Consider the following 115,057-nt stretch of genomic DNA (forward strand, 5'->3'; position numbering starts at 1 on the left):
CATAATCTACTCATCACCAGTTGAGATCCTGCACCAAGAAGTCATCCACTGAGCCAAACCAACACAGCAACAACACCTCCTCCTTCCTGGGACCATTTATCTGAAGCTTTATGTGTTACACTCTGCAGGCAACAGCTCTGTGTTTATGCAAGGCAGTTGAGCCCTAAGAGAAAAAGAAACAAGTGCTTTTCCTCATAGACAAGCAGAATGTCCTTGTTCTTTCCCAAAACAGGGTGGAGACAGCTGGATTGGCCCCTCAGCTGATCTACAGTACCTCTGGTCTGTGCCTCAACCCCTGTCTGGGACCCAGGTATGCCCAGACTGCTCCAAACACAGAGCTGTGTGTCCCCAACCGTGCCACAGGCACTGAGTGCAGCTGCTGTCACTGTTGGGCAGACACATCCCCACAGCTCAGGAGCTGGAGCAGCATCTGTCCTGAGCCAGGGCTGGGACAGTCCTTCCTTCCACCCCATCCCCATCCCCTGAGCCCTACACCAACACCACTGCCACCCCCAGTGCTGCCTGTCCCTCTCTGCAGCAGGACAAGGACAATGCTCCAGGCACAAAAGGTCCTTGATCTGTTTCAGAGGTGCTGTGGGAAGAGCTGCACCCCAAAAGCTTCCATGTCTGAGTTGCACCCCACACTTGGTCCCATATCCCAGCTCCAGAGGAGCAGGTTCTAGAGCCTTGTGATTGCTTGTGCTGCATCTCCCTGTGCTGCAGCTCCTCCCTGGCCTGGGGAATATACTCCTCAATTCTGAGAAAAAAACGAATTAAAAAAAAAATAGAGCTGGTTGCAAAATATCTATGAAAATATTTGTATAAAAGGGATGTAGTGACATTATTATTTTTTTTATAAAGATTGTTTGGAGGAAGGGAAAAATTATTTTTGAAAAGAAAATGTTTCTTTTTGGAATTTCAAAGATGTTTTCCCAAGTGTATATTTTTAACCCTTCATTTTATTCTTTTACATGTCATGACATATGTGTCAGCTTGCATAACAAGACAAAAAGATAATGCTTTTAAATTAGTACTGAGTGGCAGCTCTAATAATCTTTAAATTATGTTAAAATAAATTATATCAATTGCTCTCTCTTACCATTGATGTGGCAGCCAATGCTAATAGAATGAGATAATGGGGAAAATTTTTAAACTCAAATTCCAAACTAAAAATGAAAGTAAAATTCTGAAGCTAAATTCAGACTTCTGAACTGCCTCCCCCTGCCCCATGTTTATCAGAAAGGATTGGAAATCCTTATGGATTGTGCAATCTGAAACCACAGGGGATGTAAGTCCTGTGCAAAGGCTGGACCCTTCCTGAGCACCCAGCTCTGCTCAGCACTGTGTGTGTGTCAGCTTCACCCCCAGAACCAGGTGAGTGCCTGAGCAGCTTCCCTTGCCTCCATGAGCCCAGCCCAGCCGAGCCTGGCCCGGCCCAGCCCAGCCCAGCTCAGCCCAGCCCAGCCCAGCCCAGCCCGGCTCAGCTCAGCCCAGCCCAGCTCAGCTCAGCCCAGCTCTGCAGGGCTGCTGCCCCTGCCCACCACAGGGTGCTGCCTCTGCCTCTGTCCCTTCTTTCCATGTGTCCCTCCAAACTCAATCTGCTGCCCCAGCAGCTCAAATGCCTCACACAGGACCTGCTTGCTTACCCTGGGAGGCATCTTGGCACCTACCTGCCTGTTCAGGTGTCCCAGGGATTCCCTCTCTGCACATTCCCAGCGCTGCTGCTGAGCAGCCTCCAGCTGGGCACCCTGGACCAGTCCCAGTGGGAGAGCCTGTGCTGGGCTTTGCTGTTCTGCCTCCAGAACCCCACCCTGGGGCGCTGCTGCCCTGGACTTGCAGCTTGTACAAACTGCTGGACAGCACACACGTCCTGAGGAAGACAAGGATCACTTTGGGCAGTGACTGAACAGCTTTTCTCCCAGTCCCAGCCCCATCCTGCTGCAGGACGTGGCTGCACATACACAGGATGTTCCTGCACCTCCACCAGCTTTCTCCTGCTCGCCTTGTTGGCATGGATGTGGCTTAGCATGGTGCTCCCAAAGAGCCTTCCAAGGCAAGTGGTTTCAGTCGTGGGGAGGAAATCTCTGCATCCCTGTGGGGTGAACACAGGCTCCCCTGTGCCTGCCCACAAACATTGGCTTACCCATCAGCTTTTCAACCCCACTGCTCACCCCAAGAACACAACCCTGTGTGTGAAGTGCAAGGGAAGAACCACCAGCAGCAATAGCTGTTGGGTTTTCTCCTCCTGCCAGCCAGGACCAGGCTTTGCCCCAGCAACAGGAGGGCTTTAGCTGCTGCTCAGCTGGCTTAGCCCCAGTTACTGCCCCAGCAACACAGCGCTGCTGGCACTTCTTCAGGTGCTTCTCACAGATGATGTCTCTCCTTTCTCCAGCTGCCTCAATTATTTGTTCAATATTTTACAGCAGATACCTTGAACTCCTGCTCTAGATCCAGTTTCACTGCTTGTAAATACTGGACACAGATGTCACTTGGTAACTGCACACTGGTTGTTTTTGCCACAGCTGAGATTCAATCTGAGAAAGGAAACCCTACCTAGTATGGAAAGGGGCCATGCCCTCTAGTCAATGAGTGCAATAGGAGCTGATTGTATTATTAATCTTATAGCAATGACTTCAGGAAACACAATGTGTTTACTCGAATTGCACACTTTTTTTGAACAGCTGTAAAATAGAGTATATGTGTAAATATTGGCCACCACTGAAGAAGTATTTGTAATTTTAGCATATAAATATAACAGGCTTTTCAGTAGGCTTGATGATGCACAAGGCCATGCATTGAGCCCTCGGGTAATTCCAAAGTTGTAAATGTATTTGCTGTACAGAGGAAGTGTGTCAGTGCTTGCTGCTCCCAAGGAACCTCAGCTGCTGGTCCCTTTTGGAGACCCAGTGCTTTCCCCAGAAGGGCTGACTCCAGTCTGAGGGTCCAGCAGCTCACTGCTGCATGGAATGGCTTCCTTCATGTCCAGAAACGCTCTGCAGCCCGCAGAGCTGCCTGTCCTGCTCCTCAGCCTGGCCATTGGTGCTGTGCAGTGCCAGCCCCACGGCCTCCATGGACAGGGCCCAGCAAGGGAAGGGCAGGAAGCACAGGGCAGGCTGATGTGCCTTGGTGCTTCAAGAGACACTTGACACAAGCAATTTCCCAGCTACAGATTGAAGCAATAGTCACATTGGTGTCATCTCTAATGTAGTAGAGCTCATCTCTGCCACCCTTGCACACCGTTGAAGCAATCAGGGCACTGCTCCAGGCCAGCCTCCCCAGGCTGTGCTGTGTGTGAACACAAAGCCATTGTCTGCAGATGCCTCTGCTGGGCAGAACCCAGAGCCCAAAGGATCCTCCTGGGCTGCCCCACGGGCAGTGCTGGCTCCTGCTTTGGGGAAGCAGCACTCCAGGCTGCATGGAATGTATTTTTAAGAGAATAAATCTATTTTTTTGTATTTGTGAACATAGATATGGGTGGGGCAGCTTAGTTAGAAGACAAATAATGCAAGAAATCTTTTCATAATCACAGGTTCCTCGAAGTTAAGCAGATTTTCCAGGGTTGCAGTATTGCCTTTTCCCCTAAAATAAACTTTGTGTCCAATAGAGCTATGAGCAGTGTTCCACCCTCTTAGAACTTGCCCTGTCTCAGCATGCTGAGCAGAGGAAAGCCAGTGCTTTCCTCCCCAGGCTGCCCATGCAGTGGATACAGATGGTGCTCACCTCCTTCAGTGACACAGTGCTCTTAGTCTGCATGCCAAATGTAAACACACACTTATCTGCATGTCTCTCCTGACTCAAACACTGTCAGTGCTACAGTATATAACCAATAAACACTCTTTTTACATGGGTGTGATGTGGTGTTTACAGCTGAGCCCTGTTTACAGCAGTGCCCATTGCTTGGAGGTGCTGCTGCCCCTGAGAGAGAGTGTGTGTGTGTTTGTGTGTGTATGTGTGTGTGTACAGAGGTGTGTGTGTCTGTGTATGTGTGCAGAGGTGTCTGTGTGTGGTTGTGTACAGAGGGGGTGTGTGTGTCTGTGTGTGTGCAGAGGTGTCTGTGTCTCAGTGTTTGTGTGCACAGAGGTGTGTGTGTGTCTGTCTGTGTGCAGAGCTGTGGGTGTGTGTGTCTCAGTGTTTGTGTGTCTGTGTGCACGGAGATGTGTGTGTGTGTTTGTGTGCAGAGGGGGTGTGTGTGTCTGTGTGTGTGCAGAAGTGTCTGTGTCTCAGTGTTTGTGTGCACAGAGGTGTGTGTGTGTCTGTCTGTGTGCAGAGCTGTGGGTGTGTGTGTGTGTCTCAGTGTTTGTGTGTCTGTGTGCACGGAGATGTGTGTGTGTGTTTGTGTGCAGAGGTGTCCGTCTCTGTTATGTGTGCACAGAGGGGTGTGTGTGTCTGTGTGTCTCTGTGTACAAAGCTCTGTGTGTGTGTGTGTGTCTGTCTCTGTGCACACACTGCAGGGTGGTTCAGTGTTGGAGCACCTTGTACTCAGTTTAGTGCTTGGTTGAGACAAATCTCACACACCCATTCCAGGCTGCAGTTCAGGCAGGGGTGGTGCATCCCTGTCCAGTTGTACACAGCCCCTCAACACTGAGGCTCCCTGAGCTGGAGCTGGCATTGCTGGGAATGGGGGGAGGAAGGGCACGACTGCAGAGTGCAGTGAGTCACCACTGGAGTTCTTTCACACTCTGCCAGTATTGATTGTAACAGAACCAGGATCCACTGGTCACCTCCTGGACAGTGGTGGCAGTACAAGTGACAGTCGCCATGGTTTCCAGCTGGGTACAGTGTGCAGGTAGATTGAGCACAGATACGAGTACAATGAGTAGCTGTCACACACAGGATGGGCCCATATGACTGTAACTTGAAATACATTGATTTGCAAGGGGTGCACTATACATTATAGAAAACAATTTTTGCCTTGTATGTGGTTTATTCTGATTGCAGAACCGGACATGTTTGCAGAAGCTTTATAAAATGGGTTGTTATTATTGTTATGGAGGGACAGTTAAGGAGTCATTCATAGGTGTCACTTCAGCTGCTGCTCCCTGGGTAGAGCCCATTAATGCAAAGTGAAGTCCTACAGAGATTGCATTTGTTAAATATTTGTGTAAGAAAACTCAATTTGTCTTGGCTGAGCCCTTTCTGTCCCAGTTCACATAGGCAGCTACTGAACATCATTAAAGAGGGGGTTGTTGACCTGTAGCTACAAAAGCACTGCTGTGTGTAGCCTAAGAGCAGCAGAGAGCTGTAGCTGTGCCAGTGGTGTTATTCTCCAAAGCTGCCATGTCTGCTCTCAGTCAGTTCCAGGCTTACAGCTCTAGCACATACCAGAGGGGTTCTCTGCCTTGTGGTTCAAGAGCAGGCTCACCACTGCTACATGGGGACAGTGCAGGATGTGTACTGGACCAGTGGCCACCCACCACGGCATTGTTGCTCAACAGCAAGAAAACTTGGACTTTTTCCAAAACCTTTATTTCACTCTGATTTTTTTGATCAGTCACATGTGCTTGCTTCAGTGGGTTTAGGTGCTCCTCCTGTTGCCTACAAACAGGTGTGCTCTGACTGCTCCAGCTGCAAACCTCTGCTTCAGCTGCACCTGTGAGAAGGTTGCTGCTGTAGATCATTATTGGTGAGATGCTGAGCCAGATCCTGTTGTGTTGCCCCATGCCCAGGTCGTCAATCCTACTTGTGCTGAAGTTTCCTGCCACCCCCTTTGCTGGTTTCTTGGAATGTGTTCCCACCACTTGTGGGACATGGACCCTTTCTCAAAGACAAACCATAGAGAGGGCAGAGACAAATTACAGGCTAATCCCAAAACAGGTGGATATAATCGAGAATACAGGTGTCTGTCTGGGCAGGCCTATGCTATGTGAGGGGTTCTGGGAGCAGTGGATGTTTGCCACAAGCCTGGTGTCACAGGTACCAGGTGGACAAAGAGTGTCACCTGTTCTGCTGCAGGTTAAGGCAGACAGGGTTACTGTACCAGGAGTCAGCCCTGCCAGAAAGACACAACCATAACCAAGCATTTGAGAGATTTCCCTACATGGGATGGCAGCTCCAAAGCAGGGATTTCCAGACTGGGCATGTCCTGTTGTTCCTCTCATCCCTGGTCTCCTGTTCTCTGGTAAGGTTTAAGGACAAGCACTGGCATTCCACTTAGATGCCCTGGGATGATTGTTTCTGTCTCCTCTGGGATGTTTAACACACCAGGAGCCATTCAGTGGTTCCATGCACTGCCATAGGTGGTGAGCAGTACAGCACCAGACACACAGTTCACCTCAGGCCATTGGAACACGGTTCAGTACCTTTTCTTTTGTTGGAAGTATTTAATAGAACAGTATGCTTAGCATACTCAGTGATTCCTGGTTACTCTACAGCAGGATGCAGATGGTGTAGCAGCCAATGGACCATTTTGGAGAGGTGTGATTTGCTGTTACTGGTAGGCAAACAGTTGGCCCAAATTCTTGAATGCCAGACAGGAATAGAATTGGTCAAAAATATTACTCTTCAAAACAAAGCCATAAAAAAACACAAAGAAATTTACATACATTCTACACTAAGCTAGTATTCATAGCAACCAGCTTCTAGAGGTCCTTGTGCAATTACCAAACTGTAAATACACACATAGGTAGAAAAAACCCCCCAAACACCCTAAAAAACCCTCCAGCTATTTTGACTTCCAAGAAGCATCTGCAGAGTCAAAGTCCCTGACCAGCTTTGCAGTAAAGGATTCTTTTTACCGACTCTTCCAAGCTCTAAGATTTTGTAAAAGGCTGCCAAGCCAAGGGTCTGGCAAGCTCCTGGAAGGCCATTTTCACACGAGGCTTGACAGTAACTCAGGGTCCTCTCAGCAGACACTGCTACAAACTACTCGAGTGTGTCCATGGCTGGTGTCCATCGCCGTGGGCGCGGCTCCTGTGTGTCACATGCTGGTGGCCTGCTGTGGGGGCACTCCCGGCGTGGGCTGGCGGGGCAGGGTGTACATGGCCCCCAGGAACTGGTCTGCGATGCGGCCGGCCTCCCGCAGCCCGCTCAGCAGCGCCCCGTGCACCGTGGCCGGGTAATTGCGGATCGTGTGCTCGCCCGCGAAGAACAACCGAGGGATGGGCTGCGGGAAAACGACAGCAGCGCCGTTAACTCGTGCCTTCTCGAATTCTGTAGCAAATGGTACTTTAAAAAAATGCCAGAAGGCCTCTAATCACAGCACAGTCTCTATTGTGGTGCGTGTAAGTCAGACAACATTGAACCTATTTCAAGCTGTGTACAAATTAACGAGAAAATGAAGCTCTATTCGATAAGAAATGTTTGTGAAGCAGGGTCACGTCCCAGCTGTAACTGAAACTCTACAGCCAAATTGTCAAACGTGTTTAGGAGGAATACTTTCCAATCCTGGAACATGAACTCTAGCACAGTAAACAAACAAAAACTTCAACAACTCACTTAAATCAGCAGTTTCTCTTTAAACTGAGACCTTAAATAACTACCCACAGAATCATAAAAAGTGGGAGAAAATGTTCATATATTACATTTTGCAGGGAATCATTTTATTCATAGCTGTGTGTATTAATGACTTGTATCATTAGAACAAGAACTCAAATAAAGCCAAAGCCACACAGCCTTTCCTGGCACTGCTTTCAAACTTAATTCCCTCAACATGTACTGGAGATGACTCCTGCCTTCATTGTGCTGGGCTCCCATTTGGAAGAGACCTTTTGATTCCTGTTCTTCTCACTCTGGCCTTCACCCTCTTTCAAATCACTGCAACTCACTTAAATATGCTCATGGATAACAAAAATATAGAGTACTAAACACAGATATAATATTAAATACTCTGTTCATAACCAAACTGGCTTTCTGAATAAAAATGCTTTCTTTAGCAAACAAGTATCACCAAACCTGTGATGACAGAATTAATGAGTGAAAAAACTAATTATTTCACAGGTTTTAATCATTCACAATAAGATACAAGTTATCTAAACTTGTATTTAGATAGCTATGTAAATTTCTCAGAAAAATCATTCTGTTTTGAGATTTTTCTAAAAAATAACTGTGACATTTCTCACCTGTGGAGCACCTGGAATGGCTGGTCCTGGAGTGATTGGCTGAGCCATCAGGTCATAGTCATTTCCAGAGGAGCCAGCAGCTACATAGGAGTAGGAGCCCCTGGCCCAGGGGTCAGCACGCCAGCGGGACACCACGGTCTCCTTAGGCTGAGACAAGACACGAGCTTCAGTTGTTGACAAAGTGCAAATTCTACAGTTTGTGACAAACACAAACAAAGCAAATTGCAGCAATGTAAGGGACAAAGTCCTTGGGCTGACCTTAGTGGTGGAACTCCACTTGGTAACACTTACTAAGGTAAATCTTTGATGGCAATTCCTTAAATCTTTCCAATACATTACCAGACCCTAGTGCATGCAGATATCCTCAGCTGGAACTCAGACCTTTACAGCTGCTGTGTGTGTTCTGTTTCCTCTGTTTCTCCTCCCACCATTAACAGAAGGACAATGCACTCTCCCCTCTCCCTCAGCCCGAGCTCTACTGACCTGGGGCACAGCACTGCTGCCAAAGATGCCTTTGAGAATGGCAAGGCACCGACCAACAATGACATCATCACTGATATTCTCCATGATCCCTGCTGCCTCTCCTGCTACCAAGGCCAACAAAATCGGTGCTGGGAGGGGGTGGGAGAGAAAAAAAAAAAAAACTGAATTATTGAAATTGAACATTTTGATAAGACAAGTTGGACTTGGACAGACATGGATCTGCAGTTAATCCACGAGGTTGGAGACTAAACAAATCCAACAAAAGTCGTCCTCAATTTTCCACCATCATGTCAATACAACAAAATGAATTTATATATGCCACGGTGCTACTTAGAATTATCAAGAGAACTGATGTATTAAAAAGTAAATAAATACATCAGGAATGATGTTTCAATGTTTCACAGTCTAACCACATTAACTACTAACCAACTATCCATGAGAAATGGTAATTGTGTTTCATTTCAGCCATCTGACTTGTGTTTCAACATGAGGTTTTACTGCCTTTCTGTTTCATTTCTACCTGCTCTGCCTATCTTCATGAGAAGGAAGACTTAGAATTTAGCATGTGAAGCTAATTTGTACATGACATTATTTTCCATCTAAACCAAACCATGACCCTACTTGTTAACTATGTAACAGAGCCACCATAAAGCCACACAAGCCACATGAACAGCCTTGCTATCCAAGGCTCATTACTTATATTCCTCCAGTAAAATCTTACCAAACATTTTAATAATTCAATAGCCTAGAAAGGCACTTCCCTTGCACAGCAATTTTTTCCAGTTAACAGAGAAACCTGGCCTGCTTATGACAGAATGGAAGAAAACCAACTGTAAAACAACTCACCCATTTAATAATGCTCCTTATACACCTTTGCCTTTAGTCTGGGCAATGGCAGGAACAAAACCAGTACATTTCCTGCACCAGCTGCAGATAAACCAAAACTACTGTCCTGATGTAGCAGTAATGCAATTGAACAGTCACAGCCTGGAACCCAGCATTAGTAAACTCCCACTTATCTGTGTGCTGCCCTAACCTACTACAGAACTGTCTGCAAGCAGTGCTGCTCTTTGCTTCCATTTGTCTTCCTAAAAATCCTGCCTTCTTACCATGCCCACATGTGAACACTAACAGCATTTTTAAAAGTGTTTTTTTCCTAGATCTGAAACTATACAAGACACTGGCAAAAGCAGACATGCACCACAGCTACCTTTGTACAGGTTCCAAAAGAGGAAAAGTTCTCCTCTGCTTGCAGTAGTGCTCCCAACATGGCCAAACAAATTGACACTTGGATCCCAGAAAACACGATCAAAACACAACACAACCTAGAGAGAAAGAGTATCAACAGTTAGGAAGAGCACAGGGGAAAAATAAAAATAAAGACAATTACACTCATTGATGTTTATCACTGGACCCATCATGAAAGGGAAATCTGGTGAATATACAGTGCATATAAATAATACACAGAGGCCTCCAACTGCCTTCCCACAGGTCACTGTGCTCTCAGAGCTCACCAGTTCTCTGGTTAACAAGTTCCACCAGATCTACTTCTGCAATTTAATTCTTTTAGGCCTGTGTGGGACATAGACAAGAGGCCCTTACAGTTCCTCAGACAATTTTCACCATCAAATCCTGGCAAAACAGCTGAGGAAAAGCTGTTTTTCTTCCTCACCCCCACTAGATCCCACCCACATGTCAGATTGTCTCTGTGACAGCCTCTGGCCTGCTGCAGTTCCCCCAGTGACAATGCACCTTGTTCAGGTTGCCAAATCCCATCCTCTGCACGGCAGAAGTTTTCCACTCAGGGAGAGGTGGCACGAACTGAACTGCTGGAGGCTGCTGTTTCAGCACTCCCAGGGGCAGAGTGCACAGCACAGCATCACATTTATAAATGAAGGTCTGGCTTGTAGATCGGGTATTCACAGCTATCACTTCACAGCCTGCAAAAGGGAGAGAAAATCAGTTTAATAGGCCAGGAGGTAAAAGCATTGGATTAAAAATTAAAGAAATTACCATAATCACATCAGAAATTATTTTGTTTATGGAGGCAGCTTTACACTAACTGTACTTAACTTGTAGGCACGTTGTTACTGGTCATTTAGCTCTATTCCAGGAAACACAATTAAGGGAGCATCTGAAAATGGCCTTACTGGGATAAGCCTAAAGGTTCATCCAGGTCAGCAAATATTATTTAAATATATCCATAAATAAACAACAAGTAGAGAGTGAGCCTCTCATTACATTGCTCTCCCAGCTGACAGTTTCCCAAGCCAATGTTTTGAAGAACAACAAAAAGATACATTCCCTTCCATTACATTCATTTATATTTCTAATACCAGGACCTGTGGCACCAAGCCTTAAAGCAGCCCCAGATCTCTTACTCCAAATGCTTCAATCAATGAAGTAAATAAATAATGTAAACAATCAGCAAATACATCTGAAAAAGACTGTGTCAAATGAGTCACAGAAATAATCAAAAAACCATTCAAGATTAAGAAATCTCTAGCAACTACTTATACAATCCTAATACGAAACATGGCTGTTTCTCTAACCCCAGACATGTATTGGGAGGGGTTGGACAATATCAGTCCTCACATATTTCCAGAAGCACTGAAATCTATTTTCTGTGTTCACAATCCCTCCGGGCAGTTCCCTGCAGGGCTCAGTACCTGATGCTGTGTAGCGAACCTGTCGAACTGCTGTGTTTAATTTAATATCCAAACCTTCTGCCAAGGCCACTGGCACACAGGAATATCCATTCCTCACAGTCAAGTGACTGCCTGTGAATTCAAAGTCATCATCCTAAAATGAAGAGGGACAAAAAGCATGCATTCATAATGGAATCCCGTAAATCAACAGAAAATAATCAACAACTCTACATGATGGCAAAAAATATTTCAAAAACTGATTTTAAAGAGTCAAATAAATGTGAAATTCTGATTATTTGTCAAGTAGTAAGTATGGAAACTTTCAGCAGACAGTGCTGTTAGAGATTGTTTTGGCACTAAGAAAAAGCTGTCTGGAATTTCATCATCAAATAATAATATGACATAAGAATTCAGTACCTGCACAAAAGCAGACACACCTAACAGAAACTCTTAAAATCTACTAACTTTCCTGAGAATGAAATAAACACAGTCCAAGTTTTAATGAATTGCTGAGTACTGACTACCTACCTGGTCCCAGTGCTTCAGTGAAAGTGTAGAAAGGGGTGTAGCATTAGCAAATTCTAGGTTTGCAAAATGCCAGTCAAGTATTTGCCTGTCTCTTGATGACAAATAAACATCACTAGAAAAAAAAAACAAATATAACACAAAGACATTTAGTTTGTTAGAACAGGATATTGTAAATACATTGCTTCTGAAAATTTCTTCACAAGCCATTTTTGAGTCTCTCCTTAGTCCAGAAATAAAAACATTAAAAAATAATACAGATTCTGTTTCAAACATCTGGACCTCTCTCATGAAAGCTGTGTATCAAAACCCAGCAAATTCAGGTTTTTAAAGCAGACTTCATGTAAAATACTCAAAGAGAAGCTAAAAACTTCAGAAATAAAAAAGGTTACATTAATAATGGCTTAAGTAGTATCCATAAGGACAATAACAAAAAACCTAGTAAAATTGCACAGAATAATAATATTCTACCAATATAAGTAGGATTGTTTGCCATCATTACTGACAGATATTTAAAACCTGAAATGCCTTTTGAGATCAGGCACTGATTACTGCCAGGATTTCTACAGAACCACCTTTGCTGTTTGAGTCATCTCTAAAAATGAGGAAGTTGAGTTCTAAAGCTGAACTCAAACTCTGTGTTTGTACCTTTGTAACCCCTTGAGTTCCCATAATAAAAGCAAACCATAGCATTTCTGAAACTCAGGGAAAAGATAGTGAAAGAATTGCTTTCCTAAGTATTTATCCTTTTAAGTTTGTATCTTTACCTTGGTGGGTTGGCTTCAAGTTCTTGTAATTTCTCTTCCAGTTTTCCTTGTGTTTCTGCCAATTCATCATATTCCTATTAAGATTAAAAGCTAATATTAAAACCAGTTTACATGTAAAAGGACTTGAAGACATCAGGTAGCATCAGACTGGACCTAATCTCAAGAGAAATCCCTAGAAAAATCACTTCATGGATTTACTGGAAGTTAGGTCAAGTTTGTTATTTTTTTCAACATTTAATCCAGCATATTTTACTCTTCTGCTTTTTGTGTATACAGAGCTCTGTGTCACACTGCAGAAAAGATTAAATTCCTGAAATACCACCAAACTAAACACTTGAATTGAAGAACATGAGGGTTCATTACACTCCTGATATTTTAAGGGTTCCTGTGGTTCTGAGAGCTTCATATTCCACAAACTATTCTTTCTATTCTTCTCTCTCTTAAAAGTTTATAGCTAATATTGAACATGGAGATTTCCAAAGCAGAATCAATCATATGTAAAAACCAGACATGATCTAATTCAAGCTTCCTCCTATTTTAAAAAAAAGTAAGTAAAACTAGGTATAAAGTCAACAGCCAATAATATGGAGTGTCCAATAAAAGCAACAGGAGCACAAAGCTGTTCACTGGTGACAAAATAGAAGAGCCACTACTTCTGTATATACACATACAAACACACCCAGAGCTTGCAAATAAGGGTATATATCCTTGGTTTAGCAAGTAGCTGAAAAATGATCCTTGGTTCTACCAGACCTGGGTTAGAATCCAGAATCACCATCACAGATAGAACATTGTTACAGTTTCCTTTTTAAGGCACATTTCTACATCAAGATATTCCCAGAGAGGGGAAGTAACTCTGCTTGTCAGGGCAGAGCTCTGTACATGATAATCTTTGGATAGAAATAAATCTTTTAGTTAAGAAATCACCTTTATTTATCTTAGAGAAAAGAGATCTCTCTTCAAAGGCAGATTTTATTTCCAGACTATTGTGAAATCCAGCTGTATTAAAGACCACAAATTCATCTTCAAAACATTACATGCTGTCTGACATGAGCCAGCACAGACTTATTTAAAACTGAGCTTTAGTATTCCCCAGCTAAAGGTACTCAGTGCAGACCTATCAGTGTTAGAACCCAGAGTTACTGTCAATCACATTGTCCTGAAAGCACTGGAGCACAGGGACAGATGTGGATTTTTGTAGTGGCTGATTGGATGTGGCTGCTCAAGTCCTGAGGAAACACTGGCACACCACATGTTTGACATCCTGTACCTTGCAAAGAGCAGTCAGATCTCTGTGCTTGCTTTTCACAAGGAACTCTGCTGTAATATCCCGGGGTGGCTTCACTTCTGATGCTTCCTTATACTGCTGATGAAGTTCTTTAATCTTTTCCTTTAAATTCACCATCTTTTAAGACAGAGCAGAAAAAAGGAAGAAAGAAAAAAAGAGGAAAAAATTACGAAAGGCAGATTTCAACAAGTTACTATGTAAACTGGATATTCACCTCAAACGATGCCATTATAGGAAAGATTTTCTGGTTTTGGCAGCTATCACTGATATATGCAAGAAGCCACAGTAAATACCACCAACCCTACACAACATGGCTGAAACTCAACAGCATTGATTTCTTACTATGTTGCAATTAATTTCAATTTGAGAAACTCCCATAGAAAAGTAAAGATGTCATTTACCATGAGCAAAAATAACCGAAGTAATCCTAAACCATTATTTCTGTACTATAGATCAGATGTGTAGTGAAGACAGCAAACATTTCTAAATAGCCCCCAAAAGCCTCAGCCAGTATCAGCATCTCTAAAGGAAGCTGTGAAACATCACAGTTTATCATGCCTGTCCCCTGCCTTCCTTTTCCTGTATTGTTTTATGGTTTTCTGCCTAATCAATTTTTCTCCTCCTCAAGCAGGAGACACCTTTGTCCTAACAGGGCTTCTAAGCAGGTCTTAAGCAAAGAGATATTTTTAAGAACAGCATTAATAGCAACTTTCTGATATTATTCTTTGGACATTTTTGTAGGTTTTTCCACTTTCTGAAGAAAACAATGCTTATGTTGTTCTAAATGTCTCATCTGACCTTGTTAAGAAGATCTTTCAGTTCCTCCTGCGTTTTCACAATTTTTTTCCAGTGCTCAATCTGCTCATCCTTCACATGCTTCTCCTGCAATCTGGAAAAGGTGAGAAGTGAGAGTCAGGTCAACATAAAATCCTTGTGTTAATGAGAAAACTTATTATCACAATCTAATTAGTGGGACACAATAAAACCGTATGTCATGGGATATTTTAGTAAATACTTGTATGACAATTGGAAAATTAATGCAAGTTTCTGTAAATAAGGGATCCATGACTAGCTAAAATGTGAGTGTGAAGTCACCTTCTGCTATTAAAGGGCCTTACAATTGCTTTCAAGCAGTGTTAGTGCATTGTTTGGACAGCAATCACACCGAGCTGCTGTAGCAATGATTTTCAGGAAACTTTCAAGAGAGGTTTGGTCCTTTAACCATCTGTGAGATCAAGCAGCTGTATTAAGAAGGTAATGCTTACATCTAGGAGCACCAGAATTATTTCAGGTATCTTTTGGAAATTCACCCACAAAATAGGAGAGCCTACCAAAAAGAGAGAAGTCACTTACTGTATGACAACCTCCAGAGCCTGACCTAGGGAGACAGGCTTATTATTGAGAACATTAAAATCCAGCTGATGACTGAGATAGGATGTGGCTTCCAGCAGACGATTAAATTCTTGCTCCACCATTTCATCTTTCTCTTTGGGAACCTAGGAGACAAAAGAACAAGCATTGTTCTTAACCCATTTATAAAAAATACAGTTGCTGAGAATAGCCCTTGAAAAAAAAAGTTCAATACCCTCAGCTCTCTCAAATGATCAGACATCAAGGTCTGTACAACACAATGTCACACTTTGCCAGGATGGGCACAAGAAGAGCTGTCAAACCACAATGACAACAGACTTCTCTTGCAAGAGAAACCAAACTGCCTTATGGGCTCATAAGATTTCCTTACTGGAAAGAAAGGTGTGTTCATCAAAGCTACAGAAGCTTGCCAAAAGACTCTGATGGCAGAATGGCTCTACACAATCACAAGGCTTCAGAGGGCTTGGCATAGCTCAGTGAAGGAGACACACAGGAATTTATCTTCTGGAATGGTCACTGTGAGTAAGAACTAGCAATCCAGCTTTTCTAGGATGATGGTGGAAACACTGCTGGACACATATGGAATGGTGGCATTTAACTGTACTGATGATACTCAGTTAAATAGTGAGTGCTGCCAGTGTGAAAATACCTGTTACATGATGAGAGCTCAAGTGCTGGAAAGAGCAAACCTCACATCTGTTAAACCGCGCACGGGTTAAACAAAGGACAGAGAACTTGGCTTCCACAAAACCTCTGAAATGCAAAGGTAAAAACTCATGTGGAAAGAGCAGGTTTTAGAAAAATATGTGCAGGTATGCTACAATATTACTAAATTGCCTAAAAAGGGACACACACTTTCCTTCCTCCCTCTCTCTGGAAGCCATCTCATGCTAGACCAATAGACTTGAGATATTACTTCTTTTTTTAAAAGGTTCATGGAAACAGTGTCAGACTTACAGCTTGTCCATTTGCTTCATAAAGTGGACATTTTTGTTTGATCTTTGCTAATTCCATATTTACTTGTTTGCTGACCACAGCCATGGGATTTCCTCCTGGAAAAGATTTTATATAGTTAACAGGGACTTCTGTAAAATTTGTCTGCAATTAAACAAAAACTCCATAGTTAAAGCAATTTCACAGACTAGAACACCAACTCCAGTGTATGCATTCCAGTGACCTCGTGTAACACTGCCAAAGGTCTGCACTTCACAGTGATTCCTGCAATGAGAACATGGAAAAAAACCAGCCCAGCAAATACCTACTTGTGGTATCTGAAGGGGTCCTACAGGGAAGCCAGAGAGGGACTCAGCATCAGAAACAATATTGATGTGACAAGGGGTAATGGGTACAAACAGAATGGGGGGAAGTTTAGGCTGGATTATTAAGAATAAGTACTTTCCTGTGAGGGTGGTGAGATACTGGAACAGGTTACTCAAGGAGGCTGTGGATGCCCCAAGCCTGGCAGTGTTCAAGGCCAAGGTTAAACAAGGCCCTGAGCAACCTGGTCTGGTGGGAGGTGTCCCTGTCCATGGCAAGGGCAACTGGCACTAGCTGATCTTTAATGTCCCTTCCAACCCTTAAGATTCCATGATTCTATGAATTAAACATAAAAATATTACAGTCTTTCAATAGGCAAACTGAGTTCTGTTTTTTCATGACTGTCCAAGTTCAGTTCTTTGTCTGGAACCAGTTTCTGTATGCAATTTAATGAGACTAATCACGAGACAGACACCAAATTTAGATCATCAGTAAAAACTGGAGTTTGTTATAGGTTTTACAGTATTTTATCATTTCAGTACTTTGCTGAAGGATATTCCACACTTGCCTGTCTTCTTAGCAGAGTAACCATGTCAATAATTGATGCCATCCCATAAGCCAGTAATTAACAGGAAGAAAATTGCTTTGTTTGCCATTATTTTTACAACTATTTTTGAAATCACGTGGAGAAAATACTTTTGGGGTTTAAACTCTGAAGATCTTTCTCTTTAGAATGCCTCTGCTCTTCCCCTCCTCCCATGTAAACTGAAAGAATACATTCTGTGTCTTTAGGGTCTCTCTGATCATATAGCTCTGCTATTTATGAAAACTACTAACAGCCAAAAAGGCTGAATGAGAACACACACTTTTAAAGAGTTACAAATACCCATGTATTTTGGCCATGAAAGAAAATAGCATGAAGGTTTCACATTGACAGCATCTTGCCCCCCAGTTCTCCTCCCTGAGGAAATCAAATCCCTTTTTGATTTTGATAAACTCACCAAGTCCTGTTACCACCATTGCTCCCAGATCAGCAACATAATTCCCTTTGCGAAATGTGGCAACTCTGCCTCCTACTCGGTCCTTTGAAAAGCACAAGATTTGAAACCTCCAGTTACATTCAGTAAGACACCTCACTGAAATATCATCACTGAAACATCTACAAAACATGGTGCAAGTATTCTCTCAACTGAAGGTTCAATAAACAGAATGTACCCTTTTCCAAAAACCTCTGCAAATGAGCTCAATCACAATTAATTTGTCTAAGTTAAGGAATAAAATGCTTAAGTAGCATTTAAAAAATGAGAAGAAAAGAAAAAAAAGAAAGAAATAGAAAAAAAAGTCGCCTAATCTGATTTGGGCAGATTTCACTATTTCTGCTGTAGGATCCACTGTGATTCCAAAGCCAACCCCTTCACTGTCCATGCACAAATTTAGTTATGTACTAGATTTCCCCCTCTCCCTGATGCCTAAAGATTTTTAGCTTTTTATATATTTTTCATATATTTATAACTTTGTAGACTGTCAATACAGTTATAACTTCTAGTACTTTTCCTGCCCTAGTTTAACAATCTATTAATAATACACTCTTGAAATTCTCCTGAAAGAACAAGCAGCCAGTTCACATACCACAAAATGTAGCACTGATTTTAAAGTCTCATTTAAGCACACAGTAATAAAGAATTAATCTAGGTTTAAAATCCCACCTAATGCTGTATGGCAGCTCCAAGCTAAGATTATCTTTAACAAGCAAGTTCTCAAAATATGGACATGAATTCTGCTTTCTGATGAAAAATCAATTTCTAATCGTGAAAGAAGGTTGTTCTGAGCTGTTCCTGGTGTAAGCACTCGACACCAGCACCTGATTATCCAGCCCAGCTCTGAGAAAGCATCAGCCAGCCCCAAGCAGGAAGAGATGCACTCAGCTCCTTGTGAGACAGGTTCAGGATTCACCCTGACTGCCTGGAACACCACACACACACTGAGCCACCCTGAGCATCTGCTGGGCCACAGCCCTGCCCTGAACTGGACACGGTTACTGGGGAAGTTGCCATATAGAAGTAAAATAGCACAGAAATTCATACTCTGGCTTCCAGAACTGTGACATCCATTCCAAAACTCTGCAACTGGCGAGCTGCTGCCAACCCAGAGACTCCAGAACCAATAATGATCACCTTTCCTGTCTTCTTGGCTAAAGAAAGAGAAAAATCAGTTTCAGTCATTTTATATGTGCAGTACTAAAATGCAAACAGTCGTGTTAAAGTTGCAATTAAGAGATACCAAGAACAAAAAGTTTTCTTCTCATGAGTAGTTCTGACAGAACAAAATCTTTAACAAAAAGAAAACTGAAGTAATTCTGAACGTATACTGAGACAGGTACAAGGAAAATACACCAGCAGTACATCTGGAACAAGGAAGCAAACAGGAGAAAAAATGCTTCCAGATGACTGTGTGAAGAAAGCAATTCATATTCATTATTGGGGACAAAGTATCATAGTTTGATTTCCTTCTGCTCCAGAAGAATAAAACTTAATAAGGGCAGAGAAGTTCACTTGCAAAATTCAAGAATCACATAAGCATGTAACAGATCTAAGTACAATATTGTGCTTCTGACTTTATTTATTCAAATGAGGAACCAAGATAACTCATTAAAAAGCAACAGTCACTGAATTATCTACAGAAGATTTGCCAACTTTTTTCCCTCTCAAAGTGATTTATGTAAATACATGGTTTCTCTATGCCAAAATAAAACACATTAACATCAATACTCAGATGGCTTTCCAGCCTTTTTTTATTTTCTTAGCACTGCAATTCTATAAAGAGCACTCAAAAAACAGCCCTAAGAAATCATGGAACAATAAAACAAAACTTCAATTAGAAACAACGTTCAAGATTCTTACTTGGAAGGGGCTTCACTCTTTTGTAGATCCCAAAGTTAATCAGCCCATGACGTTCCAGGTAGCTGTGAACCCTGTGAACGAGCACTGTGTCACCTAAAACAATGTGAAAAGTTTCAAAATGATTCTGTGTGTTCAGCAGCACACATGCACTGTACATTCACAGCAGCAATCTGGCCAAGTCCCACCAAACACATCCTGCCCCACAGCTCTGCTGCTCACTGATGCACTCATCTTTTCTGAAAAGCTGGATTGCAGTTTTGAATCCTGCCTGAAAAGCTGTACAGGACACAAGGTGCTTCTTTTCATCTTTTCTGCAACTGACTGCAAAATCCCAAGATCATGACACAGAAGTTTGATGTGATTTGCTGGTATTGTGCCAATACTTACTGCAGCACTGAATTCTCATTTTTATTTTTAAAAACAACATAATTCACTATTTTACAATCCTTAACAGTTATATTTGCATCCATTTCAGCACTATTTTCTTCTTCAATTTATTTTATGGCTACCCTCCACCTTTTTCCAGTTTGTTGGGATCTTGTGTGAGAAGTGTGCAATGGTCTCCATTTGCAAGCAGTAACTCCTCACTCCTTTACTGCCTTTTTGCATCACATCCAGTCTGCTTAAGTCTTAAAAAACCCTCCCAAACCCATATGATTAATAATGTTTTACAGCTGAAAACCACCAAGAAGCTGTAGCAAACTTTAAAAGCTGCACATGAATTAACCCTACTGTAACAATCCATCTTTTTAGCAGCTTTTATGAACCCTGCTAGTGCTGTATTTTTTACCAAACAATGAACTCGACCAAATCTGAACCATGAGTATAATGCATTCTCCCAGTCTGTGCACAAACACTCATGGAGCTCCACTAACAAAGGACTGCAGCATCTGAAGCAGCTTCTCCTCAAACCAAAGTGAAAGCAAACAGCAATGATACACACAGCACGATTCTGGCAATGAAAAATTTGACTTACTGTTATAAGGTGCTTCCAACTGTTGGATTGTTGCTTCAAATGTCAGCTGAATCTTTGGGTTGTCCAACCAGAGCTGCAGCTGTATTTAAACAAACAATGCAACATGTCACACTGAGCAATAACATCGAGGTGTTTTCCAGGCACGTGTCTGATACCAAATATTGTCAAGAGATGAAACCCCAGAATGAATTAAACTTTGGCAGGACTACCCAAGCCACACTGACCTTCACTGTTCCTTAAGGTGCAAAACAGTCTGTTTGAAATTCTCACACCATTTCAAATAAGAAACACACCAAGGTAGCAGCAAGATGTGTGTGGCTGGCAATGTCAGCCAGCATTGTCTTTTAGGCATCAGATTTCATGTTTTTATAAATCTTCAGCTGCACTTCTCACGTTATAAGGTTTATTTATCTCTGACATTTAATGATCCAATCCATCTTCACCAATATAACACATGACCATGGACTACACTGGCTACATGTACACAAAAAAGCATATTTACAGGACATTTACAGTTCAAAAAATCGAGCAGGAAGAATTTTCTGTGATATGTTAGTAGGTCAATTCATACTAGAAAATAACTGCTTTCCCAACAAAATTCCTACTTTGTACCAGAGAGGCAGGAGTTAATAAATAATTTTACTGTTCCATACTAAGATCTAGGTCATACATAGCATCTCCACTCCATTCTGCATTCCACAATTAGTCATTTATTTGGGTATTTCTTTAGAGTTGCATTATACTCAGCTTCACAATCCCTCACAGATACCACATTAAAGTGGAAATCCTACAACTACAATGAATAGGAATGATTAAGAAATAATTTCCTTAGAATTTGGGAGGCTATTTGATGCAAATGGCTCCTGAAGAGGCTGCACACTGTGTGATGGGTTCACATCAGCTGTTCCTGTCTCTGCTGCTCTCACTGGACTCTTCTGGCTTCCCCTCACAAACCTTTCTCAAACAGGATTCCTGCTCAGGAATTTCTTCAAGTTCCTCTGAGGCTCTCAGACCAGCAGTGCTGCTTTTCCCTGCAAGTATCTCTCTCCAGTAATTTCTTAATTTCAGTGGAAGGCTTTTCTGCTTCCAACACATTTCTGAAAGGATTACTCACTATTCATTTTGTGCAAACTGTTTTCCAAATTTTTTGGCATGGTCTGGCCTATTTTTACACCTCTCATGACTTCCCAGAAGCTACAATTTGAATTAGAAGAAAATTTTACAGGAATAGCAGAAGTCATGCTCTTAGCATGAAGATCTCCACCACACATCAATTTTAAATAACTTCTCTAAGTTATTAAGCACTGGGTGTTATCATAGTCAATAACCCATGATGTTTCTTTATCATCTTTAGTCTGTGAAAAACTGAGTTGTGCATAAGGTGTTTTGTCTCTTAATTATGCTAACACAGAAATTTTCAACACATTTCTTGCTTTCCTACTGTAATTTTTCAAACATGACTTCAGTTTTCCAAAATACAGGAGAAAGCCTTGATCCCTGTTTTGGATGTTGTAAATACACCACAAATTCTTTATGCTGCTCACAGCACTGCTTTGATCAAGAACTGGACAGCACATTTCTTAACAATTTAAGAGCATGACAGAAATGAAACCCCACTATCCCAAAACCAAAAATTCCATCAACTGCTAGACATGATAACTGCAAGGTACACCAACTCCCTACCCTTTTTTCAACAATACTTTTACAACAAACTTACAGTGCGGTTCCTGATGTACAGAAACACCTTCTGAGTCTGCTGTGGCCCACTGATGATATCAGGGAAGCAGGCAGCTTCTTGGGATGTCATTCGGTCATGTGGAAGTCTGCTCTGGAAAGCTGCACCCTCCACACCTACAATAAAAACACAAGTAGTCTACAGGCACTGCAAAGGAACACCAGCCTTCCCAGCCAGTGCTTTCAGCCAAGAGATGATACAGTGGTCAATTTAATTTTTATTTGCTTCTGTAAGACACACACTGGCTTCCAAGTCAACAGTTGTTTGAATTACAGGTATCCAGAGATAATGAAAAAACAAAAATGAAAGCAAACAAAACGCCCCAAAAAACAAAGCCAGGAAAATATCACATATCAATACATTACATTTAACACACACACACACGTATGTATATGTATTAACAATAAAACATAACTATTTTAGATGCTGTCCTTAATTTGTGTGCTTTCCATTTTTTAACAGAATCAGAAAACCTTTTTAGAACCTGTTCAAAGCCAAAATATCTGTAGCATACAAGCACAGCATCTACCATCCCCTCTCACCTGCTTCTCAAAGTTTAATTTGCACTGACTTTCACCAGCTAGAGGAACTCACCTTAAACTCTGATTTTGCATATCTGATGTATTTACAGCACACAGTGCAATGAAATACAATCACACTTATGCATTTCCTGTGCTCTCTCCCCAAAGTGCTGCCTACAACAACAGATTTCCTTCTTTTCTTTTTCAATGTAAAAGATTGATGCTGAACCCATACAGGAGAGGTTTTCTCTAAGCGAAGCCTTCATTCATACAGGAACCTGCATTCCACCAATTCACACTGGCAGTGATGTAACTACATTCCTGTACCCTGCCCTCCTCAGTCTGTTCTGCTGCACTATAGAAAAAGTGACAAACTAAGACACAGCTGCATCCAGTGCTACAGCACAAGTGCAGAAAGCAAATCCTTCAGGCACAGAGAGAAAAACAAAGTACTGAGATGTGAAATACAGCAAGAAAAATATAAATCTCCCATGTCCTAGAAGTGACTTCGATCAGGACAGAGGACAAGGTGTTCAGTCTAGAAAGACAGAAGCCAATACATCCCAGGGGCAAAAAACCCCACAAGTATGATTAAGATCACTTGCTGAAACTGGAATTGCTCAAAAGACTACAATAAATAGCAAAGTAAATATAAGTTTGCAGGGTGTTACACTCATCAAGACAACTGTTGAAGAGTTTGAAGTTCATGTATAGCAATACATGTCACTGTACCAGGGAGAGGAGTTCCCTGCTTTTCATTCTAGTGCCATCACACACCCCTTTAACTTTCAAGCATTTTTACTTCCCAAAGGTGCTGAAAAAAAATCAAGGAAGGAAATGGGGTTGTGAAACTAATAAAAAAACCCCAACCAAAACAAAAACAAAAACCCCAAAACAAACGAACCAAAAATAACCACACAAAAAACCCTACCAACCAAACAAAAAAAAAAACCCACAAGAAGAAAAAAAACCCCCAAACCCCAAACTAAACAACAACAAAAAAATGAAACAAAAATCAATCATCCAAAAAAAACCCTCCCACAACCAAAAATTCATTTACAAGTAAAGATCAAAAGATCTGTGTGATGACTCAAGGTAAAGAGAACTGTCTGTAATCAATTACACAAATTTTACAAAGAAGAAATTAGTAACAGAAGCTAGAGAGCACTGCAAGGAAAATAAAATTAACCAAAGGAGAAGTTGACACTCAATGTTTCCTGCACTAATATTCAGCTATGGAATAGAAACTCACAGCTCTATTAGGACTTATTAGTCCTAATTAGTTTATTAGGACTTCAATTTCTCCAGCTACCACCATCCCCCAGCCCTTCTGCTGCCCTTCCATCTAACACTGCCTCAATGTGCCAACATCTGTGTAGGAATGCACGTGCTCAGCTATGAATTCTGTAAAACTGGGCATGGAAATCAAACCAGTTACCAATTCTCTGATACTTTATTAATGCTAATAATCTCAATTAAGGTTCTAGATCCTCAAGTGCTAGCAAAAAATCTCAGCAGCACGATTTTCAGAGAATGGTCAGGTAAAGACCTGAAATGCTGGGGCTGACTCCCCCTTACAGGTTTGTGCTAAAAGAAGAGTTTCTCCAGGTACCTGCTAAAAAGCCATGTAGTCATCAAACACCAGCAAAACCTCAGATGTGTGGATTTAAGGCAACTCTGCAGTTTCTTTAAAAGATTTGGGATTTACTTCTTCAAAGTGAGGAGCCACAGAACATGGTGCTGCTAACAGTTTTGAGAAGAACTCCCAAGGTGGGTTGACCTGGGGGGCCTTTAAGGCCACGTACCTTCCATGGAAATACCCAAACTTTAAAACTACAATAACAGAGTAGCCCAAGATGAGCAAAGGTATTCAGTTAAAAAAACCAAACAAACAAAAAAATCAACCAAAACAACTAATAAAACAACCCACAAGAGCATTCCAGACAAGAATTTAGAAAAGCATAGCTATTAATAGCAAAGATAGCATTTTTATTTGGCCAACCACTGGAAGATGTTAGAAGAACTAAATGTCCTTGAATTTACTTCTGGAAGTACACAGCTCAGATCTAAATGGATCTGGATTTCAGGCTGACTAAATCTCATTTGACACCCTTACTGCTTGTATTTCATGAAAGCCACAGATGACAGGGATTACCAGTTCAGAACTACGTGTTTCTCCTTGGGAAGGTTCTGCCTAGACTGGATTATCAGCTCCTCTTCACACACATTTCTGCACACACTTGCCCATTTCCTGACATTCAGCACTAGCAACTAATTGGCTGAAGTTTTGTGTATTGAGTTTCTTTCCCACAGAAGAAATCCTGAGGGATGCTGCTTATTTAAAGAAAACATCTGCAGATGAACACACTGAATTAAAGGATTTTGAATGTTGAATTGGACAGTTGTTAGAGCATACTCTCAGCATATAACACAAAATGCAAAATATGCAGAATTTCCAACCTAAAAATGAAATAGGCAATGCATCCTTAAGCCCATGAGCCATAATAGCCAGCAGTTCCATGCAAATGGTAACATCCATAACAGTATTTGGCTCCCTTACTTACAACAGCAAAGGATGCACTCTGAGATGAGTATCTTGAAGTTCTATTTGCTTCAAAAAGAGCAACTTGGAGGTACAGAATAGGTTCTGGAGCCTTTGACTCTTGTTTAAAACCCTAATCCTGAGGTGAGAGCAAAAGCAGCAGAGTTGGAGGAAGATTTTAAGTAGCACTCCAAGTACTTAAGAGTAAAGACACCAATGAATGAAGCAGTGAGTGAGTACTGCCAGCAGCAGGACCAAGGCCAAATGGCGAATGCAATTCACAATCCAGTCCAGTGAGCAGCAGACAATCTCCTGGGCTAAGTGCTGGCACACAGGTCAAACACAAACCCTTTCAAAAGACAAAAAGAAAGGAGCAAAAAGATACTCCATGCTATGTTTCTTCAGCAGATTAGAAAAAAAGGGTGGACTGTTCTAAAGCTGTCTGTGTCAATCTGGGTGGTACAAACTGGCTAGGAAAGAAACAGCTTTCTGTATGTTTAGACTCCTCTGACCATGGAGAGGAGTGGAGGGATGAGAGATCGGCCTGAGGCATTTCAACACAGGTTAGCTAGTGCCCTTTTCCACAGTTATAGACCTCAACTGCAATCTGAATAGCCCACACTTTCTAAACAGGAGGGTACACAACTCCTGCATCTCTTGCTAAATTGGGGACAACCACACCCATGCGCACTTGCAAGCATCAATCCCTAACTTGGCGGCTCTTGCTACTCAGTGGCAAGCATCAAACGCCACCCTCACCTGATGCTTGGCCGTCTCCATACCCTCCAGAACTGTCGTCTTGAAGTCCTCCTGCTTGCCCTGTGGAAGGAAAGAGGAGAACTCAGGGACCTTACTCCATAAGTTAAACCATACTGGACATAAAGGCCCGGCAGTTGGCGTTTTAGGTATTAAATTTCACCAACTAACTAAACCCATTTTCTGAGAATCCCATCCTCTGGAACCTAGGTTCAGGGCACCAAAAAAATTATGTTCTAAAGTGTGATCCAGGTTACTGGAACGCTTTACGTCAGATTTTATGGGAAATAAAGAAGTACACCATATGTAGCATTCCTGGTGGCTAAATACTTATGATCTGGCAGATGGATACCATCAGATTCTATGGATCTCAAACCCTAAGAATTTGATAATCTTGCCTTTGGTGCTCCCAAGTCTCCCCATACCCCAAGGAGATAGTTTAAAGCATTTTGGAAAGCCTCTTATATTCAGGAGACCCTATTATTTTCCCCATAAACCCCTGCTTTAAGCTTGATGCTAAAACAGTTCTTGAAAGGCTCAGACCACTTATTTTGGCTTCAGTACCCTTGATACACCATCAGTGTTCTAGCACACTAAGACTGTCTTTGAAGCCAAACACACGTCATCCCATTGATCAGTGATGTGATCAACACCCAGCACTGAAAGACATCAGTCTTTCACCATTCCCAGCAGTGGAAACATGAGGAAAGGCTAAGCACTCATCTGAAAGATCTGAAGAAGTCTCAGAATTACCTTAGCCCGCATCTCAGTCCTAAACAGGACTGCAACACAAACAGAAACAGAGCACGTTGAGAAGAGAGATGAGCACAGCTGCAGTGTCTGCAGGAACAAAGCCATTACACACCTCACACACTGCTCACTTCACAGGAGACACCAGCTCTGAGCTGAGCTCATGAGCAAAATTCTTCCACCATCAGATGTCTGCCTGAAGTGCCATGAGCTGCAGAGCTCAGGAAGCCATGGCACACTGCAGAGGTGGCCCAGTGCTGCCCACCTGGCTCCTGCTGCACAAAGGCTCCTTCCAACCACACTCTCCAACAACCAGCAAGCCCAAATCAACGTGCACTGGGACACGCTGCAATGGTCCCTGGAATGGAACAGCTGCTTCCTAGAGCACAACTGTTCAGGTGCAATCTCCAAACAGGTAAGAGCAAGGTCTAACCTGAGGCTAAACACACAATTGTTAATACCCTTTAGAGTCTGGGTGGACAATTTTGCTAGAATGTAATGTAAGGCTCTTAAGGAACACACTAACTGAGAAGAATTTCATCTGAGCTACAGATTTAACCCCTAAAGCAAGACATAGAAAGTTAAACAATGTTTCCATACTGTGCTAAACTGGATTAATCTAGAATGCCACAACATTAAACATCTACAGATAAAACAAAATAGGAACTGAAACAAGACAGACATTTTCCCTCAGTACAGCACAGAAGCCATAGTTAGTACTTGTATAAAATTAGTCTGTCAGCAGGGAAATAAAAAAAACCTCATGGTAAGACTATGACAAATAATTGTATTTTGACAGGCCTCACAAGACCCAAGTTATGATTCTGTGAATAAACATATCTGCAACAGCAAGATAGAATTCCTTACTTGATCTACATTGCAAGTACTTTATTTTGCAGGGAACATTTCAAGATTTGCTTCCATTCTGGGAGAGACTAACACAATTGAAACATGAATTTTTAGAGTCAAGCATAGGCCATTAATTTGCAATAAGAGTTTAATCTGTGCCTTCCATAAGTTAAGAAATTAAATAGATTCTGACTTCAGTCTATTCATAATCCCTGAATTAAAACTGACAGTGAGCAGAGGGGAAAAAAATTGCTCTCAGCTTACAGAAAGAAATCAGAATCTTCCTCTTGTCATCACTATTACTGATTGCTTGGACACAATTGTAAATGCTACTCAGTCTGAGCAGGGAAATGTGGAAACAAGGCCTGCTAGGGAAGGTTGCCTCTCCTTCCCTGGAAGAAAGGTTCTAGCTGTAAAGGAGCTAGCAGCAAGCAAACTGCTGATCCCTGTTAACATCAAACTACTGCAGCCCAACAGAACGTGTGAGAGCAGAATCTGCTCAAAGGCAACAGAATAACAGACCATGAGCTGAAGAGCAATGAGGAAGAAGGTCCACAACACAAAGGAATCTACTTCATGTCTCAAAATTAAGAATAGCTGCACACAGGTATCACAGAATACTGAATTTATTTAGGAAAACAGACAAGTCAGATAAAATAAAGAGACAAAGCATCACTAAGTTTGATAATTCCCTTGATCTTAATATTGATAATACTCAGTTCCTTGGCAAATAGTACCTAAAAATATAGGATTACCACAAAGTAAGAATACTGACAACACTAAAAGGCCAGGAGATAGTAAAGAAAATCTTCTGTAGTCCTAAAAATGAAAATCCAATTTGGTGAGGAAAAACAAAACAAAGATTCTTAGAGGGGGAAGAAAAAAAAAAAAGAAAACAAAGAAGCAATCTCCTTGATTCCAAAAGGGATACTAGCAATCAAGAACACAAATGTCATCAGTCAGCACTGAAAGGGAGTTTGGAAACTTTTTGCTATTAGACAAATATTCCTCAAGCAAAAAGAGAAGAGGTACTTTAAGAAAATTACCTTAACCATGAAATACTGTCCCACCTTTTAAAACTGCTCTGCAATAGCATGCAGCATACCTTACAAATCCAGACTGTAACAGCCAAAACACCTGGAATTCCCCAAGCTGAACACATGAATGGAACCTACTGAGGGAAGAGCAGCACTGTGCTGTCACCTGTCTGTGACACTCAGTAATCCCCTTCACTGCCAGCTGTCTGTAGGCACAGGCTGAGGAAACACCACACACTGGCACCAGCACATTTTGGAGCTGCACCATCAGGTTTTTCAGCTCAAAAGCTGTCATGTGACAACTTTATGCTTCTACTGCATTACCTGCATTTTTACAGGCTTTAAACACAGAAATTATTTTTTTAAGGTCTGCAATGAGAATAAATTAACAGTAATACTCAGGCTAACTAAAATTTTCCTAGATTTTCAGTATGCAATCCTACTCTAGTATTACTGTCCAATTTAATATTTCTTATTGAACACTTCAATTTTTCCTTCAAAGTGACAGAGAGAGGGAAAACCTCAATTATAAACACTGCTTTTATACACAGCACTCCATGCTGCCTCCTCCTTCTAAAGGGTGGCTGAATTAGAAGTTTCAATGCACTTTTAACAGCCAGCATAAGATGACCTGATGTTCTCCCCACCTATATTAATAAAGACAAAAACAGAGAGATCCACAAACATATGTAGTCTCAAAAACCTTTAAAATTACAGCAAGACTAGCTACAGAATGACAGCTTGAAATGTCTTCTTTCTACTTTATTGCTTCATGCATATTCACAGAATTTATAGGAATAGAGAAATTATATGATGACCTGAAATCTACTCATTTTTAGGCAGCTAGATACAGCCTGCTTGAAAATTAGTTTTATTTAAATGGCTGAACACAGTCCTTGCAAAATAACTGTCTAACAGGCTGCTGTGTGTATAGAACAGCATGACTCAAAAGTGCTCATCTTCCAAGTTTCTTCCTTCATGGGACAAAACCTGTTCCACTGTACTTCACTGATTATGTCTCAAACTGGTTTCAATACTCAGAGGCACAAAATGAAATCTGAGAAAAATAAAAAAGTGTCTTAATACTAGGACTCAAGGGTTAAACACAATGTCTAAGCTAAATTAAGTAGTAAGCTTAAAAACCTTGCTTAATTACACGTATTAAAATTTCATTTTTGCTACACCAGCTACAACTGGGGTGGCAGGATTTTTATCACTGCAAGTATTTCAGTCAGTATGAGCTATAGTATTCCTGTATCAAGGCAGGAGCCAAGAGCTGCAACAAGGAGAGGTTACAATGGCAAATCATAAGAGATAAAACACACCCACAGCTTTTAGTATTTTTTCTGCAACTGAAGGTAGGTATCCCCAAGCTAACATCAGTCCTATGCTCTCAAACCTGCCAGCCAAAAAGAAAACTAAGATAACTGAAGACTAACAGTGACTCACATCAGTGATGAACCTGCAAAGATTGAGCTGCTAGATTTCAGCTCTTGTTCAACACCAGCTACTACACACATTACCACACGAAATTCTTCACTCTGAACTTTGCAAAAGCATGACCTGGCCAGCTGAGTGACACCCCACCAACACACCTCACTAACGGTGGCAGCTGTAAACACAGTGGAGGTAAAGAACAGGGTACTGCTGCAAATTTCAAAAGCTGCCCCCTGAACAAGACTGACCAAAAAACTTCTCAATGTAAAGTGAAGCTCTGTCTAAGCTAAGAAGATAAACACTGAAATTTAAGCAAACAGTATCCAACCAGAACTTAATATTAGTCTTAAAGCCACAGGAATCACAGTAGTTTAAATCTGCTCTTCTTAATAACAAATCCCCCATAAACCCAACCTCTTTTCTCTCTGAGGAGTAAGTGAATGCTCACACACGAGCAGGTGTGGCAGCACAGAGCCAGGGAGGCTATTCTGCTCAATAAGCTTCCAAAGACAAATCAATAAGGATTGTGAGAATCTAGCACAAGAGGTTTGGCTTCATTTGGAATTACATTAATGCATATTCCTATCTTTACCAGGCTGTTTGCATTTCTCCCCTCCTTGCACATATGAGGCCAGCAAACAAAACACTGTAGAACAATTATTCAAAACCAGATTGAAACCAGACATGGGATTCATGATGCCACACCCAGCCCAACCTAACTTCTGTTAACAAATCAGGTAAACAGTTTCAGAGGTCTCTCTACTCACCAGATGGCTCCTCTGGCTCACTTTCATTCTCTTCTTCTGCAGGAGCTGGTGGAGGTGGTGGGGGTAGTTTCTTCTCTTTCTCAGCTTTAGCATTTCTCTCTTCTTCAGAGTAATACTCATCTTCTGATAGGTTTGCAAGACTCTCATCCATCTCTCTATACTCGACCTGTGAAAAGCACAACAGAACATAAACACACTGAAGATGCCTGTAAGTCAAGCTACTAACACTAATGTTGCAAGTAACAAAATTGCTTACAGTTTAAAGAAAAGGCTTGAGTTACCTTATGCAGACTCTTATTGCAGATACTATGTTATAAAATGCAACAAAGCTTAAGAAGTTCCAAATGTTTTTGCCTCCACCTAAAAAAAATCTTCAGCACCCTATAGTAGGAGCTTTCTACTCACACCAAGCCCAGTTTATGTGTTAGATTATCATTTAACCTTTCTGGTTTTCTTCCTTTCCTTCACATCCCTGCCAAGGGATAAAAGGCACTCTCTGTGTCCACTCTACGTGCTCAAACTTGAACTTCATCTGCTAAGCACAGACGACCAGAAGCTACACCAGATTTCCTGCAGAAATCCTACCTGTGCCCTGTCTGGTCTCCTGCTTACAAGGAATCTTGTCCTGGTACAGAGGCTCACAGCTATTTCCTCTCCAGAATGGTCACACTAGTGGCTCAACACAAAAAACATCCCTTCCCCTCATCACCTCCATCTTTATTGCCACATATGTCTTGTTCTGTTACTGTTCTCCAGTAAAAATAAACAAAATCACCAGCCAAAAAGACTCACTCCAACTTGAAGGAACATGGAAACCCCAAGAACTAGCCTGGGAAGGCTGCATCTCACATTGCTTAGTCAACCAAGCTTTAATCCAAAGTAAGAAAGTTCTGGATACCACTACTGAATTTCCATACTGACTGGAAAGGAAAAGAGCACTTCTCAAAATGCAGCCATGGGAAAAATAAACAGAAAGTAGCTAGTGATCCTCCAACATCCAAAAGGTCAGCTTCCACCAGGACACACCAAAAACAATTCTGGATTTCTCACCAAAAGAAAAAATTCTTTCATAGTCCAAGCTCAGCCACTAAAAAAGAGCAATAATGGACACAATTCCAAGTAGCTTTGGGAAGCCCGTGTACAGGAAACCCTGGATTCTTTAAGACACTAACATACTCCATGACCTGCTATCTTTTAAATATTTACATTCCACAATGTCCAGCATATTCAGTTTTTCACCCTGTTGCATGTCCAGGACCTCCTGTGAACTCTCACTCTGAAGCAGGTGATCACTCAGCACACATCCACACATGACCAGGGATATTTGAAGCCACACACAATTACTGTCCAAAGGCCCTTTGAAGTCTCCCATTTCCTTAAATCTTCCACAACTTTTGAAAAATAATCAAGTTCAATAAAAAACCCCAAGCTTTTCTCTAGATTAATTTTAACCTAGATACCCTGCCAAACTAAGTTCACACCACAGACACTCATGGGAAGGTGACCTCATGGTGGCCTGAGTGTTCAAGGTGACAGATGTGACAGATGGTGCCACAGGAGACAAACACCCTTTACAGATGGGTACTGTCAGTGCAAAGAAACAACACCAACACACAGCCCTCACAGAGCACTCACTCCTACTGGTTAACAGACCACTATAAAGAAGGAATGCTGCCTCTGAAGATCACTGAATGGTTTGGACTGGAAGGGACATTCAAATCCATCTCATTCCCACCTTGCCATGGGCAGGGACATCTTTCACAAGACCAGGGTGCTCCAAGCCCTGTCCAAAGTGTCCATGAACACTTCAGGGATGAGGCAGCCACAGCTTCTCTGAGCACCATGTGCCAGGGCCTCAACACCCTCATTGTAAAAAATGCCTTCCTCACGTCCAGTCTATGCCTACCTTATTGTGATTTAAAAGATGCACCGGACTGACCTGCCCGACAGCTCCTATGAGTGAAGGACCAGTCCAGATCATATCACATAACGGCTCTGAAGAGCCACACTCAATGCCACAGGACAAAACAGTTCCAAAAATGTAATTTCAGCTTCCATGTCAAACACCCCAATCCCAGGAACAGTCAAGATCTTTAATATCTTCAGAAAGAAGGTTTCCAATAAAAGGTGTCACGTGTCACAAAAAAAAGGCAATGTTCTCATATATTCTGATGAGAATTACGTACTACAGATCCAAACTATTGGAGAGCTTTTACAGCTGTGAGATTTCATTGCTACATCTCACCCTTACACAGCCTTGACTCGGCTCTTCAATATGAATGGAGGGAAGGTGAAGAACAGTGGACTGAGCACGGCCATCACCTTTACAAGCCTGCAAAACCAGCATTATCCCATACACATGAGCCTCGAGAGGCTGCATCCATATACCACGGTAACAAAAGAATTTGCTGATAAAATGTAAGCTCACGAGCGCTCCAATGCACTGCCATGGATCTGGGGTGTTTTTACTGCTCAGTATCCTGTCAGGAACCGCAAAAAGTTCCTAAACAGCAGCAGAAAGCTCTCCTTTATGACAGGGCACGAGACCTCCCCAGAGCCCACGAAGGTGGGCTAAGGACAACAGGGGATCGCGATCATAATCTGAAGTCAATGCGGCTTCCTGCGCGCCCGCGTGTTTGTCCTTGGCACTCTCGACACCGGAGCCCTCGGTCCCTTGTGCAGGGCCCGGTCCGTGCTGAGCCCAGCGGCAGGGCCGGGGCCCGGCCGCCGTGAGGAAGGGCTGGCCCAGCAGGGCCGGGGCCTGCCGGCCGGGGCGCGCCGCGCACCAGGCGCCAGAGGGCCCCGCACCCGGACCGCCCCACACCTACTTTGGCTCGCTTGCGGCGGCTGGTCCTGCGGCCCTCGGGGGTCTCGGCGATGCCGGTGGTTTCGGCGCCGGGCGCAGGGGTGGCCCCGACGGCCGACGGCTCGGACACACCGCCCGGAGGCGAGGCCCGCGGCGGCTCCTTCTTGCGGGGCGTGCGCTCCGAAGCCCCGCCGCTATCCGAAGAGGAGCCCAGGGCCCCGGCGGCGGCGGGCGGGGGCACCGGCGCCTCTGGCCCGGCCTCGCCGCCCGCCGCCACCTCCGCGCCCTTCTTGCCGCCCGCCAACATCGCCCCCGCCGCACAAAGGAGCCGCCCGGGGGCTGCGGCCCCAGCCCTACGTCACATCCGGGCCGCCGCGCGCGCGCACCGGGGCGGCCCCGCCGCCAGCGGGGGGCGCTGCAGCCCCGCGGGAGGACCCTGCGCCACAGCGCCCCCTGCAGCTCGCGGGTCGTCCTCGCAGCCGCCACCGGGCCGCGGAGCCGCCACCGGGCACGGGCCCCGCTCATCGCTCCGGGCCCCGAACGGGGACAGGCCCCGCGCATCGCTCCGGGCCCCGAGCGGGGACGGGCCCCGCTCATCGCTCCGGGCTCCGAACGGGCACAGGCTCCGCTCATCGCTCCGGGCTCCGAACGGGCACAGGCTCCGCTCATCGCTCCGGGCTCCGAACGGGCACAGGCTCCGCTCATCGCTCCGGGCTCCGAACGGGCACAGGCTCCGCTCATCGCTCCGGGCTCCGAACGGGCACAGGCTCCGCTCATCGCTCCGGGCTCTGAACGGGCACAGGCCCCGCTCATCGCTCCGGGCCCCGAACGGGCACAGGCCCCGCGCATCGCTCCGGGCCCCGAGCGGGGACAGGCCCCGCTCATCGCTCCGGGCCCCGAGCGGGGACAGGCCCCGCTCATCGCTCCGGGCCCCGAGCGGGGACAGGCCCCGCTCATCGCTGAATGGACATGGGCCCCGCACACGGCGTTCCCCAGCCTGCACACCTGGCCCACAGCAGCAGCACCTGCTGGCGACCCAGGGCAGTAATGAGCACTGTGGCCATAACAGCCGTGCGTAAACAGATGGCAGAATGGTTTGGATTGGAAGGAACCTTAAAGCTCATTTGTCCAACCTGGACATTTTCAGGGATGAGCAGCCACAGCTTCTCTGGGCAACCTGTGCCAGTTGTCCCTCAGTAAAGAAACAATATTTGATCTAAATCTACCTTCCTTCAGTTTGAAGCTATCCCTCCCTGTCCTGTCATTCTAGGGTCTTGTCCAAAGTCCCTCTCAGCTCTCCTGGAGCCCCTTTAGGTCCTGGAAGGGACTCTTAAGGTCTCCCTGGTGCCTTCTCTCCAGGTGAACAACCCCAGCTCTCCCAGCCTGTCTCCAGAGCAGAGGGGATCCACCACAGGGAACATCTCTGTGGCCTCCTCTGGACTCACTGGGGCTGCCAGAGCTGGAGGCAGCTCTGCAGGTGGGGCAGAATCCCCTCCCTTGTCCTGCCCATTCCTGCTGGGGATCAGCCCAGGGCACTTGGGGCTCCGGGCTGCCAGCACACATTACCAAGACACATCAAGCTTCACGTTCACAAAGGATTCCATTTTAGTCCTGTCACCTTTCAAGGCACTTTTCATCAGCATGTCTTCTCTCAGGTTTTTACTTAGACCAGCAGAAAAAGCTGGTAAGGCAGGAAATGTAAGTTGAAGCTCCAGGTTTTGGACAGGACTCTGCTGATGAATGCCCAGCAGTCCCATAGATGCTAGAGATGTTCTGCTCTGTGTTCCCTTGGGTATCTGAAGAGTAATTGCTAAAGGTAGCAGAAAACTAAATGCACACTTGCTCATTTTCTTGCTTTTTTCCTTAAAACTGGTCATTCCCTGGAAGGGAGGGTGGCTGGTCTAAGCAGACTTATTACTTTACCCTGAAGCTGGTGCTGGCTTATCACATAGCTCTACAGACACTGGGAGCATTTAGGTGCCTGGGAAGGCAGAAGTTACACAGGAAGATTTAGATGTAATTTTGACCATTCTCAGGGAGACAGGAAGCAATCTGAGGCTGTAGAAGGTCTGCAAGGTGCAGCTGATGCACTGCAGATGCCCAGCAGAAATGCACAGCAGGTAGAAGCTCAGCAGCACACACTGACAACTGCAGTGCTGAGAAGCAACTGGAGCAGAATGGAACCAACTCTGATCTCTTGTTCAGTAGTTACATATGAAATCCAGCTGGAAGAGCTGCAGAGATAACTAAACACTGATAGGGGAGAAAAGGAAGTAACAGGCAAATGAACACTATCTAATTCTATAAGAACACTATCTTCACCTGTGAAATAGGTATTTTAAGTATTGCATGTTTCCATAGGAACTGGCATTTCCTTCCTCTTTGCACTTTAATCTCCTTCTGTTTGCATTTACTCAAATTTCTGAAATAGCCAGAAAATTCATTTTTGCATTAGGTTTTATCTAATGGATGAGACAAATTATTTTCTCAAAGAACACTTAACATGTCTTCCATAGCTTTACACCAGCCAACATCTCATTCAAAACTTGACACAGTTATTTATTCTTCTGAATTGACAGATTCAAGTTGATGCTTTTATTTTTGAGGGCCTTTTATTAAATACAGTTAACATGACAAATGTAGGCTCTCCAGATTTGAAAAACTGCCTCCTAAATCCATATCTATAGTTTAGCTTCGTATTTGCTGGGGTATAAACACAATTAGAATAAGGCATACAAAGGGCTTTCAGCAACATCTTGTTTCACCCAAGACATCATTGTGCCCATCATCTTATAAGGCATTTTTCCCTATGATCAGAAAGACAAATGTAATTTAACAATAAAATATATGAGAATATTCTCACATGTGAAACAATGACAATTTGCTTCAATGACTTCTCTTTGTACAGAGCTGAGCAGAACTTTTAAATTTACTGCAGATAGAAAATCTGATTTTTATATGGAGTATGTATATTCAGGCTGGTTAAAACATTTATATGCACATGCAAACTTTTATTTTATTTTTACTTCAACAAAAGTAAATATAATCCTATTTTTTCATCAGAAAAGTCTGAGATAATCAATGCCAAAGCCATTTCCACATTTACCCACTTTGTTCTTCAGTAACTCACATGGGCAAGCTGTGTCCTGGGCTTTTATAGGTAAGAATTTTTATATATAAGAACAATGGTGAAGAATAAGTATGTCAACACTGCTATTTCAGCTGGATTCTTATTAATGAAAAACCCTCAATGGAATGGAGGATAAACCTCCTCAGAATGAAAGTGTGGCTCTGATACACTGGCTGAGCAACTGGACACTTCCATATACACAAAAAATCTAGGCAAAGTACAACAAAAATGGAGGAGCTGAAGGAAAAAGGGAGAACAAGAGAGAATTAGTAACTTTCTCAAACGTGTGGGTCCTGTTCTAATTCTCTATAACATCCTTCCATACCCCCAGCAGCACTGTGGGCAATAGGAACAGCTGATCCCACTATAAAGCTATGAAATACCACCTAGGGCTCATTTTCAAGGAAGACATGGTACATTTCCTCAGCTATAATTCATCCTTCTTCCCACACTTCAGAGAAGGAAGGTTTTATTAAGTAGCATTTTTCATTATGACAGACATGAATGCAGCTGCATTCAGCTTTTTAAAACACACTGGCAAACACAAGTATCATTATACAGGAAATCAAGTCACCCAAAGCCTCTTCACTGTGAAGAGGGTGAGACTGGGAAGGTTCACAGAATGCTGAGAACAGAAAAAGGATCAAAAACAATGTTCAAGGCATACACAAACTGAAGAAAAAGGTGCTTTGAAGTCTACACTTGTTTCCCTTCCTTTAAAAGTCTATACTATGATATGGAAATAAAAGTCAGTGTGGTGGGTGGGGGGGAAGGTCTTCACCCAACACTTTTTCTAAATGAAGTTCCACGGTTTTGTTTTTGTTAAAAATAAGTCATTTATAATTTAATACCTGTTTCAGGATACTCAGATCTGTGGTGCTGTTAACAGCGCACTTAATTTGCATTATCCATTAAAAAAAACAACTTAAAAAGCAGCTCTGAACTTTGCTTCTGAGATGGAAGCACTGTCTCTGAACCAGCAATCATTGCTGTCACTCTTGCTTTGCATCTTTCAAGGCCTGAAGTCTTTCTAAAAGGGGTGGGTGGGAGTAATGCCACATTGAAAAGATCCAGTCAGAAACAGGGAATCCTAAATTATCTTTGTTTAGCTTGATCAAAGCAGAATAGAGATCTTTAGCCTTCCCAAGTTCCTTGGCAAATGCATCTGCTTGAAACTCAAATCGTCGGCTTAATACAGTCAGACAAAATGAGAGAACCTGCAGAGAGAAATGCATTAAAAATGATTTTACAATTCAGCTATCTGCAAATTCCTTCAGTGCCACTAAATACTAGCACATCTAGCTTCCCACATCCCACACACTGCTGTGGCTGCAGACTGATCTCACTAAGCTTTATCCAAGCCACACAAATGAAACTGGGAGTGCTACCCAACATACAGCCCTAAGCCTGATTATCAAAATGAGACACCCAATATAGCCCCTAGAAATTTCAAACTTCCCCTGACAAAAAAAAAATCATTATTTAAATAGGTGACACCTCAGTGTCTATGTCTTGAAAACAATTTACCTCATTGTAAGGTGAAAAAATGAACTGGAAAATAATCATCAAGCCTATCAGGGTAGGCTGGGTGTCATAGAAACCAAATGCAGCAAAGAGTTCTTTCTGACCAATTAGCACAGCAAACAAGAAGAAGCAAAGGAAGGAATTCATCTGGAGAAAAGAAAAAACATTCTTGATTAAGATAAGTCATTACATAACATCACATTATAGATTTGCACATGGATGCCACTGCAAAAAACCAAGTAGATTATTTTTGAATACCCGAATATACAGAGAGGAACAAACAGTTGGTCTTTACCTGCTTCCTGAAAATGCAACCGTAGAAGAACCACTATTTTCTGTCAGTGAGCAAAACACAAGCAATAAAGGGAAATGAAAAAGCAAGAAGAGAAGTGAGGAGGGTGTACAGGATAGAACCCATCTCCTTGAAATTAAGCCCAGGTTCTGAAAAGTTTAAAGCCAAACAAAACGTGTCTGTGCTGGTTTGTACTTCTGCTCCTGGAAACAATCTGTGCTTCCACCTAAGCTCTGCAGTGTCGTGTACAAGCACTGTGCTTGCCTGGCTTTTCAGAGCCAAGAGGCAGCATCATGCCTTACCAAGTTTTCTACAGGGGGTGATTAGTTATCCATGTGGTTGTTTGGTCTTTCTAGAGTAAAATGGAAGGTGCCAGAATATTGTTTGTTATTGAAACACATGGAACAGAAAAGAAGGATGGCTGTGATCCAGACCAACTTTCTGTCACACAGTGTATCAGGTGAATGTACACTAACAAATCTGGAAGAGGGCATTTGGAAAGAGCTATAATTAGAGATGCTCCAGGAAAAACAAACAAACAAACCAGTTTAAAATACCTTACCTGGCTGATAATTATATTTTTGACAGTATGACCTAGTTTCCAATGACCCAATTCATGACCGAGTACAGCCAGAACTTCTTCATTTTTACATCCTTGTTTCTTATTCTGAGGGAATAACAAAGCACAAGTATATCAGGTATGTCTGAACACAACCAATTAAATTTCTTACTCATTTGTTTTTTCCTCGATCACTTAAGTGTCCCTAGATCTGGCCATTCCCTTCTAATACCAGAAACACACAACTAATTTCTTGCTGAGCCTTTTTCATGAAGATACTTACAGAAATGTAACTTTTTAAGGTTAAGAAGATTTCTACTATGAGGTGGTGTTCTCTTATTTCTAAGTATGCAGACATGCTGATGCAAGCCTGAAAGAACACTGGAAGATTTACCTTCCAAACACTCTCCTATCCCTTCTCATCCTGTTTCTTTACTCAAGCAAAGCATTACACTGGAAACACATATTCAGAGCTGCAGACATTGAGAGGAGAATTGAGAGCAAAGCCCTGTTCTTACTTTCCTTCAACACTCAACATGCAGCCTTCCACCCAAGGCAGTCCTGTTCCTCTTTAAAGGAACTGTCCTCTTTAAAAAGCCCTATGATGTGCCTTAAAGCTGTAATTATGAATTATCTGCACCTTCAAAGATCCATTAGCAAGTCAGAAGCAAACACAAAGGCTGAAGAACCTGTTGAAATGGAACACAGACTCTCAGTATGACTAGATCAGGTGGGCTCCACATCCCCTCCTCTAGCACCCACTCCTGCAGTGTTTGCCAAACAAAACCCTGGGCACAATTAACATGGTGTCAAGGAACAGAAGCTGGACTGAACAACAGTCTGGACATTGGCTGCACAAGGCCATTTGTTTTTCTCAGAGTAACTTCTCCAGGTTATTTAGGAAGTATTCTATTAGCTTTAGTCATTTCCATACTCCTCTGAGGCCACAACAGCTGTTCCAGCAGACTCATGATGTGCAGCTGCATATGAAAGGAGAGGCCAGTGCCAGGCCACCATCCTGCTCCTGACAGGGCATGGGAGGATGCACATGTGCAATGGGTCTGTGCCTCCTGCACCAAAAAACTCTGCATGCAGTAAAAGGCACACAAATGGCACAATGTGAATTAAAAGTACTTCCTTCAAAGGGAAGCTTTGGTATGGCAGTCCCAAGAGAAGAAGATGAGCTAAAACCCTGAACAGGTCCCTTATTCAAAGAATTATAGGGAAGATCTAGTTTGTACATGCAGGGAACTAATGTTTTGCTAAAGCCCCTGTGGATTTTTACAGTCTCTGGTGCTATCTGCATAAATCACACAGCCCCAGAGATTCCAATCAGCAAACCAGGCATACTTTGGTGTTGAAATCATTGGGCTTGGGTTTTATCAACTTACTCAGGACTTTTAAAATACATTAGAAAAAACAAGGGAATATCTCACTAAGAAGTTAATATAAACAACACAATGGAAGATAAACTCACTTTGGTTTTAGACTTTGTTTCTTCATTCTCACCATCTTCTCCTTCTGCTGGTTCTTTGTTCAAAGCAGAATATTCTTCCAGGAGTGTGTCAAAGAGCACTATCCGTTTATTCTTGAAGAATCCATAGAAATAAGCATTGCTGTGGGAAGAACGCTTAGAACCTGATGGGGAAAATTTAAAGAGCATGATCTGAATAATCCCATGCACTGAAGCCTGTACAGTATGACACAGACCAGATTCTTCCAGAGGAATTCTCAAAGTCCTCAAATGAACAGTAGACAAACTCAAGCAGATCTGTTTGGCAGCTGAAGCATATTCTAAAATCTAAGTAATGACTCCAATAGAGAAATGGAGCATGTAATCACTAAAAGCACTTAAACCATAAGAGCAGTCGTGGACATCTAATGTCCAAGAAGAAAAGCAAATTCTATTGCAATTTCAGATTTAGAGTGAAAAGAGCACTCTGCATTGACACTGCTCCAGGCAAAGAACCTGTGCCAAATTATGTAGAATTATTTCAAATGTGCCAGCAAAGATGAAGGGAAGCAGATAAATATGAAGACTTTAGAAACAGATAAGGAGAAGAGATGAACTACAGATAACACAGTTCCTCAATACTATTTTTGTTTGCAATAGGCAGCTACCTTTATCTAGATCAGGTCAGTCATGGACTGTTTCTGCTGTCAATAAACCCAGGGCCAAGGAACTCATCTTTTTCCATGGAATGTGGAGAGTTTCAGTTGATTAAAAAGCTTATTTTTGGTTATGGACAGAAGCTGTTGCAATATCAATACCAAAAGATGTTTCTATGAGAGCAGAAGAGGATTCCCCGGGGTTTTTTTCAGAAAAGGATAAGTTGGAAGGCACTTGCCTTAAAAGACTGAGTATAAATGTATAAAGTGCATAAAGCCCTCAGAGCACAAATATCCATTGTTCCATTGGAAGCCAACCTGTAGATGGTCTTTGTGACCTTCAGCACCAAACCACAACAGAATAACAGAGGAAGAGACTGGTCAGAGTATGATGCCTCAGCATCTGCTCCCTTCCCAGTGAAGGAATCTGGATAGCCACAGGATAGCAAGGTTTCCTTTCATCTGTATGTAATAAAAATCTTTATCCTTCACTAAATATTGGTAGAGAAGGAACCTTTGTAATTTGCCTCTTGCAGAATGAACCCTGAAAGTAAAGGACTTGGTTGTACATTTTACCAAGAAGTCAGTTCTGGAGGTGGAAGAGCCAAGACAGTGCAGAAAAACACCAGTAAAAAGATGTTCCCACATTCAGTCCCCATCTCAAAAGGGAACTGGCTCAACACTCTTAAGAATGTTACAAAAAAAAAAAAAAAAAAAAGGTTGGAGGGACAGTGAGGAGGGGCAATATTTGGAGGTCTGGCAGCCTCCACTGCAGCTCCCTGCCACTTAAGCAGGCATGCTGCAGAAAAAAGTGCAGGGCACTGCACAGGGGCTGCAGTACCAACAACTGCTTCATGGCACTTTTAGCATTGTTAAAAGCTGGGATACAGCCAGCAATGCACCTGGGGAAACCACAGCTGTTTGGCAAACCTCTGCACTGACTCTCAAGCCTGAAAAGAGAAGTTTCACGTGTCCCAAGTGTATCAATGGTTCTGAGCAGCACTGAGGCAGAACACTGGCAGCACTTGGCCAGTCCAAAGTTTTGAGTCACTGCTTTTAGATAAAGCCTTTACCACATTCTCCAACAGCAAACGTTACCATTTTAGGTCTTTATGCCATCTCATACTGCTTTCACAAAGTCAATAAAAAAACACCTCAGAGCCTCACAGAATATGACATGAAGCCAAAACAAAATTTAGGAAAGTCCCTGAAATCAAGTTCAGACAGAAGCAAAATATGTAATAGTGGAAATGTCAAACAGTAAAGTACTCCATGAACATGGAACTGAAGTGACATGGCAGCTCCATGTTATATTCCCTGACCAGAGAAAAAAAGATGAGAAATTCAGTATTAGAAAATGAAAAAAATTAGTCTCAAATAGAACGTGTGAGACCATCCAGCATAAGAAATCGTCCCCATGAACATTTCAAGAAATAAGCATTTTTAATTTTCAATACTTTTTCAATTGTTTTACCAAGGACTTTGAGGCAATTAAGGCTAAAGTGAGACTAGAAAAATTATAAAGCTATTCCCTTTGTTTCACAGTTCTAAAATTATAATCTTGACTACTTTTGTGCTTCCACTGCTGACTGAGCTGTGTATTTCCATTCCACTGACCCAGGAAAATGCTTCCAACCAGAGGATGAGTTCAGGCTGTGCACTGAGCTTCAGGGAAAAAGAGCAGGAAAATGCTACAGACATTTGCAAGTACTGCAGTACCTGAGCAATGCAAGCAACTGCCCTATTACAGCATCCACAATCAATGCTAAAACCCCACAAATTTAAAATAACAAAGCCTTTTTATTTAAAAAAATAACAAAAGCTCACCTTCAACAACATACACCTTAGTCAATGGGAAGTCAATGCTCTTTGCCATTGTTTCAATTTGCTGCTTGAGCTCTCCCTCGGGAAGTGGAATGAATTTATCAAACAAAGGTGCAATATAGTCTGCATAGATTGTAACAAGCACCTGCAAACACATGGGGATATTAAGAACAGGGCAGGAAAACATGTTTAGTACTAAAAGTGGAGCAAAAAGTTCAAAAACAGAGCACAACTACAGAAAAAAACACTTGACAAAGCAGAGTCCTGTATGAAGTGGGATCTATAGCCAGGCTCTCTAGGGGCTGCCTTGTCTGGTGACCAGTACAGAGTTCAGCAAGCTGAGCACAAAGCACCTGCACACTCGAGCAGAACTGGTGTGAGCAGTGCAGGAGACAAGGACAGTCACAGGCTGTCACTTCCACGCCCTTCACCAGTCCTGGAGAGCTCTGAAGTGTTTCACACTCAGCTGCAGACATGAAGGAACCAGGGGACAGAAGAAGTGGGATAATTCCTGCAAACCTCCAAAACGACTGTCTAAAAAGAGGCAAGAAGTTCCATGTCCCCTGTTTTCTTTGTGTCTCCCAGCTGTCTGCAGGACTAAGGCAGTTTTCTGCCTGATGCCTCTGGCTCCACAATGACTAACAGCCCTGACCTAAAAACATCAATACAGTGCACCTGCAGCTCTTCAAACTGGCATCAGCTGCAGCCCAGTTGAGAAAGCCAGAATAACTAGAATAATGTGATGGAAAGGAAAGCTCAACTCCCTTTCCTCACACTCTGGATCACCACAACATTATTTTTATTTATTGATTTTAAAAGTTTAAATTCTGGTTAGCAAAAAAAGGAACAGGACATGAGAGGCAAATGGACATCAACATAAACTTCAAAATTATCTTGATATGTTTTATTTCACTGAAAACAAGTACCTGGACTTTTGACAGTGTGTATGTGCACTGTTGAAAAAGTCCAATGAAATCAAAAATCAGAAAAACTTTTGCAAAGTCACAGCAAGTAAGGGCATCAATATAAAATATCACTAAAAATAAGTTATTTTTGTTATGGTAATTTTTAAAGGCTTAAAACTCTACAGATATTTTACAGAAAGTGTAAGAGGATATTTCATAGAGCAGGAATCAGCTTTTCAGTCCAGACTAGTGTTTCAGACCATACAGCATGTGGGGACTAATTTTAAGGTTTTAGCTCAGATCTTTGTGTAATGCCTTGATATTAGCAGGCATAACAGACTAGTAGGAAGATGCAACTCTAACTCTGATTACAGAGTTATGGACCAGGAATTTTTCCCTAAACCAGACTCTAAAGGGTAAATCTAATACCTCTTAGGATGACTTTGCATGTCAAAGGCTGTTCAAACATATTAAGGCCTGAAATCCTATAAAGCTGCAGTGAGGTGGCAACACACCAATTGTCTAAGCATGCACTTAACCCTCAGAGGTGGAGGGGACCCAGAGGAGAAGAGTGAGCCAGGAATGCTAAGTGTTCTTTCAATACAGAAGTTTGCAGCTCTGCCAAGATGTTTTATTTTCTAGCTTTTGTTGTCTATAAAAGATAGACCAACCCCTATTATATCAGGTTCTAAAGTATTTGTAGCATTTCAGGACAAAATCTCCATGGACAGCTCAATGGGAAAGTGCAGGCAGAGCAAAAATAAAACACTAGTTTGTGATAGGAAAGTGAGAAAGAGGAACATGGATCAGCTGCATATGTTCTGGTTCTCACCTCTGTACTAAAGAGAAAGGAAAGCCAATCACCACATCATGCTGTAATTCCAGTTCCTATTCTAAAGCTTTATCAGTGCTTATCTTTCAGCTGATGAAGACACTCCAGTACTAAATTAGATACATCTTACATTAATGTGGACAACTAATAGGAGCTATTATTCCTGATCAGGTACATTGAGAGTAAGACACTCTGTTAAAGTTTGTAGACAATAAGATTCACAGGAGATTGATTTTTCATTTCCTTTTAGCTGTGTTCAGCATGCTGAGCCATGCCCAGTAAGCTGGAGTCTGGAAGAAACCCAAACCTCTTCTCATACTCACCAAGGAAACAACTAATGTGAAGAGCCAGGCATAGATAAAAAAGTAGTCTCCCCCTATTTTAATAATGTAAAGCAGAAGGGATGTCACTGGCAACAGAATACATTGAGTCACAACAAACTTCTTGATAGCATCCTTAAAAAAAAATCCCAGCGTCTGCAAAGAAAAAATAAATTATATCAGTGATATAATGTCAATATTAATATGCCATTCTGGTTAGTGAACTGATCCCTTCAGTTTAGACAAATGGCCAGACAGCAATGCCAGTGTTGTAAGAAAATCACAGTCAGTCAAAAAGGAGCTCTCCTTGTAGCTCCTTACAACCACATGGACTCAAGCCCATGCAGATGCACTCTCCCTTAGTAAAGCCTGACCCAAACCATTATTTTGTGTTGCACATTCATTAAAGGATCAGTCTAATCTGAACCAATGTGGTCAGTACCAGTGCTCTCTGCAGTACCTGTTGATTGAAGCCATGTTTCTCTTCTATGACAAATGTATTATACAAACTCCATGGGAGACCAGTCATGGCACTGAAGAGTGTTGCAAGCAGCAGGAATACCAAGGACTGAACAATCTAAAAAACAAAACAAAACCACCTGATATTTACTGATGCATACTAACAAATATTCTGGGTGCTAAAAATGGCTTTTAGGTCAGTGGTTTAACTGAAACTGGTTAGAAGATGATGCTAGATAAAATCACAGAATTAACTTGTTCATGATGACTAATTCTTGCTCACTATAATAGCTTACTAAGGATTTGGAACACAAATTTGGATACCTGCCTCATCCACAGCATAAAGGTAACATAAGCAGTAGACTCAAATTTCTTACCATTTTAGCATGCAGGTAGATCAATTCTAGGATTAGTTCTAGGATTGAAAAAGAAAACACCCAAATAAAGAGCTCCCAAAAACCCAGCCCACCACCTCGTTTGACTCAAGCTGATACCAGACTTTGTTTTTAACATATAAGGCTGTTTTAATTAGTAAGCTAATTCAAAAGCAAGCTAATTTACTGTTACCAGTTCTCAGAATCACACACTGATTGCAGTCATTATGTGCACCAGAAAATATCTGTTATTTTTACTGTATTACAGGTTAGCTAAATCTCGCTTTTAACTAAATACCAATTTAAAAATAAAAATTATTGTTACAGTAGGGACCAAATACTTTCACAGAAATTTAAAGCCTACTTACCTCATATTCTGGTCCAAATCCAGCATGACCAGAGATCTGACCAGACAGTTTCCATAGAAAAGGAATTCCTCCACAGAGGAGAATCATCTTAAAAACAAAACCACATACCACAGAAGCAGTATGAAACACAATGTCATCTTAATCTACTAAAATGTCAGCATTATAAGACCCTTTTAAGGGTGAATAAGACAAGTTTTATAATGAACTTTTTGCCACCCCTCTGATCTTAACAGTGATAAAACAAGCCTGGAATATCTGGCAATAATTAATTTTTACTTTATGAAAGTAGAGAGCACGTAATTATTTTTTTCCTGTGAAATACTAGCATCTTTCCAAGCCTATTTTCTGTAGACTTTGCCACTGTATTGGCACAGAAATAAAGAATATCTTAAAGCTGGTGTGTGGCTGTATAAGCACACAGACATATCCACATTGCAGCCTCTCCTAGGGCACAGGTTCACCTGTGCTCCCTGCCCACAGAAAAGCCCCAATTTCACTTTCAGCACTGGAGTTGCTACAATCATTTTGAGGAAAGCTTCATGGTCCCCTCCTTGTGTCTGCTCCCAACATCTCCTGACAGACTGGCTGTAAGGACCAGGGGGTGAACATTCAGGGTACACCACCATCAAAGAAATGCCCCAGAAGTGCTCACTGCAGCTCCTGGCCAAGCCTGGCAGCATTTCTCACACACCTTAACCTGTAAATATTTCATGTTTGCTTTCTTAGCAAGTGATGCATCATTATATATATATATATATAAAAAATCAGTTTTCAAGCAAGCAGCCTTCCCATATTGATAATACCAGAGGTTTATTTATTTATTTTGAAAAGGCTTACTCTTACAACCTAACTCTTAGGGTGCATTTTCAGTGTCAGGAGGAGATGGAAAGGACCAAAGCCAGCGTGGTGGTTTTAAAAGCTCAGCAGAGAAATTAAAGCCACTTTAATTATGACCCTTGAGAGCCATCACTGCTTTCCACTTCAAAATGGAGCCATTTCCTTTATCTCTTTGTATGCAGCTCTCCAGCCAGTTCTTTATTCATCTAACAGTCCAAACTCATGTCTCTCTTATTTCGTAGCTACAATGTTTTGGGCCCAGATAAACACAGACTGACTCAAGTCTTTGAACAGCAGGGCACTGAATTCAGTGGCAAAAGATGCTCATTTCGATTATGCATATTTTCTTTAACCAAAGCAGGTTCCTTTGTTGTTTCTAAAGTTTTTGAAATCAAGCAAAAGCTTCAGAACCTTTTAACTCATTGCACTTGCTAGGTGGTTCTACCTCACCTTACCCACCAACCCACTGCCAGAGAACAGCTTTGATTTCCAAATGAAATAATGCCTCTAAAATCAGACAGAAACACAAAAACTTTTCAAACTCATATAAAAATTGTTTCGAGTTCTACTGAGCATACTGAAAATCCCGACAAGAGGAATATAACAGATGGCACTGAGAAAACATCCTTCTTACAAGTTCATACAAAAGGAACTGAAGTACAGGTGAAGAAGCACAAAGGAGATCAGGAAATGTGGAATTTAAGAGGTATCATAAATCTGAGTACTGGGTTTGCATCATTGTTCTATAGCTACATGACTGACTCTATTTTACAATCCCATTTTCATTATCTTTCATAACTGACATTTATGCTCCCTTAGGCTCACCATGAAGTAGGATCATATTTCAATTTTACTTTGCAATGCCAGGCACTTCAGGATTCCTTTTTGTGCTACTGATGAGCAATGCATTTCAGGAGTGAGTTAGAAGAGGTTTCTCTTCTCCTAAGACTTTAAATCACACACATAAATATTTTGTTCTAACTTAATGGTTCTGTTTTTTCATATATATGAATGTTACTTGCCCAATGTAATTTTTCTTACACTTCAAAAGTATCCATTGGTACACTCCCTGGTTTTTTTCACCTTCTACTTAAATTGTATCTAAAAAAGAAATTAAATTAAATTCCTCCAAACACAGGGAAAGGTCTGTATTTTAACAATTTAAAATAACTTTCACGCTGCTTAATTATTTTGCAATGGAAACTATCACAGAATATAATTAAAATGAAAGTAAACAATGTAGTTGTGCAGTGTGACTCAGCACTACAGAAAGAAATTACAAGCTTTCTGAATAATTACTTCTTTTTGTGCAGCAAAACCAGCCACAAACAAAACCAGAATATAAATGTCAGTGTTTGCCACGCAACACCAGAATGCCAATGGTGCAGCTAATGGGATCACTAAGAACCAAAGTGCTTCACAGTTTGAGTACATGAAAAATACCATATGAAAGGTACTTACAGTGCCCTCAACCTCTGAATAGAGGCCTGACCAAAAGCTGAAAGTACTTTTGTCCAGCTGATAGAGACGAGATTTTTCAAAAGTTTCTGAGTCCATGATCTGTCCCAGTTCCTGTGGTACATGTGTAGTTGTTCTGTACACCCGCCTCTGAAAAATTGAGGACAAAACTTGAAGTCTACACCTAATATTTTAAAGGAGATAAATAAAACTTAAAAGTAACACATAAAATGATCACATGGGCCACCTCAGAAAGTTTAAAGAAACAAAAAGATAACACATAAAGGAATAAATATTCCTAAATTCTGGCTTTCTATCAAGTTCTAAATATAAAACTGAAGCATAATTATTATGTTGTAACCAGGAACTGAATTGTCGGCTTAACAACTTATTTAGCATAGTTCAAATACAGATCACACAAACTGATTTTTCCACAGGATGTTACTTACTGCACCAGTTAACGACTAAGCTGATTTTGAAACCAAACACCAGATCCTCCCGTGCAAACCATGTGACTTCACCAGAATACAGACCTGCGGAGTGGCTGCACGAACTATTGAGGTGCTACTTCATTTTCAGTAAAGAACTTACCACATGAACATTTTTTAAGACTAAAAGTCTTTTCTCTCAGCTGTCTTGTTGCAGTATACTTACCCATTCTCTAAGGAAAAACTGTCACTTTGTCACTTCAAAACACATTCTCCCCTGTCCGGGGCATCAGGCTGCACTGTCCCCGATGCCAGGGCTCAAGCACCCCGGAGTGTGACCGCTGCTAAACCTGCCAGGTGGGCAGGCTGGGGACGGAGATACGGCTGGCAGGCGACAGCCGGGACCTGACCGAAAGGACACTCCGTCCTCTGTGTTGTATTCTGCAATTCCTCGGCGTTGTACTCGGCAATTCCTCGCTGTTGTACTCGGCAATAGGGATTTAGGGCTGGGATTGCAGTGCCTTCCAGGGTGGCTCTCGCTCGGAGGCTGTTCAGGCATCGCCTGCTCGGGGAGGTGCAGAACGACGGCCTGTGCGGCGCTTCCTTCCTCCTTCCTTCACCGGCTACACCGTCGTCATTTCAATCACGCGTGTCCTCGTTTTTGCTCATACCGCTCTCTCTGAGCTGTCCCGGGGAGGGGACCGAGCTGAGGGTGCTGAGCCGCCGCTGACCCCACGGCACTCACCCAACTCGCCGCGGTGAGCGTTCCCACATCCGCTACAGCGGGACAGGGCCGAGCCCTCCACAGGGAGGTGACATCGCTCGGCCCCGGCCCCGGCCCCGGCCCCGGCCCCGGCCCCGGCCCCGGCCCCGGCCCCGGCTCCGGCTCCGGCTCCGGCCACCCTCCACGTGAGGCCGGGCCGGGCCCGGCACAGCCCCGGCCCGCCAGCGACCGTTCCCGCCAGCGACCGTCCCCGCCACAGCCCCACTGACCTGCCGGTGCGCCAGAAAAGCCTCCCAGAGGTAGACGGCCCACGAGAACAGCAGGACGGAGCAGAAGATGCGGCGCTCAGCCGGCAGCTCTGCCCACAGGTCGCCGGACAGCGCCATGGCGCCTCCACCCGCCGCACGCTGCGGCGCCGCCTGGCGGCCGGAGGAACCGGGGGCGGGGCGGGGCGGCCGTGAGGGGCGGGCTCCGTGAGGGAAGAGCTCCGTGAGGGGAGAGCTCCGTGAGGAGAGAGCTCCGTGAGAGGAGAGCTCCGTGAGGGGCGGGCTCCGTGAGGGGAGAGCTCCGTGAGGGGTGGGCTCCGTGAGGGGAGAGCTCCGTGAGGAGAGAGCTCCGTGAGGGAAGAGCTCCGTGAGAGGAGAGCTCCGTGAGGGGCGGGCTCCATGAGAGGAGAGCTCCGTGAGGGGCGGGCTCGGGCTCAGGCTCAGCTCTGCCCGGCACGGCTCCGCCCGGCACGGCTCCAGTCAAGTCTTCAGCCCCGTGTGGAGGGCAGCATAGCGAGGATCTGGGCAAATATTTAAATTATTTTTCTTCAGTATAAGTTACTCAGACTGCGGACAACAATGCATAAAAAGCCTTAGTACTTGTCGAAAACCTTTTACAGGAACAGTAAGAGAAGCACAAAAATTAACACTGATAATACTGCACTACTTGCTGACATATTTAAAGCCGAAATGCGCACTTCATTTTTGTCTCTGTAACGCTCGGTGAAGACAGCGCGGTGCTGCTGAAAGCCAGAGCTCGCCGGCAGCACCGGGGACAAGCAAGCCAGGCAGAGCACAGGGACTGTGTGATCTGACACAGATGCAGTAAGAGGGGTTTTACGTTCAGCCACTTCTAGATACACATTTTAGTATCATCATTTGTCTAATTTCTACCCGTCTAAAGTATACCAGAACATGTCTGTGGATTTTTAGTCATTAACTTTTAATAAAATCATGGCAGCTTAGTGTTCTCATCTATCAGTTACCTTTTTTTAACTGTGTAGAAGAATGACCTGTCAAACATATTGAAACCCAGCGTTTTCTGTAACCGAATATATCCCTGCAGAAGAACAGGGTAGATGAGGAAGTGCTGTTGGCTCTGCTGAGAGCTCTGCTAGAAAGAGAGAAGGAAGTCTGGAAGGTCTCTCATTGACTTGAAACTCAAGTCCCCAAATCTCAAGGGATTTACTATTCATGCTGAGCACGGAGGGACAGGCTCCTCTGTGAGAAACTCAAACCCTGAGAGGGTAACGGGGTCTCTCTGGCCCAATACCTGAAGCAATCATCACACGTCTATTAAGTTTGCTGTCAAACTCCTGTTTTGAGATCTTGAAAATTCAAGTATGTTAAAACATGACTCAAACTTGACATTAAAAGGTACTTTGTTATTTTAGGGAGAGAAATTACTTTGGAACACATTGAAGGCTGTCTGATGCTGTTGCAGTATTTAACCTTTTGAGAGAATTTACTTCCATTTTCAGAACTTTGTGAGAAGATTGATGCACCATATTTCTTTCATTAAAAGACACTTATAGAGAGGAAATGACATGAAACACTAGGCAGTAAGCTACAGTTCTCTTGCCTGGTGTACGGTTTTTAACCTAACTTTTAAGGATGCCCAAATAACTTTCTTTTCCTAAATGTAGTACAAAGATGCCATTTCTAGTAATTTTGGTCATAACACAGTTCACTAGACAGTTTCATAGCTGCCATCATTCCTGCAACCAGCCAATACCCATGCTCTGTTTTAAACATTTCCCAATTTTTTTTCCATTTCCTTTCCACTGCTGCTTTTCAGATCACAGTATAAAAACCCCAGAAGCCCAACACCACCCAAGCCCCGGGTCAGTAAGAAGCTGTGACTGCTGCTTGCTCATTAGGGATGGGGAAATGCCCCCTATGGGGGACAGCGATTCTGGGCCTCAGGATGTAGCCATGCGTGGCAAGAAATGTGAGACAGAACAAGAAACAGAGCTTAAAATATTAGCTGGCTCTTCTGGTGAATCATCCAGGTTTCGTTCATTGTCAGAAAAGCTAACTGGGGAACTCTAAATGTATACTGGTACTTTCATGTGACACAACCTGTTTGGAAGTCTGGCAACACCCATCACACACTCAGGTGGTGCCAGACAGTCTCAGACAGCAGCCTCTGCCTTTAAAGGAACAAGGACTTCCTCATGCGTAAGTATAATTAGTAAGTCTGTACTAATTATAGTTCTTTCAAGTCTGAAAAAAGCACAGAGAATGTTGTAAAATAAAATGTAATACTTTACTTTTCTGTATCTATTTTATCAGTCTGATAAATTATCTACAAATGCATAAAACTTAAGCAACACTGTCCAATGCACTCAGAATGGTCCCAAACTCAATTACAAGTAAAGCACATTAAAGATTTACTGTACAGTAAACAAATGGGTGAAAAACTGTAATTTATTGAAACTCATAACTCAAAAAATATAAGATGCTGTAGTGTACAATATGTTACACAAAGCACCCTGGGGTGCACATTCAAGTCAAGTAATAACTCCATCGCCCCCCAAACCCTGGTACCCCAGTACTTGTTCCATATACAATCATGCACATTTACTCTTCAAGAGGAAGCCCCCAGTATTCTGATGTGTTAAATAGCACCAAAATCAGCACTGTTCATTGAAAAAAATGGGGAGCTAAATTAACTTGGCCATTACTTTTGACAGATATTATACATTCATGGAATTAAACAGTCAAAACTAACCTAAAAAGTGTGTACTGCAACAATTACTGTTCTAATTTGAAGTTCTCCCCGTACAGCAGTAGTGGAGGCTATCTGCTCTAAGCAAAGCTACTTATGTACTTCCTACACACAGCTCATCTGCCTTTTTTGTTGGAAATAAATCTATGAGAGGTGTGGAAAACTTGGATCTTTCAAGAACAACTACTGGTCGTAAGTAATGCAGCTGTTTTAAGGCAAGGTCTCCACAGTCCGTTAGGGCCTTGTCCAAGATTGCCCTCAGGTTTTCTAAAGAAGGGGCAGATGAGGACTCTGACAGCAAGGGCTGGATCTCTGTTAGCTGCCCAGGATTATTTGGGGTTATGATTACATTTTCATCACTCACAAAGTTGTTTACTGGTGTATCCCCTTGGCTGTCTCCCTCATTTTGCAATGGTTCATCTACTGGCAACTGCTCAGGAGACTCCCATTCTACCACCTCATCACAATCATCATCATCGTCATCATCATCTTTTCCCTCACTTTCCTGAATAAATTTTAAAAATGAAGACTCAAATCCCATTGGTTTATACGTCTTTAAATCAAATGGTTTGGACACAGGAGGCTTTTGAAATTTGTCTTTTGTAGCACAAAGTACATTTCTTTTTGCATTCTGATTAACCACACTATGTTGACATCCCTCTGGGTCTTTCTCTCTTGGCAAATCTAATTGTAAACTGGAGACAGAAGAGCTATTCTCTCTTTCACTGCTTTCAGAAAGATCTTCAGTTTTACACACAGTTGTCTCCCTGGTGTTAGGCTCTTCAAAACAGGTGTCCTTTGAATTGTGGTTATATTTTAAAGTGCCTGAATACACAAAGGCACTGGCATCACAATTCACACTACTCGGTGGGCATTGTTTTAGGTCTTCATTACTCACATCTGGAGGATCACAGGCAGGGTTTGGAACGAGGGGTTTGTCACTTTCCTGCACAGGCTCAGAATTAGCTGATCTATCCTCGTTAACTTCTACAGCTTTTTTATCCAAGTCTGAAGCTGTGTCAGAGCAAGACTGCTTTTCAATCATGATGCCACATTTAACACACAGAACGAGTTTCTGAAGGCGCTGCTCAATGTACATGTTGGTCATCTGGTGTGTGCGCTTGTAGTGCCTCACGATGCTGCTTTCCAGTTTGACAACAGACAGGCAGCCCTGCACCATGCAGGGGTACTGGGTCTGGTTCGACTTCTCTTTGCACATTTGTAGGGCTTCCTCTTTTGTTTTGAAATTCAGCAAATGCTTTTCTCTGCTTTTGTTGATTCTTTTAGCTTTTTCTTTTAATTGCTTCCCATTCTGCTTGCTTGTGTCAAAGCCGTCTTTCAAATAATTTTGCTCATTTTTATCTTTATCTTCATTGTCTTCCTCCTCTCTCTGATTTCCAAAGAGACTATCATAATATTCACTGTGTCTGAAATACACGTGTTGAGAATAGTGACTGTAATTTGTGAAAATTCGATTGCAGCCATTAAGGTCACAATGGATTTCAAAATCTTTGTTTAATTTTTCTTCATTGGCATGTTCTTCTATTAGGTGCTGTTTAAGCTTATTAAATGTATAAAATACAGCATGGCAGTGAGCTTGGTTACAAGCAAATCTGGCAGACTCAGCTTCAGAAAGCAGTTTTTGATCCTCTAAGATTTCATTGTGGAAGTCACTACAATGTTTAGAAAGAGCTTTAGAACACAGAAAACGCTTACCACACTCTTTGTGTTTGCATGCAAATATTTTTTTACATTTGACAAGTTCCCTTTTTGTTCTTGCCTTGTCTTTTTCTAAGCAGAGCTGTTCCTTATTATACTGGTGAACAGTTCTGTAATGGCGAATCAAACCTTTCTGGTTTGTGAATGCTGAGTTGCAGCTTTTATGTATACAATGAAATGGTTTGTGGTACTTATGCAATATGTAACATAAGTTTCCTTTAGCAACTGTTCTTTTGCTTCCTCTTCCCTGTCTTGCTTCCAGTTCTTCCCTATGACTGTCCAGAGAAGTTATGTTAGATGTTTTCCTCGTTACATCATTGTCTGTCTCTTCATTGGACTCCAAATCAGTCTCAGAACTGCAGTCCTCCTTTTTTGTGTGACACAGCTGCTCAGAGTCCGAATGTCCAGGGAACCCAACACTGTTTGCACAGGCAGGCACTGGAGCAGTGCCATTCTTATGCATGTCTTCTGTACATAAACCTACATGATCAAACTTTTCACTAGGACACACCTTGTGAGCCACCCTCTCACAGCCAATCTGATGTTTGTTTCTATAGTGAATTCGAAGATGTGTTTTTCTTGTAAATGATCTTTGGCAAATATGACACTTAAAGGGTGAATACCGATGCTGGAACATATTTAATTGAAGAACCATTTCCTTTGAATAGTTATGCTTTTTAACATAATGCATTAAGAGAGCTTCTCTGGTCACAAACTCACATGTACATCCGTGACATTCACAGAAAAATGGTTTAGCTGCCAGTTGAGTAAGGTACTGGCTGGGTAAATTATCTTCTTGCTCTTGAAGGTGAAATTTTGAGGTAGTTTCATCAGCTGACCCAGAGCACTTGGCATTCCTAGATGAATAGCCCAGAAAAGATTTCTGTCTTGAAGAATTCTGGATGCTAGCATTTTTTAAGCTCAGATGTTTCAAGCCTAACATTAGTTCCAACATGTTATCTTCAATATCTGCTTCTTTAGAACTGTCATAAAAAGATGTTTCTGGGGAAGAAGGACAAGTTTCTTCCTTCAGGCCACTGCCTCCTTTAGCATCTACAGCACAACACAGGCTTTCTGGAGAGTCAGCATTTGTATCAGAATTATGACCTAACTCTGGACTCATATCTGTAGGGGATTTACTGTCCTGAGCATCATTTAACAGATCGAGAAAGTATTTAGTTTTCAGTTCCATATTTCTTTTACGTTTAAAGTTGTATGGATGGGCCCTTCGAAGGTGTTTTTGCATACTTCTGGAATTTTTGTGGGTGGAACAGCAGCCTTCAAAACCACAGGAAAGGTTTTTTTCATCAAAGCAAACTGCCACATTGGAGCACTGTTGTTTCATATCTGCTGGATGGAAGACTCCTTCCTGGGACACGACATAACCTGGAACTGACTGGTTGTGAGCTCCAAGCAGCCGTGGGGATGTCTGACCTTGGCTTACTGCAGCCCTGTGCTCCCCACAATGCAGGCTGCAATTACTCTCACTGATTAGATCTTCACTGTCAGAGAGAGATTCTTCCTTCACCTGTGGAATTTCCTGAGAGCCTGAGGGATCCAGGTTATCATTCAGATTGGAACTTTCAGATTGTTCAAGCAGCTGAGACTCTGTAAGGTAACTGGACTTTTCTTCTGAAACCAACCCTTCAAGGTTCAGCCTTTGCTTCCCTTCCCCATTTGACACTTGGATATCGTGTGCTGCAAGGTGATTCTGAAATTCAGTTTTTGAATAATAAAACTTCTTGCAACCAAAGTAGTTACAGGTATAGGACGCATCTCTGAAATGCTGCGCCTCGTGATGGTACAGCTGCCCTAAGTCACTGAACACAATATTACACCCATTCAGCTCACATTTATAGCGAAGATCATCGTGTGTCTGCTTGTGGTTGAGCAGCTCGTTGACTGAGCCAAACCTGGCGTAGCAGTCCATGGACACACACATGTAGGGCTGGGGCCCGCAGTGCACGCGCTCGTGCTCCCGCAGGTGGAAGGATGTCATGAAGTGCCGGCGGCAGAACGCGCACTTCTCCCTCCTGTTCTTCATGTCCAAGTAGTGTTTTGCATTCTCATCGTTGTTCTGATGCTCAGCTTTCAGGTGTACACTTAAGTACTTAAACTGCTTAAATACTCTAGAACAATCTGTCCCAGGACAGGGGTAGATGTCTCTGTCTTGCAGCTGGCAGTTTTCCAGTTGGCTGAATGTGACGTATTCCTGTGTGTCATCGTCAAAGCTTTCAGGGAGCTGTGCCTGATGTGACCTTTCTGGAAATGCTGGGGGAGGGCTGCTGGAAGCTGTTGCTTTTGGTGGTGATCTCTCTTTTTTCAGAATTATTTTCTTTTTAGGTCTGTGTGTTCTACTAGGTGGCATCTTAACATGTTCCATTACATGTGGTACAAAAAATTCCTTTCTCTTGAACTTTTTTGTGCAAACAGGACATGTATAAATACCATCTTCCATGTGCATCTTAGAATGATGCAGTATTCTTGCCTCTATACACTCCCTTTTGCAGAGCACACAAAAAAACTTGTATTGGAGCCATCTCTGGTATCTTTCTGAAGAACCAATTGGTTTTTTCACTCTTGCTTTTTCCTTAGGGTGGTTCATTGTGTCTTTCCCATCATAATATCTGTGCTCTTTTGTCTCATCATAGTCACTGAAGGAAGTTTCGAACATGTCGGTTTCGTGGAGTGACAGATGACAACCTGCATCATCCTCAGAATCAGAAGCTGCCTTCCCTAATAATTTAAGACAGTGCCGCTTCAGAGTCTTCCAGTCCCAAAATTCAGGGTCAAAAGGCCAATATGCCTTCAAAGCTAACAGCAGTTCACAGCGGAGTGAATTTGGAACCAGTGCATTTTCTTCATCAAATTTTTGGTCTGGCTGCATATAGAGCTCCTCCAACGCATTAAATCCACTCAGAGTTGGCTCAAGTAAGAATTCTGTGAGCTGACAGGCTCTTCTAACTTCAAGGTCTTCTGGTAAAAGGCATGCAATTGTTTTACACACTGATGTCTTCATCTCATCGCTTCCATTGGACCTGATCTGAAGGGCTCTCACACATAACAACACAGACACAGCAAGTCCTGCTTCCTCTGCCTGTTTAAAGAAAACAGAAGATTTTTATTAGTATGTTATTAGGCACTTAATCAGAAATATGAAAAATGAAATAAGCTGTATTTTTTTCCAGTTCAACAGAATTATTAAGAAAATAATACATTCACGTAAACAGCTCTAGCTGTGCCCAAAGATCCAGGATTGCATGTTACTTACTTCAGATTGTATGACTCTTATCAAGAAAAACAGGTGCTGTAGTGTCTTGGCAATGATGCCAAACTGACGACATCTCTCCAAAAAGGAGTCTAAAGAAGGATCTATTCTTCTCTGCAGTTTGCTCCAGAAAAGTGTCAGCTCCCTGTGAAGAGTTGAAAGCAGAGTGTAAGAACATTGCAGATACAATTTGTGCAGTCACAGTGTGTCAGTTCAGAACTAATGCCAAGAAAAATTTGAGTGTTATTCAAGGACAGCACACACTTCAATTTGGTCCTGATCTCCAAGTGACATTGAAGAGAACTGTTCCTGTACCCCACTCCAGCATCCCATCAAATCCCAGTGCATCTCCTGATACTTACTGGGGAAAGACACTGGCACTGGGATTCATCTGCCTTAATGCACACATCTGTAGCTGCACAGACTTTCTTTCTAGACTAAAAAACCCAATCCCACACTTCCAGTCTTGACCTCTCACACAGAAATTTAAAATGGGTAAGATGAATCATAATAGAAAGTTGTCACTTCTCTTCCAACAAGCAAGCAGCTCAGCTGCTGACACCTGCAGCCAGGTGATGTGGCTGCCACTAAAAGGGAACAAACCATCCTTTGTAAAGCACTGTGTAAGGGATCTGTGAGGTGAAGGCTGTCTGCTGTCTCTGTGCTTTTCCACTTGCACCATGAGAGCACAAAGCCACTCTATTAAGCAATTTATTATACCCAAGGAGGCACAGCCACTTAAAGATACAAGCTGTCACTTACTGTTGTTCTGCCAGCACGTGGACTGCCCAAAAGTAGCAGAGCCATAGGTTTTACTCTACCATTCCTTTGGCAAATTTGACTTTTGCTAACATATCCACTGTGTATATCAACTACACACAGAGGGTTCTGACTGCAAGGTCAGCCACAGCCTTGAGAACCATCAGGGAGATGGTGGAGCACCGAGGACAGGAGCCAAGGGAGGTAGATTTTCCCTTCCTAGATTAACAGTGACATTACAGCTGAAAAGGTTTAACATTTTCCAGACACCCTAGAGTTGCACTTTCCCTGGAACTTGTCTGACCACTGGGTAATCAGCACTAATCTCAGAAAGCTATCTAGTTCTGTCTGGGTAAGGTAATGTGCTTACTACAGGTTAGAAGGCTCAGTCAGGACAGCAAACAAAGCAGCACAACAGGGCAAGAATGGACCTTCAGTTCTCCAGCAGCAGCAAACTGTCAGGATGGGCTTAAGTATGAGTATGGTACCAAAGCCCTAGCTTTATCACTATGCAATCCACAGAGAGTGCCAAACACATTTTCCTTTTCATCTGCAATTCACAGCTGTCCAACAGGTCTTTTCCTTTGTTTAAACCAGAATATTTTCTATTTGCATAACTCATACTGGTTCTCTGACACTGCATAAAGCAAGATATGGAGCAGAGCAAAGGGACTGGGAGGACTGGCTGGCAGCCAGCAGGACTGCCCAGGCCAGCAGCATCTGTGACAGGCCAGGCAGGAACTAGCAGAGAATCTTTCATCAACATACTGCTACTCTGAAAATCAAGAGGGACATGACTGCAGGAAAACAGTAATTTAAGGATCCTCCAGTTGAACAGAGAATTTCCCAGTACACAGAATTTGTAGGGCTTGCCTGTTGATCCTAATCCATAACAGTACAAGGGCAGCTGATCTGCAGTGACTCCTGGCTTTTCTTACTCTCTGCTCTCCTCTGAAAGATGGTAAATGTTTTAGTCACCACTCAGTTCTGGTCTACCAAATTACATAATACACCAGCAGTACACTATGAAAGGTGATGAAAGCTTAAATAATTTATTGACTTGAACACCATTATGCAGGCTTATGATACAAAAAAGTTACATTTTCTTACAACAATCAAAACCCAAAAGGTGCTAATGACATTGCTAGAAAAATTTTAAGTAGAATCCAAATCAGCATATCAAGCAGAGTAAAATAACTGTTCAACTACAATACTTTTTGAACCAGACAGGACCTTCTTTGAAGCTGTCCTGGGAAACCCTCAAAAAAGGTGTATTTAATTCCATATCTGTGCCACACCAATCTGCCCCAAATTGTTACTCTAAGACCTGGCATCTGGAGATGGAACTGCAGAGGTCAGGAGTGCCAGGTCCTTTTAAAGCTGGGGTCACTCACACAGGAGCTCTCTTTGCTTTTGGCTCTTTTGGGGAAGCTGGGACAGCACAAAGCAGAAATTTTTTGTTTCTCTCTGGGCTTTGGAGGGAGTTGCTTCAGGTAGGTCTCTGAGTGGCAACAGTAGCAACCCCAGAAGTTGCATTGTAAAACCCAAAATTGTTTCAGAGTGAAGTCTGAGATTCAGCAACTCTGTATCTAGTGATTATTGTTACTTTGTTATTTACTGCCATTTGGTGTGTAGTGTTATTTTGTATTTGTTGATGTTTCCTTTTTTAGTAAACTCTTTTATCTTCTTGCATTCATCTTAGCTTATCGGTGAAAAACAAAGTGGTTAAAACAAAAAGAGCAGGTAATTGATTTTGGAGCATCCACCCCTTAAATTGTCTTAAACCAAGACAAAAGTGAATTAAGCAATTTCTGCCCCTTTAAAACCAGCAGCTGGTCACAGAAAGAAGAATGTCTCCCTTTATGTTTTCAATTTAACTTATTAAATGCATATTTATGTTGTATTTAAGCCTATATAATGGCTCACAAGGACCTGCTAGCATGTCATTCCTCTACATTAGCTTTAGCTGCAGGATTACAGTAAATGTCCATATTGCAGTGGGTCCTTCACATTTCCTGTCTTTCTAGCCAGCTCCAACATTTGTCATGCTATCAGTGGAGTTTAGTTCACCAATGCAGAGAATATTACCTAATCTCCTTTCTAGATTACTGCTCAAAATCAGCCCTACAATGATTTCAGTGTGCCACAGTTTGTATGGAGCAGAGCTCCTCATTTTCATTAGCCATCATGCATGCCCTCTACATCTGTAACGTGAGGTACCATGGAATATCAAGTCAAGCTGGCTGATCTGACAAAAGCAATCATCCACATTAGAAGTTTTATGTCATGTCAGCCACCTGAATTAATCTACTTTGTGGCTAAATAATTGTTCAGTCCACATCTGTCCCCAGGAACAGAGGTGGAGGTCAGTGGAAAGGCCACTCCATTGAACAACACTGCACCAACAGCCAGGCATCCTGACCTTCAAGCAACTTTTTAAATAGACTTATACAGTCTCAAAAGTGAGAAAGCAGTCTGATGGTCAAGAAGTATTACACCAGCTTCACCATACAGGAGTCCATCAGAAAGTGAACTTCCATCTGTGCTCCAGCATCCCAGAAGCTTTGCTCTTCAGTGGGTCCAGTGGTATTGGCTGTGTCCAGTGCTGGTGTACAAGAACTGCTAGGTACAGTGCTAGAACTTCAATGTATACATCTCTGCAATGGCAGCATTACCATCAGACAGCAGACTTCATTCTCCCATCTTGTCCCCAGGGAAGGCAGAACTTGGTGGAACTTGAGAAGTGTGTCAGGACAGCAGCAGAGGGGGAACTGTGCTATGCATTGACAGGGCAGCACAGCTGGACCCAGCACCTTTCCTCACAATGGCTAAAACCAGTGTAGACATCATGATGTGACACAAACCTGCTAACCTTCTGCAAGCAGGGACATATTTCTGTTGCTGGACTGTGCTACCACTTGGATCTTCAAGCCATCACTGCCTGGCACCTAGGGCAGTCAAGTTTAAAGCTGATGTGCAAGGTGCAGGTTACAGCTGCACCATGTTTTGTGTAGCATTAGCCTCAGGACTCAGACTGACACAGAGATGAGAAATCTACAGGCCTCAGTTAGAGCTACAAGACCTGAAAATTACATTCCAGCGCTAGAGAGTTTCAGTCCAGACTTCATCAGACTGCAAGTAAAAAAAAATCTACCCTCATTTGTTGCCACAAAAGAAATGTTATTCTGTAACAATAAATGTAACATCTTCAAGCCTGTTCTCCAGTCCCAAAAGTCTGACAACAAAAAGTGAAATCCTCTTCCCCTGCACCCAAGGGATACAGCTCTAAAAAATATCATGTCTTCTTGGACAACAGCAAGCAATCTAACTTAGCCTAGAAGAATGTTTGTTGTGTGTTTCTCTCTTTGAACATAATTCTACTCCAATCTCTAATGCCAAAGTTCTATAGTGAAAAACATCCTCTAGAATTTTAAGTGTGGTGAACTCTCCCCTCCTGAATCTTCCAAAAGGTTCATTTCCTTCTATAAGGTATTCTTTGCTCAAAAAGACATTTCTGGCCCATCTGTACACATGACTGGACTAGGCTGAACTGTCAATCATCCTGCAGACACTGAAGTGCTGTAAAAACTTATTTAAAAATGGCTTTAAAGCATGGACTAAATGAACAACACCACAGCTAACAGAATCCAAATTCTCAACCTATTCTGGCCATGTAAAGCTTTGTCCAGGTGGGGATTTAAATGGGAGAAAATGACATATTTAGCCACGCCTTGAAAGCCAAAACTACAAGCCCATTTTGTGAAGGGCAGAAACCAGCTCCTCTGCTTTGGCTCTACAAGTTTACCACTGCTGAAACACAGGTGCAGAAGGTTCTGCATCTCCAGACAGTAAAGAAGGCAGAGTTTTACAGTCACTATCATTTATCAATCTAATACTACAATTCTTGGAGTTATAGAAATCATAAAAATATAAGAAGGCTCTCGGGGAGAAGTGGAGAGAAGTTACAAGATGTTGCTTCCATTCATTCCCAGCACTGATATCTTTGTGGAACTGGTGAAAAAAATGCACCAGACTTTCATGGGGCCAAGTATTCCCAAGGGAAGAATGGGCTGACAACATATTTGTGGTACCACAAAGTTAAGGGTTTAATTCCAACCCATCACCACTGACAGATCTACTTACCCCACAGAAGTATTAGTGTCCATTCCAACAGTGTGAGTGCTGTTTTAGTTTTAAATTGTTTAAACATTGCTTTGGTCTAACTGCTCTGTTAGCTAAGCAACTTGTGACAAAATAAGTAATTATCTAGGAAGTGCTTCAGTCTGATGCACTTCTCAAATAAAGGATAAATCCACCTTCTCTACATATTTTTGTATTCTATTTACTCAATTCCAGCCAGTGAGGAACAGTTAGCAGAAGCAGCTGATACTTACCAAGAGCAATACACATTTGCTGTTTGAAGCTGATGGGTAAGATATGTTGTACAAAGAATAAATGCAGTATTTTCTTGCCCCTCAGATTCCAGGTTACATATGATGTCTAGTACCTCTTTGCAATCCACCTTTGCAATCTTAAGGAGAAACAAAATTAAAAAGAAAAGGCACTTTATTCTCAGTATGTTTACAAAAGAAATGCACATTTACTGTATCAACGTCTCACAAACTAAACACTCTGTCTCCTGTACCCAGATCAGGCCACTCCTTTCAGCTACAAAATGATATGAGAAGTTCACCTGTTAGTTCTGATCCCTTCTAAATATCAGTTTTCTTTGGGACAGTCTTCCACTTTGGGCAGCTTAACTAAATACTTGCATCCACCTAAAACTTCCCATTATGTCTCTCTGCACTTACAGGGATTCTTGTGTTACTTTTGAAAATTAGAACCCAGGTCCAAAAAGATCAAGAGTTGTGAAAAAGCTGGTCTGTTGTTCTCTTCACCCTTAGGTGCTGATACTGAACAACCACATTTCAAAGCATTATGATAGAAATAAAAGTGTTTAGAGTAGTGTGCTGATTTTGGCTGGGGTAGAGTTAATTTTCTTCCTCGTGGCCGGTCTGGGGCTGTGTTTGGGATTTCTGCTGGACACAGGGTTGATAATATAAAGATGTTTTTTGTTATTGCTGTAGTGCTTACACAAAACAAAGGAAGCTGGGAGTGCACAGGAGGTTGGAAGGAGACACAGCTGGGACAGGTGACCCCAGCTGACCAAAGGGACATTCCAGACCATGGTATCATGTTCACTGTATACAGTGAGGGGAAGGAGGAGGAAGGGGATGGTGTTGGGAGAGATGACATTTGTCTTCTCAAGTCTCTGTTATGTATGACTGTGCCTTGCTCTCCTGCCTGTGGGTAGCAGTGAATTAATTCCTGGTTTTGCTTTGCTTGTGTGCATGGCTTTTGCTTCACCTCTTATTTTGTCTTTACCTCTACCTACAAGTTTTCTCACTTTTACCCTTCCACTTATGTCCCTGGTACCACTGGTAGGGGACTTGAGCAAGCAGCCACAAGGGGCCTGGGTCTAGCCAGGGTAAAACCACAACAAGGAGACAAATCCCAAGGATATTCTGGGATGTCTATTAAGGTAGTACATAGCTGTGCATCAAACCAGGGTATCAGCCTGGATATAAGCCCCAAACAGTAATTCTGAAGAGTGTTTACCATTAAGACAACACTAGGTTTAAATACATTTTTCCACTGGATCTATTCCACTTCACAGAACAGACTGTGTTCCAGCAATATGTGCTTTCAACACCTGTTGATATTTTAAACATTTAAACTTCTCGTTCATGACAAATAACAATGACAGAGAACAAACAACAGGAAATTTAACTAATTTTTGCATCCATCTCATTCAGCAAGAAGAGCAGAAGCAGGGGTATCAACCCAGTTTCCTGTTCAGGCTTGACTCTGGAGTTCATTGAGCAATGCCAACATTTTCCAGGGTCCAGTGACTCTTGGTGTTCAACTTGAGACCCAGAACTGACCTCTTGCAGCAGACATTTCATAATTCATAACCCACAAGGCCTTGCAGATGTGTCAGTTTTGCATTTAGTAAAGTAAAACCAGCAGATTTTGGGGGGGTGGGGAAGGGGAGGGAGGGAGTGGACACTGACTCACCCCTGACAAGACAGAAACCTCAGAAAATGATTCAGATGCCAGTGCTTTGCTGTCTAAGGGAACAGACACCACTGCTCCTTGCATGTCAATGATAATCAGCCCATACAGCATCTGGAAATCAAGTGCCACCTCCAGCAGGCTGGGGAGGGTGGACAGTGAGCCCACACCAATGGCCACAGGACAGGATTGGGAGGATGTTGATCACTGCCCAGGAGAGAAGGGGGCTCCTGTGTGTAACAGGACACTGCTGCATGCCACCTTCCCCCAACACTCCTTGCCAGCAGCACCTTTGGCACCTACAGCTCCACAGCCTTGCAGCTTGGGTGGCAACTGAGCAACTGCAGCCTTGGCACAGTATTCTACCACCTCTCTCCACTCAACTGCTCCTATTCCTTACAGGTAATCATTTCAATCAGTATATTTTATAAAGCAAAGCTTCAAAGCTAAATTTCAATTTAAAGCTAAGTGATACAAACTTTTATCTTTGATGATTTCTACAATTATAGACTACCATCTCCCTAATACTGCAGCAAATATTCTTAAATAATGCAGAAGTTGCCTGCAGCAGTTTGATATAAGTCTGATCTTCCAAGTCTTGGGTTTTAGAAACACAAATATTGTCAGTGCATGTAAGCATGGGCCATGTTTCCCTCACAGATCTGAAGGGAATGTGGCCAGACAGCACCTGCCAGAACATGCCCACCACCAGTTCCATCAGAACACTGAACACCACCACTACTGCTTTAAAAACGACAACATTAAAACCTACTTACTAGGGTTCCTGAGGCCACAGAATTATAAATCCACATTTTTAATAGCCATCAGTTATTCCTCAATCAGACCTGTGCTGTAACAAGACCCAGAACTTCTGCTGTGTGCTGGAACAGCAGGAGCAACACCAGCACAAACAGGGCCTGGCAGCCAGAGTGACCTCCAGCTGCACAGCACACCAGAGCCCCTCTCCTCCCACAGGAATCTGAGACTTTTTTTGGACAAACTCATTCACATTCAGGACATTAACTACTGAGTTAGCAACAACAAAATTGGTTTCAAGTTCCATTTATCTCAAACTTGGTCAATGATAATTCATCTCATTTCAGATCTTAGGGTTTTTGCTTTTTCTTTGTGAGATTTTTGTGCTGTGAAATTGTGAGTTTGGGTTTTTTTAATACTTAAGACAAAGTCGAAATGCACATCTTGAAATCATCCAACAATATCCAGCCAGTCACTTAAGTGACAAACCAGACACTTACTGAAGTGTCTTTACTAAACCTGAAACGCTGACAACCATTGCACTGTTATAAACCCCAGCAGAATAAACACTCACTGCAAGTTAGGAGACTACAGAATGAACACTGCTAAGGTATTTTAAATTAGAATTATTAAAAAATGATGCCATCCTCCCACATTCTATTAACAAGTATGCCAGTTTACACCTCGAAGTTATTCCAAAGAACATACAACCATGTAAGATTTAACTTGTCTTTGTTTTCCATGTTACTTTATTTTGAAGAAGTTGTAACATTACAGTGACACTTTATTTTTTAATGTCATCATAAAAATTTCCTACCACTAACCTAGCTTCTACCATTCTTTAGTAGGACACCATGCTGACACTCTTTATTTGGAGAGGGCCTCCAAAAGATGACTGCTTGTTTCACAACTGATTTTTGTATGAATTGGATAAGGAGCATTTGCTTAAATTGACTCCCTGAAGAGCTTTACATGCTGACTTTGGATCAGTCTTTCCCAAAGGAATTCCAAATTAAACAAAACCTACTTGGACAATATGAGATGGCAATGTGAAGCTCCTCTGTGTCCCAGCAAACATTCACACTGACATTTGGCAGAGATGACCAGTTATTATTAAAACATTCAATATAGCTTTAATTTTAACTGGTTGTTGCATTTCAAAATCCTTTTTAATTGTTAAAAGTGGCTGGCACTAGTGTCTCACAGAGAAAATTGTCTTAAATCAGAGAACATTTGGGGCTTCGTGCTTTTGCAGTAGTTAATTACCGTGTAGGAGAACTGTTTTAATTAGCACTTTAATCAGCTCAATAAATTGGCAAATTCAAGGCAAACATTGGAAGCCTGACAGTGACCCTTAATTCTCCTTTCCACATCACACAGAGCAGCAGTGAACAAACAACTCTAGAATCATATTTCATTACATGTGTGCCTCAGAATGAATTCAAGGTCCCAGGAGTAAGAGAAATGCAAGGGACAGCTTTACACACAGAGTGTATGACACACACAGAGTTACACAGAGACATAACAGACATGTGTTTACACACCCCAGGGAAGTATGCACATGCAGACACATATATACACTTGTGTGTGTATAAATATATATATATATATATGCTAGTGCTTATAAATGTACATAAAAGTAGTTTAATTTGTAGAAGCTCAGCAATTTAACTTCCACACCTGACTTAGCCAGCCCAATCACATCCAATTCCTGGAAAGGGATGATCACACATTGTCTGATCTTCCAAAATAAATTCTTTTTATTCAATCCTCCCCAGGATATCTTCATTCCTATTCAAGCTTTCTGTAATATTTACTTTCTTAGCCAAGCCCTCCTCTACCTACCCCATCCTACTCTAAACTTCAAATTTCACTTAACTCTTATTCCTTTTATTAGTTTATTCCCTCTTCTCCCTGGTGGGGTTTCAGTTATTGCCACCTATCATTCCCCAACAGCTGCCATTCTTTGAACTCTTAGTTTTTCACCTTTCTCCATCCATTTTTCCCACTTCTCATCAGACTGGACAACTTTCTTAAAACAAAGGTGTAAATGAAAGTGTTTTAGAAGTCTCAGACTTCAGCAATTCTGTAACAGTGCCAATGATGCCACACCTGTGACAAAGCATGCAAAGAAACATGCCATGCAAATCTTCATACTGCCAGTTATTAAAGTTACCTTTCTGGCACTGGAACACCACTGACTTTATACCTTCACAGTTTTGGCCACAGGTCCAGTTAAGTCAATAAACTGTACTGCTTTAAGACACTGCTTTGATGCTTTGTGGCTTTGTTTCACCATCTTTGTTTTACCATAAAAAGTTTAATTAACCAATTAACTCGATTCAATTCATCAATCTGTGTTCCAACTCTTATACTTGACTGGCAAGAGAAAACTGTTCTGTGTATCAAGGTAAAACAGCTACAGCTACACTTCACAACCCTCAGATTAAACTGAAAAGGGAACAGAATTTAATGTGATTTCTCCACCATTCCTCAGCAGCAGCCATCCAGTCAGAGAACTGTAACCCACCCATCAGCTCCAAAGCTTCCAATGCACAGATCATGTCTGCAGTGAGCTGTTAAACACATTCTCTGCCCCTACAGCACACTAAGGGGAGTCTGGCTCAAAGTGCAGACTGAAGAGACACCTATACAAATATTTATTTTTCACAGTATTTTTAAAGAAAAAGTTTTAAAAATAGTTTATATGTACATGATCACTCTGCCACTCATGCAGGAAATGCAGACATGAGAGTTATTTTTTTTAGGATCTCAAGCTTCCCCCAGTTTCACTGAGGCTTACTCACAATGTCCAAGTGTCACATTTAAAACTATACCAGATGCATACAAGTGACACTGATCCCATAACAGGTATGTGACTTCAAGAGGCAGAGGCAAGGGTCAGTTGTGTTCCAGCAGTTATGTGTGAACACAAATCATTGCTATGATTGTTACTGGAACAGGAACACTGCTAAAAACCAGTTTAGAGTTCAGGAAGAACAACTCCAAAGTGTGTTTTGTTTGTTCAGCGATTTTTTTTTTCTTAAAACTTTTCTTAGGTCAGAATGACTATATGAAAAGTAACTCCTCTGGTACCAGTGTCTGAGTCAGAAAAGACAGCTTTCTGATTATATCTTGCTTATTATTGGAACTGAAGTTATAATTCTTAAGCTTTCAAATACATCTAATAAAGCATACATGCAGGCATACTTATCCACAGAAGCAGTTCATACAAATCCATTGCAGTCTGCAATAGATTATTCCTCTTTTGGAACTCTGCTGCAACAGTTTCACTCTTCAACTTCAGTTCATAGTATTACAGAAATAAATTCTAAAATGCTTCACAAATATTTATTTAAAAGGGACTATAGGTTACTAACCTCCTTAATGGAGTCTTCATTAGGCAGCATTGAACATACACATGTGATGTAGGCTTGGCGAAAAGATGAAACATTTGCAATTTCTGGAGAATCTGCACACAATTTTGACAAGGAAGTGGCTTGGGGGATGCAGTTTGACTTCATCAAATGTTTTATTCGCATCTGCAGAAAGGAAGGCCCTTCTCGTGTAATCAATTTATTAGCTAGGAAAAGAAAAAATCCTTTGAGAATAGACCAATTTACAGATGACACTTCAATGAAATTGTCTCACTGCATTCACACCTCTTAACAAATCTGTGGATGGACAGCGTTCTTAGGAAATTCTAGGCATAATTACAAGTGACAGCAATGGACTTCTCCCAATCTCTGCAGGAAGAGAATGCTGGGCTACAGAAAACAGATCCCCACACACACGCCACCCCCAGCCATGTCCCCCAAAGCCAGCACCATTAAGCTGTATGCCACAGCAAAGGACACTGATCACACCAGGCAGATACCAGCAGTTTCACTGAAATCACCTTACAACTGTAGCTTTGTATTCCAAAAATCAAAAGATATTTCAATCCATTCATTACATGCTTTTCAACTGGAAAGATTTTCACTTAAGCTGCTAAAAACCCCATGTAATGCCAAAATATGCAAAATGAAATGGAGGGTGAAAAGATTATCTTTGTGGGACTTCTGAAGAATTGTGAGACACGTTAGGATTATGCTCTTAAACAAATAGATACTACTAATCATTATGAGACTTGATGAATTAATTCAGTGGTAAAAATGCCACTTCAGATTGTTTTTGCAAATAGCAAGTAAAATTTATTTATTTGGATTAAATACCTCACAGATTTAGTTTCATTCTCTTCCCAGGTGTTTATCACAGAAACAGAATTCAGTTGGAAGGGATCTGCAAGTCCTGCTCCTCAAAGGACTACCTCAAATTAAACTGCATGACTAAGAGCATTGGCCAAATGCTCCCTGAACTCTGGTGGCTTTGGTGTTGTGATCACTTTTCTGGGGAGCTTGTTCTAAATTCCAGCCACTCTTGGGGTGAAGAATATTTTCCTAATGTGTGACCCTGACACAGCCTCATCCCCTGTGCTCCTGTCCTGCTGCTGGTCACCAGAGACAGGGGATCAGCACCACCTGCTCAGGGCCTTCCTGAGGAGGTGCAGACTGTGATGGGCTCACCCTGCAGCATTCCCTTCTCCAGGCTCAACACCAGCCAAGCGACCTCAGCTGCTCCTCACAAGGAGGAGCCTCGAGGCTCCACCTTGGTCACAATCCAATAGTCTGATGTCCTTTGTGCATTGAAGCACCCAAAACTGCTCAACCCAAAACAGGACTCAAGGTGAAGCCACTTCAGCACAGACAAGATCTGGACAGTCACCTCCCCCTTGACTGCCTGGGGATGTTGTGCCTGATGCACCCCAGGACACAGCTGGCCCCTCTGGCTGCCAGGACACACTGCTTACTCATATTCAAGTTGCCATCGACCCAAATCCTCCAGATCTCTTTCCACAGGGCTCTTCTCCATCTCCTGATTTGTCCATGTAACCAGGATTACTGTGTCCCAGGTGGAGAATTCATGACTGACTCTTGTTAAAGTTCATATGGTCAGTGACTGCCCAGCTCTCTGGTCTATCTGAATCTCTCTATAAGGCCTCTGCTCTCTGATCACAGATCCTAACACAGCATCATCAGCAAATTCACTTCATGTACATTCAACTTCTGCACCAACATAATTTATGAAGACATTAAAGAAACCCCACCACTGACTGCTCACCAGCCTGGCATAATCTCATTTACTGTAGCTCTTTGCACCTATCAGCTCACTTCTCACCCAACCTACCATGGACTTATCAAGCTGTGTTCTGGACATTTAATCCAGAGATGCTGTGACAGACAGCATCAAAAGCTTTGATAAAGTACATGTACTTTGCCTTGGCTGATTGTGGTGGTTTGACCCTGGCCAAACACCAGGCATTCACAAAAGTTGCTCACTCTCACTCCCCTGCTACACCTGGGCAGAGGAGAGAAAAATTTAATGAAAGCTTCATGAGTTAAGGACTGTGAGAAAACACTCCAAGGGTAAAACGAGCTTAACTTAGAGGTACAAAATGAGTTTATTACTAATAAAATCAGAGGAGGATAATAAGAAGTAAAATAAGCCCTTAAAAATACCTTCTCTTCCCCCAACCCCTCCCTTCTTCCCACTGACAGCACTTTTGGTCAGTTCATCACCCAAGGTTCTTTTTATGCTGCTCAGGGAGAGGAATCCTTCCCTTGTGAGGCTGTGGGGTCCCTCCCACAGGAGACAGCTCTCCATTAACCTCTCCAGCGTGGGTCCAATCTCAAGACCAGCAGTCCTGCCAAAACGGCTGCAATGTGAGTCCCTCCCATGAGCAAACAGTGCTCCCAAAACTGCTGCACCATGGCTCACTGCTCCACAGGGTGCACTCCTCCAAGGACAGGCTGCTCCAACCTGGAAACAGAAACCCACTGGATCACAGCCTCCACCAGGCATCCACCTGCTCTGGCATGGGCACCTCCCCATGGATCTCTGCATCCCCCACGGATCCCCACGGGATGTGGGTGGATCTCTGCATCCTCCATGGATCCCATGGACTGTGGGTGGATCCCTGCATCCCCCACGGATCCCCCTGGCTGCAGGGGCACAGCTGCTTCCCCACAGCCTGCAGAGGAATCTCAGCTCTTGCACCTGGAGCACCTCCTCCTCCTCCTTCTCCACTTGGTGTTTCCATGCTGTTTCCCTCACATGTTCTCACCTCCTCCTCTTCTCTAGCAGGAATTCAAACTGCCCCCACTTAACATCTTAAATATGTTTTCACAGGGGTGTTACCATCATCTTTAGCTGGCCCAGCCTTGGCCAGCAGCCTGTCCATCTTCAGAGCCATCAGGGACTGGCTCTGCTGGACACGTTAGAAGCTTCCTGCAGCTTCTCATAGAAGTCACCTCCACGGCCCCCCCAGTACCAAAAACCAGGCTGAGCAAAACCAACAGGATGAAATCATATGCTTCAAAATAGCTGTGATGCTATTTCCAGCTTAACATAAACGTCTACACAAAGCCTTGAGACGAGTCTCTGATGATCTGTACATCATTCAAAAGACTCTTGTGGATTAAGAGAGATGGTTCAATACATTGTTATACTACATGTAGCAATGCATATGAACCAAGGAACAAACTGGCTGATGAACTGTAGAAGAAATCATGGAAATGCATGAGACATTCTGATAAAACACATACTAGAATGGTGTTCTGCAGTAACTGTAGTCAATCAGCTACCTCTGGTGCCTGCAAGACACTCTGGATAAATCAAAAAAGAATGCTTGTATCAGACTAACAGCTTAAGAAAATATTTCTATTCAATGGCTCTTCCACTATATTAGCATTTTATTATTACTATACAAGATGGGTTGTTAAGAAATCAATGGTATATACATTTCTAACAGAGAGTATTGCACATAAAAAGGAAGTTTTCATGCTTTCTGCACTTAACATATTGCCCAAACAACAGTGTGTTCTAGCAGACATTACACTAGCTGGCAGAAAACTCACAATGTGCACCTGAACAGAAAACTCATTTCAGGTGCCAGGTACATACCACGTGCCTGTAGTGAAACTTCCTTGTATTCTGCAGGAGTCAGCTTAGTGGTCCTTTAGAGAATCATTTTAAGATGGAAGTCTATGGCAATGATTTCTGTTTCTCATAGAAAAAAAAACTCTGAGCATGAAACTCTTGACCCAGCTGACACTTCACATTAAAGGAACTTCAATGGATAAAGTAAAAAGAACTGCCTGACCAAGAGGCAGCCTGCAGTAAGATCTGCAGTTGCTAGGAAACAAGCCTCTTCTGTTCCTTAAAAATTGCATCTGTATGACACTGTGCTTGAATACTTATCGAGGAAAGCTAACAGTGCTTCAAGATGGATATTTGATGTAAGAGACTGCTACCACAACATGAAGGCCAGCAGATCACTGTTGAGGGAAAATGCCCAGAAAGCTGACTTATCCCAGCAGCTGGAACTGCTATTCCTGGGCCTAGCAGGAATGGGGTTTAGTGCCCACAAGCAATTCAAAGCAATTCTCTAAGTCCCTATTTCTGCACCTCTTGGCTCAGCGAACACTTTTTTCAGGTCCATAAGAGGAATAAAAGGCATACTAGGAAAAAAATACTCTTTTTACCTCCTCTAAGAACCATTTAGATTCCTCTTGTTTACACAGCTAGACATGCACTTGGGACAACTGCTTAAATTAAGTTTTACTAATGTGTCAGAGCCAGCTAGTCAAGACAAGGCAAGTATTTTAAGACTACCTGCAGCCAGCCAAATTAAACACTTTCAGTTTAACAGTTACATTTTTATCTTGCAGCACAAATGAGAGAAACTCTGACGGAGGTGGATGCTCTGCCAGTATGCACAAGAGGGTCTCAACCTGCTGCAGTCTTTGGGAGCAGCCAGCAAGCACAGGCTCCCCAAGGGGGGCAGGTCTGGGCCCTCGGGCCAATTCTTTCACACCTAAGGGAGTGCTTAGTGAGCTTTGCAAAGGAGGTAAACGACAAACTGAGCTCCTCTGTCATGCAGATTTAAGTGATGATGGTAGGAGCAAAATTCAGAAATGAGTCACTAGTCAGACATCTAGCTTAGCTCTTAGCTTTACTTATCAGTGGAAAGTTTCCTCTTTTCCTGAAAAAGGAACAAAACATGAGGAATAGACAGAAAAACGAGAAGAGTTGTTTTCCCTCAGAGAACCTAATTTTGTACATTTCCATACATGTCCATGAACAGACTTTGCTCCTTCTCTTTCTAGATCTCCTGCTGTTATGTGTTCTGTCACAGTGTTCTATCAAACATCTCAAGACTAAAACAGCTTGCTATAAAAATCAGCGCATACACCCTGCAATCCTTCCCTCTTCCAAATCCTTTAGCCAAAAGCTGGTGCAGTTTCAAACTCTACACATATCTTAAGAGCTCTCTTGAGCCAGCACCAAAAGGTAAGGATAAGAGATTCCTCTCTCACCCAAAACACTTGCAGTGAAAGACAATTTAAGTTACACCACAATATTGTGAATACAGCCTTTCTAAATCATTGTGATAAACATTTCAGAGAAACATTTTGGTGAGCATGCCTGCTGAAAGTCCCTGGGGAACAGGACAACAGGACAAGGTGCTGAAGTGCAGTAAAATATGTTAAATACACACAATGGCACTGAGCTCTGTACATCACACAGTAGCAGTGTGTTGGATTCCTATCCCAGCTGTCCTATAAACCAGCTCTCATCAAGACACACATACCAAATTGTTGGCATTCATCTGCTGCACTCAGCAACAAGCTCACCCCAACCTCCTTGGATCGGGAATGTTTGTTAAGACAAAAGTGGAGGGGGAGGTCTTGGAGTCAGTAATAAAGCTGTGCCTGAGGCACAGAACATGGGATGTCACAACTGTTGAACAGCATCAATTACGGTCCCATCAGAATGCTGGTACTGTTCAGTCACCTAAAAGGTCTAAGCCGAAATGATTTTTCTTGTTTAAGAGCCCTTTCCTCAAGCAAATATTAATGCCCAAACAACCATCCTCACCAGCTGACAGTAAAAATTAGGAATTACCAACCTAGCACACAGCAGTGCAATTTATTAACAGCCATAGGAAGCAGCAGATAGAACCCAAGCTGCTAAGAAAATTCTGCTGGAACAACTTTGGCAAACCATATTTATATTTTATATCAGTTCCTTTTCCAGGACAGTGCATTAAAAAACAAAATAAAATTAAAAACTCTAAACAAGAAAGGCAAGAACCTGACACACCATCAGGATTGTTCACTCAAGTAGGCATCTGATGATCATTATCATGAACTACCAGTTCATAAAACACAATGTCAGCTAGGCACACTGAGCTGCTCTCACATCTGGCTTACAGTGGCTCACAGCAGTAAAAACTAAGAATGCTTTTCAGGTACTCATCACAAAAACCCAAAAAGCATGAAACACAAACTGTTCAAAGAAACTAAGCTTTACATGACTAAAAGAGACACTTTGTGAAGCTGCTGTTGTACTGAGGGATAAAATGGCAGTCTGACTAAGGCAACTGAAAATCCATTGCACTGAAACTCCTTGTGCAGCCTCTACTCCCAAGCCTAAAGCAGAACTGCCATCCCCTCTGGGACCTGCAGCAAACACATTTTGATTCCTCCTGTTTCTATCAACTGGAGCACAGAACATCATACAGATCAAAGGAGTGACACAAGTGAAAGAAGGAAAACAAACCTCAACTCATCAGTGACTTATGATCTATTATAGAAATTAGTATTTACTTGATCTGACTCTGAAGGTAACAAATGATTAAGTCTGAAGGTAACAAATGATTAAGTTAATTTAGTAGACATCTAGAGATGGTTGCTTAATACCAACTCCAACCATGTCCTACACAAGGCCCAGACACTAATTCCAGCTGCTCATTTTCTGCAAACAAAATAAAATGATAGCAGCATTTGACTCTCTAGCACAGAGAGAAGATAGGACTGAACAAAGAAAAGGAAGTACAACAAAACCAAGATTTTATTAATCATAACATATAATATCATACAGCTTCATGGATCAGTTTGTATGTCAGCAGTAACTTCACATTTGCCTGATGATATCAGGAAGATAAACCAGTTACATTAGCAGCACAATCTAGGAGTCAAATTATTTCCTATGCCATAATGGCAAAGAGAGAAGGATTTCTTTAAGCTTTTATTTTGCCTTGTACCAGAGCATAAGGTAACAAGTCTGGCACATAAATCTTGCCTTCTGAGGAAAAAAGCAAACTTTACATATGGCCTCAATATACTTTGAATCATACAATACTTTGAGGCAGAAGGGACCCATAAGAATTATCAGTCCAGCTTCCTGCTCTTCACAAGACTCATTCTCTTCTCTTGCATCACTTGAGAGTTCTATGACTCACAATATGCATTATTTTGACTTTTTTGAGATGTTATTGGATAGCTAGCAGCAGCTACGAAGACTGAATTTTATGCCCTTTCTTGTCTTTCAAAGCCTTATGTTTTCTCCTGTAACTCCCTGCAAATCTTCAATACTTCTTTACTATACTCTTTAGTCTTCCAAAATGCTAACAAAACCAAAAAACACCAAATAAAACCCCTTCCATCCCGTTATGTAATGGCACTGAATTATTTAACTACTGAATAATTACTTTACAGTATTTATAGCTGTCTTTCTACTGTCTGTTACCACACTGAGCTCTGCTACTGTTGACTGTTCTGTGCACTGTTAGCTAAAAACACTCATCCAATAATCTAAACTATCCTGCTTTTGGTGCTAAGAGGACACTTTCAGACAGCTCAGAAAGATCATCTAGCTATGTCTAAGCAGCTATGCTGCATGCCCACAGGCCACAAGGGTGACACTTTTCTCAGTTTATCTGCTCTTTGATACCCTGAAAGCAAGCAAAAAACAAATCAAGGTTTCAAACAAGACACGTGGTAGAAGCAGCATTTTAGACAGATATTCAATTTCTCAGAAGTACCCTTTACTTAAAATGTCTAACACTTTACTTGAGAAATGTGCTTTTGCCAGATTTGTTCAATACAGGATTCCTGAGCCACACTCAGACTGCTTAGGTGTGCCTGTGGACTATTCCAGACTACCTAAAAATGCACCTGTGCAGCAGAGCTCCAATGAATGTCACAGAATCTCAGAATTAACTACATTGGAAAAGACCTTTGAAATCATAAGTCCAACCTATGACCTAACACCTCCTCATCAATGCAAGCAAGGCACTGAGTGTCACATGCAGTCTGTTTGTACACACCTGCAGGGACAGTGACTCCACCACCTCCCTGGGCAGCCCATCCCAGTGTCCAATACTCTTGGAGTGAAGAATTTTTTCCCAATGTCCAGCCTACACTTCCCCTGACACAGCTCAGGACTGTGGCCTCTTGGCCTGTCACTGCTGCCCGGGAGAAGAGACCAATGCCCACCTGACTGCAGCTCCTTTCAGGCAGCTGGAGAGTGACAAGGCCCCTCCCTCCACAGCCTCCTTTTCTGCAGGTGACACAGCCCCAGCTCCCTCAGCCACTCCTCCTTCACCAGCCTCGCTGCCCTTCTCTGGACATGCCCGAACATCACAAGGTCCCTCCTGAACTGAGGGGACACAACCGGACACAGCACTCGAGGTGCAGCCCAGCCACTGCTGAGCACAGAGACAGAGTCACTGCCCTGCTCGTGCCATCGGAGCCATCGGGAGCCATTGGCCATCGTGGCCACCAGGGCACAGTGCTGCCTCATGCCCAGCCTGCTGTCACTCGGCCCCCCCAGGCCCCTTCCTGCCTGGCCACTGTCCCCAGCCTGTAACACTGCAGGGGATTGTTGTGGCCAAAGTGTCCGAGTTTGTCAGAGAGTGTTTTTGAATATAATCACTTTCTTTTATAAACTTTTGGTATTGGTATTGTTGCTGTCACTTATCTCATTGCTCTTATTTCAACTCAGCCTTTGTCTCCTCTCACAGAGGGGGTGGGGGCACAATGTTTCCAGCTGAGTTTAACCACAACAGTTCAAATGTTTCTGCCATGCTATTAATACCTGACATGAAGGCTAGTGAAGACTGCAGTCCAACTTGGCTGCTCTTTTTTTAGCACAAAGAACAACATATTGTCTCAATAACCAAAACATGTTTCTATTTAATTATTAAAAATACTGACATAGTGCAACTCAAAGAGAGGCTACCCAAAGCCAGAAGAAAGGATTCTGCTATGGAAGAAAACATAAAATACATTTTTGTTCTCCTTTAACTTTTAAGACTTTGTTTTAAGCTCTTCTTCTCTTCTGTATTATTTTTTACTTTAGACTACCAGAGGTAAACTGCAGTCTAGTGCACTGTTAATTAAACAGATAAAATATGTACAAGTACTTAATGGTACCACTAACGGGAAAAAAATTCAGGTAAAGGAAGAATTTAATAGAAGACACTAGAAACACTATATTACATAAAAGTGACACCTTTTTTTTTTAAGTGACTCCTTTTCCTCACCTCTCAGCAGCTTCTGATTCAAGATCTTATTTCCACAGTCTAAATACAAAGGGCCTCCCTTTGTGCTAATAACACTCCACACTTCCTTTCCACATGAATCTTTTATGCCTCTGAAAAGTACAGAACACTCAACTCCTCCCTGTGAGGAGTTCAGGAAAACATTTAAAAGCACAGAGTTATGAGAAAAAAAAACACCTCGGGAAGAAAAATTTCTGTACTTTTATGATGGAAAAAGAAATAATTATTTTTAAAATTGGAGTTTCAAAATATTCAAACTGATGGATAGTCCAGTCCAAGCAGAGATGCACTGGTTGTACAATTGGACACATTATTCAAAATGCCAGTGAGACAGTTTCATAATAAATATTATTTAGCAACATATGAATACTACTGCACAATACAATTTAAAATTCTGTCTTCAAATCACTGCTTACCCACCAAAACTGCCCCAAGTAATTTCTGAACAACCACACATCATCTCTAAAAACACACTCTTACCTTCCTCAGTTTCTACAGGTTGCTGGGATAGAATTTTAAGAAGAACTGGATTTTTCCATACCCCTTCCCTTGTGATATCCACCAATATTTGGAGGTTGTTATTCCCAAATTCCAGTAAAGCATCATGTGAATCCTATAAAATGTAAAAAAAAGTCATTAAAAGTCTTAGCTAAAAATTAAGCCAATGTAATTCTACATTATCTATCCTAATATTTCACTATATTCTAATACTTTCACACTATTCCTCTCAGTCATTACTGCTTTGACAAGTTTGCATTGGGATTTTAACAGTCCAATGTCCTTTCAGTTCTCTAATCCTATCACAAAACTTTCCAATTTCAGACTACTGAGTTGACCAAAATGGCTTAAATCAAAAATTGTAACTCTTCTGCAATTTTTATGGTTCTCCATATACATATGTATATATATAAAAAAATATAACAGGAACTGTATAAAAGACAAAGGATGATTTTGTATCAAAGTACATAATGCTATTGAAATACTCAGAAGAAAGACTAAATAGTATTTTGTTAATCATTTTGAAAACTAAGTGTTAACACTAACGATGAGCCAGTCAATTCACTTTGAGAATCATGAAAGCCATCAGTCACTAGTTGAAGAATACATGGGAGATTCCATGATTAAGATGAAAACATCCTTCTACTGGAAATGAAAATGCAATTTTCTTAGAAACTAATCTATGGCCAGTGCATTTACTCTAAGATCCAGAGATTTCTGATCCTGTGAAGCCTCACCCAGAGACTCTCCACAATCAGGCCTCCAGCTGAAGCTCACCCACAAAACCTCTACACATAACACATTGCTCAGGGTGATCAGGGCCCTACTGCTTTGAATTCTGGAAATCTGAGGAGTCAAGGAGGAATTAAAAAAAGACATTACACATAGGAAGAATCTAGAGTCTAACACAGAAAAGAAAGCAACTTGAAAGAAATTCCAGGCATTTCATGACCCTAGTACAAAAACAAATGTAGGGTGACTTGAACTGAAAGAATTAAAATATCACATTTCAGAATTTCCTAATGCTGACAAATAAAGCCAACTAACTGTAAGCAATTTGTGGCTACACCTTCAGTAAAAATGCTTCTCACAGCAGATCTTAAGATCAATACATGGCAATGCCCCCTAGTTCTGGTGAGCTGAGTTTCAAGCTGTTTGTATTTTTAACACAACCTTTAATCTCCTTTTATCTCAACCTTTAGATATACTGGAATCAATTCTATGTTCTGAATTATCAGAATTAAGTGGAGCTAGTGCTATGACCACTAAAATATGAGAGAAACCAAAGAATTTTGTATCATGGGCTATCAAAAGGCACCAATGAACTGCTTTCCACAGTGCATCACACAGGACGTGCTTAAGTCTATGAGCTACCTTCCAAAACCAAGGCAATCTGCTATGAAAATGACCATGATTTTCCCACTAACCATTCACAGTAAAGGGCATCTTTGCATTTAATGATTAGATGTATTTTATGACTTGAAGATACACCAAGAGTAAGAAACCCTGGGGAACTACAGGCCAGTCAACACAGCCTGACCCCAGAAAGAACATGGGACAAATTCTCCTGGAAGCTACATCCAGTAATCTGACTACCTTCTGTGGTAACAAGCTGCAGATGACATGAGTCATACTTGGCAAGGCTTCTGACAATCTCCCATAGTATCTCGAAAACCAAATGGTTAAAATAAGGAAAGTGGACAGAATACAGGTAAAAAAAACCAGCTCAATAGCCAGACTTAAAAGGCTTGTGACAAACTGTACAGAACCCAGCTGGCAGCTGTGTCCCAGTAGCACTTCTCAGGGCCAACAGTGAGCTGGTATTTTTAACACGTTTATTTTCTGAATAATGGGACAAAGCACATTCATTATCTGCCATCCCACAGCTCACAGAGAACCAGGAGAGCAGCTGACACTGCTGGGCAGGCAGCCATTAGGACATTCAACAGGCTGCAGAACATCACTGACAGGGACTCAGTGAAGCACAGCACAGGCAGATGAAAGTGCTGCACAACCCCAAGCATCAGAGCAGGCTGGTGACAGCTGGCTAAGTTCCAGTTTGGCACCACAGGCCTCTAGGCTCTGTAATTTAAGAGCAGTGAGCTCTTACTGCACACAAGGCTAGCTATGCTGAACAGTCTCAAACAGAGCATAACCAAGAGATTCCTGAAGTGTTTATTCCCGTTTGGAACTTCTGGAATTCCACTGCAGTACAACACCTAGTCTGCAACCACCCTGCACAATTCATTTGCCATAGTGATGCACATCCAGCAAAGACCACCACCTGCAGAAGAGAAGGTGAAAAGGAAAATCTCAGAGCTGTCTTTATCTTCACTATATTACCAGAAGGTAGAGCTGTCTGGTGAGGGAGTCATGTGAAAGGAAATTCTCTAAGTGTGTGTGCCAGAAGTGTTTTTATATATAAAACATTCTCATTTTCAAAGGACTAATGAAAGTTTGTGCATTTTCCATTTCTTAAAGATAACATTTGGTGGGGCAGGACCCTAAGGAACCTGATTTAAGAAAGCCCTCTTACTCTGAGTGAAGAGCTGGAACTGAGCTTTCTTCCAGCAAACTCATGACTCTGCCACAACAGAAACCTTCAGAGAGCTGCAGATTCAACACATTGAAATTTCAAACTATGTCAGAAAGCACACTGAAACTGTGTCTGACAGCACACTTTGTAGAAGTCAGTGCTTCTGTGCTACATGAGAATTTTTCTGACTGCAAGAACAAAACCAAACCAACATCAGAGGAGAGCAAAAAAGCACACATTAGGAGTTCTCTCCAAATGCAGAACTATAGTGCAGACTCCCACCTTCTAAGGACTGTAAAATTAAAAGTCTTATAGCTGAATGCAACAACCAAGCACTTTTGATAACTTTAACAATCTCATCTTCCTTAGCAGTACCAAAGATTTTTTGTAGATATTGCCCCAAAGTTAATTTTATTTTTAGATAACTGTTGTAATCATGCTCCAACTGTTAGCTCATAGCAACCTGCTAACCAAAATCATTTAAGACCACTCTACTTCTAAAAATGATTATAAAGGAAGTAAAACTAGTGAGTGAGTTATTGGTAAGACCACCTGAAAATCAGGTGTTGGGATTGGTAGAGGAGTTGGTGCTAATTGGCAGATGCAGAGATAGCCAAGGAGGATGCTTGCAATGACTGATTTCTGGTCTTGAGCCTGAAAAACCACTCACAAGGTTAAAAGTAATTTTGGAGTGTCACAGCTCCAGATGCAAGGGACTTTACATGCTCTTGACCAGAGCTCAAACTGCTCTTGGCTAACAGCACTGGGAGATTGACACACAAAGGTTTCAAGCTGTGTTCAAGCATTTCAGAACATCACTTAAGCAATCCTTAGGCTCACATAGCTGCTCCTCCTCTCAAGTCTTCACAAAACTCACCAGAAAGACCCTCAGGGACAAAGTGGGCTTTTTTTGTTTTGTTTTGTAAAATTAAAGCATGATCAATTCCCCATTTCACACTGAGCTAAATGACATAGAACCAGCCAGGTGAATGACACACAATGCTTAACACAATGCTACTGCCAAAAGATGCTCAAATTGTAGCCTCAGAATAATATACATGGAATTCCCATAGAAAGTAACTGCCAGCTACAGAAACTGGGCTGTGGTTAGGTATTTCATGGATGCAAATTTAGATCAGTTTGTTGTTTTCTAGTGATGTTCTTAAAGCTGTTCTATCTTCAATCATCAATTATCCTCAATCAGCTTGAGGATGGTTAAGAAAGCAGCTACAGATGTGCAGGTAGAAGAGATACTGGATCTTACCTAAAAATCAACAGAAGCCCATTTTAACAATCACTGCTTAAGGCCTTTCCCAGCTCTACATGTCACACAGCATTGAGCCTTTTCAAACCAACAGAGCCCCCACAAGGCATTCTCTTCCCTCACACTCACGTTAGAGCATTAACCCCTCTCAGTCCCAAGTGTAGATCAGGTCAAAGACTAACTCCAAAACACCATCAGCATTTAAGAGCCCATGCATTCAAACTTCACCTGGAAGACTGAACTGGATGAGCTTCACTGAGCTCTCTGAAGGCATTCAGCACAGATGTTGTGACCTAGAAAGGGGTGAAACTACCAATCAAAGCACTGAGGAGCTACAAACAGCCTCAGAAACAGCCAGAGCAGCCACTTATCTGCCAGCACTACTGGAATGACATGGCTGACAAAAAAAAGATTTAAAAAATCATACAACCTGAACACAGGTGACATACTGAGGTACCACTGTCCCTCAGATTATGACATTCAATGATCCAGACATCCAATGTAAACAATGCTTTCCCAATAGCAACTGTTCCCTAATCTGAGGGCTTCAGGATGCAGTACAGAGCCAGCAGAGCCCAGTCCACTTTTGGGGGTCAATCACATTTCAGCACCTCTGTATTAAAGGCTGAAAGGACCCAAGAAGGTGACAAAGAAAGGGCTTTTGATACAAGCAAACTGATTTGCTGAGTCAGTACAGTGTTTCAGATTCAGGGTATTAATACCAAAATATCAAATATAAAATTCACCAGCATATGCAGCATAAGTAATTAACTACTGTAAGTACACTCCCCTTCCACTACAGTGCTTAGCTGAACCATAATGGACCTGTTGAAAAATATAAAGCTAATATTAGTGGGAATATATGCAAAAATCTACTATGAATACATCAAAAGTCTTTGAAGAAACTAAATGCAGCATTTATGTACAGAGATGTCATTAATTAGGAGAACACCATAAACAGGTTCTAAAGAGCAGGACATAAAACATTTCATTATAGATGAAGTCAGGAAAGAACAACACAGTAAGAACTATGGACAAAGTTCAAAAGAAAAGACAAGCCTTGAAAGAGTTTACTGAAGATGTCAGGATTTTTCAGTCCTGGCAGTTTAGAGTGACACAGCTCCACAAAAGCTTTTGTCTTAGGCTCACCCTCAACTCACAGGTTTTCTAAATAAAGCATTGATGCTCTTGGAGCCCTGTTCCACAGCCCATATTCAATACCCAGACCCAGAACAACACATCTCTACTCCCACTAAAGATGTCTTTGAATAATAAATGGTTTTACCTCCTTCACCTGACTAGATTCTATTGATCCACACAGTACCTCTCCATTGAGCTCCTCCCCCAGATTAACAGAGTTTGTATCAAAAGCCCTGTTATAACTCTGCCCCAATCCTTTCACTCATATTTTACAGCATTTCCCCACTTGTGTCTGCATCTTTTTGTTTGCTGCCACTGAATAAATTCATGCTGAGACTCCTGCCATACAATCTCACATCTTGTTTGCATTTTGCCCAAGCTGCCTCTGGTCTGTCTTAGGGATGAGGAAAACTGGACTCATAGGTGACTGCAGGACATAACTGCTGTTATTTAGGATACCAGAACAAAAAGGTTCAGATACCAAATAAAGATTTTGACAGCATTTTGTATATAAGCTGGACATCAGTGACACTCCACCTTCAGGTCTAGGACAGTCCCTCACCTTGATGCTTTGAAATGCAAGCCTTGAATAACCTTTGACATTCCTGGGATGAAAATTTATTTGAAGTTTCACTGACTCCCATTACCCACGTAGATTATTACAGAGCAACAATTACTGCAGGCAGGTTGGAAAAATACCTCCCAAATTAGGAGTTATAGTCTTCTGAAGTCACACTTGTCCATGTTGTTAGGAAAGCAATATGCACATTTACATCAATCACTCTTGGGCATGTGCTAACATAATATTCTGTGGTGCTTTCCTACTGGATTTGCCTGGAGATCTGCACATCAACACAGTCACACAGGGGCTTTAAACCCACAAGACAGACTACAAGTGATTCCTGTCTGAAAGTGTCTACTGCTCTTCATATGACTTACATACTCCTCCTGTGGTGACAAGTGGCTTCCTACTCTACTCCAAGGCAGGGTACAAGCATTCTCATACTTCTGCCAGAGAGCTACTTCAAAATCTTCTTTAAAACATCTGTTTGTAGAAGTCCACAAACCTCTTCAGCAAGCTTTCAGAATATCACCATATTTAATCAGTTCACTATCTGAACTATGGGGAGCATTAGGTGAGTGTTGAACTTGGAAGCTGTAGCTTCAAAAAGTCACTACAAAAGTCAAGTATATATCACTACTCCTGGCAGCAGCACATCTTGAATTTTCCCTTAGTTCTAAAAATTGACATGAGAGATCTGAGCTTGGTGCCACCCTTTGTAGAACCCCAGAAGATAAGTGCTCACAGGTATGTCTCAAACACCAATGGTGAGATGCTGAGGACCCAAGCAAGGATTGTTGCTAATAACCAAGGACTGTTGGTAATAACACACTGAAAAAGAACAAAATGTGGCTGGAGAATGGGCCATGTGGACCTAGGACAGCACTTTTTTGTGAAAAACATCCTTGTTCCTGGAGATAATCACAACACAATCCAGCACAGGTTCAGGAATGAGATTCTGAAGTGGGGATGGATGGTAGCAGGGAGATCAAGATCACTCAAGACCTCCAAAGCTCTCTGGCCCATTTCCAGAGGGGTCTGAAAAACTTGACTGCACATAACTGCAGAGCTAATTTGCATAAAAAGTGAGAAAGCTGCCTTCAGGGCAGGAAAACCTATCCATAATACAATACCCCCACTAAGCCTAGGTGGTAGCTCCAGGATCCCAGACATCCCCTCAGCTGGACCAACCCTGCAACCAGGACTGGTGATCTCTTTTTCTCTTGTTCTCTCTCTTCATTCTTACCTTACCTCTTTATCCAATCCCCCTGCTGTGTGCCTGCACAGCAGGTCAAACACTAACATACCAATTTCCATGCCAAGCATGTAATTTACTAATAAAATTCTGTGAGTTTTTGCATATCCTCTGACTTCAGTAGATTCTTAAGGCCACAAGCATTTACAAATCTTGGATGCTCTATCCCTCTTAAGAGTGGGACATCACACCCTTCAACCACTGGAATTTAACAGCTCCCTTCCAACATATTCAGCAAAACCAGAGCCTTCTAATCGACCTAGACCTGTTCTCTATTGACAGAAGTACCAAAGTTTGATCACTTCTTTCAAAATTCTAGAAATGCACAGATTTGTTACCTCACAGAAATTACTAAACTTGGTAACAAGAATTCCCCTTGCAGATCACTCCAGTTAAAAGCTAGCAACTGTTAGAGCTGCACTGTAACTCTGCTGTAATGAGCAAAAGCCTGTATATGCCCTCTCATATTCTGAATATGAGAGAATATCTTGTTTCAGGTCTAGGCCATCTCAGTTACAAACATATTTGCCTTTTAGTTTAAGATCACAAGACTTAGGGGAGACCTTATCAGCATCTTCCAGTATTTAGCTAGAAAAACAGATGGATACTCCCTTTTTACAAGAACTCACATGGAAGAGACATGGGGTAATAATGGGTACAAGTTACTCCTGGGGAAATTCTGATTGGATATATCCCTGTCACCACTAAGGCCATAGGATTTAAACTGTACCTACTGCATTTCTTTCTATTACCAAGTACATGCTAAACCAAACTGTTTCTAGGGTTCCCAGGATAATAAATATTCCAGGGTATTTCAGGAAAATTAGGTTTCTCTACATCTGGTATCACTCAAGCACAGACCACCTCTGGCCCTTCTGCTGCTAGCAGGACTACAGAGCTCTGCTAGACTGCTTCTCTCAGTTTAAAGTGACAGCTTTATTCATCTTCAGTCTACTGAAAAGTTTTCACACCTGTTTCCTTGACTGCAGGGAAAACAAATGCAGAAACTCAGCATTAGCATCTTCAGAGCTACTGCAGCAGTAGCCAAGCCTCAGGGGCTGACAAAATCCCCAGTCAAAGGAATATAAGGTGTTGAGATAAAGACAGCTGCAAGGTCTAAGTTCACTTCCAACTATTTCCTGCCAAGGTCTTCCCTTCAGTAACTCACAGCTGAGATTAGCTTCCAACTTCACCAGTCACAGTTAAAGCCAGCACAGACAACAGCAGCAACAGAGCAGGCCCTGGTCCTGGAAGGGTCCATCAATACGAATACAGCAACAGCACTGCTGTCCTTCAGCTCCACGAGGAACACCAGACTAAAACCCAGAAAACATCTCTTCTTCCTACACAGCCTACATTAGCCATCTTGATCTGAGTGCATAAAGAAACACTTCAGGAACTACATGGACTTAAGACCTGTCCTACCACTTCCATCCCTCTCAAATCAGGTACAGACACCAACCTGCCACTCACTCCTCCACAAAAGCTCTTTTATCATCAAAGCAATGCTTCAGAGCTGTTAAATTCCTTCATTTAACTCTGTCTCTCACAGAAATAATTCAATCAAGACTTACTAAGGTTCTCCTGCCTAAGCTGACATCAACCATGTGCCTATAAATATGCTGTTGGGCCTCCAGACTCCCAGCACAGTTGCTGCAGTCAGACTTGTGCTGCTCAGAAATTCTTGCTGCCTTGGTAACAGCAATGCAGGACAAGTGGAACTCAGGGGAAGGGTGGAAGAGAGGGAATACAACTGCAGCCTTATTCTTTTTATTTTAAATATGTAAATTGCAAAAAAGAAATTCAGAACACTTACCTGAATGGATTGATGGAATCCTAACCACACCTCATGTGGCAATTCACTTTCAGGAATTGAAAGCAGTAGCTCAAAACAACTCCTGGAAAAGCAAAAGGCAAGTAAACAAGCTACCTGAACACATTCTCTTGTTACATTAAATAACATTTCTGGCACATGCTACTTAGTATTCAGATAAGCAATGACAGTAACACTGAAACATGTTAGATTGTGCAAATCAATCAAAGGCCTGAAACAGCCTGTAAATCAGGCATGATTCATCAAATGGAAACAGTGCTCCTTTTTACTACACACAATCTCTCTAATTTAAGATTGCAGCTACTCTTGTAAGATCCACTCAAGTCCATTCAACGTAGCTCAGGAACATTGTATCACAGAATTCTGTTCTTTCTTCTCAAAGGAAACCTAATAACCATTCTAAATAAAGCTCACTGGAGTCCAGCACAGTCTCTGCCTACAGGGACAATGACAGCCAGCTTCACCTAACTCCACATTTCTGCACTGACATACATAAAGCAAAAAACCCAGGAAACATCTTGACAGCAGTCACATATATCAGCACAACAATGGATCTGGACAAGATGTGTCAAGAGGAGCATCAGCACCTAGAAACATCTTATGGGCCTTTGATACCAACTGGGGGAACATTGCAACACCTACAGCACAAACTGCAGCCTGCCATGGCAGGACTGCTGCCTGTCTTGCTCTCAAACAGCAGCTATTCAACCTCGTACAGAACACAGGCACTGCCTAAAACCCGACTGAACAATTGGATGTAGTCACACCAAAGTGTTAACCATGACACCCTGCCTAGAGATTCACAAGACTTACACACAGCAGAAGCATTTTCATAAATTTTGACAATACAAGGAAAGAAAACTAATCTAGGACACCACCTATAAAAAAGCACTGAATCATTGCTATAAACTACATCTACACTGTTGGATAGTTTCAACTCATGTTATTTTTTCTTCAAAACATTCTCTCTCAAATATTAAACAGAAGAATAGGGCAACATATTCAGTCTTATCATAGACAGCCAGAACTGAGCTTGGGGAAGTGGAAAAGGAAGAGATGACCATAAAGCAAAGACAAGTTTCTTTAGCACTCAAAAAGAATGTCCATCTTCCTCCTGACTTCTGATAAATGCATTGAGTTACCTACCAAATGCTATGCCTACTCAGTTTTTAGCCAGATTCAGCAGTCACATACATCAAGAAGATCAAATGGATGAAAAAAGCTCTAAGCTGTAATCTAACACTTGTATTAGATTGGCAGAAAACAGAACAGCACTCACCACTGTTATTCCATCATTATTCACACCATTAGGCATGACACTTTGCTGCTAATGAAAAAGTTGGCAACAGGACCACCAGATACTCCAACTGTCATAGGTCTCAGTTCAATAAAATAATCAGGACTTTGTTTTGCCTTGGACTCCAGCTTGGCAGTACAAGTTAATTCACCAGCCCAAATGCTGAGACCCAGGTAGCTGCTAACAGACTATCAAAACCAACTTTAAGAAACACCTGAACCCTATTTCAACATAAAAAAATCCTAAAACTTACAAAAACCCAACAAAACAACAACAAGAAAACCAACAAAAACCTCCAAACAAAAAACCAACAACAAATCAACCAACCAAGAAAATCCCTAGGTCTATGTTCTGTTTTCATCCATGTCACACAGACTGTACACCCAGTACATTTGCAAACTTCATGGTCAATGTGCTTTTGTAAAGTCTCCTGATGCACACCTCACTTTCAGACTTAATCCTACCCATGTCCACTTTCAACTCCTAGAATTGCTTTTTCTAGAACATTTCTTTTTCATAGATATATGATATTGGTTATGTAATACAATAGACTTGAAGAAAATGACAAAGCAAGCTCTTAAGCATCATTTTTCTAAACTTAAGCATTAAGTTGCTACTTGGACAGTGAAAAAATCTGCAATTATGTTCTTAAAGCATTGTATATACAGAGTGAGATAGTCTAGGAAGACAAGAGGATTTAATTTATGCCTCCAGAGTTATTGTCTGTTGTAGGAACACAGGACTGATCTGAATTAAAAGGCAAAAGTTCTTTTGCTGCAAGTCTTCCTCAGGATCCCAACACAGAGCACTCAGGTCTGGAAATCACTCCATAAGAAATCTGGAGCTCCAGATATATAAGCCAGCATGTAAAACAACTTGGAGCACAATTGTAAAAGTAATATCCAGGATATTCCAATTACAATTTCCTTGGCAAAAAAATAATTAGAATTCTAAGTCAATTAACTAAGTTCTTTTTGTAAGAATTGATTCAAACACACAGGTGCATAAGAACTTCTCTACTGCCAAGGGGGACAGCACACTGTTCAGCTTAATTCTTCCTTTTGGTCCTTATTATACAATACTTCATAACACACCTCTGTCCTTGAAATCCCATTTTCCTCTTTATTGTAATGCAACTAAATGGAGTTTACATGTCATGGTTAGGCCACAAATCAAAATACCAGGATCATGCCATGAAGTCCAGTCTCTCTAATCCTACTCTACCAGTACCACCACAATGCCTACCTATACAAAACTCAATTCCAAACTTCAATCACAATTTTTGCAAATAAGCTGTAATGGGTGAATGTTTACATTATTAGAAAAAATATTATTCAACTGAAACACTCAACTTCAAAATATCTTTTAAGAAAAGGTGTCCTAGATATAAACTTCTTTATTTTGGAATAAATAACTATATGCAATATTCAACATATTATTTGCATACAATTTTTCTGTAATCACTTTATACCTCATTCACAGAAATTTTTAAAAATAAACTTTAAAACCTTTCAGAAGCCTGTTCATCTTTAGATTGTATTAGAACACTTTTCCTATCCTAATCTTCTTAGAGACACAAAGATGACTCATTACACATTGGATTACCAGCAGGAATCATTTACTTGTTGCCAGGAATTATCCTGTGCTCATTAAGATTTGAATTAACTCTTAATGACAGACAGCAGAGTGGTGAATGCAAGCTAGTGAATCAAACTGCAGCAGTGAGTTAGGCTGAGAACAGAATAACTAAGGGACAAACAGCCCAGTGTCACCTGGCCCTGCTCAGAGAGCTGTGGGAAATGAAAGCAACATCTGCCAGATGCCACAGCTACAACCCATGGGTGACACAGAGCCCCAGGCTGCAGGCAGACTGCTCTTATTGGTTCAATACAGTTCTGCTTCTTAAACCATGGCACTCAAATCTCCTTTCACTTTTTATGGTTGAAAAAAACCATACAGACACCTTCTCAAAGTTGTAGGAGTGGTAAATTCCCGTTCAGTTCAGTGCCATCACAGCACACAGGAGAAAGAGGAAAGCACTCAAATCTTAGTTACTGACAAAAACAACTTACACCAAATATTTCTTCTTTTTTAATCTATTAATCTTAGAATCATAAAAACCACTTTCAGATGGAAGTAAAATTTTCATTGTGATGGTAACATGGCACCTTCCCCCTCACAGCAGCCTCAGAAAAAGAACACTCACAGAAGCTGGGGTGAATAACCAGCTTCAGGGGTCTCCTGGGATTCACAAGCACAGCCAGCTGTCACTGAAAGACACCTCTGATATGGCTAATTCTTTATTAATTCTTCTACAGAGGCAATACTTCTGAAATAGTAATACTGGGGGTGAGGGAATGCACTGTGCTTTGGGGCTGTGAGAATAACCTGCCCAAGTTCCACTTGAGCAAAGCAGGTCATGGCCAAAAAGAACATTCCTGTTTCCCATCCACACACATCAACCTACAAGAGCAACCACTCCAAGCTTTTTTTTTGTTTCCTAAGGTTGGACAGTGGACCTACAATATCTCCCACTGCATGAACATCATGGGAGGCACAGTCCCTACATCGTGTCAGCTGAACTGTGAATGCACAAAGGACCTCAGCAGGGAAAACCACAGTATACTGAGTTCTGCTGTTCCTGGCTCACCCTGCTGAGAAACATCTTCTTTTCTCCAGAAGGAATGTTGAAAGGGAAGGAGGATTTCAATAGGAAGTAGAGAAAGAGAACTTCTGCTCTTAAACAGCAAATTTGCTCATTTTACTTGCATCAATATTCAAGTCTGAAAACACAGGGTGTCTGACAGCTGTGGGTAACCCAACTGTCTCCCCAAAAATCACAATTACATGGGAACAGCATGGTTTTGTGTCCCTAGCTAGGTAAACAGCTTTCCTCCCTCATAGAAACTCAACTTTTATCTTTAATTCCCTGCTCTAACCTCTCTCACTCCCTTGGAGACTTATGAAGAAGAAAAAACGTGGGAGAGTTAATGTGGGCATGCCATTTACCTCACCCTATCTTCCACCTCACTCTTTGTATTTCTCATTCTTCAGATTCCTTTCAAAGGTAATCATAAGAAAGAGGAGATTCCAGCAAGTCAGCTTTTCTACTGTCCTTTAACACAAGGTTTTCTGAATATACAAGCTACAACAAACTCCTCACATTGAAAGCTGAAAAAAAAACATATTGGCAAAACCAGAATATTCTGATATTTCTTATCAAGAGAAAAGCAATTTTGATACAGAAGTGCAATTTACACCCCAACATATCTAACAGTGGCAAAATATATAGAAAATACTCCAAGTAGAGATGCCCTGCAAACAGACACTAAAAGACAAACTAAAAGAAAAACTTTTAAAATTATATAAGTAGGAAACAACAAAATATAGAAGCTAATTAACAGCAATATGATGAAGACAGTAATACTCTATCCTTAAGGGGCCAGTCTGCAAGAGTAAGGAAGATATTTTGCCAAAAATGTGTATCCTGTACCAGGTAAATGATTTAGCAGTTAAAGTTTAAGGTTTCCATAGTAAGAACCTAAGACACACTTCTCCTGATTTCACATGTTTTCAAAAAACCCAAAAACACTCCTAGCTCACACATTTCTCACAATTAAATAGAAAATAATTCAAGGCATCATTTGGAGATAATCTGTTTCTGAGCTGTTCATTTATATGGCAAGTCAGTCCAAATAAATAAATAAATAAAGCATTTGACCAAGGAGTTCACTGCTGAAGTCCATCTGAAAGAGAACACCCGAGTTCACACCACAAAACAAGTATGAGACTGAAAAAAAACCCCCAAAACTGTCAGAGAATCACTTTTATTCTATGATGATCTTCATATTCAAGGTTCTTCACCCTCTGTCCTCAGATGAAACCTCACTAGCAAGGAAGGACCAGCACATCACTTCAGGTTATACTGATTATACCCCAGACTACCCTGTTCAATTTTAAAAAGCTGCTTTGCACTTAGGACAGACTTTGAGGAACTACAAATTATCCCAGTTCAGCTGATGAACTATAAATTGGTTCTCTGTTCTGTTCCAGGAATTGCTGTGCTTTAAATCATGTCTAGTCTGCTTTGCAGTCTTATAGCACAACTCAGACTGCCATGAACACAAATCAGCCTGTTCTTTTCAACAAGGGCCACGTTCAGAATGCCCCTGCACCAAAGGGGACAGGACACACAAAGCTGCAACTGCACTGCAAGGGATACAGGTTAATTAATCCATGCATGAAGGTCTAATATTGAAGCTTCTGTTTAATGACTACTACACTAAGCTTGCTCTACAGAAAATAATACTTGAAGAATGTTTTAAGAAAGAACAAAACCTTCCTAATATTTACATGATTATACAAATACAGAAGAACAAAGTCTTAAAACTTGTCCACATTAATTAATTAAATGCTCAAATACATTTTTGTGGCATGGTTAAAAATGAACTAAAGACATTTACTAGATAAATTGCAAATACAGTTGTCAAATTAAGCAATAAACTATTTCAACAGCTTGTACTTTAATTTATAAAGTGTGGTTCTTTATAAAACAACAACAAAAAAAATTAATATACCAACTTAAAACTTACAGCACTAGCCTGCCAAGTACCAAAAGAACATCTTCGCATTCTGTAGTCAAGTAAGGTCTTGCATTAGCAAAGCTTTGGATGGAGATTCGATACACTTCCAAAAAAGGTAAAATATGTTCTGATGCACCCCGACTGCCAGCATACTGGAGCAGTGTCTGAAACAAAATGAGTTATCATTAGAAGTTCTCATAACACACTTTTGCTTAAAAACAAATCAATATACAATATCAAACACATACAGCGCAATAATTCTGGAAGTGAGAAATTTTTACTCTGAAGGAGAATTTGAAGTGGCAGCTTTTCACCTCAACAGAAATTCTCCCTTTCATTGAAATATCTTTTTATCTACTTCATTGTTTTGACGAAGTTATCAGAAATTCTACTGATTCAATTGGCAGAAACATGAGTTATTAAGCAGAAAATACAGGGAGAAGTGCTACACTTAGCTCCTTTTGTACAACTACCATGGAGACAGAACCATGTGTGTAACACTGGAATCTTTATTACTGGTGAGAACGCAGGGAAAATAGGAAGAAACTCAAGATTAGGAACATTACTACAGGTGTAGTGTTTTAAAGATACATGCATTACTCACACAGCAAACATGAACCAGAAAGGGACACAAAACCCAGATCCAGTCATTACATAGGCATTTTTCAAATGCAAAATTACTCCAGATTTTCCTCCTTGACCACAGCAATCCCACATTCCCAGGGCACAGTACTAAAGCAGCAATATCAAATCTAGCCAGTTCTAATAGAAATCACATCAACACAGGAACAACACCAGTATGTCCCAAACTTTTTAACACATACCTCCACTATTGTGCTGTGCTGACAGGCTATGAAGAACGATTTGAGACAAGCAGGGCACTGAGCTGAGGAAGCTCAGCTCCTCTGACTGATTGTTTCACAAGGAACACCCTTCCCTGAACAGCACCTCCAGAGCAGTGATGCTTGCATACTTACCAGCTCCCTCTGCCATGTGGGACTCCCCCTAGACTAAACAAGGTAACAATCCTGATTAAAGCCAGCTGCCAATGAAACAAAACCAATAAAAAAGGCTGTGCTTTTTGGAATCCTTAGGGCCAAGACCGCAGGGAAAAATAAAAGTTCAGATTGCTTCACCCTACCATTGAAAACAAGTCTAATGGTCCTACAAGGATGGTGCTGCCGTATCAGTTTTCAAATCACTTCAAGTTAGGACTCTGACACAACAAACTTATTTTAACACCTTAAAAAAACCCCATATGATCCTATCAGATGGTGAATGGAGGGAGGACACTATGAAACAAACCCTACTACAAGCTTGCTAAAACCAAATGCAGCCATACTAATGACCAAAAATTTCTTAGACAAAATCTACCCTCCACCACAGCAAGAAATAAGTGGCCAGTATCCAACGTTACATCAGTGACACAACTGTACTATACCACTCCTTGCCTAAAAACAATGCAGACTAGCAAATCATGTGCACTTAAGAAAAAGAAATCTATAAAAAACACCATCTAAGAATCAGTAGTCTGCTGTTTTGGGGATTGTTCTCCAACAATTCATTAATAGAACTTCTGGGTGAATGAAAGTCACAAACTTTCCCAAAACCCCACATAATATTAATAGTTATAAAGACATATAGTCATAAAGACATAAAGTGAGGAGCAGGAAATTGGAAGTTTGCAGAAATGATCCTTATGCACAGCACAGAGATCATCAGCTGCAGCAGTGAATGGTGAGAAATACCAGTCTTCAAGCTTATTTAACAGATTAATGAAGGATTTGATAATTTAACTCAAATCATATATTGCTTTGTAGCATTAAATCACGTTCAAAGACTGTCAAGCTGCAATCCCCAGAGTCAACTGATGACTATCATAAATCAGCTGTTTAGTAAAGTCAGCAGTAACACCACCATTACAGTGACTACAAAAACAGATCAAACACACCAATCCCTGCACATTTCTAAACATACATCCATGAAAACCAATCTATTTTAAAAGCCAAATTTAGTACTCAATTATTTTGACAGACACTTTGATCATAAACTACTTGGTCTGTGTAAACCATAAAACACAGCAGAATACTTTGTAATATTAAATACATATTCTAGAAAACACTGCACCCTTGCTCAAGTGCAATTTGAGCACTGGGATCAAAGTCTTAAAGCTAGCATTTAGGAATTCACCGAGTAACCATTTATGAGAAACTTCTTGTCAAATACATAAACAATGTATCTTTCAGTGTAAAAAACAGATTCAAGGTGACAGAGTTATTAATAGCTTAAACTTCAAGGATCTGCAGTTTTGATCATTATGATGCTATTAGTATTAGCATATTGACAAATCAGCCAAATGTGGTAACTGTATCAGAGAAGTTCTTCAAAGCCCTTGTGCTATTTCACAAGTAATAGTTATTTAGTTGTCCACTACAGATTTCTCCCGGCAGTCTATTCAAAAACTACTATGGAAAAATAATTTGACAGAATTAGATAATCTACATGTTTAAGGGATTTTCAAGTAACAACTTAGAAGCAATTACCTGATCAGAGTATTCATGCATGTGAAGTCTGGTTGACACATGCCCACTTACACTTCATCCCATCCTCCTCTTTGATTCCAGTAACCCATGGGCAAGTGCAGAGGCCACATCCACCTAATGTGTAACATTCACACCAGCCCAGGCCCTCCACACCACACCGATTTTCATGTTCTGCAATGACAGAACACCTGCTTAGCTGCACTTCCTCAGAAGAATCATTTTTTTTGCTTGGTCCCAATTTAAAGACTAAGATCTCAAAGTTTCCTGACCTAGTGTTACAGTTTTGAGACTCCTTAAAACACTTCATCCTCTTCTCAACTATATCTGATTACACAACATCTTCAACAATTTCAGAAAGCCCACAGCTGCTGACAGATGGGATGCTTTGACATCCTACAACCTCCATTTCACTGATAAGTGTTCTTCCTATTTATGATAGCACAGCCTCAAACGCTGCCCTCAGTCATTCTATCTGGCTGTGTGGTACATACTGCTCCCCACAAAAAAACGTGTTTTTCCCAAGGTGAATGTGCAAAGCATTCATGCCTATACAATATAAAGCTGCAGAGTCAATCCATTATTTAGGCATCAACAGTTTCTTTGTTATCCTGGACAACAGTACTATTTTCCCGTTTAAAAATAGGGATCTTCAAGGAAATTGGAACATCCAGCATCACTCCCCCTAAGAGCTACTGGAAAGCTGCACACACAGCACGTTTACAAGCAGTAAAACAGCATTCAGACAGCTCAAAACATAGGAAATTCACTAATTTGGTTCATAGTTTGCATGACAGCCATGGTAATTTTCACAGCAAAATAGAGCACCTTCCAGGCCCCTGCCTCAGCTGTACTCACAGGATGGCAAATGTAAAAAGCATTTCAGCTCTCCTTACATCAGCTACTTCCTAAAATCAAACTTAAGCCCAGATAAATTCAGTAAATTCAGCTTCTTTCTAGACACATTCTGCTGTAGCTTAATAACTTTATGACAAGCTATCAGTGGCACCTTCCAAGTAATTACTACAAGACTGAGCTCCCTAAATTTCACTAATGGGCAGACCTTAAGTTATTTTAGTTATCACAAACATCCCCTGTCAGGAGAAACCCAGACATAAAATTACACCCCACCCACAGTGTCTGACTGCACAATGACATCACAAATTCATCCTCTGTTGAAGTTGCTGCAGGACAAACCAGCAGCTCCATGTCCCCCACGGCATCTCCTGGAGTACAGGCACAACAATCCAAAGGGTCCCAGACCGATGGCAACTCAAAACCAATCTTTTCCATTTTTATCTCATCCATTTTTAACATAGTATTTTAAAATCACACCACAATATTAGCACAAGGACCTAGAGGGCAACGTTATTTGTGGGGTTTGTTGTTGTTGTTTGCTTTTTTTTCCTTTTAGGTAGCAGAACTGGCTTTCACCACATTCCACTGATCAAGTATCTCTAAAGCTTCTTCTGTACCAAACTAAACTGGGAAACTGGACCTGTACACACACAGACCACCTTGACAACCACTCTTAAGTGTCAGCTGAATATTTATGTCAATGTTCTGACACAATATCCACCACTGGAAACAATTTTAGCAAAACCTAAACATGGACAGAGCCACACTTTTTTGCAGGCTCCATGTCAATGCAAGGTCACAGATCTTCACCACATATTGAACTTGGGACAAACACAGCAGGACGCAGCTGCACCCTGCAGTCTGGGAGGAAGGAGTTTTGAAACCTGGTAAATACATTTATTCTCTTGTTTCAGTAAGTGATGAGCTAAACACCCTCCGAGAATGGCATGGCAAAGCACACAACCTGTGGATGCAAAATGGAAGGCTCTGAAGGGTAACACCACTTATACATGATTTGTGACACACCAGCAAGCTTTTTTCTCTTATCTTGCCATTCACGAGTCAAATAGCTTTATCAGTTTTTATAGCTTTATCGGCTGAGGTGTTGTAAATTATTTTAGAAAACAGATCTTTTATTTCTTACTATAAAACCCACAATTTCTTCAGACTCAACAAGAACAACTCTCCAACCCAGCATCATCACAACAATTTTTCAACCTTAGAGCCCACAGTAAATGATGGTGTGAGTGTAGTAAAAATTAATTAACCATTGGAAGAGTTTACTTAAGAACGAGTTATCTCCATCACTGTGGCTTTAATCAAGATCAGCTCTTCTTCTAGAAATTAGGACCTTGGAGATCTTCCTCTGTGTTACACTAAGCAAGTATTCAAGAGAAGATATCCAAACCACAGATCATTCAGTGACTGAAGGGCACTGTAGGCCCTTACAGGTCAGCAAGCACTCCTTGCACGGCACGGCAGATTTCAAACAAGGCGGAATACGCAGATTTGATCCCGAGACAGGTGAACCGCAGCCAACTGGAGGTCTCGGAACCGAGCCAAGACTGCACCGAGAAAATGCGGTAAGGCCCGCCTGCCCCAGAGACCCACCCGAGGGCCTCAGGATGTCCCGGTCCGAAGCAATGCCAAAGCCCAAAGGCGAGCAGTGCCCTCGGCCCCAGGCTGGCGGCGCAGAGCCCACGGGGCGGCCTCGGCAGGGCGTGCACAGCCCCGCTGGGCAGTCGGGCACGGTGCCCCGAGCCCTGCGCACCGCCAGCCTGGGGAGAGCGAGCGCCCAGCGCGGCAGTCCCGTGCCTGCCCGGCCGCATCCTCGCTGCCCGTACCCGGCCCGCAGCCCGCGCCGCGGCCCGCCCCGCCCGGCTCCTACCTGGCAGAAGCCCCGGCAGTAGGCTCGGGACGAGGCCTCCGACACCTCCTGCTCGCGCAGCTCCGTCTGCAGCTGCCAGAGGCGAGCGCGGAGCGCCGGCACCACCCGCGACACCTCCGGCCGCGCCGCCGCCTCGGCCTCCGCGTCCGCCATCTGCACCCGGCCCTACTGCGCGTAGGCACCGGTCACGTGACACGGCGCTGACATCATCGGCCAGGGACGGCGTCACGTGACTCGCGCACGTGACGCGTCGCTGTGCCCGCGCGCGTGACGCCCCACGTGACGAGGCGGCGGCGCGCGCGGCCCTCAGCGTGAGGGGGCGGGGCCGGCGGGCGCCTTAGCCCCGCCCCCCGGGGGCCGTGAGGGCTCCGGCCCGGCGGGACGGGGACACCGGCACGGCCTGGCAGTGTCAGCCCCTGTGCCATAGAGGAGACCGACTGCAGGGCTGAGGGACTTGGAAGGTGATAATGCACGCCGGCCAGAGACAGCTTTCAACCTTAGACTGCCGTTATTTTAATCTCCCGTTTAGCAGCGCGTTGTTGAAAGCAGAACGTTCGTGTCTCTAGAATAGCCCTGGAGCGGCTGTTGCCCAGACACGGGAACGGGGAGGATGGTGAATAGCTTTTGCCAAGAATTTGCAATGTGTCTGGTGACATGAGATGCTGGGCCCGTGGATCGGAGCAGATCTCTCTCTGTCCTTATCTCATGAACGATATCGTTTCTCCCCACTTTACATTTATAGAGAGGAGTGACAGACAGGCTTTGGTAGGAGCCTGGCATCCAGCCTGGGTCATTCCACTACAGGTGGGGAAGGCAAGGCACGGCAATGGAGGGGCAGGGAAGGCAAGGCAAGAGGGGGTAAACAAAGTCAAGACAATTCAAGGGAGGGGTAGGCAAGGTATGGCAAGGAAGTGGTTGGCAAGACATGGAAAGGAAGGCGTAGGCATGGCTTCAACAGAGAAGTTCTAGGCAAGACAAGTAAATGCATGTGTGGGCAAGGCAAGTAAAGAGAAGAGAGGGGCAACAAAGGCCTGGCTAGGGAGAGATGGGAAAGGCAAGGCCAGCAAGTTGCAGGTACGACAAGGCAAGGCAGGGCTTGTAAAGCAATACAAGGACTCTTCCCTTGTCTTAACTGCCCCTTCTTGCCTTGCCTTGTGTACAGCTGCCTTGCCTTGCCATAGCCTACAAGTTCCTTGCCTTGTCTTTCCTATCCCTCCTTATCCTTGCCTTGCATACCCTCCCAGGACTAGTTTTGTCTTCCTCCCCCTTCCTTCTTCCTCCCTTGCTTTGCCTGCCCATTCCCCAGCTTGGGCTGCCTACTTTCTTTTTTCTTGGCCTTGCCTTGCCTAAGTGCTCCTCTTTTGATGTACCTTGCCTTACTAACCCTTACATGTCCTTGTTTTGCCTGGCCTACCCTTTCCTTGCCTTGCCTTGAATAGTCTGCACCTCCCTTGCATTGCCTGGCCTTCCCTTGCCCTGTGATGGCCGAAAAAGGCTGGAAATAAACCCCCATAGACCAGTGTCTATAAAGCAGGTATTTGTTTATTGCAGCGCTGCTGGTGAGGGGAATAGCTCCATCTAACTCACCCACCCTTGTCATGTATTGTAGTTTATTTACACAGTAAGGATTGCTTAATATTGCTGTGTCATTATAACATCATTATATATGTCAGAACTAATTTACATAATGTTATCTCATAGTTACAGTTCTTCTGTACTGCACTTGCCCTTCCCCAGTTTAGGTGGTCTTGATGAAAGCTCAAGGTCTTCCTCGCATCTGAATTTCTCAGCTTTGTCTTCAGAGCATGTGCAGTTATGGGGTTCCTTGGTCTTTCTGGATGTAACCAGTTTAAATTCTCCATTTTGTGGCTAATTGGCTTTACATTTGCCAATTCCTCATTAGTACATCCTGCTGCTTCCCAATATAGTTATACTTGTCTATTCTTGAGATTATTCACCTGGCAAATTTCTGTTAATTGAAGCATTAAGAGGCAAGTTAACCATACACAAGCTATTACACAGCTATTACATTGTATAGAAAGTTATGATTCAGGTTATGCTGCTATCTTATAACTCAAGATGTATAAACACTTGTTGCAGTGTGTTTCTGGTCAATGGTATGTTCTGGGCCAAGTTAATGGTTTAGTCCAAAATTATACCCTCCCACCCACCTTGTCAATTTATCCTGAATTACCTGTCAATCCTATTTTGTGTTAACCCCCTGCTTGGAATTCTCCTTTGGAAATTCCCTAAAACTCTACCAGTCTCATTAGTTCACGTGATCCAGTTTCCCCCACTACCTCCCTCACCGGACAATGCCTTTGTGAACCCTTTACCCCCCTCCTCAGTTTCTCCAATTTACCCCAGAATTTCTCCAATTTGCCTAGTAATTTGTACCTTCCCCTTGAACCTCCCCCATATTTAAGTCGTTGCACTCTCGCTCTTTCGTCTTTTGCCCCCCCGAATCCCCCAAAGTAATAAATCCTTTTTATCCTATGCAAAAGACCTCCCCCTCCTCCTTGCCTCCTTCAAACACAATCTGACAGCCAAAAAGGCCATGGAGCCACAGCTTGAGCCACATCCAAAGCCTCCTGTTCCCGGGGTGTGACCCCCTCTAGGCACGGCGCCGTAGTGGCACAGTGAGTGCAGCTCTGGCCGGTGCGTCAAGCACTTTGTGACATTGTCCCAGGTTATGTAGATGTCACCTGTCTCCATCTCCCTGCCTGCCCAGCCCCGCATTTCCGTGCCGGGTCCGGAGCCGGGTCCGGAGCTGTGTCCGGAGCAGCCGTGTCCGGAGCTGTCTGGAGCTGTGTCCGGAGCCGCGATGTCCTGAGCCGTGCCCGGAGCCGCCGTGCCCGGAGCCGCCGTGTCCGCAGCCGTGTCCGGAGCAGCCGTGCCCGGAGCCGCCGTGCCCGGAGCCGCCGTGCCCGAACCGCCGTGCCCGAACCGCCGTGCCCGAACCGCCGTGCCCGGAGCCGCCGTGCCCGAACCGCCGTGCCCGAACCGCCGTGCCCGAACCGCCGTGCCCGAACGTTCCCGCCTCAGGAGCGCCTTTGGGCGCGCTCTCAGCGCCACCTGGTGGAGCGTTTGGAGGGCGGCAGGGGGGGAGCGGCCCGAGATGGCGCCGTGCGCTGCCGGGAGATGTCACTGCCCTTGCCTTGATGACTTTGGTAATGCCTGAAGGTTTTAGCTTTTTGTATTTTTCAGATCTTGTGCTGCATTAGTGTATAACTCTGAACTCCATATAGAGTATTAATAAGCTGTCTTCACATTTTGGTCAGACAAAAGAACCCTTCCAGGTCTGAGAATCAAGGACACCCTCTACTCAGGCCCCAAAAAGTGTAAACAAAAGTGAATTGGGGAGGAAGGAGCAAACCTGGGGTATCCGACTGCATTACCTGAAGCTGTAATTGGAGAATTAACCCTTGGTATGCATAAGAACGTACCTGAATGAAAAACTCATGACCACCATCCATCTTGGGTGTAGCCTCTGGAAAGCTTTTGCACTGCCCAAGATGTATCTATTGAAGGCCTTTAATAAATACCCATTTTATTCTCTTAACTCTGTCTAGCCTCTGTTTTAGGTAGCCACTCCAAGGCATCACTGGGGCTACCTATAAACAGAGGCCAGACAAAATTAAGAGAATAAAAAGCAGTTCTATTTATTGAAGGGCCTTCAGGTACATTTAGGGCAGACAAAGCCCCCCAGGGGCTACACCCAAAATGGACAATGGGTCACGAGTTTTCACACTTTCATAAGTTTGGTTCATTTGCATATTGGGGGTTAATCTTCCAATTCCAGCTCCAGGTAATGAAGTCATTTACCCCAAGTTTGCTCCCCCAACTCACTTTTGTTTCCATCTCTCAGGCCTGAGGCAGTGAGGTGTCCTTGATTGCCAGCCTGGAGAGGAATTTTTATGTCTGCCCAAAATGGGAAAGCAGCAGCTCACACTGGATATGGAGTTTGGAGTTACACACTAAAGAATTGCAGGATTACAAATATAAAAGTTAAAATCCTAAGGCATCAGAGCATTCAAACATGAAGATTCAAAGTTGAAAACATCCTTCACTCTCTCTGAGAAAATGTACCAGAACAGAAAGATTTCACTGACCTTCCCTTCTATCTGCAAACTTGAATTCACACCAGGATCAAGTGGCAGCTACATTTCCTTGCAGCTTGTAAACTGTGCACATAACCATGGTGGCAATGTCCTTTTATTCTCCACTGTATCATGCAGTTTCAGTCTTGCAGAGTCTGAAATGTCCTGACACAGAATAGAAAAGCAGTCTGGCAGACTGCTTCTGTTATAACACAGTGGTGTTGTGCACTTTCTTTCTCAGCTATTCATAGCATCACATTTTGTCATAGGGAGAGTTTCAGTACAGATGCTCAATTGTCTTAGTTTCTTCAACATGTTCTTGCAGTCTGTAGGTTTTGCATTCCTGGTGTCCTTTTCTGTCGTGCTTATGCCTGAGCAGCAGGACTCAGCCAGAGCTGACTTACAAGATGAGCCATGGGCATTATGTGACTAACACAATCAGTATTATTTAGCTAAAAATAGATGACTGAGATGCTTATTCCATCTGTTTAACACCAAACCCGCTGCTTTAGAAACTTTCACATAACCTTGTGTAGTTATCTGCAAGAAATGTATCAATTCAAGAAATTTTCCCTACTGCCATGAATAGAGGCTTGTTTGTAAAATATTTTAGGGGAAATCCTCCCAGCCAAGGCCTGGCCCCTGCTGGTCAGGAAGTGTGCCATCAGATCCACAGGGGTTTCTTTGCCAAAAATATAACCAAGTCACTTTGACTTGTTGGTTTGGGACTCTAAAAGCTGGACTCAGTTTGGGGTGAATTTGGAGACCTCACCTGTGGGTGTACACACTGTGTAGGATTTTCCCAATTGCTGGGAAGGGTTCTCCAGGTCCTCACTGTGAAATGAGGTTCCCCAGCCACTGCAGACTCTGGAGGATGGTGAAGTATTTAGGCAATTGATGATGTATCTTCCTCAATCACTGTCTTTTCTCTCATGTAGTAATGATCAGGTAAATTACCTTGCTTATTTTTGTTTGTTGTTAAAGCCAAGCATGTAGTTTTATTGAATGTATTGTTTTACTTTTGTATTGCCTTAATAGTCATAGTAAAATAAAACAATTCTTTCTATCGGTGTCTGTGTCCTTTAAATCGCCCCTGTCACTTGGCAGAACAAGATCTCAGCATCATTTCTCTCCCTCAGGCTTTGTTCATTGCAGGATATCAAAGCTGGTTTAGCAAAACTTAAAATTTCAGTAATTGTCCCAAACTGTTCTTACAATAGCAGTTTGTGAAAAAGCTTTACTACATGCTGGCTAAAGTGGAAAATTACACTGCTTATTATTAATTAAAATAATTAATTGAAAGTAAATTAACCTCATTAAGTAGAAAAATTAATTAGGAAAGTTCCATCATTTCCATCTCTAGGAGGAGTTTTGTAAGGTGCTGGTGTGGTGTTGGAGATGCTAGGAGCAGTTTCAGTGCTGGTAAAGTAGATTTAGAGGGAACTGGGAAGGGTTGATTTGGTGGTATCAATTGACACAATTTTCAGTGGTGCTGGGTGAGGTTTGAGAGTGCTAAAGAGGAGCTGGAGCTGGCTTAAATGGTTTTGGGTGATGTTGGGAAGGTTTGAAGGTGGATTGGGGGAGCATGGATGGTTTGGGCTCTGAGTGGGTGCAGTGAGGGGTTTGATGGTTCTAAAGGGATGCTCCCCTCCCCAGTTCCTCTAGGGCACCCCTAGGTCTGGGGAGGGGAAAATCTCAGCATTTGGGGGCACCTCTGGGAGTCACCTCAACTGGCTCATGGTTATCACCCCTTTCCCCTTGCACTTCCCACCCTTTCTGCCTCACCTTTCCTGCTCTTTTCCTCTCACACTTTCCACCACTTACCCCCTTAATTCAAGACCTTAAAATAGTGTCAAAGGAGGCTTAATCCTTAAAAGGATGACTTAATCCTTAAAATGAGAGAAAAAGAAGTTTTCTCCATTTGAAGCCCTTTTTTTCCTGAACCCCCTCCTTTTCCTGGGGTCACTGGGATGAACTGGGATGGACTGAGGAGAGACTGAGAGCAATGGGAAAAAACGAACTCAGATTTTTAAAATGTTTTTATTTCATTCCAGAATTCCCTCAGTTTTGTGGGTTTCCTTCCAATTTGGCATGCTCCACCCCAAATCCCCTAATTTAGAGGAGATATTCCTCATTAGCAGCCCCCATTAATGAGGCTGGGGGGGAGGGCTCTATGGGGGGGGAAGGGGAACTGGACCCCCTCCGTGCTCCTCCCCCCACCAAACCAATGTGGTTCACACTCATTTCACAGAAATTTGGGGGCAATTTCATTGAAATCAGGAAAAATTAACATGGAGGGGGGGAAATCCCCCAATATGGGGGTGTCCCCCCATGGGATACCGGGGGGACCTGGCCCCTCTGACGTCACTCGGCGGTGGGGGGCGGGCGATGGGATCCCCGGCGGCTCCTCAGGAGGAGGCGGAGCTGTGGGAGAGGGAGGGTTCAGGGAGGTCCCCAAAACACGGGGCTCTGCTCCAGAATTTGGGGATATCACCCAAAGGTCCTGGGACGGCACCCCACGGTTTGGGGGGGCTGTGAAAATGAGAGGGTAAAGCAGCAGGAGTTTGGAGTACAACAGCATAGCAGCAAGGATTTGAGGCAAAACAGTGGGATTTTGGCGTTCCAAGAGCAATTCTGGGCATTTCCCCCCATCAGCAGGAAGTTTTAGGGTGCATTGGGGTGCTGGGGATGTTGCTGGGTGATGTGGTGGTCTCACCTGGTCTCCGGGGGACCCAGCGGGCAGCAGGCCCTGGGGCAGGTCGTGCTCCAGGTTGCGGGCACTGGGGTCAGCACCCCAGGCCAGGAGCAGCCTCACCAGGGGCTCCTGGCTGGGGGTCCCAGGCAGTGCTGCTGCCATGTGCAGGGGGGTGTTCCCGTGGGCCTGTGGGATGGGAGGGGGCTCAGGGTACCCACAAGTCACCGCCCAGCCCCCCTAGAGGTACCTCAGAGACCCTTGAGTTCTCATACCCATACCTCCAGCCCCCCCAGACTCTCCACAGACACCCCAAATCCCCCTCTGATCCTCCCAGAGCCCCTTCCCGCCCCACAAGCCACTGGAGGGGCCCCACAGGACTCCACAGACCCCTCCAATGAGCCCCAGGAGCCTCACAGAGCTCCCCCCAGCCCCAGCAATCCCTCAAACCTTCATGTTGACGAGGCGGGGGGCCATGCCAGGCTGGCGCAGCAGCAGGTGGGCCAGGGCCAGGTTGCCTCCCCGCACGGCCAGGTGCAGCGCTGTCAGGCTGCTTTTGGTGTCCTGGGGACAAGAACCTCGTCAGGGGTGGCTCCACAGCAGGTCCCACTCCCCTACAACCTCCTCAACCTCCCCAAAGGGACCCCAAGAGATCCCAGTGCCTGGGAGCAGAGGTCGATGCAGCCCATGGGGATCGTGAAGGGAGACACAGGGGTCTTTGGGGGGCACACAGGTGTTGTGGGGGTCCCACACCTCTCCCCAGTCCTCCCAAGGCACCCTAACAGACCCCAATGGCCAGGAGCTCAGGTCTGCCCAGGGACCCTGAGGTGGGACACAGTCATCTTTGAGGGGAACCCAGGGAATCCGAGGGACCCCTGGAGACTCGTGGGGTACCTGGGGGTCCTTGGGGGGGTCTGTACCTGGCTGCTGCTGTCCGCCCCCATCTGCAGGAGCAGCTCAACACAGCGGAATCGGTCCTGGGGAGTGGGGGACCCTTCTCCAGAGCCCCCCTGCAGCGAGGCGTTGTGGGCCAGGACAGCGCAGTGCAGAGGGGTCTGGCCTGGGGGGGAACCAAGAGGGGTCAGGAAGGGCCCCACCCCAAACAGGACCCCCCTGGAGTTGGGAGCCCTCCTAGGGACCCCATCAAAGTACAGACACACTCCCTGGGACCCTCCCACCATCAACCAGGACCCCCAAACTGGTGATCCCCCATCCCTCCAAAACAGTGATGCCTCCACCAGGAATCCCACCAAGAGCTACAAAAAAATGGGGATCCCCAGGGTCCCCTTGAAACCAGGCACCCCTAAGCCCCTTCTGTTTTGAGTACCCCTCAAGTGGGACTCTCTCAAAACACCCTGAAATAGGGGACTCGTCAGATACCCCAAATCAGGGACCCCTGAATCCCCTTTCAGTTGGGACCAACTGAACTCTCCCCAGGCCCACTCAAATTCTCCCTGGTCCTACCCAAACAAGGACTTCCCAAGAATCACCCCCACCCCAAAACCAGAGACCCACTCAGAGCCCCTCCACCACCCTTGCCCTCCCCCCCCCCGCCCCCAAATTTGCTGACCCTCAAAATTTCTGGCCTCCACGTTGACAGGAACCCCCGAGGACATCATGGCCTGGGAAGGTGGGGGGAAAGATTTGGGGTCACCCTGGATACCAGGGACTCCCTTAGGCCAGTTCCCTGGTCTCCAGGACAACTGTGTCCCTTTTGAACCCATTTTGGGGTCTCCACTGGGAGGGTTTTGTGGTCCCCAGGGTTGCCCAGTCCTCCTGGGGTTTGGGGTGTTACCTGCAGGATTTCAGGGTGCCCGTAGGCTGCAGCCAGGTGCAGGGCAGTGCGGCCCCTGTGGTCAGCAGCGTCAGGGTTGGCCCCCAGGACAAGCAGGTCCCTCACAATCTCCGGGGCTGCAGCTGCTGCTGCCACCAGCAGTGGAGTCTGGGGGGATAAAATGGGGGGGAGGTGGTCGGGGGGTCAGGTGGTCTCGGGGCTCTTCAGGAAAAAAAGGAAGGTCAGTAGGATCTGGGGGAGTCAAGGGTGGTTGGGGGGCACCAAGCACCTCCCCAAACCCTCAAATTATCACCCTGGTATTCTGTTACTGCTCTGCCTCCCCTTATCATTCCCTTATCACCTCCTCATTGATTATTTGTTATTAATTGCCTCTTCATTAGTCCTTTATTGGCCTCTAATTACACCATCACTAATCAGCCATTATTACCCCTCAGTATTAATTACCCCTTTATCCTCCATCACTCCCCGTTATTAGGCTGCAACAGAATCCTGTGAATATTTATCCCAGAATTAACTACCCACCCCCATAACCTCCGATCCATTATTGTCTTTTTACCCCATCACCCCCCTTATTGCACCATTACTCCTATAACGCCTTCTTTACCCCAAATGCCATGAACTTTCAAAGGTGCTCTTGCACTTCTAGCTCTCCCCCCACCCTCAAAACTTGTTTAGGTGCTCCTGCACGTTGATGTCCTCCAGATGCCCCCTCAGGCCCCCCAGGTGTGCGGTCCCCCTCACCTTGCCCAGGTGCTCCCGCACCTCAAGTCCCCCCAGGTCCCGCAGAGCCTCGGCTGCAGCCCGGGCGAGTGCCCACAGCCCCCCAGCACAGAGCACGTGCAGCAGCCTGGGGGTACAGGGGGGTTAGAGGGGACCCCTTTGCCCCTCTACCTGCCCCCCATGTTCCACCCAGAACACAGACCCCCCCCAACAGGATTTGTCACCCCATAGCCCCTCACTACTGCCCTGGGGGCTTCCCAGCACGGCTCTTGGCCTCCCGCTGACCTCCACATTTACTCTCCTATTTACCCCACACTGACCCCACTTCATTCCACTGCCCCCCACTGAACACCACACTGACCTCCGCTCACCCCATTGCCCTCCCACTGCGCCCTATGGGCCCCGCTGGCTGTCCTTCACACCACTGACCCCCTAAACTGACCCCCCATTGACACCCCCCATTTACTCCAATTTAGCCCATGGACCCCCGTACCCCCTTATGACCCCTGTACCCCCCGGTGCCCCCCCATGTCCCCCCTGCTCACGTGTCCCCCTCCTCATCCTGCCGCAGCAGCTCCTGTGGGTCTCGGCCCCCCAGTGCAGCGCGGGCGGCTGCAAGTTCCTGGGGTTCAGGATACGGCTCTGGCGTCTCCCTTCCCAGCAGGGGCGCCCCAAATTCTCCCCATGGCACTGCGGGATTGGGCCAGGCAGGGCCAGGGATGGCAGCAGCCTTGGGGGGAGCAGTCGAGGTGGAATGGGGGCTTGGTCACAATTACCCCCAGGGTCCCCCAAATCCTGTCCCAATGACCCCCCCCCCCATTTTCCTCCCCTTGCCCCCCAACTGCCACCCCATTGCCCCCATTACATCATCTCCTCCCATTGCTGCCCCCATTGCCCCTCCACTGCCCCCGGTTGCTTCCTTCATTCCCTCCCTTAACCATCCCATTAAACTCCGCGTTGCCCACCATACCCCTTCCACTTGTCTACCTCCCCTTCCCCCAATTCCCTCTCTTTGCCTCTCATTCCCCCCATTCTCCCCCCACTGCCCTCTCATTTTCCCCCATTGACCCCCATTTGCTGCCCCCCTTTAACCTCCCAGTTCACGCCGCGTTTCTCGCCCTTCTCCCCCGTCCCCTCCGACCCCCTCACCTGAAACCCGCTCAGACCGGGGGCCCTTCCCCCATGGGACCCCCCCGGGCTGCCCTGGGGGGACACATGTGGGACCGCACAGAGCTGGGGCGTCCCTGCGGCACCGGGCCAGGAGGCACCTGAGGGAAGAGCAGTGATGGGGAGACGTGGGGGGTTTGGGGGGAGGGACATGGAGGGGAATTGAGGGACACAAGGAGGATTAGGGGGGCCATGGAAAGGATTTACAGGGCACAGCGGGCGTGGGGGGGATCTGGGGGGATAGCAGGTCACTCACCGTCCGAGAGGCGCGGGGAGGGCAGAGCCAAAACCTGGGGGGCAGAGGAGAGAGCGAGGGGGTCAGCGAGGAGAGGGGGGTGTCCCGGAGGGAGGTGTCACCTGGGAGAGGGGTCACTCACCGGGGATCTCGCCTCTTCCCTGCTCTTCTGCTGCCGGAGCTCCTTCAGCAGCTGCTTCACCGTCTGGGGCGGAGCGGAGCGGGGGGCACCTGGGGGTGTGCAAGGGGGGGCTCGGGGGTCACCGGGATTCCGGGGAACCCTGAAAACTCCTCGAGCCCCGCCAAACGCCCAGGCCTCCCCAGACCCCCGTGTCTCATCCGGACCTGCGGGGGTCCCCCCTAACTCCTGAGACCCCTCAAACCGCCGTGTCATAACCGGGCCCCCCGAGACCCCCAAACCCCGGGCCCTTCCCCAGCGAGGCAGGAATCCCTCTGTCGTGACGTCACGGGGATTCCCATGCGTCACCAGCCGCCCCCGCTGGCACCGCCCTCCTCCCCGGGGAACCCCCTCCTCCCCCGCGGGGAGAATCCAGAGGGGAGGCCCGGGAATTCCCCCGCTCCCTGAAGGCCAGTGTCTCCCCTCCTGACCCCAGGTCTCCTAAAAGGTCAGCAGACCCTTCTTGGCTCGCCTAAAGGGACAGTGTCCCCTAAAAGCGAGACTTAAACGGTCAGTGTCTCCTAACAGCAGCTCTTAAAGGGCCAGCGTCCCCTAAAAGGCGGTCTTAAAAGGCTAGCGCTCCCTCGCAGGTGTTTTAAAGGGCCAGCACCCTGTCCCAGAGCTCTTCAAAGGCCACCGTCCCCTAAAAGCGGGTCTTAAGGGCCCCGCGACGCTCCTTCCCCCACCCCCCATATCCCCCCCTACCTCTCTGGGGCCGCATCCCGCGGGATCCGGGGGCAAATGGGGCCGGGGCGGGCGCGGGGGCCGTTTTTGGAGGGACCTGGGCGAGGAAGCCCCGCCCCGGAGGGAAATGCCATCAAAACGCCAACGCTGTCACTGTAGCGACGGGTGACAAGGGGAGGGCGGAGCTCCGGAGGGGCCCATGGCACCCAATGGGTGGGTGAAGGTGGCGGGGTCAGCCGGGGGCCGGGGTCCTCTGACAGGGGTCGGGAAGGGTCACAGGTCCTGGGTTGTTCATCAGCGCCGATTTGGGGCGACAGTCCAGGGTCCCTCCCAGCAAGACCACTGTGTGGGTCTTTGCCCCATTTGGGGGGGCTCTGTCTCCCCATCCCCAGAAGATCTCCAGACCCACCATGCAGACCGTGGAACTCCAGGGCCGGTGTCTTTATTGGGGGAGGGATGACACGCCGGGCTGTCCCCCCACCTGCAATTTGCAGGGTGTCACTGCTCCCCTCCCTACCCCCACCTGGGGGGTGTGGGGTGTGTCTTGCCCATTTGGGAGGATCTCTGCCTCATCTGAGGGACGCCTCTGACCCACTGGGTGAGGTCCGTTTAGGATGGGGGGGCTCAGCCTGATTTTGGTGGGAGTCTCTGACATGGGACCCCCCAACTCAAGGAAACCATGAGACCCACTGAGACCACGAAGACCTCTGAGGCCAGCAAGGCTGGTGGTTTTATTTTGGGGATGACACACAGCAGGGGGGTTCCCTCCAGGATCCTGACTGGGGGGGTGTCACAAGGCTGCTGAACCTCGACCTGTCCTGCAGCCTGACTCAGACAGGCAGTTCCACTTCTCTAAATGCCAGAACACACCTGCCCAAAGAGCTGAAACGGCCTAGGGGCTGCCAGCAGCTGAAGGAACAGCAAGGCAGCCTGACAGAGGCTGTGGTTTGTATACCCCAGCCTCAGTGGCTGCACCTTTTGCTGCCCCAGCCCAGCCCTTCCTGCAGCCTGTCTTAATCCTCCGCTCAGCCACTTTCATATCTCATGAGTACAAGCCAGGTGTTGCAGCTCACAGGTGAAGTCCATCTCCCTTCCCCTTGGCCCCAGCTACAGACACTGTCCCTGAACCCAGCAGATGGATACAGAACAGGCAGGAAACAAGAAAAAAAAATAGAGGAAGTTTAATAAAGTAGCCATGGAAAGAAACTTGAAAATGCAAAGAGGAGCAAGGTCAGGAGAGCACTAAAAGGAGGTACAGAAACCTACAATACCAGTGTATATGCATAAATAAAATTTTAAAGCCAAGGGATTGAGAGGAAAATAGCAAGCTAGATAAAAGTACGCAGAAAATACAAAATTGTAAAGCTAAGGAACTAGGAGAGGAATGAATTTAAATATATCACCAGTGAACTAAGATAAAGACAGACAGAAACTACAAAAAAAAAACCACCTTAAACTTTCTGATACAGGCCAGGGGATCCTCAGAAATTTTGCGTGTGAAAGTGAAAATACAAAAGTGCACCTACTGATTTGCATGTGCATCGTAGCAATGAAAAGTGAATCTAGCAGGCAGCACAGAAGATACACTAATGTGAAGAACATGTGCTTCAGTCTCTGTATGGTAATCTCTGGTCTGCCTTCTAACACAGTGCTGAATTTGGTGATCCTAAAGGCAACATTGAATAGTACACTTGTCCAAATTTCTCGTTGTTGCAGTTTATCATTTGTGGTCCTCCTTCACTACTGAAAGAAAACCATGGGAGTGAGTTCATGTTACCCCAAAAACATGTAGGACACATCACTGATGTTTGTGCCTCTGCTTATCTAGCTGTCCATTGTGGGTCATAGTAACAGCAGAAAATAAAAATCAATTGTACATGTAAAGTGCACATTATTGATGTACAGAAATGAAAAGGCCTTCATCTTCAGAGAATATTTCCATTTGACGTTTGACCCTAAGCTAAGAAAAATCAATATAGTCATAAAAATTTAGAGAATTTTTTGCAGTGAATAAAAAGCCAGTGAGGTAGCTTCTAGACCTGGAAGAAAAATGAATAGTCTCTCCATATATCACTCAATTACTAAATTCTGAATGTTGTTATAAACAGTTTGTGTAAATAGTCGGAGTTGCAAGCTGTTTGAACTAAGGTAAAAAGCAGTATCAGCACTATAAAATTATTGTTGGCACTTGAATTTATTTTCCCTCATAACTTGTCAAGTTGTCATTTAACTGTAGTAGCATTTTAAATGAGATAATGCACCCTGGAACACTCTATGGATCGTTACATGTTTGTTTTAATATTTAGGTTTTACACAGAGCAAGTGACTCTCCAGCCATCCTAGTCCAGTCTCACCAAACACTTCAGGTTTTCAAACAAAGCTTCAGCATCTCTGCCCGAGCTGGCAGGGAGAGGTGTCTGTGGACCACTTCAGCAAACTTGGAGGGTTTTTTATCAATAACAGAAAAAGTATTTAGAGATGTACTTTAAGTACTCGATAGAAGACACGTTTAGCATCCTGCTTTAAGTATTCCATAGAAATGGCTGCCTGGAGACTGCTGGCTTGCCAGAGTGAGTGAGTACTTCAGGCAAGCTGTCAAGTGTGAAATCGGACATGACCTATTGACTGATCTTCAGCACCAAAATTAAAAGATAATGATTAGCTTTTTTAGAGTACTCAGCAGAGGATGTTTAATCATCCTTTATAGGACATTTGAATCAGCACTACACTTTTGCAGAGTGCTGATGAGGATCACCTAAAAGAACATTAAAGTGCTAGATATGCTTCTTAACTCATATTGGTCTTAGCACATTAACACCAGGCATGCCTAATGAAGCTGTGCCTTTGGCCATTGCACTGCTAATGCTGGCTCCAGAAAAATTTTTGTACACAAAATAAATATATTTATTTCTTTTTTCCCCTTTGTAAAATAAGGTATTTTTCCCTCCCCGCTGCCTAACATTTCTTAATGTTTAGAGTGTCTGAAAGGGTTTTCCCAGCTTACCATCAGTGCCCAAAATGGACTTAAGCAGTTTGATCACCTCAAAAAGAAAAAAAAATCAAGTAGACTTTTAAGCTCTCCTAAATAATTTTCATGCATAATCTCAGCTTCCAAGCTGTGGTCTATCCCCAGGTGCCAAGAGGAATTTTTAAAGAGGACATTTACTCTGAGAATTTTTATGTGAGCAAATTAAGGCTGTATAGGATGAGGGTGATGAGACACTGGAACAGCTTGTCAGAGAAGTTGTGAATGCCCCATCATTGGAAGCATTCAAACTCAGTTTAGACGAGGCTTTGAGCAGTGCAATCTGGCAAAAGCTGAATCTGCCCATGGAAGGGGTTTGGACGAGGCACTGCATTAACATCCCTTCTGACTCAAGCCATTCTATGATTCTACCTCCCTTTAACATGTAGAACTTCCACTGTCGTTCTTCCAAAAATGTTTAAACTTGGTAAAAGGTAATTTAGGAGTATTCATTCTGTTTCAGTGGCTTTATCCTCCTCTAGGAAGACAGAGAATGGTAACTTTGTGGAGTATAGGCACAACTGTAGGTTTCATTTCTAGTTCTGCCACATGCTAACATGGTGAGGATGTATAATGCATAGCTTTGTCAAATCTTCTACCAGAAGTAATCATGTTCTTCTGTAGAAAAAATCCACACATTCATCTCAGTCACAGGGCAACTGTGCTATGACAATCCATCTGAAGTAAAGAAAGAATTAGGAAAGGGAGGAATACAAAATAAAAAGTTAACAACAGTAGATTGTAATCTATGAACAATTACATCCATTAATGTTTTCTGAGACCAGGCAGTTTGTGCACACTTTTATAACAGAAAATATTTCAGCTGCTTCTTGCTATTTTTCCTGCTGAGGTAATGCAGAAGGGCAGCTTAAGGTCTGGATTAAAAACTGAATTTGTGTCACTCAGTTTTTACAGGCTATATATAAGTATCACTATCAAGAAGAATGACACCTCTATTATATCTGACATTTAAGGCAGAAATTATAGTGATTTGCTCCCCAGAAGAAATACTGAATTATATGGATGGGGAAAACAGAGTAAAACCATTGTCAAGTTCAGGGGTCTTTTAAAGATGTCGGTATGACAAGTAATATGGAGAATAAATGAAAGGTGAAGAATCAGGAGAATAAATGAAAAGCAAAGAATCACAGAATATAAGAGATGCTGCCTGTGAAGAGGGAGTGAGTTTGGAAGGGCCCAAAGTAGAGCCACTGATTTGTTTTTACATCAGGAGTTGGTGCTAAGGAGAACAGAGTGCCTGCAGGAATTTACAGTGATAGTGTTTGGGAAGATTTTCCTTCTTTTACACAGGCAAGCTGGATGTTTGCTACTACTGAGATATGTAAACTTCATCTTAGTCTGAAAACTCTGTTCTATTCTGTTTTTCTGAGGCTGAGACTGTTCTTAAAATTTAGAAGGTGCTGTAGAGGCAAAAGAGAAGATTATCTCAAAGAACTCAAAGAACTTAAGCTGCAGATTTTTTATTTCTAGCTTTTTAAAAATTAGAATCTTTTACTGTTCATAGTTAAATTATGCTGGGAGCAGTAGTACACTGAACAATAGATCGATTTTCTCCTCCCCTCAGCCCCAGCAAATATAAATTCCATGTGCAAAGCTCACACTGTGTCACTTGCTCCTGTAGCAAAATAAACTGCTTATAATGTGTCAATTTACTCACATAGATGGAAGATGGCAGGGGTTGTAATTTTTTATTGGACGTCGCAGAGGGTTAGTTTTACACAATTTTGTAAAGAAAGGTATGTTTTATTTTTAATTTACCACTTATTTTTAATTTGTTTCTCTTTAAAAAATGTCTAACTTGCCTATTCATATACTGATTTGCTGAAGTATTATCATGTTTAGAAGCCTTAACATAAAGATTCCTCTACAGACATCAATATTGCAACCATAAGATTCCAGCTTCTGTTGACTCGTTGGCACTCCTGTTTCACTGGGTGAAAATTAATCCCATTTGAAGAGAAAATGCTATGCTAAAGCACCTTTAGCCTAAAAACTACCAAAATAAGATACTATTCTGTTGAATTGTACTGTACATACAATGAAAGGGTAAATTTACAAGTGTTTTGCTTGTCCCCACACATATGAAAAGTTCTGTTACAATTGTGTATGTATACAATAGCATGAATATTGAAAAGGAATTTAAAATTTTTTCCACAATGTGGTGTCCTCTTAATGGAGAAACAAACATATGAAAGAAAGGTGAGATGTGCAATTATACACATATATTACCAGTTTATCTGTATTCAGTTGAGAGTCATTTAGGAAAATGCTGATAAAGAACTTTTGTGTAAATAATTTATTTTTCAAAGAATTGTAGTCAAACATAGTCATGCTTGACACTTAGGCATTCTATTCACTATTCCAAATGCAGGTATCATCGATCAGAGGAAGCTAACCAATTACAGCAATTCTGTTTATTTATTTGTGACATCCATAAATGAAAAGCAAATGTCTGCACAAATTATATGGTTAAACGAGTATTTTTAATTAATATTGACATTTTCATGAGATTATTTATTCTCTCTTGAGCTCCTTTACATAACCAATT

The 115,057-nt window shown here is 43.2% G+C and overlaps 4 protein-coding genes across 8 annotated transcripts; all 4 read right to left on the bottom strand.

Moving 5' to 3' along the window:
* Positions 1 to 5,444: 5,444 nt before the first annotated feature.
* Positions 5,445 to 33,794, bottom strand: KDM1A (lysine demethylase 1A). Of its 2 annotated transcripts, XM_014881238.2 has the most exons (20): positions 33,495 to 33,794; positions 30,667 to 30,832; positions 25,830 to 25,889; positions 21,990 to 22,123; positions 20,273 to 20,351; positions 19,297 to 19,389; positions 18,481 to 18,587; positions 17,398 to 17,479; positions 16,097 to 16,191; positions 15,122 to 15,264; positions 14,567 to 14,657; positions 13,751 to 13,885; positions 12,481 to 12,554; positions 11,717 to 11,828; positions 11,210 to 11,342; positions 10,293 to 10,480; positions 9,751 to 9,865; positions 8,541 to 8,668; positions 8,058 to 8,204; positions 5,445 to 7,102 (listed from the first exon to the last, which is right to left on the bottom strand). In XM_014881238.2, the coding sequence occupies exons 1-20, from the start codon at positions 33,777 to 33,779 to the stop codon at positions 6,917 to 6,919; spliced, it is 2,553 nt and encodes an 850-aa protein (XP_014736724.1). In that variant the 5' UTR covers positions 33,780 to 33,794; the 3' UTR covers positions 5,445 to 6,916. The 2 variants fall into 2 exon arrangements, with proteins under 2 accessions (XP_014736724.1, XP_088034604.1); XM_088178478.1 differs by lacking the exon at positions 25,830 to 25,889.
* Positions 33,795 to 36,065: 2,271 nt separating this feature from the next.
* Positions 36,066 to 50,298, bottom strand: ZMPSTE24 (zinc metallopeptidase STE24). Its single transcript, XM_014881236.2, has 10 exons — positions 49,885 to 50,298; positions 48,467 to 48,613; positions 46,169 to 46,255; positions 45,428 to 45,544; positions 44,971 to 45,123; positions 42,914 to 43,055; positions 40,455 to 40,615; positions 38,981 to 39,085; positions 38,130 to 38,273; positions 36,066 to 37,819 (listed from the first exon to the last, which is right to left on the bottom strand). The coding sequence occupies exons 1-10, from the start codon at positions 49,999 to 50,001 to the stop codon at positions 37,595 to 37,597; spliced, it is 1,398 nt and encodes a 465-aa protein (XP_014736722.2). The 5' UTR covers positions 50,002 to 50,298; the 3' UTR covers positions 36,066 to 37,594.
* A 1,995-nt stretch (positions 50,299 to 52,293) lies between these two features.
* RLF (RLF zinc finger) lies at positions 52,294 to 98,078 on the bottom strand. The gene is made up of 8 exons (XM_014881276.2): positions 97,893 to 98,078; positions 92,616 to 92,770; positions 86,709 to 86,790; positions 78,118 to 78,250; positions 68,570 to 68,772; positions 62,753 to 62,889; positions 57,603 to 57,744; positions 52,294 to 57,428 (listed from the first exon to the last, which is right to left on the bottom strand). Exons 1-8 carry the CDS (start codon positions 98,043 to 98,045, stop codon positions 52,707 to 52,709), a joined length of 5,727 nt encoding a protein of 1,908 aa, XP_014736762.2. The 5' UTR covers positions 98,046 to 98,078; the 3' UTR covers positions 52,294 to 52,706.
* Positions 98,079 to 104,013: 5,935 nt separating this feature from the next.
* Positions 104,014 to 109,555, bottom strand: NFKBID (NFKB inhibitor delta). 4 transcript variants are annotated; one of them, XM_088178366.1, is made up of 12 exons: positions 109,485 to 109,555; positions 108,744 to 108,832; positions 108,623 to 108,656; positions 108,349 to 108,467; positions 107,745 to 107,929; positions 107,221 to 107,326; positions 106,480 to 106,626; positions 106,255 to 106,306; positions 105,605 to 105,744; positions 105,135 to 105,248; positions 104,709 to 104,873; positions 104,014 to 104,416 (listed from the first exon to the last, which is right to left on the bottom strand). In XM_088178366.1, exons 1-12 carry the CDS (start codon positions 109,498 to 109,500, stop codon positions 104,357 to 104,359), a joined length of 1,227 nt encoding a protein of 408 aa, XP_088034492.1. In that variant the 5' UTR covers positions 109,501 to 109,555; the 3' UTR covers positions 104,014 to 104,356. The 4 variants fall into 4 exon arrangements, with proteins under 4 accessions (XP_088034492.1, XP_088034490.1, XP_088034491.1 ...); XM_088178364.1 differs by having other exon boundaries at positions 104,014 to 104,873; XM_088178365.1 differs by lacking the exon at positions 109,485 to 109,555 and having other exon boundaries at positions 108,744 to 109,445.
* Between the last annotated feature and the right edge of the window lie 5,502 nt (positions 109,556 to 115,057).

This window comes from Sturnus vulgaris, chromosome 24, assembly GCF_052056855.1.
Source record: "Sturnus vulgaris isolate bStuVul1 chromosome 24, bStuVul1.hap1, whole genome shotgun sequence".
Lineage (NCBI taxonomy): Eukaryota > Metazoa > Chordata > Aves > Passeriformes > Sturnidae > Sturnus > Sturnus vulgaris.

Bases quoted from the DNA above. Each gene is read 5' to 3' on its own strand.
- KDM1A (XM_014881238.2), bottom strand. From the start codon at position 33,779: ATGTTGGCGGGCGGCAAGAAGGGCGCGGAGGTGGCGGCGGGCGGCGAG. The intron at 20,352-21,989 runs GTAAGTTTGTTG...GTTTAAATACAG, and splicing joins TGTACATCAGGAACCGCACT to CTGCAGCTCTGGTTGGACAA. The intron at 16,192-17,397 runs GTGAGTTTATCA...AATCTTTTCCAG, and splicing joins AATGGTGGTAACAGGACTTG to GAGGAAATCCCATGGCTGTG.
- ZMPSTE24 (XM_014881236.2), bottom strand. From the start codon at position 50,001: ATGGCGCTGTCCGGCGACCTGTGGGCAGAGCTGCCGGCTGAGCGCCGC. The intron at 48,614-49,884 runs GTCAGTGGGGCT...TCAATTTTTCAG, and splicing joins CTTTTCTGGCGCACCGGCAG to AGGCGGGTGTACAGAACAAC. The intron at 43,056-44,970 runs GTGAGTATGAGA...ATGTGTTTGCAG, and splicing joins TCACATTAGTTGTTTCCTTG to GTGCTTGTTACAATCTATGC.
- RLF (XM_014881276.2), bottom strand. From the start codon at position 98,045: ATGGCGGACGCGGAGGCCGAGGCGGCGGCGCGGCCGGAGGTGTCGCGG. The intron at 92,771-97,892 runs GTAGGAGCCGGG...ATTTTGTTTCAG, and splicing joins ACTGCCGGGGCTTCTGCCAG to ACACTGCTCCAGTATGCTGG. The intron at 78,251-86,708 runs GTAAGTGTTCTG...TACATTTTATAG, and splicing joins GATTCCATCAATCCATTCAG to GATTCACATGATGCTTTACT.
- NFKBID (XM_088178363.1), bottom strand. From the start codon at position 108,995: ATGACACGGCGGTTTGAGGGGTCTCAGGAGTTAGGGGGGACCCCCGCA. The intron at 108,657-108,743 runs GTGAGTGACCCC...TCTGCCCCCCAG, and splicing joins GGGAAGAGGCGAGATCCCCG to GTTTTGGCTCTGCCCTCCCC. The intron at 105,745-106,254 runs GTCAGCAAATTT...GTTCCCCCCCAG, and splicing joins GGAGGCCAGAAATTTTGAGG to GCCAGACCCCTCTGCACTGC.